This window comes from Ostrea edulis, chromosome 5, assembly GCF_947568905.1.
Source record: "Ostrea edulis chromosome 5, xbOstEdul1.1, whole genome shotgun sequence".
Lineage (NCBI taxonomy): Eukaryota > Metazoa > Mollusca > Bivalvia > Ostreida > Ostreidae > Ostrea > Ostrea edulis.
This window is the reverse complement of record NC_079168.1, coordinates 28,446,482-28,581,142: the sequence shown is the minus strand read 5'-3', so window position 1 is coordinate 28,581,142 and position 134,661 is coordinate 28,446,482. Positions and strand designations below refer to the sequence as shown.

General features: G+C 35.0%; 7 protein-coding genes and 1 long non-coding RNA gene across 12 annotated transcripts in view; 5 read left to right on the top strand and 3 right to left on the bottom strand.

Moving 5' to 3' along the window:
- Positions 1-8,043, top strand: part of LOC125651852 (uncharacterized) — an 11,958-nt gene extending 3,915 nt beyond the window's left edge. Inside the window, exon 2 of the mRNA XM_048880660.2 lies at positions 4,695-8,043. Coding sequence (XP_048736617.2) covers positions 4,695-5,565 — 871 coding nt within the window. The 3' untranslated portion in view covers positions 5,566-8,043. The remainder of the gene's footprint in view (positions 1-4,694) is intronic.
- Positions 8,044-13,354: 5,311 nt separating this feature from the next.
- Positions 13,355-24,652, bottom strand: LOC125651848 (dolichol kinase-like). 2 transcript variants are annotated; one of them, XM_056165668.1, is made up of 12 exons: positions 24,495-24,652; positions 23,128-23,236; positions 22,825-22,895; positions 19,747-19,887; positions 19,153-19,316; positions 18,926-18,982; positions 17,417-17,605; positions 16,171-16,383; positions 15,226-15,379; positions 14,835-14,945; positions 14,176-14,253; positions 13,355-13,606 (listed from the first exon to the last, which is right to left on the bottom strand). In XM_056165668.1, exons 1-12 carry the CDS (start codon positions 24,619-24,621, stop codon positions 13,461-13,463), a joined length of 1,560 nt encoding a protein of 519 aa, XP_056021643.1. In that variant the 5' UTR covers positions 24,622-24,652; the 3' UTR covers positions 13,355-13,460. The 2 variants fall into 2 exon arrangements, with proteins under 2 accessions (XP_056021643.1, XP_056021644.1); XM_056165669.1 differs by lacking the exon at positions 24,495-24,652 and adding an exon at positions 23,897-24,003.
- A 3,194-nt stretch (positions 24,653-27,846) lies between these two features.
- On the top strand, positions 27,847-36,382 carry LOC125651854 (type I iodothyronine deiodinase-like). 2 transcript variants are annotated; one of them, XM_048880662.2, is made up of 2 exons: positions 27,847-27,983; positions 33,741-36,382. In XM_048880662.2, the coding sequence occupies exon 2, from the start codon at positions 33,741-33,743 to the stop codon at positions 34,473-34,475; it is 735 nt and encodes a 244-aa protein (XP_048736619.1). In that variant the 5' UTR covers positions 27,847-27,983; the 3' UTR covers positions 34,476-36,382. The 2 variants fall into 2 exon arrangements, with proteins under 2 accessions (XP_048736619.1, XP_048736618.1); XM_048880661.2 differs by lacking the exon at positions 27,847-27,983 and adding an exon at positions 32,594-32,992.
- Positions 36,383-36,477: 95 nt separating this feature from the next.
- Positions 36,478-44,625, bottom strand: LOC125651844 (uncharacterized). Of its 2 annotated transcripts, none has more exons than XM_048880649.2 (3): positions 42,777-44,625; positions 40,387-40,501; positions 36,478-39,509 (listed from the first exon to the last, which is right to left on the bottom strand). In XM_048880649.2, exons 2-3 carry the CDS (start codon positions 40,493-40,495, stop codon positions 37,300-37,302), a joined length of 2,319 nt encoding a protein of 772 aa, XP_048736606.1. In that variant the 5' UTR covers positions 40,496-40,501; positions 42,777-44,625; the 3' UTR covers positions 36,478-37,299. The 2 variants fall into 2 exon arrangements, with proteins under 2 accessions (XP_048736606.1, XP_048736605.1); XM_048880648.2 differs by lacking the exon at positions 42,777-44,625 and adding an exon at positions 40,918-41,103.
- A 14,324-nt stretch (positions 44,626-58,949) lies between these two features.
- LOC125651850 (guanine nucleotide-binding protein subunit beta-5a-like) lies at positions 58,950-93,098 on the top strand. Its single transcript, XM_056165667.1, has 10 exons — positions 58,950-59,302; positions 69,420-69,556; positions 72,966-73,007; positions 73,125-73,201; positions 79,959-80,085; positions 81,674-81,817; positions 83,363-83,503; positions 86,824-86,920; positions 87,768-87,934; positions 88,589-93,098. The coding sequence occupies exons 1-10, from the start codon at positions 59,185-59,187 to the stop codon at positions 88,598-88,600; spliced, it is 1,062 nt and encodes a 353-aa protein (XP_056021642.1). The 5' UTR covers positions 58,950-59,184; the 3' UTR covers positions 88,601-93,098.
- A 10,846-nt stretch (positions 93,099-103,944) lies between these two features.
- LOC125651849 (probable ATP-dependent RNA helicase DDX49) lies at positions 103,945-114,363 on the top strand. The gene is made up of 12 exons (XM_048880656.2): positions 103,945-104,767; positions 106,490-106,613; positions 106,999-107,084; positions 108,962-109,083; positions 110,159-110,337; positions 110,670-110,810; positions 111,445-111,597; positions 111,825-111,922; positions 112,490-112,564; positions 112,655-112,743; positions 113,012-113,083; positions 113,743-114,363. Exons 1-12 carry the CDS (start codon positions 104,620-104,622, stop codon positions 113,839-113,841), a joined length of 1,386 nt encoding a protein of 461 aa, XP_048736613.2. The 5' UTR covers positions 103,945-104,619; the 3' UTR covers positions 113,842-114,363.
- A 2,516-nt stretch (positions 114,364-116,879) lies between these two features.
- The window catches only part of LOC125651847 (ATP-dependent Clp protease ATP-binding subunit ClpX-like), an 18,573-nt gene continuing 791 nt past the window's right edge, over positions 116,880-134,661 (top strand). Inside the window, exons 1-11 of one of the 2 annotated variants that reach the window (XM_048880653.2) lie at positions 116,902-117,311; positions 118,303-118,518; positions 120,326-120,453; positions 122,827-122,983; positions 125,948-126,109; positions 128,954-129,118; positions 129,899-130,170; positions 131,853-132,131; positions 132,310-132,402; positions 132,554-132,585; positions 134,051-134,661. The exon at positions 134,051-134,661 is cut by the window's right edge and continues 791 nt beyond it. In XM_048880653.2, the coding sequence (XP_048736610.2) occupies positions 117,224-117,311; positions 118,303-118,518; positions 120,326-120,453; positions 122,827-122,983; positions 125,948-126,109; positions 128,954-129,118; positions 129,899-130,170; positions 131,853-132,131; positions 132,310-132,402; positions 132,554-132,585; positions 134,051-134,066 (1,608 nt within the window). In that variant the 5' untranslated portion in view covers positions 116,902-117,223 and the 3' untranslated portion in view covers positions 134,067-134,661. Of the gene's footprint in view, positions 117,312-118,302; positions 118,519-120,325; positions 120,454-122,826; positions 122,984-125,947; positions 126,110-128,953; positions 129,119-129,898; positions 130,171-131,852; positions 132,132-132,309; positions 132,403-132,553; positions 132,586-134,050 lie in introns of both variants that reach the window. The other variant, XM_048880651.2, reaches the window with a different exon arrangement.
- On the bottom strand, positions 126,625-128,171 carry LOC130054796 (uncharacterized). Its single transcript, XR_008803139.1, has 2 exons — positions 127,742-128,171; positions 126,625-127,591 (listed from the first exon to the last, which is right to left on the bottom strand). It is a non-coding gene; the product is annotated as an uncharacterized LOC130054796 (long non-coding RNA).

Here is a 134,661-nt window from a genome sequence, read left to right as displayed (position 1 = left end):
CTCAAATTCAATGTATTACACACTCGCGCCAACTGACCTTCACCTTGTAACAACATATAGGCAGAACTTTGCTAGCAGTGTCTACCAACTGGTAGTTTTAAAAAAGAAATTTAAAGATAAAAGATAATTGAATTTTCAATTATAAATAATAAAATATAATATTTCCCAACTTTGAATTGAATTATAATGCTTTCATTTTTTTTAAGGAACGCGTACATGTTTACAACAACAGCACGCCACGCTCCCACTTCCTAAGTAACAACTTGTAGATAACAAAAAATAATGATTAATAGAATTGCTTGAATGAAATAATTTAAAAGTATTGTGATTTTCACAATAAGTTTGATCATTATTATTTTTATTTTTATTTTTCGAAATGCACCCGTGACAGTAAGCCTAGTTGTCAATGATACATGTACATAATCGTATCATAATTTAGGCCTATCTAACTTCTCCAAAAATGAATTTAATAATAATTGCACTGTTTATTTTAGAAAAACAACAACGCTAATTACAGTTGTTTACAGAAATGGCATTACCAAATTGTGTTTAGACAGTGATCCCATGTAAACATTATTTACTCGCAAATTTATGCAGATTCCATACTCGTTTTCCTTGCTACATTTGGGTCGCTATTTGTATGCACTGGTGGCTGAAAGATATAAGACTCAGGAAATTTGTAAACATCAAAATAAATGTTATCCATGGTAAATGAATTAGGCCCCTAAAACCTGAGTTTTTAAAAATATCTAACACTACTTTTACAACAAGTTGATCGACGAGGGTCGCATATGACGTCACTGTACCACATGAATACCTATCTAATTAACTAGGCTTTTTGAAATCGGGGCTTAGATTTAAGTCTGTATTGTGGCTAATTATCGCAATACTTCGGTGAACGAACTATTACAATTAATTTCTATAAGCATAAGGAAGACAAAATGCATATAATTCTGTATACTTTGAAAACAGGAGACATGTCCTTTAAGGTTGAGATGGGGAAAAAAGTCAGGTGAAATTTTGTACTTTGAAAACAGTAATTCCCATGTTGCTGGTATCTGATATTTAGCACAGGGGGCAACTGTTTAAGATACCGACATCCAATGACCTTTAAATGGAAACAGAAAATTACTGGCCAACTATATTATTCAGCATGTGCCTGCATGGCCAAAATCACTTATATCAAGGTTCATGCACCTCCCTATAATTTTGATTGGATAGTGCTTACACATCTAAAAATTCCTGTGTGAAATTAGTTTGAAAATTATACTGTTTATATCTATTGACATGCTCAAGTAACAGCTTGACATGGTTAAGATTATTGATCAGTATATGTGAAAGCAGTTGCAGTTTATTTTGAATTGATAAATTGTCAACTTAAATCTAGTTCTTGTATAACTCAAGGAAGGAAAGTGAGAGTTATACTACTCTTAATTAAAGTGTATATTGAACGATTGAATAGAACTTGATCAGTCAAAATTGTACCACTTTCTTTGTATTTTATTGTCTCCATATGGGTGAAGAATTCTCGAGAGGGACGTTAAACAATATACATTATACAATCAATCAGTCTTTGTATTTTAAAATAGGGTGTTTATGGAACAGCTGTATTGGTCAAATTTGAACAAGTTAAACTATCTTTCAAATCTGGGTTTCAACCATGAATCTAACCTGCTGTTTTGGGAGAGATGGGGTCATGAACTTTCAAAAATAGTTTGGTTACATTTCAAGATCATGAAAAGCATTGTTTGCTATTTCAATTTTAAGTAAAATAGCTTATTATTATTATCATATAGTAGGTTGTGGTGGTGGTGCTCTGTTCTGGATTCCTCCAAATCACTGTTGCTTTTCTTCACATGTGTGCAAACAAATAACTTCGTTTCTAGCTTGAAAATATGGATGTTTAATTGCTGCGATAAATTTTAGAAATTCATTTTAAAATTAAGGATTATCTCTCTCATGTGCAGTTGTGTTAAGTAGGGCCATAGAAATATGTCAGGAAAAAAGCGTTAATAAACAGATCAATTTGTGACAAATTCTGTAAACACAACCCTTTTATACAAAAACAATATGGATATTACTTTAGCGTGTATGCTATATAAAGAAGAAATTGAAACTTTTTCAATATCAAAGAGAATTAATATAACCCATTTGACAGAAACTTTTACGCAATTGCAGTTTACCGTTTGACAGTGGTGGTAAATAACGAAACAATATTTTGACATTTCCAACCACAAAAGGACTGTAGATATGTACGTCATGACCTTCATCATGACATATTTTTCATTGTGACATCGTGCAATATGCCAGTGCGGTAAAATATATTTATGTACAGCACTGGTATTAAAAATTTTATGGGGAAAGCCTTAACTCAACCACGTGCATGATTATCTCCCTCATGCATAGCTCTATCCTTGGATGAATTTGGCTCCAGTGTTTTGCACTCTGGTTTTTCTTTTAGCTCTTACAAGTTTATTGTTATTTCCAGTTTTCAAAATTTCGGCTTCAGCATCACTGAAGAGACATTATTTGTCGAAATGCACATCTGGTGCATCAAAATTGGTACCGTATAAGTTTTACATTCCACCATATTGAAAACCCTGGCAGACAGCATACTTATTTCATCTATCATCAAACATTCTGCTTGAATTTGCATCAAATCTGTCTAGTGACATGTTTCATACTGATTGTTAGGCTGTTCTTGGCACACTGATTTTGACTACAGATTACTCCATTTACCTGATCAAGATATAGGACTGAAGGCGGGTGTTACCGGTCAACAGGGGATGTTTACTTCTCCTAGGCACCTGATCCTATTTCTGGTATGTCCAGGAATCCATATTTACCCCAACTCATTTTTTTGTATTCCTTATAGGAGTTATAAGATTGATCACTGTTTGTTATCTGCACCTTTCATTTGAACATTTGTTGTCATTATCAAAACGTGTCCATGGCTGAACTGTCTGTCAAAAATGCCTTCCCAGTAATGCAAGTTAGTTGCATCCATGTCAAATTGTAAGCTGGTCATTCCAGTGGTTGCAGTAACAGCTGTGAATTTCTTCTGTGTCAGTGTCTCTGATGATACTTCTGTGTCAGTGTATCTGATAATACTTCTGTGTGAATGTCTCTGATGATATTTCTGTGTCAGTGTCTCTGATGATACTTCTGTGTCAGTGTCTCTGATGATACTTCTGTGTCAGTGTCTCTGATGATACTTCTGTGTGAATGTCTCTGATGATACTTCTGTGTCAGTGTCTCTGATGATACTTCTGTGTCAGTGTCTCTGATGATACTACTGTGTGAATGTCTCTGATGATTCTTCTGTGTCAGTGTCTCTGATGATTCTTCCGTGTCAGTGTATCTGATGATACTTCTGTGTGAATGTCTCTGATGATACTTCTGTGTTAGTGTCTCTGATGATGCTTCTGTGTCAGTGTCTCTGATGATACTTCTGTGTCAGTGTCTCTGATGATACTTCTGTGTCAGTGTCTCTGATGATGCTTCTGTGTCAGTGTCTCTGATGATACTTCTGTGTGAATGTCTCTGATGATATTTCTGTGTGAATGTCTCTGATGATACTTCTGTGTGAATGTCTCTGATGATACTTCTGTGTGAATGTCTCTGATGATACTTCTGTGTCAGTGTCTCTGATGATACTTCTGTGTCAGTGTCTCTGATGATACTTCTGTGTCAGTGTCTCTGATGAATGTCTCTGATGATACTTCTGTGTCAGTGTCTCTGATGATACTTCTGTGTCAGTGTCTCTGATGATACTTCTGTGTCAGTGTCTCTGATGATTCTTCTGTGTCAGTGTCTCTGATGATACTTCTGTGTCAGTGTCTCTGATGATACTTCTGTGTGAATGTCTCTGATGATATTTCTGTGTGAATGTCTCTGATGATACTTCTGTGTGAATGTCTCTGATGATACTTCTGTGTGAATGTCTCTGATGATTCTTCCGTGTCAGTGTCTCTGATGATACTTCTGTGTGAATATCTCTGATGATTCTTCTGTGTCAGTGTCTCTGATGATACTTCTGTGTCAGTGTCTCTGATGATTCTTCCGTGTCAGTGTCTCTGATGATTCTTCTGTGCCAGTGTCTCTGATGATACTTCTGTGTGAATGTTTCTGATGATACTTCTGTGTGAATGTCTCTGATGATACTTCTATGTCAGTGTCTCTGATGATTCTTCTGTGTCAGTGTCTCTGATGATACTTCTGTGTGAATGTCTCTGATGATACTTCTGTGTCAGTGTCTCTGATGATATTTCTGTGTGAATGTCTCTGATGATACTTCTGTGTCAGTGTCTCTGATGATACTTCTGTGTGAATGTCTCTGATGATACTTCTTTGTCAGTGTCTCTGATGATTCTACTCTGTCAGTTCTCTGATGATTCTTCTGTAATTGAGAAAAAATGTAAAATAAACATAAAGGCTTTGTAATTGCTACAACATTTCATCTATGCTCCATGTAACATATATTGTCAATAGTCAAACACTTTTTCATCTGCCCATCCATATTATAACTATCATTACTGAAATCATGATGAGTGACAATTGTTACAATGTTATAATTTAAGTATGAACCAAGCTAGGTCATGAAATTGATATGAAGATAAGAATATCTGGTATAGTAATTGATAAGAAATCATAATATATTTTCTCACTAACATTCTTATTTGTACATATTGTAGGTTGGCACTGAATATAGAAGTTAAAACTGATGACTTGTTCATCACTCTTGGAGATGTCCATGCTGCCTGCTTGCATTTCTTCCAAAGTATTCCTTTACCTGTACCAACTCCGGATGTCATAAGCAAACTTATCAAACGACTTTTTGATGTACAATCAACGACATTGCGGTCCAAGAAATTCCCTCAATGTCATATTGGGGGAACGGTAATTGTGTTCAAGAAAATTGGAAATCGTATCCCATCCTCTAGTACCAATGTCCAGCTACCACCATACTGCAAAGTTCTAGAGACAAAGCCAGTTTTCAAATTCAGTTGTCCTTTACTAGTTGTTATTGATGGTGTTCAGCAAACATGTACTGTTGGATTTGAACCCAGTGATCTCTGGATAGAAGTAAATGGAGTAAAGTTGTCTGCTGGTTTTCCAGTTCAAATTACGGATTCTAATATTGCAGCCATAATTCAATTAATATTATCTATGAAACTATGCAGTGGGGCTAGAAAAGATGAGGGATATGTACCCAAGACATTTAAGGAAGAAAGAATATCCACAACTTTTGAAACCAATGAAAGGATTGTTATGAGGTCCAAGCACTGCCATTTTATTTTGGAATGGCTAGCAACACATGATATATGTTCACCATGCAACCTTTCAAGAATTCGTAAACAAAATGAAAGGAAGAAAAGGCATATACAGGAAATTGACAAGAATGCTTGCCTTAACAAAGACATGGAGAAGTCTGAAGAAAAAAGCAAAAGACGTCTGAAGAAAAGTGCCAAGAAATCTGACAAAAAGTGCAAAAGAAGTCGGAAGAAAAATTCAAAAGAAGTCGGAAGAAAAGTGCGAAAGAAGTTGGAAGAAAAGTGCGAATGAAGTCTGCAGGAAAGTGCAAAGTTGCAAACAGATAAAAGTTTCTTCAAGTGCAGCTAAGGAAAACAAGAAGAATAATACTCCATCTTGTTCTTCTTCAGAACCAACAGACTTGAGAGATACCAGTGGTAAGATCCCATCAGAAACAGAGAAAATATCTACAAAGTCTAATAAGATCATCCTAAATTACATTTCATGAGAGTGGAAGATTGTCATTCAGTATGTCTAGGGATTTACCAGAAGAATTTCATTCTACTCAAATCACAGTTACAGAACTGTAGCAAGGACTTGGATATTTACCAATGGAGATGGGGTTCATAAATATCTAATACACCTCTGCCTTACATTAAATATTATATTTAATGGTCTCCTCAAGCCTACGAAGATTTGTAGAAGTCCAGCTTTTTTCAATTTCCACCCAAACGTCTCCTGCAGTGCTATAAGAACTCATTAAAGCAAATTTCATTATTTGACATGGATGGCTAAAGAAATGAAGAAGCAAAATGTTTCAGAGTTTGGCAGGCATGGGGGATTTGCAATAGATGAGATGACTATCCAGGATGATTTGATGATCAACAAATCAAGAGATACCTTGAATTTAGGTGGTTTTTGGCCAGGTTGCACAACGTGCAAATGGCTTATAGAATGGTGAATGACGGTCGGGTGTCCCTGTAATAGGGTACCTACTTTGTGTAATCAACTCCTCTCACACCTCTAACTTTATGTTCCTCAAACTTTGTACAGTTGTGATGGACACCTTGAAGATGTGCTTGTGTCTTTTTGAAAGTGATCAGACAGTTTTCAAAAAATTTACGTATAGTTGAGATTTGTCATTTTTTCAGCATGTCTTGAATAGACGATACCTGTTTTGTGTAATCAACTCCTCTTACACCTCTAACTTGACATTCCTCAAACTTTGCACAGTTTTAATGGATGCCTTGAAGATTTGCATGTGTCTTTTTGAAAGTGATCAGACAGTTTTCAAAAAATTTATGCATAGTTGAACTTGTCATTGTTTTTTCAGCATGTCTTGAATATTTGAAATGAATGGGTGATACTTGAGTTAAAAAGTTTAAAGATAAAAACATTTTGAAAGAGGTGACATTTTTTTATTACAACAATTCACTTTGCCATGGAAATAATGCATTACATGTAGATAAGTGAGATTTTTTGAAACGTTTTCCTTTTTATTTATGTGTGATATGACTTGTAAACAACTGAGATTTAACTGTTTTAAAGCTTTTAGAGTTAATAACAATAGAAGAGTGTTTCAAGGGTTTTCTTTATATTGTATACATTTGTGATATGACTTGAACACTACTCAGATTTACCTGTATAAAGGCTAGCACCACACCAGACTAAGTTCACTGAAGGTTTAAACCCTGATACTAACACAACCAAGTGTATTCCCTATTGTGAAAGCACTGCATTTCTATATGGAGAATGAAAAAGTGTGCAGAAACTTTCCTTCCCCATTGAAAAGCTTAAAAGTTTTTTACATGAAGGTATTTTCCCTTCAATCACTCTTATGGTCATCCTTAATCTGCATAATTTTTAGGTAAACTCAGGTGACCTATTGCAATTGGTTGGTGACATGCGTTGACAATTGAACATTTTTAACTTCTTCTTCATAACTACTATTTCAATTCTTTGCAAATTTGGTATGAAGCATCTTTTGGACAAGGGGGACATAAATTGTAAATTTCAGGATTCCTGCACCTTAGGGGCGGGGCAAAAACTGTTCAAAATTGACCAATTTTCGAAACTCTTCTCTAGAACCGCACACACGTTTAAGAAAAACTAAATGCACATTACTTTTCTACCAAAATTGAAAATTTCATGATTCCCAGGGTAGGGGTTCTGACCCCAGGGCAGGGCCAAACTTGCTATATATTGTTTATATGTAAAACGCTTAAATAACATCTTCTCTAGTATTAATGATACTAAATTGAAACTAAATGGATATTTAGAAAGAACAGGTAGTCCTTTACCAAAATTGTAAATTTGATGATCCCAGGGATAGGAGTTTTGGTATGAGGGTGTGACCAAAATGGTCAGTTATTAAATGACATTAAAATGTGTGAACAATAGAATTTGTTAACGTTTTGATGACTACCATTCCAATTCTTTTCAAATTTGGTATGAAGCATGTTTTGTAGAAGCCTGAGGGAACATAACTTGTAAATTTCAGGATTCATAAACAGGAAATATTTTTTCTAGATTTCATTGCCCTTGGGACTAGTGATACTTTTAACTAGTACTCAGGTGACCGATACGGCCTGTGGGCCTTTTGTTTAAGGTCATGTCCTAAAACCCATGGTTCTCGCTTCTAAATGCGGAGCGTTTGTCAAGGACAAACTAATACCTATGTTTACGTTTGACGAGTACCGTACATCAGAATTGATGCATATTGTGCAATAAGTAAAGTACACGTGTTCATCATGTATGTGGAGTAACGAGTAGAATAAAAGTAAATATATATCTGGTTTATCGTATTAGTGTGTACAGTGTTGGGGTGTTGTGTATACATGCGCACTATGTTGAAGTACATTTCCACTACCATTCACTACTGAGTAGTCGCGGTCCTTGTTTGAAGACTTGGAAGGGCAAAGGGAGAGAGTGGAAAGAAAAGTTTATTTCGAAAGATGTTCGAGGAGGTCTAGGTTGACACAAATATATTTTTCTCTAGAATTTAGATTTCCTAAGTAATCCAGCATGGATTTCTTGAGACATTCTATTTAAGTCAAAACTGGACTCAAGTCTTGAGTTTTACTAAAATTTTGACTGTTCAAATTCCTTAAGTATATCTGTCATATAGGAACGTTACGAGGTTAACATATTGGTATCTCTTCACATAACTATACATTCAGCAGATTGTGAGTAAGTACATTATCTAAATGTAGAAACAGCAATGACATTCATCCTTTTTAAGTATTTTCTCGTATTAGACATAATAAATGGTACACGACATATGCTTATCGAAGGTTTAAGAGCCTACTGAAACGTTTTATGACTCAATCAATATTCAAAGATGCCCAGTGAAACATATTAAATATTTCTCTATAATTATTAAGGTACATGTATATATGTGTGTCTCAATTTAGCACAAAGTTATAATCAATATAGAACTAAGAAGAGTGTGTGGGGGGGGGGGGGGGTCGGAAACATTTGTATGTATGGTAATTTTCTCGATATCATTTGTTAACAAGTCGTTGTCCTTATTTGAAGACTGATATTTCCATTCATTAATAACATTTGGAAGAAGAAAGGTCAAATGTTGTCATTATTAGGTGCAGAGAGAGAGAGATCTTTGCCGTTATATTTGTGTCTCAAAAATAACTGCATTATATAGACCCGGTATATAATTTAATCGGCACCATAATGTCCATTCAATCTTTAAAGTCCTTTTTGAATTTCCATTCAATAATATGTTGAATATTTATATCATATGTATATGTAGTAAACGGATTAGGATATTCTTTGTTATCAGTAACATATATATATATAGAGAGAGAGAGAGTATACATGTATCGGCCTCTGTATACTAATAACAACACTGTTGTTGTTATTAGTATACAGGTCATAAGTCATTTACAGAAACAAGTGCCTGTGGGTAAAACTCAGGAACTTCCGGGACTTAACCTTCGGGCCCCCACCAGGGCTTTGCTCTGGGGGCCTTAAGGCAGCTCCAGACCCCTTGTCATGCTATGCGTACACTTCATTTTCTTTCTGGTTACGCGCCTTATTTGTTTTATGTTGATACAAATATACTTGTCTAGAATTTACATTACCTAAATATCCTGGTCTTATCTGTAATACATTCTCCGTGCTATTTGAAAATATAAAGACTATCTAGAGAATTGAAGACACCCGACTCGATCCACACAACATACAATGTCATAATGGAGGACCGTTTTATTTAGTTACAAGTCAAGATTTTCACTTTTTTAGAGCAGAAGGGAGGAAAAGAGTATATATCGCCGTAAAGGCGACCGGTACACCGACGCATGCGTAATGGAACGTGACAGTCTGTCATGGTTTGGGGAAGAATTGTTAATGGAACTGACGGATCTCTAACAGTAGTACAAAACCGTGACACTATTTCGCAACCAAATGTTTTTCTGTTTGTACACCGAAACAACCTGATGATTCAGCAGGACAACCCTAGAACCCACATTGCTAGAGTACATGTATATTGAAATTCCCCTGCAACCAACAACATTCGGACATTAGAGTGCCCTCCGTATTGTCTCCAACTGAGTCTGAACCTCTCGAACAGAATCAAATTTTTATATTCTTTTCACAACATAGGAGGGGATATCTCAAACTACATTATGTATATGTGACATACATTTATCAATAAGATCATGATTCGATATCAAAAGGAAAGAATATCTCGAACGAAAAATTAAACACATGATCGTTATAGTCAACACGATCATGATTCGATACGATATCAACAAGATGGGGGATCTCGACGGTCATGGTTCGATATCAACACCAATGTGACTAGAAGTGACATGCACGATTTAGGTGATAGTCAACACAATGATTCGATATCGAAATATCGTCGAAATCCACGAGACGGACAACCTGAACATTCTAAATCAAATATTGATACGATATCGTCGATACCGACAAGACAGAAAACTCTAACAATCGTGATTCACTAACGATACGATATCAACTATACAAACAGCGTCAGTACTAAACCCAGTATAGTTAAAATAGTCAATATTGCACTGATATCGTTTCAATATTGCCGATGTCACATCTACATTGTGTCTTGGACATAACTCTAATTCATACAACTGAATAACATTAAAAGATGCCAGGAGATTGTAAGTTCTCTAAACAAGGATGTGATAGGGTTAAAACAAATGTTAATCATCAAAATTAATGCATACAAACAATTGAACTTCCGTATCTCAAATACCACTGCTATGTCCAAGTGATTTGGAAGTCCCAACTACATTTTCTGTATGTATTTTAACATCGATATCTCGAACAGTTAGATGTAAGGTAAAGATAACGAACAGTGATCAATCTCATAACTCCTATAAGCAATATAAAATAGATAGTTGGGCAAACACGGACCCCTGGACACACCAGAGGTGGGATCAGGTGCCTAGGAGGAGTAAGCATCCCCTGTTGACCGGTCACACCCGCCGTGAGCCCTATATCCTGATCAGGTAAACGGAGTTATCCGCAGTCAAAATCAGTGTGCCAAGAACAGCTTAACAATCGATATGAAACACGTCAGACAGCATTTGACCCAATGCGAGGTTGTACTGACGAAGTAGATCGTTATAACGACCATAGAATTTGCGAAATGCTGACTTCAATCGAGACTGTTGAAATCCCTGTACCATCAATTTGTTTGTCAGTAGCTTACCTCGATTTAAAAACTGACTATACGCAGAACAAGCTCTTGCATATCGAATCAGTTGAGATATATAAACACCATATGCAGGTGATAATGGAATATTGCTACATAAATATGGGAAGTTGACGATGGAGAAGCTGAAATCATCCCGTTTGTCATACAGTTGAGTTGTCAGTTTGCTGTTAATTTCTACTTTCAATAAAATATCTAAGTATGAAGCAGAAGTGGACTACTCTGTGGTGGCCTTTATTTCGAGCTCACAGGGATATATCAAATCGACATATGAATGAAAGCTATCATTGTTAATAGACAAAACGTCATCGATATATCTAAAAGTCGAATTGAAAGCCACAGCGAGAGATTTTTCTTCTCACGTAGAAGTTTTTGAATAAATTCTGCTTCATATGAATATAAAAACAGGTCAGCTAACAAAGGAGCACAATTCGTGCACATGGGAATTCCAACAGACTGTTGGAAGACCTGATCACCAAAGACCACGAAGATGTTGTCAATGAGGAACTCTAGCATATTTTTATTTCAACTTCAGAGTACTTGTGCGTGGAATCAGAGTGGTGTTTAACAAAGTAAGTTTTTGAATGACTGATCACTAGATATGAATATTTCCGTTTTTGTTGAAGAAGCAACTGTCTATGATGTCAAAAAGTCTAGTCTTTAATTTATCGTGAGGAATGGTCGAGTATAGTGTTGAAAAGTCATAGGTTTTAATGTTATTGATTTGGGAAATATTCTGCGATTTCAAGTTTACTAAAAGTTCTTTAGAATTTTTTAGAATCCACATTTGATTAACACCACTTCTGGCATATGAAGTCGCACAGTAAGTTTGAAGTTTCTCCTTCATAGCTGTTAACATTTTCGTGAGGAGCAAAGATAGGGGCTTGGTAGAGCACTTACTGGATCCAGCAATGTATCTTTGTTTGTAAGGGTTTTTATGTAGTTTAGGAATCCAGTATAGGTACGGTAACTCATATTCATTCGACCCATTGACTGAAATATTAAATGTGTCTAAAACTGAAGCATGGTTTTGAAGAATTTCATCTTCTGAAAGAGCAGTTGGAGTATATGTATGATTACCAAAAGTGGAATTAATGCCAAGTTCGTTTAAAATACAGTTGTAATAATGAGCCTTACAAACAAAGACAATGTTGTTACTAGCTTTGTCAGCTGGAACCAAAACATATTCCTCATGTAACCTATCTAATTCTTTTATCACTTCTGGTTTACTAAACACAGAAGGATAGATGGTACGTACTTTTGTTTTCATGTGTCTAATGCGGGATTTTAATATCCCTCTTATGCTTTTAACCCATTCTGACAATGTATCAAGTTCTTCTTTTTTATATTTAGCCCATCGTCTGGCATAATCTTCGACAGAACTCATAATAGAGATGAAGTTCTGTCGCCAATTAAAAGACCGAGGTTCTCTGTATTTAGGACCTTTAAGAATACGTGATTTGAGGTCCTCATTTTCAACTATATCAACATCACCAGTAATGACATGTCCAGCTGGACTATAGTTGAAAGAAGATGAAGAACAAGAACATGTTGGTGGATTACGTATAAGATGGTCTATATCTAAGCACTGCAAAGTTTGTTTATAATTAAAAAGTTTGGATGCAATAGTAGAAGTATAGCTGTAGGAAATACAGGGTGTAGACTTGAACTTGAAATAAGTTGGAATACACGACTGAACCCTTTTATGTCGAAGAATGTTGCTTATGTTGACGGCATCTATTCCTTTGTTTGTAAATTTGAGCTTAATGAACTGACGGCAGGATTTGGAAGGAATATCATCCATGGTCCGTGCTGGTTTATAGAGCCTGTGATAGGCAACACCTATAATCATAGAGTCCAGTCTATATTCAGGTGTTGAAAAATCCAAGTATAGACTAGCCATAGTTTCTTCAAATAACGTGTGTAAAACTCTCAATGGAATAGAGTAAAGTGACGTAAGGCAAAAGTGAATCAAACGCGACATCATTTATACTTGGTCTTTTATATGAGCGATGTCCATGACTACGTTTCCGTCTTTGGGTATTGGGAAAGAGTCCCATCACATTCACGTTATTTCCTTGTGGACTAGTCAAATTTCCCACATCATATACATATCTCTGTTCCATTGAGTTTCAGATAACGAGGTTCGACTGTAAATCATTTTTTCCACTTTTATACTACCCTTCACTTGTGTGTGAAATTAATTTCCTGCACTAAAAGATAAATAATTCATAAACATAGATGGAATAGAGGCATTAGAGAATGCTCGAGATAAATGTCTGTTAACTATACGCTTCAATAAACCAGGGCATCTTTACTCTTAGCACTCACATAATTCATTACCTATCTTGATCTCTCACATGAACTAAGGACCAGAAAAAATGACAGAAGAAGTATGGTTCTACTGTATATTCTCTCTCTGATATTTTCCCTCTCGTGGAAATCACAAAAAATATCAATATTGATTGTCTAGAATGTCTTAAAAGTTAATCAGTTTGTATCATGACTTCAGTGTGATCAACAGATTATACATAAATAGCGGCAGTACGTGGTTGTCTATCTGTGATGTGGACGCCTCGAGGAGGGAGGTCGCTGCTACGATCCCCGTCACAGGCACTAAACGATTGTGCAGAACATCAACAGGTGCTACAGAAAGAAAAGAAAATATTCTCATTCACAAAAATTATTTGTGAAGCCCCAGTATTACCAAGATAAAAGCTATCGCAAAGCAATCCTTCAAATATCGAACCAATTCGACCTTCAATTAAAAAGTTAAACTTCAGTAAAACCCACTTTTTAGCTAAGTGCTGGGGACAAACAGTTTTAATTTGTAATAAACATAAATTGTTATATCCAAGAAATTTATGATCTGTTTTAATGCTATAGCGAATGAAAATAACTTTGCTATAAGCGTGAGTTCATTATAAGCATGTTTGCTGTAACTGTGTTTTACTATACCTAGAAAGCAAATATTCTAATGGGATAGAGAAGGGGTCATTCAGAGTACCGATAAACTGCAAACTTTCACTCTAATACTCCCCTCCCCCCTTTACAACTTCCCTTACCCCCTTTCAACCAACTAAATGATATCTAACATACATTTGATTGACTTACAGAATATTTGTATACTGATAACTCACAAATATATTGGTAAATGCTTTTCAATAATTATATTAAAAAATACTACATAATAGATGTATAAGCAATATACTTACAAAAATATGGTTTGATGAAGATAAAAATGAGTTGAAATATAATGGATGCCACTGTCCCTTCAACTGTTTTATGACTTCCTGTCAAGAAAAATTAGAAATTGAAGAATCCACAATGAGAAGAACAAGAGGCCTCAAGGGTCACCAAAATATCACTCAATGTAAAACATCAACTAAAAGTGTTGAAGCGTAAGTATATTATCTTTAAAACACTAAAAGTTAAAAAGGAGGATTTAAACCACATACATATCTCTCAATTACTAATCTGTGGACCAGACTAATTTATATTTTCGAATGGGCCTCCATGATCGATCAATATTACTGTCACTTAGTTTGTTTTCTAAATGTTCAGGAGTAAAGAAGAAACTATGAACCCAGTTTTTATGTCAGATGCCCCGGAGTAAAGAAGAAAATTATGAAAAGATTGCACTGTTTCTAGAAGTTTCAGTCCTATCTCTAGGATTCAAGAAATTCATACTTGTTCATTTACCCTAAAATATTTTCCACAGCATTTTGGTCAATATTTGACAAAGAGTTTCTAAGAAGAATTAAGAAATGTTCAGAAGTTAATAACACACAACAAAGGATAGGCATAGATACCAGTAGGTCGATTGATTGACTCGGTTGATCTATAAAAAAAATGACAACAGTTGTCTGCATACCAAATATTTTGTGCTTCCCAATGGTACTGCCAACAACAGAGGCCATAGTATCTCCAACACCAACAGACAAAAGCCCGGCAAACAGTGGCAGGACATCAGAGAAATCACACCCTGCTCAAAATAGACAGAATAGAGATTTATGTCTGAATTTTCCTCAGTCCCAGGGGCAGATCCAAGAATTTTTTTTAAATGGTGTGTGTGTGTGTGTGTTTCTACCATTAATTTTGGTTTTCAAGGGGGAGGGTCAACCCTTTTTATAGCAAAATGTTTTGACGAAAGAGTGGGTTCCAAGGCCCCCCCCCCCCCCCCCCCTGGATCTGCAACTGAGAACTTCATGTAAATGTACTAGTACACAGTCAATCCCAACATTGTAGACAGAAAGCCCACTTACACTGGAATGTGTGGATCCACAGAGGGAGGGAGAAACCCACGAGGAGGTAGATGGGGGTCAGGATCAGCCTCCCTTCGTCCTGGGCACTTAGGAACACGGAGTAACACTTCTGGAGAAGTGGGCCAAAGACAGGAACTTGCAGCAGTCTTACGGTCTGAAAGGAAAGATCAGGCTCATCAGTGCATCATAAAATCTTACTTTTGTGCAGGCCATGTGTGCTACACTTTAAAATATCACTTGATAGGAACACTTAATGATCTTCATTAATTTTTATGATTTGAAATGAAAAAAACTTTTATTTTGCCTTAAAGGGTCTGATTCACAATTTTCCCAAAAATTTTGTTTTTCACTTTTAATGATCAAAATCTACTGTCTAATGTGTTTAAAAGGTTTCACAAAAAAATTAAGGTTATCTATGACAAAAGCTCATAATACATATTATAGTTTTGAAAACAAAGATTGATGTGCATTATTGTTTACAAATTTTCAAAATAAATGGATATTTATCCAAGTTTATTATATATATCACAATTCAAGTATTATTTTAGACAAAATGTGTCATTTAAAGTTAAATTTGTGACTGTGCAAAACTGAGATGTTTTAAATTACAAAATTAACATTTCACTGGTTTGTTTAAGAAGATAAAAAGACTTTCAGTCTTTGTTTACATAACACAGAGTTAAGGCTAAAATATTGCTCTTAATCATCCTTACATCGAGATGGTCCAAATTTTGGTTGTCAACATTAAATGAGATATATTTTTAATGTTTAACATCAGCAATGAAAAATATTTCTTTCAAAAACGTGAACCAGTCCTTTAAACAAATTTTATCAAATAGTTAAAAGGAGAAAATAAAACTCATTCGTCAATGATTTTTAATAGCCCTGCCACTCTGATTTTCTTAAAAGTGTATAAACAGTTTCGTCAATGCATCATACATGTACCTCTGCTATGATCAAGCATCCCAGAGCCACCCAAGAGGCTGTAAACAAGAGAACTGCATCATACAGTAGCCCTGGTACGTACACGCCAAGGATCAGGATGTGAAATATCTTCCGGACCCGAGTCCGACCTTTAGAAGGTTTGTTGTTCTGGTTCAGCATCGTAACACACAGACTGATCAGCACGAGAACGCTCCACCAAACAAGGAGATAAACCTGTAAATATCGTTATCCCGCTTCAGACAAATTTGTAGATAACTGATTGGATAAAAACTAAACACACGATGCTCTGAAATTCTTATTATCCCACTTCCCACAAATTTGTAGATAATTGAATGGATAAAAACTAATTGCATGATACATGTTCCCAGAAATTTTTAATATTATGTCTCTGTACGGAGGGTGTATTAGTTCGACAACTGTGATGTCATATAACTAATATCACATGATGCCCTGAAAATTTCAATACACTGTCTCTGTTCAGAGAGTTTGGCAACTGTGACGTAACTTATGAATCATATTATGCTCTGAAATTTCAATACAGCATCTCCTTGCAAGGGTATATTGGTCTGACAGCTACCGTAGCTTTCAATGTATGTCTGCATTCAGTTTTAACACCATGGTTTGCTTATTAAATGTTATTGTTCATATTTTTAATTGTGATGTTTTGATGTTGTGATTATATGATTTTCAATGTGACACATGTTTATGGTGTTCAGTTTCATAATTGAATGATATCTATCAAGCATATTACTGAAATCTGAACAAATTTTCTAAATTAGGTCTTCAGCAGGATAAATTTGTTACACAGTCAGTTTATCTGTATTTGGGACTCGGCGAATACAGATTTCCATTTCACACCCTGGATGACTCCGTACTGTATCCCAAACTGACTGTAACTAATAGTACTGTAAACTAACTTTCATTCATATAATCATGAGAATTTTCATGAGATTTGCAAGAACCTTGTTGTCACAAACCAAACCGCAAACAAAACCTTTAATGTCTCTAGCATTTGTTTCACGTTATCTCAGTCAAAGAAATTAGTTGCTGTGAACCTGTTCATCACTGGTAAATCATGTAATAAAATCAATACAGAAAAAATTTCATGGTTTACAGTAAAAAGTTATCAAATGTAAGCTTTATACTGAGTTAACAGCCATTTGTAAACACTGGATTGTGATCTGATGTTTCTTTATAACTTGGATGAGATCTTACACATTAACACAGATGAGACTTTCATATTTACCCGGACTTTAGACTCCATTAAAAAATGTAGAAGCACTCTGTATGGCAGTGGTGAACCAAACAGCTTCACCGACAGGAATAAAACAGCTACCAATGCCAGTCCATAGGACAACAGAAAGCGCACAGCGCTGTTTCTGGTGCGGATTGTGCAGATAAACAAACTCCCCATCATCACCCCTGCATAGGCTAACTGTAAAATGGACAATGATAGTTTTCTTTAAATTGTAGCGGTGGGTCTTTTCATATAGAAGCATTGTTGTAAACAAATAAATGACTTTATCTAATAAAGCGAGAAAATGTTGATGCACGTTTTTACATGTTAGATAATATACTGTAAACGTATTATATTTGGCGTGTATGATATTTGGCGGAAATCGTTTTTTCAACAAGTTAGCATAGATTTGATTTAGCGCATTCCTGAATTACTTTAAAAATCTAGATTTACGAATGGCATTTAGCGATGTACTTGATTTAGCGGAAGCTGCGTTCCGCCAAAGGCGCTAAATAGAATACACAGCCAAATGTAATACATTTACAGTACTTTATCTATAATTCCTTTATCTAAACAATCCAGTTTTATGCACAACACAAATGAAATATTCAAAATACAGTAGTAGTGAAGGTTATATGGAACGTGGATAGCTCAGTGGTTAGAGGACCTGACTAGAAATACAGGGGTTCCAGGTTTGATTCCAGCCATAGATTTTCTCCTCTCCTAACTACAATTGGTGCTGTTGACCACCCTTGCACTGCAGGTTGTCCTGCCATGGGCAAAAAGAATCTGGGTTGTGTGTCTTCGAGGATGAAGATAATTTAAAGAGGGAGGAATGTAGTAATTAGACCATGGATATGAGCTTGGATAACTCAGTTACTAAAACACCTGACTAGTAATGCAGGGATCCCAGATTTGATTCCCAGGCCAAACATATATTTTCTCCTCTCCTATACAACATTACAATGTAACAATGAGTCTGTTGGAACTTCTTACCTGTGAGATGGAGATACTTGTGGGTAAACTTAAATTCTTACCAGCCAAATGGAGAGACTTGTGGGTAAACTTAAGTTCTTACCAGCCAGATGGAGATACTTGTGGGTAAACTTAAGTTCTTACCAGTGAGATGGAGATACTTGTGGGTAAGCTTATTAAGTTCTTACCAGTGAGATGTAGAGACTTGTGGGTAAACTTAAGTTCTTACCAGCGAGATGGAGATACTTGTGGGTAAACTTAAGTTCTTACCAGCGAGATGGAGATACTTGTGGGTAAGCTTAAGTTGGAGATACTTGTGGGTAAACTTAAGTTCTTACCAGTGAGATGGAGAGACTTGTGGGTAAGCTTAAGTTTTTATCAGTGAGATGGAGAGACTTGTGAGTAAACTTAAGTTCTTACCAGTGAGATGGAGAGACTTGTGGGTAAACCTAAGTTCTTACCAGTGAGATGGAGAGACTTGTGGGTAAACTTAAGTTCTTACCAGTGAGATGGAGATACTTGTGGGTAAACTTAAGTTCTTACCAGTGAGATGGAGATACTTGTGGGTAAACTTATGTTGGTGACGCCTCTCTGTAACGCCTATAATAATAATCAGATATAAGGATCCAAGGAAACTCCCTTGCTGTGTTTCATTGTGCAAAACAAAATGGTGCATTAGTAGTTAATATAGAATGCATTCATTAAATAGCAACATATTTGATATTATACACTCATGAAAATAAATGGACTTCAATCAAAACACTACTTGCTTTGTATGAGATCACCAGAACTGGGTAGAGAGGGATGATTACAGATTGTAAACAGACAGCTAGCTCCCCATCAGTAAAGGACTGGGGAAATACACCTGGTATTTTACCCAGCAGGATATAAACAAGCACACACAGTCCAACAAACACAGCTTGCTCTGGTCGTTCTGCAAGAGAGATTCATAGATGGACTAAGATTAAATATACTTATTAGATGGCATTGTATATTTGTGAAACGCATTATATGTTATTGCATTCTTGGATTTATCTTGAGAGATATCATGGTCACTTCACACACCACAGCAAGCGTAATAAACCAAAAATATAACTTATGACCTTGACCTTTCTGTCTGAAACTTTGTTCAAAGTCACTGCAAACCCTACAATCAAATCAACTAGCTTGAGCATAATTTGTCACAAGTAGTTTCATATTGTCAACTCGGTGACAGCATATGGCTGAAGTTATGAGAGAAATGGAGGGAAACATTTAATCTGAGACAGACAAATTCATTGTTATAAAGCACCAAAGAACAGGCTTTGAGTCTAATGCTCTCTGTACGAAAATAGATAAAAAGAAATATTCATAATAGTATATACCTTTTGAAAGAAAATCTTCCCTCAACCAGTAGAGAAGTCCAGCACAAGTTAACTGAGTCACAGTGGATGGGTTAAAGTGAACTAAATGTAGTGCCACGAAAACAAGGGCCAACATCACCGGCATTTTGTCCACTTCTGGGTCTGGAAGTATGCACATGTGTGATCTATATTTATTACATTTTCAAAAATGAAAACCTATAATTTATTCATTCAATAAAAATAATATTTTCACAGAGGGAAAATTTTCACAACTGATTGTGACATCATGTTAACCGATTGTGATGTCATGTTAACTGATTGTGATGTTATGTTAACTGATTGTGATGCCATGTTAACTGATTGTTATGTTAACTGATTGTGATGTCATGTTAACTGATTGTAATGTTATGTTAACTGATTGTGATGTCATGTTAACTGATTGTGATGTTATGTTAACTGATTGTGATGTCATGTTAACTAATTGTGATGTTATATGTTAATTGATTGTGATGTTAACTGATTGTGATGTCATGTAAACTGATTGTGACATCATATTAACTGTCAGATTGTGACATCATGTTGTATATTACTATACATCCTGTAAGATTTGAAGTAAACATGTTCTAAAACCAAAGAAAATGTAATAAACAGAAAATTCAATGCTTTGTAGTTGGATATGGGATTTATTTCACTCATAACACAGGATTTTTTTTATTTGCTCTGCACTCGTGAAAATATAAAAAATCCTGTCTTACTTGTGAAATAAATTCCATATCCAACTACAAATCATTAAATAATCTATATTTATTGTACCTCAGAATGTTTTTGCTATAAAATTGTTAGGTGAATAAATTTGCTATTTCTTCTGGATAACGCTAGCCGTGGAACAGTTTCTGAACTATCTGCCCTAAGGAAATAGTCATGAAACTATTTACTGGATGCTATATTTGCCCGCGTTTTCTTTTCTGTGACGTCAAAGTCTGATAACTCTATTTAGTTTACTTCAGTTTGGTATGTCTGACACAAGTAAAGTCTACTTTGGTATAATAAAACACATATTTACTGACTATTCGGACAAAAGCAAGTTTATTGTCCCCCAAGACAGCAACTATTTCCCGAGGCGCATATATATATATATATATATATATATATATATATATATATATATATATATATTAGTATATATCTCATATACACTTGGCTCAAGAATAAGATACGAGCTGTACATGTATTTATTTCCAATTTCACGGAGTCATTTTTGGTTTGGTCTGCAGGTATGAAATTCCGCAGAGTTGCATATGGCTTACATGAAAATAGCCTCCATGCTCTAAGAATACTGGTATGAAATTCCGCGGAAATTATTTGACCACGAACCTAGCAGAAACAAGAACTGTGCGTAATGATGTATGTTTATAGTACAATCACGTTAAAAGAATCTGATGCAAGAAAGATCAATCCTCTAAACTTTATCTTTGTCGAGAAAAACAAAGGTCACAATCCGCAACTGAAGTAAGTCTGGTGGTCTACAGCCCTAGATGTACAAAGATAAAAGTTTGGTCTGGGTAGATTTCATATTTGCTAGTGAACGCAGCTGAGTTCTAAAATTTTAACCTGCTCTAAAAATTTTAGCCTTGTCAATTAGTGGAAAACATAGGTCAGACTACAATCATCAAGGTAAGCAATAAAATGTCTCACTAACACAGACTATTTATCATATAGCCTAATAATGTAAACAAAAAATGAAGAATTGGCACAACAGAGATTTAGCACATTTTCATACAATTTTGGTATTTTTACCTGTAAATAATACATAATGATGCTGTATATTTCAAATAGGGCTTATCAGGGGAGAACATTATTGAAAAAATTTCTTATCTACAGTATGTATTGTACAACCATGCTTCACTGGTCACTAAAGCTTACATAAACACAAGTTTGTGGTGAGAGCCAGTGTGTATATTTACAACCATGCTTCACTGGTCACTAAAGCTTACATAAACACGAGTTTGTGGTGAGAGCCAGTGTGTATGTGTATAGGACTCCAAAGTGCGATGGTCTGCGCCAAACCCCGATGGTGTGAGACGCCAATGTGTGATGGTCCACGCATGACACACTCATGCGCCAAAGTGCGATGGTGTGAAACGAATGCGCCATAATGCGATGGTGTCGACATGACAAATTTTGATGGTGCATACCGGCACTAATGCGCCATGGAGTGACACGCCGAAGTCCGTTGGTTAGTAAACGACAGTGTTTTGGTACAGGCCATAGCAACCATGTGTAGTTTCACCAAAATATCAGTGCAAAATCCATGCACAAAACATAAGGATAAGAACTTATTTTGTTGTCGTATTATTAAACACAAAATTTTCCAACGCAAAATCGTATAGAATGTTTTGCATTATAGCATACCCCCAGGAATTTATTACGTGTACGTCAAAGTAATAAATGATCATGAATTAAAGAATGTTTGGGCGAAGTAGATAGTTCGACAACAAATGCACTTTGCCGTTCTCATCATCCTCAACAGTGTAAACCTTGCCATTGCTATCATCCATGTCAATCTTAAAACCCGTTCCTTCCTAAAATACATCCCGAAGAAGTTGGTGTCAGCACTGCAGCAGAAACAACCTTCGTTGGGGCAAACTGATGTTGCACTTCTTCGGTTTTATTTTAAAAGACGTTAAGAATGACGTCACAATGATGTGACGTCACAAACGTTACTGAATCCCGCACCATCACACTTTGGCGTTCATAATGTTAACCGACCATCGCACTTTTGCGTAAACCATCGCACTTTGGCGTGACCATCGCACTTTGGAGAAACCATCACACTTTAGAGTCTTACATATATACAACCATGCTTCACTGCTCACTAAAGCTTACATAAACACAAGTTTGTGGTGAGAGCCAGTGTGTATTTGTACAACCATGCTTCACTGCTCACTAAAGCTTACATAAACACAAGTTTGTGGTGAGAGCCAGTGTGTATTTGTACAACCATGCTTCACTGCTCACTAAAGCTTACATAAACACAAGTTTGTGGTGAGAGCCAGTGTGTATTTGTACAACCATGCTTCACTGCTCACTAAAGCTTACATAAACACAAGTTTGTGGTGAGAGCCAGTGGTATCAACAGGCTGCACCATAACCCAGGATCACTCTTGTTCCTGTAAAAAAAAAAACCAGTGATTTCCAACACATCAAACATCAAATGTGTAAAATGTTAAACAGCACAATGATTTTGTTGTAAGCACTGCTAACCTTTATAATACATGTTTTGTTGATCATTTGATCTTGTGGTCTCGTATAACCGCAAAACAATAAAACTGATCCATATTCAATGTATTATGATAAAACTTGGTAAAAGTTATCAATAAATTATTAATTATCATAAATTACCTGTACACCTGAGGTTGGTCCGCTGTTTCCTGATCTTTGGAAGCTTTTCTATGAATGACTGGTACAACTTGATGAAGGGACATAAGAAGCATTGCACACACGGAACAACCTAATCAAAATAATACATAGAGCCTTCAGTTTATATGTACTGCCTATAGTTTACATGTTTACATTACACACACGGAAAAACCTAATCAAAATAAAACAAATCTGTAAAAGTTTTTAAAAAGGAATCGAGAGAGATAATATTGTTTGATCTGACAGTTTTTGGGTCTCTTAAATATCCAGTATAATGATCTACCACTCGGGGTTGTCACTAACGCAAGAATCTGCGTCCTAGCAGCAGAAAATTCACTTGAGACGCAAGATTGTCTGATATGGTAAGTCCCGCGAACGCATCACAGACTCAAAGTAAAAATCACAATTTTACTTAGAAGCCCTGATATTGTGTATTATTTAAAACTTGTAGTAGAATTTTTTTTTAGGTAAAACGTTACGCTCTAGTGAACCGAAACAATACCACTGAGTTCAGTGTCCCAATTCGACTTGTTTGTTTAGCATCAGTCAATTCAGAATTGTTGCGAAGCCAAGTCGCGAATGATTAAAAATAAATCTTAAGATTTATATGTTTGGTACTGCTTCCATTTTAATTGTCTTATATAAAAAAGACTTATTAAATATTCACGGGACTCATCAAATTTTCACGGGACTCAAGCTGCTTATAAACCATGAGTCTGTGACTCGTCTTCAATAATTTTTAGTGACAAACCTGCGGCACTGGGTCTGGGGATCACTGTATAATAGCATATGGCTCTGCCCTCCCTAACCAGCTCCTAACCGTTGTGTCGTACACTAAACAGGTTGGGAACACTTCCCCTATAGCGAGATATTCTTGTTAAAACACGATTATCCCTCTCTAGCGAGAGTAAATATATCCCATACAACCGAGAAAAACACCCGTGGAGTACACTTCGTGTTTCATGTGAAAAGAAGAAAAAGTGCTAAAATGTCTGATATTTTTGCAAATATATTAATCAAACAAAAACACTCACGATGTGTATTGGATTTCAGACTGCTTCCCTCTTACGCAGCAACTTTGATATGAGATTTCTTGACTATGTTGTCAATTTCATAGAATCAATTCGCATCATGTTGAGTGTGTGTCGCACTTATTCAGCGTTGCACGGGATTTGCCAATATTTTCAATAAAGATGCCAAAACACTTGTTTATTTCTCGCTAAAGAGGGATAATCGCGTTTTAGCGAGAATATCTCGCTATATGGGTAGTGTTCCCAACCTGCTAAACGCCGAGATGCTCGATCAGAAAGTATGATACTAAGTCAGTTGAGGCAAAGTTAGAATCTTACCTAAAATATTAAAGTGCTTTGTATCCTTTACGAAGTTTTGGTTCCAAAAATAGCACATATAACAATAAAAACCAACAATTACGGCAGACTCCATGAGCTGAAGCCGCATCTCGCTACGGAAAATCATCTAATCAAACTGGAAGAAAACATGTTCACGCTAAAATATAAAGCGTTCAACGGCATTTAAATATCCGTAATACGAGAAAAGCAACATCCTCATGAATATTTCTTTTGTTAATGATTCCCATTTCCTTAGAATTATGCAGTGGCATGGCCTGGTTAGTGTCGGAGGGCGGGGTTTGAAATATTGAAAAATAAATTATCCCTACATATCTGATATTTACGCTGTTGTGAGTGGGGGGTTTTGGGGGGGGGGGGGTGTTTGTTTGTTTTTGTTTGTTTTTTTGGTAGCAGGAGTTTCGTGAAATGAAAATAGATTGCTTAAAGAGGTTCGCGCTTGTTCTAGACATGACCTTTGTGCTCTAAAATTTGACTCAAGATTTATATTCATTTAAAGTTAATTTGTCTTTTGGTGTCAACGCAACACAAGCAACAATCATTACATAAAGTAGATACATTATCATATCTTCTAACAATACAGATGAAATAAAGACTACTTAATGGAAATGAATAACGATTACACGCTTGTAGATCAGACGAAGCAGATAGGGAACAGAGAGGAAGAGTTTTCACTGAGTAAGTAAATGAAAGTAATAAATAACCTGATTTTACATTCAGAGTTTGAATCGAATGCAATTTTATGCCATAATCCCACGACCACCACCACCCTCCCCCAGAATAAACAAACTGACAATGTTGCTTACAATTAGAACAAATATATTTTTATAAGTCATCTAAAGAGGGAACTTCTCATCATAATTTCTGTAAGAGAAAGAAGGGGAATATCTCCAAAAGTAATCTGCTGTCTGTTCCTGGCTGGCATCAGTTCTCTGATCTTGCGCACTGCAACGTGGAGGTCAAGGATGTTCATCTAAAAATATGAAAAGTTTGCATGACAAAGATTAAAGATTGAAATATAGGTATTCCCTTATAGATAACGCGAACTATCTGCTGTCAAAATCTTAAATTTTAATACTTTAATAACAATTTAAACTGTAATTCAGTACCTGGATTACTAAACTTCACATTTAACAAACAAAATCTATACATTGCTGAATCCATTCAATATTCTATAAACCCCCTATCTTTGCTCCTCACGTACAAAATTGTAGTCTGACGGTAATCATAAAAAGGATGCTGCAGTTCCTTATTGACAATATCTTCGTAGTCTTTGGTGATCAGGTCCCAGAACAGTTTGTTAGAATTCCTATGAACATGAGTTGTGCACCTTTATTAGCTGACCTGTTTTTATATTCTTACGAGGCAGAATTTATTCAAAAGCTTTTATATATGAGAAGAAAAAAATCTCTTGCTGTCGTCTTCATTAGTACATTTAGATATATATATATATATATATATATATATATATATATATATATATATATCGACTACGTTTTTACACGACCATTCCTCACGATAGATTAAAGACTAGACTTTTTGACGTCATAGACATGCAGTTGCTTCTTCAACAAAAATGGAAAATTAACGGAAATATACATATCCAGTGATCGGTCATCCAAAAAAATACTTTGTTAAACACCACTCTGATTCCACGCACAAGTACTCTGAAGTTGAAATTTAAAAAAATATATGCTGGAGTACCTTATCGACAATATCTTCGTGGTCTTTGGTGGTCAGGTCTTTCAACAGTCAGTTGGAATTCCCATGCGCACGAATTGTACTCCTTTGTTGGCTGACCTGTTTTTATATTCTTATGAAGTAGAATTTGTTCAAAAACTTCTACATAAGAAGAAAAAACTCTTGTTGTGGCCTTCAATTTGACATTTAGATATATCGACGACGTTTTGTCTATTAACAATAATAATTTTCATTCATATGTCGATTCGATATATCCCAAAGAACTCGAAATAAAAGACAACACAGAGTCGTCCACTTCTGCTTCATACTTGGATATTTTATTGAAAGTAGACATTAACGGCAAACTAACAACTCAACTGTATGACAAACGGGATGATTTCAACTTCTCCATCGTCAACTTCCCATATTTATAGAGCAATATTCCATTATCACCTGCATATGGTGTTTATATCTCTTAACTGATTCGATAAGCAAGAGCTAGTTCTGCGTATGGTCAGTATTTAAATCGCGGCAGGCTACTGACAAACAAAGTTGATGTTACAGGAGTTTCAACAGTCTCGTTTAAAGTCAGCATTTTGCAAAAATTTTGATCGTTATAATGATATAGTTTGCCAATACAAACTACCCTTGGGTCAAATCCTGTCTGGCGGTATTATACCAATTGCTAAACTGTTTTCTACACTCTGATTTTGACTACGGATTACTCCGTTTATCTGAACAAGATATAGGACTAATGGCGGCTGTGACCGGTCGACAAGGGATACTTACTCCTCCTAGGCACCAGATCCCACATTTGGTATACATGTCCATGGGGGTAAGATGAGACCACAATAGGGGGTCAAAATTATTCAAGGCAATGTATGTGACATTAATTTCATACATATATCATACACTGGTTAAATGTTAGGAAAGTGTAAGTTTTGTTTGTATCAGTCGTTGGTATACATTAAAAATTATCAAGAATAATTTGTTTGAATCAGGCAATTAATATGAATATGAAATTATTATTTATTTCCTCTTCAATACGAGTGACATTTTTATCAACGAAAGATGGTGCTTAATTGTCTATTTTTGTTTGAACTATTTTATTATCAAATACTCATAAACTTACTGAATTTGTATGTGCCTGTAGTACGGGTGGTTGCATGACGTCTGGTAATCATCCTTTGGGCAAGATATGAACACAGCATGTAAGCATTTGTACACACCGCGTTATTACAAAAAACATATTTTGCGTCTCGATCGCAAAATTTCTGTTTACAAACTTACCTGTAAGGGGCGAGATCAGATTAAAATCTAAATAAATAGCAAGGGGGAGGGGGTATAAAATCCATCTCGTAAGTTTCTGTCATCCGACATCGATTGCACTTTAAAGAAAAAAGACAAGCGACTGTTAAAAGCTACATATTGTACATAATAATATTACATTTTAATGAACATTTAATATATTATACTGTAGTTGTAATGTGCATTTTCATTTGTGAATAAACAGTAGAAAATGTATACTAGGTGTTACTTATACTCCAATGTGTTTACTTGTTGATCGATTTTTAGTTTCAACATTCATCATATTTAGTTTTAAAGGGGATGGAGTGAAACTGTGAATTTAGTTTTTTGTCAGACATTGAACTTTTGATCTCGCCCCTAATGTTTATTAAATCTTTTATGACCAGTGATACAATATCTTGTGTAGACAAGGTAAATTTGTAAAATTAGGTCACAGACAGAGCGAGTCAACATAAGGACGGTGAACGGCGTCTGATCGCACAGGTAAGATAAGTGACCCTTTATTTATTTATTTTTTTTAAATTAGATGATATCACATAATAATGGAATGAAAACGATACATGCCAGGATTATTCAATTGGTATACATTAATAATCTTAATTTTCAATTACACCGTATAGCTCACCACGTCATTACGGGCCACCGGAAGTTGGCCGCAATAAGGAATGTAAGGATGCCCAATACATTAGTCGGATTTTGGGGGGCACAAATAAATAAATGATACAACCAAACTAAATATAAGGTAACAGTGCTGGTATAGGGGGATCATGGGTAATTTCAGATTTTCCAAAGTGCGGAAAATAAAAGTTCAGTAAAGCAGGGATCGATCGATCCTTCCTGAAGATATCCAATCATGAAAAGGCGAAGATAACGAACAGTGATCAATCTCATAACTCAAAGAAGGGATACCAAATTAAAGGTTTGGCAAATTCGGACCCCTGGACATACAAGAGGTGGGATCAGGCGCCTGGAAGGATTAAGCACTTCCTGTCGACCGGTCATGCGATTTGAATCCACTTTGTCTTCATTGTTTGTATTTCCTCTTGATTGTCACTGTGAACACAGGATAAAACGGCTCGCATGGTTTTTATGAAGATATCATCAATTATTTGAAGATATCATCAATTCAATTATTGCTCTCTTTAATTGAATTAATGCGAGCATTAAATCAATTATTGCACTCATCAAATGAATTAATGCGCGCTTCAATTCAATTATTGCTCTCTTCAATTCAATTGATGTGCGCATCAATTGAATTAACGAGAGCAATAATAGATTTGATGCGTGCATTAATTCAATTATTGCTCTCTTCAATTCAATTGATGAGAGCATCAATTTCGTATAAATATTGCTCGCAATAATTACTTTAGAGCTCGGTATCAATAATTTGATGATCTCTTTAATTCATTTGAAGATATTAATTATTTACAATGCTTTTGTATAAGGGATTAATTCTTTTAAAGAGAGCAATCAATTGTAGATATGTTGAATTAAAGATATCTTTAATTATACAGTAGCTCTCTCTAAAAGAATTATTCAATTATTGCTCTCATCAATTGATTCAATGCGCGCATTATATCAAGTATTGCTCTCTTCAATTGAATTGTAGCGCGCATCAATTCAATTGTTAATATCATTAATTCATTTGAAGAGATCATTAATCCAATTAAAGCGCGCTTCAATTCAGCTGAAGAATTAATGCTATCCAATTCAATTAATGCGCGCAATAACTCAGAATTGAAGATATCATTAGTTATTTGAAGAGATCTTTAATTAAATTGTTGCGCGCATCAAATGAATTGATGATATCTTCAAATAATTGAAGATATCTTCAATTATTTGAGTTTATGTTAATTTGGCGCTCCATACAAATGCCCCCGATAATGGCCAATTCCAAAGATGGCCAAGGACAAATATCTTGGTACCGGTAGAAAGATCTTGTCACAAGAAATGCTCATATGTAATAGGAAAACTCTATTACTTATCATTTAGAGGTTATGATCAGTGTTAATTTATATAAAAGTAGGTCAAACTCCAAGGTCAACGTCACAAGGTCAACAATTTTGGTACCCATGGAAAGGTCTTGTCACAAGGAATACTCATGTGAAAAATCAAAGCTCTAGCGCGTACTGTTCAAAAGTTATTGGCAAGGTTAAAGTTTTCAAAAAGTAGGTCAAACTCCAAGGTCGAGTTCACAGGGTAAAAAAGATGTTGGTACCCGCGGAAATGTCTTGTCACAAGGAATACTCATGTGAAATATCAAAGCTCAAAATTACAGAATGACAGACAGGACAAAAACAATACCCCCCCCCCCGATCTCGGGGGCATAAAAAATAACGCAAATATCGTGCGGTAATCATACGAAATCGTACACATTTATTCGCATGATATTCATGTGAAAATCATGCAATTTCCAATTGCAAAATATTTTCGAATAAACTTAATAATTTACCATGTATGATATTTTCAGCAATTTTCATGTGATAATCGCGCATTATTCGCATGAAAATGTTTCAATGAGGTTATGATGGCGCATAGGCGACGTTCAAATGGTCCAAATGGTTCTTTGCAAAATATTCAGCCACCCTTCCAACAAAGTAATTCCCAGTTCTTGTGGATTCTGTCGGCTGTATCCACGTCTACTATATTCGTCCCAAACATGTTCAGTCGGATTAAGTTTTGGGACATGGCGGGCCAGTCGAGGACATTGGTGCCATTTCAATTCACTGTCACTTCACTGTCAATCTCGGAGTGTGTGGGTGCAAATTGTCCTGCTGAAGAGCTCATCTATTGACTTGTCTGTGTCAATGTAACACAGGCTGCAGAACGTCATTCATATACCCGCCGAACAGTTAAGTTTCCGTGCAAAATGATCAACTGGGAGCGAAAATTTGCGTTAATTGTGCCCCAATCCATGACGCTACCTCCGCCAGATCTGTTTCGTTCAAGCACGCGGTTATCTAGATATCTAATGTCCCTGATCTAACCGCTGTCGGGCCCACTGCACTCTGTAACCACGAGTAAACCTTTGTAATGATTTCAATGATGTTCCAATATTCACGAAATTGCTCTACGGCGACTTGGCCTATTATATATGGCATCCAATCGTTTGCCTCGTCGTCGTCTCGACAGTCGTAAACGACGTTGCCGTATGAACGCTTGTTGACGATGCGTTGACACCAATGGTCGAACATGTCTTGATTGAGTGTTTATGGATACGAGGATTACGTTATATCACGCAAGGGTGGATGTTTAAACCTCTAGCTACTTCCCGCTGACCGACGCCTGCTTGCAACATACCGAGTGTTTCATGTCGCAAATCATTGTGTAAACGCGGCATTGTTAAACTTTCTAATTGTTTCAGTCATACGTGTATAACTGCATTTCCCATCGACAACAGAGATATTTCACGATGACATAACTGGTTTTTACCTTTTCATTGCTTTTGATAAGCGTCTGGAAAATTTTGTGCAATGCTACTCATGCCGTGTGAACACTTAGCATGAGTAATGCAGGTTGTGGGTTTTAAACATCAGGCCGGTATATGGTGGGGAAGATTTGCTATAGATTTGACAAAAATTCATGGTTTTTCCCCTTACATTTAGAAAAAAAAATAGGTGTTGCTCACGTCTTTAAGCCCGTCAGTGACTATCCTGATCCTGCTAATAGTTAGACTATATACATGTATCTTGGATTATCATCTTCAGCCTTGGAAATGATGTGATTGATGATTGTATTTCAAGACTGATCATGACCAGATGATTTAATTCCTACAAAATGTTTTGTATGTTCAAAGATCAAGTGAAAATTTCATGCGAATATCATCCTGTTACTTTTCATCTTCCTATTCGATATATTGCTTATGAGAATCATGTGAGCCACCTTTACTCTGAAAGTCAATTAGTAAAAAAATTAGTGGAAAAATTCTTGTAATTATCTTGTTATAAAAAAGAAAAGATCTCGAAATTATGAGTTAATTTCCTTATAATTACAAGAGAGAGAAAAATCACGAAATTACAAGATAATCATCTCGAAATATCGAGTAACATAAAAAAAATAATAATTACGAAAAAAGATCTCAATATTTCGAGATAATTGATACAATTTTCACAATCCAAATAACAATCAACGTATGCTCAATAAATTGTCATCATTTCATATTGTGGACAACAATGCTTAATTGATATTAATTGATTTATTCATTGAACTGTCCTGTACAACGTGTATCATGTTTGTGTATCATTTATTCATCCCAGCAATCGTCTAACCAAGAACCCATTACTAATGATATTTCCGAACTAGATTAAAAAGACAAGGGATCAGGGGTTTCAGGACAATTTTGTGTAATCTAAAATGTGGAAAATCCCAATGATGAAGATGACATTCTATATGTATATTTGATTAAATACTTCTCACGTTATTTAAACTTTTTTTCAATTGTATAATAGATACAGGTTTTCCCCAGCACTTGATCATTATCTATCATGAAAAGGTAAAATTATTCTCTTTTTTTGAAAAGGTGAACAATTATAGAGGAATAAGTCTTCTAGGTAACCCGTGCAAAATATGTGCTCCAATATTGTAAACAATAGCTTATCAGAATGGTCAGAATGAAAAGGTGCAGATAACGAATAATGATCGATCTCAAAACTCTCAAAAGGAATACAAAATAAAAGTTGGGCAAACATGGACCCCAGGACATATCAGAGGTGGGATTAGGTGCCTAGGAGGAGTAAGCATCCCCTGTCGACCAGTCACGTCTACCGTGGGCACTATATCCCAATTACGTAAACGGAGTAATCTGTAATCAGAATCAGTGTGTCAAGAACGATCTAACAATTGGTATGAAACACGTCAGGCAGCATTTGACCCAATGATAGGTTGTATTGATAAATTAGATCGTTGTAACGACCAAAGAATGTGCGAAATGTTGACTTGAAACCCCTATAACATCAACTTATTTGTCAGTGGCTTGCCATGATTTAAAACTGATTGTACGTAGAACATGCTCTCGATTATCGAATTATTTGAGAGACTAAATCAAACTAGTTGTGTGTTATCTACATGGACCAGTAATTCATTATTTGAAAATTTCGTTTAAATGTCAGAAAATTCAGTTTCCAGTAAATGGTTCTCAGAAAAGTCTAAAACGACTTCACGGGGTTTTCACACTTGTATCAACAGGGGTACGTTTCGCAGTGAAGTTCGTAGAAATGTTAGTCATCATACTAACAGCTGTTCTGGCTTTTCCTAGTCTCGTTTCAATGTCTACTTATGGTTGCACAATGTGGTTTACATTGCTTCCAAGATATGTGAATGAGTTGACTTCTTCCACGGTTTGGGACATAACACGTAACTTTCAGACATGCTTGTGATTCCGTCTTCACTTTGGACACATTAATCTTTTTGTGCTGATGCAGAGTCTGATGCTCTATCGTATACCTCAACTAGTTTTCTCCTGAATCTGTTGATGGTTTTGAATGTCAGAACAGGTAATATCAAGATCATTGAGTAATGAATTCAAGATCCACTGGGTTCCATTTCATATTTTGTTAGTGGCTTGTCTGTTTATCCAAACGATCGACGGAGGAAATGACAAAGGCAAGAGTGAACTTGCACCCTTGTCTTACCACTAAAAAGATGTTTAAGCAATCTGTCAAATCCCCTCCGTGTACTATGCTACTCTGCATTTCTCTGTAGACTATTCTTATTATCTTCACTAGGAATGTCATAGTGCCGCATGAGTTATTAAGATTAGTGGTTGTCCTTTAGGAATCGGTTGTCCTTAATCACCCCCTCGTTTTGCGAAGAGAAATGGTTGCTTAAACGTTTGTTGATACATTCGTCAAGTGTATAAGATTAAAGCTCCATCCTTCTAAGTGACTAGTATCAAACTTGCATGAATAATTACGTTTTAGAATGCCCTTGGCTCCATTTTGTTTGACTTCAGTTAATCTATACTTATAATCTAAGGTCAAAAGCAGACGATACAAATACTTTTATAAATTATCGTAATCAAAACAAACTTAATTCTTGCTTATATGCACCGATAGATGATAGGATTAAAACCTAAAATGTAAACTAACCACCTGTAGCGTGTTTTATACAGCTGTATATAAAAAAAAGTCACAAAACCTTTTAATTTCAATGTCATGAAAGTTCTACGATCCTTTTTAGAATTCAACGCGGAAATCAATGTTTTGGTGTCTTGATATCATTAGCTTGTTTTCTGTCTTTTAGATGTGGTTCAACCTGAAGGTCATCGCGCGCTTCTTGCGTCTGTGTATGTTTACCGTACAAGGAACTTTCATAATAATGTTTGGAAAATACATACCTTCCATAGACCAAACCATTTTCGATGAAACCAGATCAATCATGGCAGAATCGTATCTTAAAGAGGATGACTGGAAAGACACCATCTATACGTATGTTCACCTTAAGGCCATGATAAAATCCCGTTTCTTTGAAGTTTTTCGTGAGGCAGAATTGGGCGGGAAAATCCCTGATGGTGACGTCATTACTTCCAACCTCTTGAAGAAACGTTTGCTAGATTTTTCCATAAAAGATAGGCCACTTGTCCTTAACTTTGGGAGCTGCACCTGACCCCCATTCATGAAAAAGCTAGAGCATTTCAAGAAATTGATTGCTCGCTTTTCTCATGTGGCAGATTTTTTAATTGTATACATCACTGAAGCACATCCAAGTGACGGATGGAAGTTCAAAAATAATTTTGACATAAATAACCATAAGGGGATCCACGATCGAATGAGAGCGGTAGACATGTTGAACAAATCTCAACCAAATTGCCCAGTAGTGGCAGATGATTTATCTAACAGTTTGAATTACAAATATGGCGCCATGTATGAACGCCTGTACATCAGTCTGAACGATGTAGTGGTGTATCAAGGGGAGAGGGGACCACAAGGATACCACATGGAAGAGGTTGAGGATTGGCTGACTAAATATACATCATAATTGTGAGCGTGGGTAACCTCGGTCATATGCGGATTGGACTTAGTGATTGAAACGCGATTGGACCCAGTAGGAAAACTTAAAAAAGCCTTTTGAACTTTAAAAACCTTGTATCTACTTCGTACCCTTTACCATATCTAAACACGAATTTCTATCTTAAAAGCTGGACATAGTTCACATTATCATTAGAGCATGCGTGAAATTTCAATTGCGTTGAAGTACATGTACATATGACAATTAAACTGCGAGGATATAACATCACAGTACCAATCCAACCAAGTACATTGTATATGTTCAAGAAAGCAGTAATGGCGATTAATTCCGTGGTTATTACTTTTCCATCACTAATCACAAATAACTGTGTTTGTCTTGAAATCTGTTACATGAAAGGTGGTGAAGAGAACGAACAGTGATCAATCTCACAATTCTTATAAGCAATATAAAAAAAGGAGTTGGGCAAACACAGACCCCTGGACACACAAGAGGTGGGATCAGGTGCCCAGGAGGAGTAAGCATACCCTGTCGACCGGTCGCATCCGCCGTGAATGACATAACTGGTACACTGACGAATTCGTTCGTGCGTATTTCAATTTCTGCGCATTAGCTGCTCTTAATACACATTCTAACACCACATCAATTTCCAATAAACTCCTTGACGTAAAAAAAAAAGTTTGATGTTCCAAGAAGTTTCTAGGTTTTGTCCATTGGTCGCCATCTTGCGATGAATATCAACGTCGCCATGTTGCGATGAATATCAACCTTTGTAGGATCCGGTCTGTATTCTTAAAAATCTTCTTTTTTGAATCGATAAACTTCAATTGTCGCGTTGTCCCGATATTGGCCAACACATAAATTAGCAGAGAAGCATCAAAATACTACAGAAAGGTGCAAGATATAGAACTTGGTGTATCGCATGCAGAATGGCGACTGAGGGACATAGCTTTGGTTGACTGTTGATAAATTTTTTGGAGATGTTACAGTAAATATTGATGTGATGTGCAATCGCTGTATATTTCCCAAGTCTAGAGACATACTGTAGTCCCAAAAACTCTTATCCTCGAGGGATTTTTGCGAGCAAATTTTTCTACGCGATCATCATTTCTTAATCAAATCTCAAAAATAAACTTTTAAGGATTAAATGATACGTACATTGTTATATACCATCTTCAAAAATGCAGCAACTACAACTAAATTGCGTGTTCCGATGTTATTATTTTTAAAAGATTCATCTTCTATGATGTTAATTCTAACTAGTTTTCGTATTACATGTACGTGTAAATTGGTTCTTGTGTTGGTACTGTGTGTGATATTGGGCGTTTTTGTACTGTTGGAGTTTCCCCTCTTTTTTTTAGTTTAGATACATGCTTTTAGTGATTTATCATTCTAAGTCATACTACAGGATTAAACATTCATTTTAAGGAATTTAACGATGTGTAAACTCTGGAGATTTTTTCTCAAAAACTGAATAAAAGTGCAAAATACTTTTATGGTAAGCTTGTAAGTAAAATTTCCGGAGTTTACACATCCATGTTTTTTTCAAAGAATGTTTGATTCTTATAATTCTAATTTGTTCCCTGTATTGAAAAATTCAAATAATTTCCTCTGCGAAGATTAAGCTATTTGTTTTTTTTAGGCGCGTACGAATACATCGCATTTTCGAATTTATTAATGTGTAAATTCTCGTTCATCTTTATTTTTGTCTAATCAAAACAAATGTAATAAATAACATTGAAATTATATAGCATTACATGTGATAAATACTTTATATGCACTGAATTCATTCTTGTAGTAGCGCTTATGATGTTGCCTTTATAAATTATCTAATTGAGGGCAAATTGAATTTTATTTGCTATATATACAGGATTGAGTAATGTGCTTTTCATTTATAGAAATAAAGATGCGAGAAAGAATGGTGGGTTTACGTTTATAATTGACAGACGACAAAAGCTAATGAATCTCTGTCCATGTCAGTTACAAGTATAAACAATAACAAAAATACACACAATAAACCTTGGCTAATTTATTTCAAACTCTACATGACATTAAACATATGTTAAATACAAATAAGTATGAATGAAAGATATTTTTCTAAGAAATGAAACCATGAAACAATTAATCTAAAAAAAAAAAACAAATAGCGCTAACAGAGGTAGAAATGATACATGTACAATGTGAGGGTGGATCGCTAATGAAGCTTATACGAACAAACATACTGTCACTCTGACCATCGACTTACATCGAACGAGTCTGCTACTGATAATTGCTTGTTAAGTAATGTTTGGACTTCGTAATCAGTAGAAGGAATTACTGCACTGTAAAACGTCACTTTATTCTACCAGTCACTGTAAAAATGTGGTCCGCAAGTCCGGAACGTTTGAGGAAGAATCTCCCATAATAATTTTTTTTCTGGACCAATGAGTTAGGATCTGCAACTGATGATATAAGTAGACAAATTAAGTAGAAACAAAAACACTAGTACCTCACTGGTTTTAAATAGATTATACAAAATGAGTAGCAATGAATGAAGATCAAGAAGCGCAAAGCATGTAACATGGGCATTATCTAAATTTTCTCTATGTAGTACCCTGCATATATCACAAACTAACGAATAAAGAAATGAAACTGAAGACTATGGTCCCATATTTACAGATTGTACAAATGATGTAAATGTCATGAGTATTTTTTATAAGTAGCACTTAGCTCCAAAGTTCGCTGTAAGTGGACAATCCCATTATTGTATACTACAGACACGTACAGAGAAACACTTCGTTTCAGTGTGTCTACCTTTCATTGACTCATTACAGTCATTATTACAATGTCATTAAGTTCACACGGCAGTATCAACTGTCCCAAAGCTTTCAGGTCTCCTTTGACCGTCGTACCCATTGGTAGTTATCTGCTGGGAGTCTATAGGCTCCGGGGAGAACTGATATGATTTGTTGGACATGTTATAGTCCTGTGGGGGAACGGGTGGTGCCTCTTCTCCTGATGATTCATCGTATTCGTCCCCATCAGACACCGGGGCTGTAGGGGGACTTGGAAGGGGGTCAGACGCAGGTGAAATAGGAGGAGAGGGTAGTGTTTCATCAAAGACATGATCCTGTGGTGAATTTTCCGTTTCAGAGGGATTATACTTGTATTCGCCTTCCAGCCCAGGCTCTCTGACAATGTACGTCCCTTCATATTCTTCGTCTTCCAACAAAGGAGGAGGGGTCTGGGTCAACTCAGGCTCGTTGTCTATTGGCTCATTTTCAACTTCAAAGTCCTCCATTGGATCATCGATTTGAGCTGTTGTTGAATTGAGGGATTCATTATCAAGTGGTCTACATTCAATTTCATTCGGAATTTGGACAATAGCATTAATGTCATTTGATATTTCACCCGGCTGATTCGTTTCACTTTCTACTTCCTCTGACGCAAGTGCAGTTTCTGGAACTGGCTCTGCATGTTCTGTATGATATGATGCAGTTTCCTCTTCCGGCTTGGTCTCTTCAATTTCTTGTTCCAAAGGAAAAGGTGAAGCAGTCTCGTTCAATACAGGTTCATTATCTGTTGGCTTGTTTTCAACTGGATTACTATCAATTTCTTTTTCATTCGGAATTTGATCAATTACATTAATGTCATTTGTTTTTTCATCTGGCGGATTCATTTCACTTTCAACTTCCTCCGACTCCAGTGCGGCTTCTGGTACTGGCTCTTCAAGACACGCTACAATTTCCTCTTCCTGCCTGGTCTCTTGAATATATTGTTCACTCTCTGCTTCTGTCGATTTATTAACCCTTTCTTCCTCTACTTCTTCAGCTGGCTGTAACACTTCCTGTTCCCCGGTTTCTGATACAGACTTTTCTTGTGATTCTGTTTCTCGTGATTCTTCTGTAGTTTTTGCACTGTTGTTTTCAATTAACTGTTCATCCATTATAACTTCCTCTTTCGGTGGAGCCAAATTTCCTTGAATGGATTCCATAGCGTTAGATTCGATCGCATCATTATGAACGATAACGGTTTTAGCAGTTTCTGTCGTCTGCTCTTCGATTTCTATTCTATTGTATTGAACTTCACTTGCAGGTACAACAGGACATTGTTTCGGGGGGCTATTAGACTTTGCAATATCTTCTGATCCAGATTTCTTATTTTCGCTCGGAGTTTTGGTTTGCTCATTCTCTACAGCAAATGTAACGCATGCTTTATTTTTCAATTCAGTTTTCTCTTCTTCAACTTTTCCACTTTTTTCTTCAATATTTTTGTTGGCATTTTGTTTCGTATCAGTTATGTTGTGTCTATAAATAAGAAAGACAAGCTTGACCGTGAAACAAAGGAGTGCCAAAACGCTGCAGCAAAACAAAGTTATGGTGTCTCTTCCCCAGTCCTGGAAAAGATGTTGTAATTTCCAGTTCAGTCCACCGCATGTTGCAAGCCATGGGATGTACGTGAGAAGGATATACCTAGTGTAACGGTCAAACACGAAGACGTCAAGCCAAAACCAAACCAGTTCCAGCAACGCAATACCGCCCAGTACGGCTAGAAAGATGATTTCTTCAGAAATACCAACTTCATATCTCAGAACTACTCCGAGATTCAGGAACATAACAATTGTCTGCCATGCTGAAATAAATCCAAGCGCATTTTGAACCAGAAATCTTACAACCCATATTTCACTTTGAGTTTCTTCCTGAATAAGCACCGCGAAATTGTTGAACAGCTGCTTCAGGGAGGTATAGAAACATATGTACATGGTGACGGGTAGGGAGAACACGACGATGAATGCAGCCACCGTATACTCCCAGCTCCAAAGGTACAACCAAAGTATCACTCCCAGGTTATTGGCGACCAGAAGACCGTAGATTCGCGGGGGAGTGAGGGAGAGAAGGTAAATACTCCTCCCGCCACGCGTTTTACGGCAGATTGTTGTTATACCGTATAGTATCAGAACTAGTTCCAAGGCAAATACTAAGTACCATATGAAGTAAATCGGCCAGGGTGGTGTTATCACTAACGGGTACTTCCGGGAAATGTCACCAGTTGACTGATTGAATATTCCTGAGAAAAGAAAACAAATTTATATAAAACATGTTATAACTGAATCAGCACGCTTCAGAAAAATTTACTACATGTTGCTGCTTTAGATGGTTCGTGCTGCTCGCAATAATTGCGTGATGGATGGAGAGTTCAATTACTATTAGCAGCAGATGAGTGTATGCGCGTTATTAAAATTGTTACGCAATTTTCAACACAAAACCTCAATTAACATTCCGGGATGTGTCCGCGACTATTTGAAATCCTACCAGAGGCTAATAACAGCCTCTCTCTGAGAAAACTAATACGTTCATTTTGTCAATCACAGACACATTCTGGATTGCAATTTGGCAGCTCTTCTATCATTAAAGACTAAGATTTACATTGACATAAAAATCCCTTACAACAAATAAAAGTCAAAACAGATGTTTGTCTGATTTTGTTCAAACAAAACTGGCTTATGTTTCCTGATAAAAAGAAACCTTCTTCTGTACATCTATCATTAATTCATAATGTTAGGAAACATGAAATTTAGTATAGAATACGTTTTCTTTGATACTGACGAATGAATTTAAATGGGCAAGAATTAAATGGTCTCTTTAATGAGGAATTTCGCGAGATTTCCTTGCAGATGTGTAAATCCTCCGGTCTGTTTTGACTGCTGAAACTGTTCATCGTCTGCTACCGATTGATAGACAAGTACATGGCTATTCATTTCAAACGAGATGGATATTATCGAACAAGATGCCAGAGTGGCCGTAAGCAGATTACAGTTAATCTCGTTGGCACAATCCAAAAATGTAATAAAAGCCTTAAATTGGATATTCTGTCCCAATTACGTGTTTTTCCGTTATATTAGTTTAGCCTTTGCTAATTGAAGTTTTTGTAGTAGCGGTTTTACCTAAATCCTTCCCAAAATATTTGTTCAGTACGGATAGCGCTGTCATTCCCGCAAACAGGAAAAAAGTTGTGAAGATGAGCACGATCCTCCCAGCCTTATTGGTTGCCATGGTGATCTACAAAAAATAATAAAAAAATATTAAATTTAACGTTTTCTTCAAGTGCACAGCACCTGAGCAGATTTCAAGATTCACCGTGGTTCACCTGTAACTCTGTTATGGCGTTCGTTCCATTTCCCATCAATGTAATTCGATTAATGAAGGTCAATTAAGTGTAAATAAAGATTCCTAAGGATTTTTGGTGTGTTTCCTAATTTAATATTCGTACAAGTGGTTGTGTATTTACATGCCAGAATTTTCAACTGATTTAATGTCTTAGTCCAATTTGGATCCAAATTAGATTTGCTTATATTCTTCAAGTAATCAATGCCAATATCAAAAACACTTCTTGTCTATGAAGTTGATTACGAGTTGTGATAGCAATAACAAATCCGGATGGCAGTAAATAAAAGTAAAATAATTAAACAATATACCATGATGAAGATGAAAATTGCAGACGATATAGATACTCTGCGTCCACTGCCCCGCTGTGACCTTTCCACTACAGTCGCGCCACCCGCGGTGACCTGACAAGCCAATCTGCGGGAGGTCAGCGGACAGCTTATTTTTCTCCGTTATCGTGTTTATAATTGAACCGCTCATCATAAGTTAATCACGTATAAATAGCCAACAACGTTACATGCATTGCACTTGTAACCGCTTCAGTTGTAAGGCTTGAAGCAGGTTTGAGTGTGCACTTTGTGACTGGCCCCTCCTGTTGTCTTTGTGGATGCATGAATTTGAAAGGACATAATGAAGTGCCAATTGAACAAAGCCAGGAAACCATTACACCTTCTCCATTTTGAACTATATTACACACACAAATCTGATTAAAAATCAAGGTCTAAGAGGGCAGATGAAGGAGTTTCTTCCTCTGAATCAATTCTGATTTCAGGACAGTCATGTTTTGTATGTATGTTCTCAAAGTTCTCCTTTTTTTATATAACAATATCTTACCCAAACAAATGAGATCAAGCGCAACAGGCTCAGTCTATATGTAAGCCCTCTCCTTTTTAATACATCTCAATGTATTGTTACAGCCACAGAAATATTTATAACCTACATACATATACTGAGATAAAATAACCAAAAATGTATGCACGGGGAATAAGTTAACGAGCACTAGGTTACTGCTGACAGGAAATACTCTGTGTATATTTTCATATCTTATATTTGATGCATGTTTAGTTAGTTCGATCTAAACTCTGAATGGCAGAAAAAAATCCAATCTTACCCAGCACGAAATGGCTGGGCGAGGAGAGATGAAACATTGGAAGATTGATGAACGGTAGATACGACAGGGGTTTTTAGCTGGGTTTCTCATCTAGGGTTTTATCACTTAGCGAATAGATATCAAATCCCTCTTGCAGAATATGACTATCATTCCATCTTTATGATAATCCAGTTTAAGTTAGTGACGTACAACTGGTTATAAAACTATTTGGTATTTGAAATACATATGACGTCATCTAAATAGAATTACTAGCTTAAAATACGTAATAGAAAGAGAAAGATTCAAATGCTAATGTCATTTTTTTTTTTTAAATATTAAACCTTAATTATTGGCCCATATATTAGAGGGGGTGCATATAAACGCATAGTTTTGTTTGACACATCCTCCCAACTCCATCTCTATTAGGCTGGTTTCGAACCACAGCTGTATGTAGGTGATACTAAAATGCAAGAATAATTTACAACCATAAAGTGTAATATGTGCATGTAACTCACGACTCATATATCTAAAAGTGTGAAAACACCCCCTGCCATGCCATCAAGACTATAATCCAATAGCAATGAACCAGAAGAGTGGCAATGAATTAAGTGCATTAGGCGAATTACTGCCATGTAATGAAGCCCAGAGTGTAGCGTGCACCAGGACATTTATCTGACATCTGTGCCAATATTTTGTTTGTAACAGATATCTCCACGTGTTGAAGAAACGCAGTACTTTCCCAGATTTACTTAGTAGATACAGTGAGTCATAATAAAACTTACATGATTTTTTTTCCAAATCAAAAACTTATTTTAAGAAATAATCAGCGTAGAATTGGTGCCGAAAGTGAACTGGCACAGAAAAACAAAACTGTATTATTCATAGGCACCCAGTAGCGATTTGAACTCGGAAAAATATCTCGAAACTGACTTTTGGAATCACACATGTCTTTGTGTATGTAAATATTTACCACGAGGGCGAGTTGGTCAATAGCGCGAAAGTTTATTATAATATGAGACACACTTAAACAATCGACACACTTGTGGTAAATATTGAGAAAATAACGTAAGCAAAACTAACCTGAATTTCTGTCAGCTAACTTCAAGAAACTTTACAAACAAAGCACCTCCGCCGTTTCCTTATCTCTGGTTAAAAATAACCTCTGTGAGGTCGAAGCGCATTGGTGGAGCATCTTGAAGCCACTCAATAACTAAAGCGTGATTATAAATTCAGATTGGGCATAAGTTTTTATCGCGAGGCCGAGGAGTAGAGCGCTGCATTCTACAGAGCTACACTGCAGCTGTTCTGGAGACCGCTGTAAGTGTGAGGGAACCTCGGTCTAACTAAGGCTTTCATTTGTAAAAGTCTACGTGCTATGGTTAGAGTGGCCCGGATTTTGAATCGATTATTCTTTAGTCCAAGGACGACAAAGTTCGCTACTTCATTTGAATGTCAACTCGTCGCTGTGATGTGTTACAGGAAAGTAAATTTTCGCCTCGTATTAACAGCTACAGATTGAAACTTATACAATGGTTTCCTTCACAACACAGCATACCGTTAGACTGCGCTTCTGCAAGCGCTATTGAAATCGGAAATTCACAGATTTTTGGAATTTTCATACCAGTGACGCTGGCTTGTATATTCAAACTGTTAAGAATTGGTGGAACCAAGACAGCATACATCAAATGTAACTATAGTCAAATACAAACTGCACTGTATTGTCAAACAGAAGCCACCCTTCCAGTGACCTCGACCCTTTATATCCTGCTAGGCCATGTAGGCTTCGGTCCTGAAAGTTTGATAAAAATGTATCTTATCTAAATCTTATACACAAAGAGTATGTTTCATTTTGCAAGTTTGACAAAAATTCCGTAAGGTATGTTATGTTGTTTGTATTTAACTAAACATACAGTTTTATCAGTCCCCTACCGACGGAGCCGACGGAGACCTTAGGTTTGCACTCAGTCTGTCCATCCGTCCGACAAATCAATTTTCCACACTTTTTTCGTCATGTTTGCAGATATTCATTTGCCATTTGGTACATTGCTTTACGATGACAAATTACAGATCAAGTTCAAAAGTTTATTCCGGTCCATTGAGGTTTTTGCTGAGTTAAGACCATTGGATTTAGTAAAAAAAAAAAAAAAAAAAAAAAAAAAAACCAAGCACATATTCAGTTTTTACTAACTCTGACAAAATGGGATAAGGAATTCAAATCTGATCAAACATGGCTTTTATATTATGGAGCCTGGTTATTCTTGTGCATAAACTGTTGACGTATGACTGTTCACGCAGAATTTACACAGACAACTTGATTTGGGACCGGTGGGGGGCGAAGAGATTGGGTACGGACATGTATTGCTTTGCAATACTTACAGAATTAAATTACATTACCTAGGTTTAACAACTCCAGAGTGAGCTAGTATCCTTGGTTACACAAACAGCTGATAAATATCGAGCACCCTATCTCATACTAATGTGATACAACTTTAGTTTACCAAAAAACAGTTAAATTTTGCACGATTGACAGATAGTGTGTGTTTGGATGTCACATCATTTGGTCAAGATTGTTGGATTATTTAAGTTTTTTAAAGATGAAATGTCTTATGTAAAATGATTCTTTGATGTTCGACGGTATTTCAAACAATATCAAATTAATATCAGCATCATATCCCCTTAAAAATTGAAAGGTCAATTTCACAAAGTACACTAGCATGTCTAGCTTTTAATCTCCTCGTTCATTGTAAGTGAATACTAAACTCCCATTTAGGGACATTTTAGTAAGTCTAGCCCTTTTATAACATTAACGGTGGATACTTAAACAGCTGTAAACATTTATTCCCTAAAGAACAAATTAGTTTAAAAATTGAATATGAAGCAAGATAATGCGCATAAATAATAGGAAATAAAAAATGATCAAATGAAGAAAAAAAAAATCAAATATGATTGGCGAGTCCTTTGACTTTTGTTCGACATAACTTATATGACATATACAGACTATATGATTGATTGACTGTAGCTTGCTTAACGACCCTCTTGAGAATATTTCATTCATATGACCAATACTGGTGAAGGGCTTCAAATTTAGACCTTTGTTCGGCGCTTACGGCTATTGAGCAGTGAGGGTTCTTTGGCGCACTTCACATACTGCGACACGGGACATCCGTTATTAAGGTCATCTCAGAGGACCTGTGACATTCACACCTGATGCCGAGCGTTTGGCGATGGAACTGTTACTACCTGTTTTAACGACTTATGTCTGTCGCGGCCGAGATTCGAACACCGGCCTTCCGCATGCGGGGCGAACGCTTTAACCTCTAGACCACCGCGACGGTCAGGGTATAAGAAGTATGTTACGTAAAACACTACAAATAAATGAAAAAAACATACAATAGCAATTCTCTAAATCTCGTATACATACATGTACGTGTTTGTTCCAACAATATTTGAACTTGAACGCGTGGTTTTTTTGTTTGTTTTTTTTTTTGGTTTTTTTTTAGTAATTAAATATTTCTATAAGTTTTCGTTAAAAAATAACAAATATCTATAGCTGGCCACGGATATGATCTGAATTGAAATAACAGAATTGTACAAGACAAAGGGCAACCATGATGTCATATGCAGAAACATTATACTATTTTCATCCCGGCCGCAACGATAAGGTGCCCAATGTCCGTAGCAGAATAACAATGCCGTCTGATTTTTTTTTTTTTAAGTATTTTGAATTGTTAAATGCGGAGCCTAGGGGCAGATCCATGGACCCCTATCCCGAGGGGAGCAACAGTCTACGAAACTCTTATTTCAGGGTAGTAAACCGAAATTTTTAAAATCTAAATATCAATGTTTCATTGGCGATATTTCGATGTATTCACATTTGCAATGTTTTTGCCTTTGGTATACTGGTACATTATAATGATAGTCGTTTCCTCATGAATGCACTGCAGTTGTGAACAACAAGTGTTAGGAATCTTGATAATTACAGTACATTTATTTAGCGGCTGGACATTTCGACAGAAATGAAAGTCGAATGTAAATATAAAAAAATATTTTTTGGAAATATATGAGGGTATGAACTGCAAAGCTCTACTCCGGACTACTTTTCATAAAGTGTGTGTAACAAGGACTCCGCAGAGCGGAATATCTCATCTCAATATTGCATTACGAAATTAACATCAGAAATATTCAGAGACACAGTGAATTTGGAATGCATTGATTGATTGTATATTGTTTAACGTCCCGGTTATGCGAAATCAAATACAAACATAACGGGAACTTACTATACCTCAAATACTTGTCCTTCAAGGTCATACAGTGACCTTGACCCTTTATATTTCGTCCTGTAAACCAATAAAGTAAAATGTGTCATTCCTGTAAACCAATAGAATGTGTCATTCCTGTAAACCAATAGAATGTATACATGCCATTCTTGCAAACCAACAGAATACGTCATTCTTGTAAAGGTGACAAATTGTGACTGAAATATGTCTTTCAGTGACCTTGACGTCTCATATTTCACCTTGGAAACCAGTAGGGACTAAGGTCAGTATTGAAATTTGAAAATAATTATTTATCAAAGCTTGATAAAAGTTGGTGAGAAATGTAGCTTGAAAATGTAGACATGTAGGCAACGCCCACCGGGTTCAAGGTCAAGTATAAGATACAGTAGTTTAACATTCCCTCAGAAATGTCAGAATGTTAAAAATCAGGGAGGCTACATCATTATAACTGAAACTGGCATCATTTCTAGACTATTTTTTTTTTATATCTCAGATTATTTATTCGTTAGAAACAATAACCGCATTCAAGGAACTACCACTACCCCTTACGATGCTCAGAGAGATTTCGTTAGAAAAAAATTTTTAAACAAATTCTTGAGAATACTCTTCAACGCTCTCGACAATGAGGAAATCATTTCTATCCTACTGTGCGATGCGGCGATGCTTCTTTATTCTCCAATAAACCCTTTGACGCAACATATGCTTATAAACGACAAGGAGTTTATCGGACCGGAGGAACATCAATATAATAATTATGATTGTCTTATCACAAAGAATGTAAATGCACCGATCAAATAATCAAAACCCGATGAAGATGCATATTAGAGAGGACAATGCTAAAGTTTCTATACGGCTTACTAAACATGAATTTTTTTTTATAAGAAGCAACGATTGAGTTTATTTGAAGTGAAAATGTAAATCAATAGAAGATATTTTATATTTTCATTTGTTTCAATAAGCATATATGTGCTCCTTCATACAAGAAATCTAACCCTTGCATGGAGAGTAGTGATATATGTCTAGAGAAAAATTTCATAAAAATTGCTTGTCTCTTGATTATAAATCGTTTGATTCCTGGAAACCAAGTATTATTATGATTTTTTCTTGATTAAAAGAAACATAAGAGTAGAGTCGATTCGCAAACATTTTTATATAAAGCATATGATGCTGACATGTAGCAGGTCGGAAATTGGCCGATGCCATACATGTATCTATAGAAGAAATCTGCGCAGAAGAAGGGACTAGTCGTGATAACAGTCACCTGATGCCCGAAATTTTATACATATTTTAATTTCTCTGAAACTCGCTTATTTCCATGTTGTAACGCTGTAAAACGAAAATGAATAAACTCATTTCCTATTTTTGAACATGACGTCACAGTTTGTGACGTCATACGTTTTCCAAGCTGCAGAACTGTAGCTATCTTGGGATTTCTTTTTTATAGACCAAGAGAGCTACATGTACAGAGCAACTTTTTCTGCATATACTTTAGGTCTTATATTTTTGTAACTTTAAATAACCGCTTCACATACTTTCAAACATTTATTAAAGCTCCATTACGACTAAAAGTCGCAACTTTATTTTATTTAAGTTTGCCTGTTTACTAAACCATGTTAAGATTACCAGGCAATTCGAATTACAAGAATTTCACTATCAATTCATATAATATTTAATACAATATATTTTTATGATTACCCCCATTTAGTCGCCTCTTATGACAAGCAAGGGGTACTGATGACCTATTCTGACCCGGAACTGAGGTCCCGTGTCACAGCAGGTATGGCACGATAAAGTTCCCATCCTAATTCAAAAGCCGTAGGCGCCGAGTATAGACCCAACTTTTGCAGGCCTTCACTGGCAAATGACGTCTCCATGTAAGTGAACAATTCTCGAGCGAGACGTTCAACAATATACAACCAACCAACCCAGTCTTCTTTTTCTCCCTTGCTCCCAACATAAAAACAAAAGACATCACCAGAGTCTAGGGTCTACACTAAAGTTAACTGGTCCAAATTTGCTCATACACTAGTACAATCCAGACAGTCCAAATTGCGTACAACATAGATCAATACTTGGTTAACTTCAGCCAAGTAATTCATGAGGCGGCAAAACAATCCACTCCCATGACATCTGGCAAAACAGTCACTAGGCCAGTCAACCATGCGTGGGCACACAACTGCATTCTAGCCTGGAACGCTAGCAGGAAAGCCTTTAAGGAAACCCAGCAGACCCTAATACCCAAAGAATACAACAAAGTATGTAAACACACCTAACACGTTACCCTGCAGAAACAAGAAACACAATGGCAAAACTCAATTTGAACATTCACGACATTCACATATAAACATAACCACAATCTGGAAAAGGGTCAAGACACTTTTAGGCAAACAAACACCAGGTCAAATATTCCCACAATGCAAAACGCATACAGCTCAAAAGACAAAATTTGCTAAAAACATTCCAACAAGCTAGTTCAAACACAATCCTTGATCCAGCAAATACACTAGTCAGAGATCGCTTCCAGCATAAACTGCAAGCTAAAGACACAGGTAAACACTAGTGCAGTCAATATACCATAAGTTTACCTGATCAAGATATAGGGCTCACGGCGGGTGTGACGGATCAATAGGGGATGCTTACGCCTCCTAGGCCCATGGTCCTAATTCTGGTATGTCCAGGAATCCGTGTTTGCCAAACTTTTTATTTTGTATTCCTTATAGGAGTTATGAGATTAATCACTGTTCGTTATCTTCACTTTATCATATATTGCATGAACTTCAACAAGCTCTCCTCCCCGGAACTTCAGTGCCAGGTAGATCGCTCGATTAGTAACCGATATGACGCGAGTTTGAATCCCACTCGTGCCATAGCCGCGCCAAACCTAAGACGTATGCAAAGGTAGTAATTGCTCCTTTGCCAAACGCTCAGCATTTGGAAATGAGAATCAAGGAACTTTCGGATACGACCTTAGAAGTCCCATGTCGCGGCAGGCGTTGTCACACTAAGGAACCCTTACTACTGCGGTCTTGAGCGCTATGCGTCTAGATCTAAACTTGTGGTACTTCACCTACAGTTGGTAACGTCTCAATATGAATGAAAATGAAAAACTTGACGGGACGTAAAACAAAACAAATAACCCAAAGACCAATCTCGCTCACATCACACTTCTGCAAAACGTTTGAAAAGAATGCTCAACACAGGTTGAAATGGATTATGCGCAAAGTCGATTCCGCCCATTCAGGAATGACAAATAATCATTACACAGGAGCAGTCTTCATTCAAAGCCTTTGTTTGATCTTGTTTGACATTATGAACTTCTATACAAGCTTCGTCACCAGTTCCACGTCACTGGCAATACACTGTGACTCTGCTTCATCGGGTCTTTCCTTACGGGCAGAAAATTCAGGTAAGTTAAATCAGTCACTTTCAAGTTTGCACATCTCAAGGCTCTGTTATCAGCCCAACACTCTTCAATCTCATGAGAGGTGAAGATCAATGGTTTAAGTATCATCCACAATTCATCACAAGAAGCAACCAAGTAGCTGATCTCTTCCAGTCAGGTTTGCAGATGACATACAAATCAATCACAAGTCACTCTATCAAAATCGTAAACATTAGGTTGCAAAACACTCTGTGCTCATTTTCTAATTGGTCTATCCAATGGGTTAGGGCTAATCACGTGTCTCCAAAATACAAATCCCAACTAAAAGTCTACCTTAGAAATCAACATATCGACAGGGGATGCTTACTCCTTCTAGGCACCTGATCCCACCTCTGGTCAAACGGATCACGCGCTCGTCTTTTTCCGTCACCGGTAAGAAGACTCGGACGTGGATCGGCGCAAGAATTGCATCAAATTGATGCATTTCTTCGCCGGAAGCGCGCCCGTGGATGAGGTTAAAAGGCCAAACCCCTGTATAATGTGTTATTTACATTTTCACCACAAATTCAGTTATGGTATCATTAACGTCTTATTCACTCTCATACATAAACATGTAAGTAGAAATTGGTAGCGGTAGAGTACCTTAGATATGTACGATATCTTAGAGGCATTTGAAAGCTCGCGTTTCATATTGTAACGTATGACTGTGATGTCATAGTTGTATTTATGTACACATCACAACAGACTGATGGCGTCGATCCACATACGAGGTTCGTTTGCGGTTATGGAAATAGCCGAGTAGTTACGATTGACCTCTGGTGTGTCCAGGGATCCGTCTTGCCAACTATCTATTTTGTGAACGGTGAAGATAACGAACAGTGATCAATCTCATAACTCCTATAAGCAATACAAAATAGATAGTTGGGCAAACACGGACCCCTGGACACACCAGATGTGGGATCAGGTGCCTAGGAGGAATAAGCATTGCTTATAGGAGTTATGAGATTGATCACTGTTCGTTATCTTCACCTTTCATCAAGGTAAAATCACAGGCCACCTTTCTGGTAGTCATTTTCTATGAACACAAGACATTCACAGCTCATATCGAAAAGCTCAAAACTAAATGTTGCAAAATACTTAATCCTATGCATTATGTTGCAGGCACAAAGTTTGGCGCGGACAAACAAACTCTTTGCTTTACAAATCTCTTATTAGATCAAATCTTGATTATGGTTAACAAGCTTACAATTCTGGTTTCAAGACCTGTCTACAAAGTCTCAACAGCATCCAAACAACTGCTCTTCACATTGCAAATAGAATCCATAGCAACACAGACAACACCACGCTTCTCTTGGAATCAGAGAAATTATCACTTAACTTACGCGACTTTAACAAAGGTATTAGATGAGGGTCTCCGTTGGAAAAATAAACCCTACAAACACACTATCACAGTCACCTCTTACTTTCACATTTATAAACAACAAAACAAACAGAAGATGGGAGGGGGAAAGGATCGAGAATTGGCCCCTTGACTAACAGACATGGAAATATGAAAACACTGATGGGCTACTTTAGCCACTTGCCAAACAGTTATTGTTGATTGCGCCGTGGACCTTGTCTCCCCAATCTGCACGAACATGTCCAGTGCAATCATCAAAATCCGCAGCAACCCATTGCATCGCTATCAAGGCAATTTTGCTCTGCAACAGTTACTCATAGACTTACATTATCAAGGGTTCACCAAAATCTACAATGGTGGGAGCAAAGAACCCACCACTGACAAAACAATTGCAGCCATCTATGACCCCAGTGGCTCCACAAAGAAGGGTATAAATGTAAGGACGATATTTCTGTCTATTGGACAGAGATTTGGCACTCAAACACATTCACAATGAAGGATATCGAAGAACGCTTATTGTCAGTTATTGTCTTAGTACCAGTGTTTGACATTTACTTCTTTGGGCACTAGACCAGTCGGGCTACTTCAAATGAATTTTACTAGACCTGACCTTACATCCACTAGCCCTGACCAACTGTACAGAAAAAAGTGATAGTTTCTCCATATTTAATTACTTACTTCTAATGACAAACGTTAAGTTTGAGCTAATCCTTATTTGATTGTCTCAAAAACATCAGTCTCGTCAATCAATTTGATATCCTTTAATTTTCAAACACATTTTCGGTTTCGTTAAATTCTACTCGGCACGGGAATTCTTTAGTCCATTTAGAATAAAATGATCTCAACCGGTTTTTTTAAAATTTCTATTTCATAAGCCCTGCTTTGTTTCTTCCCAACCTTTTCCTTTTCTTTCTTGGGACATCTTTCCTTGAGGACGAGACGTCGTATTTTGATATAGAGACATTCCCGCACATGTGTCAACACCGAAAAATGGCTCTTTACGACGCAATTTATTAATTTGATAAACACTTTCTTATATTTAATTCAAATAAACCGGGTTTTTTTTAAATGAATTCAATTTATATCTATTTATCCGAAACATAACTTTATACCCATCATCGAGCAGATGTCGTAAAACATCACTTCCGATCGCGACTTATGTATTAGAAATAGAAATAAAGATTATGTCATCACGCGGTTCAAAATTGCTCACAAACTCTTTACAATCTTATTGTTTTAAAGTTTCTTGTTTATTTTTTCAACACGACCAGTCGGACTAGTAAATTGACATTTTACCTGACCGGACCTATCATTCAGTAAACTCGGTCGGTCGGACGTGCCTTAGTGTCAAACCCTGTAGTACATTGCAAACACTTCAAACATTCCAAATCATAGTATGTCAGATCTACTCAACACTATCCTCAGTCACCACCTCCTTCAACAAATCCTCACAATCCAATCAAAACGTCCATTTCCAATGGATACCTTCACGGGTCGCATCCAAGGCAACAAAATTGTCTACAGCACTGCCAAACAATCACTGAGGCATAAAATATCACAAATGACATTTCCTTGGGGGTCAGAGAAATTTACAATTCTATCCATCACTCTAGAAGCAACCTTTACAAGGTTATAGTATGTTGATAAGTAGAAGTATGTTATAGTTGTTGATTAAGTAGAAGTATGTTATAATATGTTGATAAGTAGAAGTATGTTATAGTATGTTGATAAGTAGAAGTATGTTATAATATGTTGATAAGTAGAAGTATGTCATAGTATGTTGACAAGCAGAAGTATGTTGATAAGTAGAAGTATGTTATAGTATGTTGATAAGTAGAAGTATGTTATAGTATGTTGATAAGTAGAAGTATGTTATAGTATGTTGATAAGTAGAAGTATGTTATAGTATGTTGATAAGTAGAAGTATGTTATAGTATGTTGATAAGTAGAAGTATGTTGATAATTAGAAGTATGTTATAGTATGTTGATAAGTAGAAGTATGTTATAGTATGTTGATAAGTAGAAGTATGTTACAGTATGCTGATAAGTAGAAGTATGTTATAATATGTTGATAAGTAGAAGTATGTTACAGTATGCTGATAAGTAGAAGTATGTTATAGTATATTTAGAAGTTATACCCTTGATATTCTGAAAGAGGGTGAATTCATAAATAATGGTAATTAATGAAAAAATTAACTCGTATTTGTTGAGATTCCTTATACTGTGGGCAAACTCATGAAATATGACTCGATATTTTTATACAATCTGAGAGTCCCGTGGGGATCCAGGTTAGAATTTCCTCAATATCCCTTGCTTGTCGCAAGAGGCGACTAAATGGGGTAGTCCTTCGGATAATACCGCAAAAAATATGGTCTCGTGTCACAGCATGTGTGGCAAGATAAAGATCGCCCCTGCTGAATGGCCGTAAGCGTAGAGTATAGGCCTAATTTTTTGCCCTTCAACGGCAGTGGTGACGTCTCCATATGAGTGCCGCCGTAAAATGGCTGAAATATTGCCAAAACGGCGTAAAACCACAATCAATTAATCAACCATGTGAGTGAAAAATTCTCAAATGGGACATTAGAACAATATACAACAAACCATCCAACATTCTGAAGGTCTGTAATAGGTCGCTTGTGTACATGTATATGTTAAAGATGGTATGCAATTCAAATTTTTAAAAGTAAATTTAATACACAAGCCTGAGACGATGGATCATACTTAGCGAGATAAAGTCATAAAAACGAGATAAAAAGTTGTAATTACAACATCAGAAAGTAATAATGAGATAAAAAGTCCTAATTACGACCAAGAATACCATAATAACGAGATAATAAGTGGTAATAATGAGATAAAAAGTAGTAATTACGACTTATGAAAGTGTTTCAAGACAAGAAAGTCGTAATAACGAGATAAATTTAAACTAACCACTACTTAAAATTACCACTCAAGAAAGACGTAATTATGCATGTATCTTTGAATAAATTTATGGTTTGGCAGAATCCAACGCATTATAATTTTCAAATTCGATCAACTTCTAATTCTACAACACACAATCGTGTAATGTATATTTTTGGTCGTAGACGAAGTATTAACGTCCATTGCGTCACAAAGTTAAAGTAGTCCCCGGGTAGTAAAAAGGTACTCTAGTCTATAGAGTCAATAGGAAAAAATATATCAAAATATAAGAGCTGAGGTTTGTAAGTCAATTGTTTCTTCTATTAAAATACGGCTAGCTTAACAGTTCCTCCATTCTCATCAACTGATTATTCATTTGTCAGCTTATTCTTTCATTTCATAGGCAGAAACTTGTATTAAAGACTATCTCGTTTGCTCCTCAGCTTTTTCTGCTATAACTGTCTAAAGGTATTGGTTCAATACTTACTTCATGTATCCAAACACGTGCATTTATTACGCTCATCTATCCAGCTGAAAAATTGTATGTCGATTCAAGTTTTTAAAAGGGTTTGGAAAGGACTATATTTTGTGGCGGAAGGATTGCTTAAAGATCAAAAAGCTCTAAATCTGCACGAATTTACTGTTTCTGTTTTACCAATATATCGTCAATATTTATACCGCACCATAGATTACAAAATTGATTCAAGTCTCAAGACAGAGAAAACTGTGAATAGATTGAAATAATATTCATAAAGAAATAAAAATTTCAGTGTATGTTTGATTTGTTTTATACATCAACAATTTGGGTGTGTGTGTGTGTGTTTGTTGTTGTTGTTCTAATTCACTTTTGACATCGCAATATTCAGAATTAAGATATTTCATTATACTGGGGCCTGAGCCCAGTTGCACAAAGATAAGTCAATTTTAGCTGACATTTAACTTCAAGTTAACGCTATATAAATGTTTAATGGCAAGTTAACTGTCAATTAAAGTTAACTATCCTTCATGCAAGATCTGGGAACCAGGTCCCAGGATCATGTAGCAAAATCAGACTTAAGTCAAAATTCCAATCACTGTAAGATGTTCATTGCTTTTGGACTGAGACTTTTATATTTACAGACACTAGAAATTTGATAAAGCAATACAGAATATCAATTTTATTTGGGATGGTTGTCTTCTCAATCATTTCATTGCAATATTCAGATTTTGACTTCAGCTTAAGATGTTTCGTGATCCAGGGGCCAGGGGTATAAATATTGACAATATATTGGATAAAATCGTGCAGATTTAGGACTTCTTTATTAAACAAAACAATCATTCTTCCCCTAATTTTTTTCCAAACCCTTTCAAAATTTGAATCTACATGATATTTTTTAACTGCATGGGTTTAAGTATTATAATAAATGCATATGTTTGGCCAACCAATGAAATAATTCAGTATTGGAGCAGTCAGTTATTTGGCATCCGGCGCGACTGTGCTCAACAGCCAACTAGAGCTAAATTCATTGGGATTGCTGCGAAATAATGATGAAAGTCAAATAAAATCAAATTCACATGACTGCTAAATGATTAAAAGCCGATTTCATTGCACTTGAAATTTTTTGAAAGAGTTATCCGCCCTTGATAGAAATAAGAGGGGAGAAAATAAGATGAATTAAACTATTTTTTTCTGTATATATCAGCGGTAGATTCTTAATTTTATCTCACATTTTCATAAAAAGAGAAAGTTGAGATGTAGCTTTTTACCAAGAAAGTATGAAAATACATTTTCTTTTTAGATATTTTTTCTTTTTTCAAATTCAAATGCTTTATTGACGATTACCAAACATGAGACGTACATCATAAATTAACATATAGTAAGTATATATGTATATATCATAATACACATTGACAGATTAACCACAATTGTCCTGATTTCTCAATTCAGTGTACCTTAGATTAAAACACTCATTCAAATATTGACAAAAATGCTTTGTGAATGTGCATTGAAGTTTGTCAATACTGAATATTTTGTTAAATAATTCATTATTTATTCATTACCGTAGGTATGAAATATGATTTCACACACATTGAATAGACCTACCTTTTAAAAGTAATGATTAAAAAAATATTTGACTTAGAAATTTTATTTCTTTCAGGCATATTCGCTACATGAAGGTGAAGATAACGAACAGGGCCCGGTTTTTCGAAAGCTGGTTAACTTTAACACAGTGGTTAAGTTTAACGCAGTGTTAACTCCTAACCAAGTGATTAGCAAACACAATGGTTAAATTCTGTTTTTCGAAAGCAATTTAACACATTGATTAGTTAACACTGTGTTAACCGAGTTAACCACTTGCTAATCATTTGATTACCCATAATGCACATGTACTTCCTATGTAAACAATAAGAATGCAGGAGTAAATAAAAGTCTTGTTTGTGGGAGATAGCTGATGAAATGTTCATGTATTGTCAGTGACTGTGAGCCATGCACTTATACTTGTATAAATGCATTCATTAGTCTATTCAATAATTTGAATAATCATAGAGGTATTAGATATAATGATATATACTAGACCTTTAGAAGCCTAGTTGAGAAAAACGGTGCTTATGTTGTAGAAAGCAGGCTCATTGCATAGTTGATCAAAGTGGGGGTTTATAGGGAGTCGAACAAGTTGACTTCACAATTGTCTGAAAATACTTGACAAGCCAAAACAAAATAATCCCCCCCCCCCTCTAAAATGAGTTGTTCTGTACCAGCCGAACCTAAAGTCCTAAGTTGCGTGATGGGGGAGGGGGTCGGTTTCATCCTTTATCAGTAAAATATACGGGTTCAGTTCAAGCTTACATTTCAACTACCAATCACTGGTGCTATGATATGAAAAAGGGGGGTGTCAGACTTTGCATGTAAAAATAACAGTAAACGTATGTTGTCAGAAATAAGGGGGTGAGGTGCTACATTGGACTAGGAAATAAAACATATGGTTTTCTATATTGTTTGATTCATAATTGGACAACATTTATGGGAGGGGTTTAACGACGATGCTAGCCTATAAAAAATGCTAAATTTCTAAGAATATCTTAACTTTCTTTTTTTTTTAATACTCTTTAAAAGTCTTATTTTCCCCAAAACAGTTAAAAATATTCATGAAGAAAATGATAAATAAATTTACCTTATGATAGTCTGTTCACATACATATCTATAGCATTGTATATCTATGTTCTTTTTATGCATTTATTTATTTTAATATTCTTTTTATTTTAAACATAACACTTGATCCACCACTCCATTTCTACTAAGGGAGATTAATCTGGAATATCAACAATGAAAAACTCTTCTTCCTAAGTTTGTGTTAACAACTATTCTGTATTAGCCTAAATTGAATACTGTTTATATTAGATAGCCTTCAAAAAGAAAATACATGTAGATCTATGTACGTTTCATGCATGCAAATCTTCATTTGAATCAGTTGTAAATGATACAAGGGATTTTCAAAAGGTCAAGGTCAGTGCAGACGATAGTGTTTTTAAAGTTGGCGTTTCAATGGAGATTATCATCATGAACTAAGGGCCTGCATACACTTTGACATTTGGAAGCCAAAATTAGGTAAAATTACATCTTAAGCATGGGTCCTGTTGCAGGATTTCATATAAGTGAATATAATACGAGTTTTATTGACACCCCCCCCCCTCCTTATTGAAAGTTTCTGCCAAAAGTATCTATAGATGCGTGCAAGATATTGCCACTGACAGAAAAGTGTAACACCATCATCCAACTGTACTAGTTTTTTCCATTAGCTGTTCCTCTTAGGTAAATTTCATGAGATTTGACGAATATATCAATTTATGACAACATAAACAACACACCGTCATAGTTCAGCATCAATACACACCTCAGAATGTCTAAGCCTTTGAAATTTTCATGATTTTTGGTCTGAGGCGGACAGAAAATGAAGTAGGCGGCCATTTTTAACCACTGTGTTTAGACTTAACACAGGTACTGGAGGTGGATTAAAGTTAACACAGTGTTAACGCAAACTCGCATTTTGAAAAACAGTTAATCACATGGTTAACTTTAACACAGAAGTTAACACCGAGTTAACACTGTGTTAAAGTTAATCAGCTTTCGAAAAACCGGGCCCAGTGATCAATCTCATGTCTCCTATAAGCAATACAAAATAGTTGGGCAAACACGGACCCCTGGACACACCAGAGGTGGGATCAGCATCCCCTGTCGACCAGTCATAACATAACAGTTTAGTAATGACATTCTTATCAATAGTATTTTAATTAATACTAGTATTAGGCCTATCAACCTTTCGGAAGAGAATATGCCAGTAAAGAACATAGTCTCGTGCAACCAGACGCTCTGCTTTCTCCGTAAATATCCGTCGGAGCTGAGATTTGAGGAGACAGCCGAGTGTCTAGTTGAACGAGACTAGTAAAGAAAATTATCTCTCACCGTGCGCGTGCGTTACCAACTGGCCGCTGTACACTATAAAGAGAGATATATATATGTCCCAGAGAGCCATCGTTAGACACTCATTGATCCTCTGAAATGCGATTCAATATTTTTAAACAGTTCCATGCAATATTATACGAAACATTCAATGGCTGAGAAACAAAATTTCTCCACACCCAAGGCCTAATGCTTACATTCATCTACATCGCGCCAGACGTTAACTGTCAGTTGGGCCCTACAAGTTAATAATCTTTAGTGCAAATGGGTCTTGAAATAATTTGTAAATCATTTATATCTATTATGAATTTTCGTACATTATATATAATATTCAAATTTCGATATATAATTGTGTATACTCCGGTCAAAGTTGACATTGCCTTACCTGAATTTGCGGTAACTTACACAGTGCAGTCTAAATATAGAACTATGTCGCAATAATCTATAATGACGTAATTTCACTGTACCAATTTTCCCGGATTTTCATGTTCATTTCGTGGAGAAGTCTAGGCCTATCTTGTTCAAACCTTATTTAAACTGCGTTTGCATAATTCAGGCTAGATGTAAGATGATTTCGCGTCAATGTTCATCTTCAAAGTTTCTAAAAATATATATTATATACCATAATCATTTTTTATTTTTAAAAAATAGACCTGTAGCCCCTTAATATTTTCTTCCTATGCCAGCATGGCATATAGGCTATAGGTTTCGCACAAAATTCAAGCTACACGCTTTACTAATGTTAAAATGTCACATTCCGCAAGGAAATGCCATTGTATGTGGTCGTCTGTTCATTCAATATGAGAATTTCAAATAGGTTAATGCTATAATATCCCGGAAATATCTTTTCCTTTCGTTCCAAGTTCGAACTTTACTTTTCCCTAGCAGATTTGACATTGATTTGTTTACATGATCAGCGTACTAGGTCTTCATCTTGTAGATCGAATTTTATTCAAAGGAGCAACATTTCTAGATAAATAATGTTAATGCCCACTAGTTTTTCTTGATTATGTTTTTTATCTTTTCGGAATTTTAAGGCCCATCAACAAAACCCGAAAAAAAAAATAACACTTCCGGGTAATCTTGGTGTGAAAATGGCAACAGAAGCGTTGAGAATTGATAATCAGGACACAGTGGACGCCCTGAGTGCCGAAGCTGCAAATCTAAAGAAGAAATTAGAGGAAGAGAAAGCCAAACTGGCGGATATGGACAGTAAGTGATTGGAATTATATGCTACTGGGTTGCTGTGCAGCTGTATCAGCGTCTGTGCTTCTGTGTCACTCAATGTCAGAGAAAAGGGAAGTAATATGTGTGTGTGTGTGTGTGTATATATATATACATATATATATATATATATATATATCACGATACTGTAAATGTGGAAGTAGCTCAGACTGGGACATGGAACCATAATATGGAACATTAACATCCACCAAAGGACAATAAATGATAGAATGATTTGTAAATAGGAATTTTAGAGAGGATTAAAGTTTTGAGTTATTCCTTTATTTAGGGATTGTTTTCTAATGCCCGCCGGGTACACTTCTAGTATACCGGCCCCCAAGACATGGTGCTAAAGCAAGTGCCACAGAAAGTGGTTTAGTTTATGATATATGCTTGATCATGTGAGCGATCTGTAAAATCGTTAAAATGGAATTAAAAGTTGAGCCGAAATTCTAATTCCTTTTTAAATTGAAGTTTAAAAAACCAGTGTGCGAAATTAACAGTGGACCAATAGACAATGTCAAAAGAAAATCTTGCCGGTCCAGGGCTCGAAATTAACATATGCCCGTCAGTCTGTGACTGGTTAAAAGTTAGCTGCAGAACTGTAGCTCTCTGAAAAAATATTTTGACGTAACAGAGAGCTACAGTTCCACCCCTATTAAAAACCTTCGATTTACGGCGCACAAAAAGCTGCGCACGGTTGAGGCCTGATATCGTTGTATTCTTGAGTTGCTGTCTCATAAATTTAATATCAAAAAATTCTTAACATATTTTCCTACTATACTTGTGTCTAAACATACCTTCAAATATTCATTAAAGCCCCATACGACCTGAAAACTCCCAGCTTCAAATGATTTCGTTTGTTGACGTAGCCATGTTAGGTAGCCGGTCAATTCGAACCTGGTTAATTCCCATACTTGCACAATAACGTCTAAATGTGAACTAATATCCCCACAAATATTTCAGCTAAATATTTTAAATAATATATCATCCCAGTGCCTTTAAATAATAATTATTCAAATAGCTAAACTCACGGCAATGCGTCTTTCATTAGTCTGGTCCGGTCTCCATCCTTGCCACACGAGTGTTAAGGACTTTAGTAGCATTTTCATGAATCAAGAGCTTATTTTACCTTTAGAAAAACTTTATTTTTTTTTATTTCTATAAATCATTCGTATTGATAATAAATGGAGAGCGAATACATAACATATAACGAATTTTATGAATAGATACCAACAACAACAGGGTACGAATTGACCGGCTACCTAATATGGCTACGTCAACAAACGAAATCATTTGAAGCTGGGAGTTTTCAGGTCGCATGGGGCTTTAATGAATATTTGAAGGTATGTTTAGACACAAGTATAGTAGGAAAATATGTTAAGAATTTTTTGATATTAAATTTATGAGACAGCAACTCAAGAATACAACGATATCAGGCCTCAACCGTGCGCAGCTTTTTGTGCGCCGTAAATCGAAGGTTTTTAATAGGGGTGGAACTGTAGCTCTCTGTTACGTCAAAATATTTTTTCAGAGAGCTACAGTTCTGCAGCTAGTTAAAAGTCTGGCGGACTGACTGACATTTGTTTTAGTCAGTCTAATGGGACTAGTTAATTTTCTAAAGCATCGTTTTGGAAATTACACTTATGAAATTTTATACACACATTTGGCATGCTTCAATATGTAGATATCGGACAAATCTGATTTGTAAATATAAATCCCACATTTAAGTGTTACAATCTTGTCTGAGGCATAATTGTCTGAGGCATATTGAGTTAAATTTCATTTTGATAACATTAACGAAATATGTTTAATTATTTCTGGAAAACTCTGTTGGACTGGTAAATTTTTCTGCGGACTGGTTGAAATTATACCCCATCAGTCCGGCTGGACTTATGACACAAAAAGTTAGCTTCAAGCCCTGCGGTCTATATCGATCAAAACGGCGATAGACCGACTTGTCTGTAGGAAATCTGACCAAGTCATATGAAGTATATGTTACATTGATTTATTGCTGCCCACCCCTTTTTATAATAAAATGGCTCACAATCTAATTCATCTTCATGTGCTCTTGATCACATTCGCCGATTCAAACCTTGTTGTTGTGTTCAGTATCGAGTTAAAGACTTCAAGTGATATGTAGATGTCACTATTTTAGGTCAAAGGGTGCAAAATTAGGGCTATGCTAGCATCAGTGCTTATGGCCTTTGAGCAGGGAGGGATCTATATCATGCCACACCTGCTGTGACACGGGGCCTCAGATTTTGCAGTCTCATCCAAAGGACCGTCCCATTTAGTTGCCTCTTACAACAAGCAAGGGTAATGGGACGTTTCGCACCGAAAGACGTACTGAGACGATTCGCACTAGGACGGTTCACCCCTATTTGCGGTGCGAAACGTCTCTGCATTTTCCAATTACTTTGGTTATTATCTATATAACTACATATCTAAGAAGTTTTGTCTGATTACATTTGATGTTAACATATATAGACAGACATGATACTAGTCCATGTACGCCGAATTTCCTCAATCAAATTAGATCTTGATTTTAATTAGTACTTGAGTGTGATTGAAGTTTCCTTTTGATATAAAGCATTCATATTTAATGATATGAAAGTCTGGTTGGACAGGGCAGCTTAAACATTTTATTTATGATTTATAGTCACATGTTCAAGTAATACAGAAACGGGATGGGATCCATTGTCAAAGCGTAGAGAAAATCATTGACTTATTCAACTCCACAAGAAATACCATAACATGACTCCCAATTACCTAAACAATATAATTCAAATTACCTAAACAATATAATTCAGTCTCTGAGAAATCAAGGTCACAACTACAACACAAGAGCAACTAATTCACTGCAAGAAATCAACTCTAGAACCAAGCTATACTTTAATTCATTTTTTCCATCTACAATAAGGAAATGGAATGCACTTCCTCGAAATGTCCAATTAAATCCCTCTCTATCTAGCTTTAAGAAATATCTTAATATAAGTGTCATTGATATTCCAAATTATTTTTACTTAGGAACCAGAATCGGACAAACTCTTCATGCAAAACTGAGATTAGAATGCAGTGCTCTTAATCTTCATATTATTTCAACTTTTTCTATAGTTTATATTCATTTGATCTGTATCAACACTTATCATACATATAAACGTGTGTTATTTTTTTCCCAATACTCATTTCCAGCTTTTCTCTCTTATTCCTATTTCTTTTTGCATGTATTGTAATAATTAGTATACGACTTATTTTACTTAGAATTTTCATTCCCCTCTTACTTGTAAGATATTTAGAGCGAGATTAATATAAGCCTTTTGGCTTGTTTCTCAATCTATTTCATGTAGAAGACATTGTTTGTAAAAATTATCAAATTATTTACAAATAAATATTGTTTAAACTAAGTAATACAGAACATTCAATTTTTCATATTTCTTAATCGAAATTATTCATGTATATCCGGTAGCGGATTTAGGAGGGTATATCTAAGGAAATCATGGTGTCTTATTTAGAAAAGCAATCTTTCTTTTCTTTTTTTCACTCTCAGAGAAATAGATTTACAACTTGGAACAAATTCAAATGTTAATCTGGTACGGCAAAATCTATTTTTCAAACAGAACATCATGCAATTCCTTTAACACAACACCAATTTTTAAAATCATCTATATTAACGTATCTGGTATTGTATATGAAATTTTCATATTTTTGCCAATTGAATGCAAAAATTTGATCCATAAACCCCACATCATTGTATCTCTGCTATGTACGGATTGAAGAGATTATTTTAATATTATTTTTATAGTATATAAACGGAATCTCATAATTGAAAGGAGTCTCTTCATTATATTCTCCGTGGAAATGACATCTGGAGCATCTCCGCAAAATATAGATGCAATTAACTTAATATTTGAAGTGGTACCGCCATCGCGGTAGTTGTCTTTAATTTCGCTTAGATCACTTACCTAGTTTGTTGAGAGTGTAACTGTTAATCCCTATAATTATAATTCCACATGTTTGATTATTTCTATAACATAGACTATTAACTTATTTTTTAATCAGTATGGATATTTATAAACATTAATCTACAAATTCAAGAAAATAAAGACAGTCACCAATGTAAGTTTAATATCAAAGTGCGAATCGTCATAGGGCGAAAAGTCTCAGGGTGAATCGTCTTTTGGGGCAAATCGTCTCAGCACGAAATGTCCTCGGGCGAAACGTCCCGTAGTCCAAGCAAGGGGGAACTGAGGACCTATTCTAACCAAAATCCCCACCTCTTCTGTAAGGAGATGGGAACCCATCAAGCACAAACTTTCTAAAGCTTTAACTGTTATTTTAAAATGCTAAAAATAGCTGAACAATCAATTAGGGCTGCAACGGGTACCCGAAATAACCGAAAACCACGGGTCATGTTGTTCGAGTCGGGTTTGGTTCCATTTTTCCGTATTTTGGTTCGAGTCTGGTTTTTAAAATAGAATCATTATTAGAAATCTATTTAAACGAAATGTCAAAATCCTCAAAGGTGGCTGTATTTTGATCAATTGTTAAATGATGGCATTGTGGACAAAACTGTAAATAATGACAGTATGTAAGATATGTCAGACGCATTGAAAATACGCCACAGGATTAACATCGTCAATGACAAAACATTGAAAGCATGGATGGAAATGAGTAGAAGTGACAACGCTGTTTCTGGTACCATGGATATCAAGTCTAAACCTCAATCCACGTCCCCGAGTAATTATTGTGATAAAATACAATAAATGTTTTTGATTTTAACTGTATATTAGATTTTTGAAATAGTTATATAGACCCGAACCGAAATACCCGAAGTAAAAAAAAATTAGAACCGACCTGACATGAAAATTTTTGGAACTGTGACAGCCCTACAATCGATGTTCATAATATTTACAAGATTCATGCATCTTCAGCAATTAGTTTTCATGTGCTAATTATAGTGTTTTTCTTCCAGTCGATAGGAATTTTTTGTGGTCTATAGGAAATAAAACATGAACATATACAATGACATGTAGATTTTAAAAAAATGAAACAAGGATGTTGGGGGCAGCCCCCATTTCGGGAAGTGTCTGTGGCTAAATATTTTTTTTTTAAAATAGGAAGAATCAATATTCTTTCTCAATCACAGATGAGTTTCAGTGTGTTTACATCAGCATCAGTGACATGAATATTCAGGAGAATTACGTACTGTAACGCACACTTGACAATTTCCTAAACAACAAATTCCATCTATTTTGGAACATACACTGCTGCACGTCTTTTTGCATTCTGTTTTTATTTTAAATTTTGAACTTCATTTTACACAAAATTTAGTGATTTTTTGCCATTTTAACAATTTTACCGATAGGTATTTTAAAATTGTTTGTGTTCTCATCTTTAAGCAGAAAGCATGTTGAGTTTTTTACTTCTTATTTGAATTTACATCACATAAAGTCTCAAAGTCACTAATATTATTACTAAATATAATTAAATATATATATAATTTGTTTTTGTTAAAAACAAATGTCTGCCCAACTCCCCAAATTGAAAGTGCTCCAAATTACAACCCCTTCCCCTTAAAGGTCATAGGAGACGATTTTCAAAAAAAAATTGTTTTGCACGAAAATGTGTTCTTCTTTAATTATTTAACATATGTAAATAAGTTATTCAGAAAAAATCGCAAGGTAACAGATGCTACAGACCGTCAAATGTTGCTGTGGTTTAAAGTATCAAAATAGTAAGCTGAATTATCTCCCTTGCTTGATGACGTCAAAAGAGACCAGCCTGACGCAAAATGTGTATTTGTTTATACTAACAACTGCGGGTTTTAGCTGTCAAAATGTTCAATGTGCTTACATTCAACTATAATGTAGCAAGTCGGGTATTTCTATATACTTTTGTCTAAATGATCAAACGTTCGGAAAGACTTGGCTGTGAAATTTACACCGAGAACACAGAACTCGAAGTTGTTTGACAATCATTTTATGTCATTACGGGGGTTGATGAGGATCAGTTTCGTTATCGTATACACTCTGCTTAGGCAAAAACTAATGCCCGGATTGGGTTTATGAAATTCAATCTTCGACCAGATGCAGTTTTAACTATTTTTGACTACAGACCAACTGCATGGACGGCGAAGACGAGGAAATCCTGCAAAACGTTGACTGTATAATGACGGTACTTACATTTAGTATAAACATGATCTGATTTGTTTAGAAATGAAATTTGACTATGAAATAGTCAGGTGAAGCTCTTCTCATCAGAATGTTTTTCTCTGAACATATAAGTAAATAAATTTAAGATGAATAGGTCTCCAACTTTATATGTTGAAAGTTGCATTATCAGACATTGCCCCTTTTCTTTTTGAAAAAAAATGTTCAAAGCAAATGGTGGAGCGATATTGAAATTACAAGTTTTTTATCTGGTGAAATAAACCAATTTTTACGGTCATGCAAGAGTTGGGAGATGATTTTTTTTTTCAAATGAAACACTTGGTTTCCTTAAATTGGCGACAAAATTTAAAACAAACGTTAAATGTTAAGTAACGTCATAGACACATATTATATGTCTATGGTAAAGTGATAGTAAATTATTCTTCATATAGGCCCTAATGTTGCAAATTTTGATGTAAAAGAATGTTAAGTAGCCATTTATGTTTATCATTATATTCACCTGTTCAACTAAAATAGTTGCACACGATACTTGTAAAAATCCTATGAAAATAAATTCAAAATACGGCGCTCACGATGTGTGCAAAGGAAGTTCTGATCTGGCTATAAAATATATCCGAGTCAGAGTGGGACTTGGGCACATGAAACCAAAGGGGGATGATGGGTGCCCACCTTCTTTGTCAGTCAACCTTCAACTTGAAACCCCCCCCCCCCTCCTTTGGAAAAAAACCGATCCTGCGTGCCTGCATGGAGTTGGAAATAGCGCAAGTAATAACTGTCTATATTTCTCTTATTGTCATCAGATAATGTACTCTGAAATTATCATACATTTAGCCCATCGATTAACCAGTCAGTATTATTTCAACCGATTCGGACCTTGATCGATCTTCTTGTTCGTCGATGTGGCTGGAATTTACATTAATTATGACTTCAAAGTAATATCCTTGTATAACAAACTATGGTTCCCCATTCAAAAACTCCTCCAGTTGCGAATAAATCGTCTATGGGCGTGCTTTTGTTTTGATTTGCAAATCGGAGTGTGGTCTCTTATGACGTCACAAATTCAGGAAATCAGGAACGATAATTGGGTAACGATTTTCTATTCCGACTACCTTTGCACTTCAATTTCTTCGAGTTAATATCATTATTAATCTTTAAAAAGCATTTTTATGAGGAGTCTATGAAACAAAGTTGACAATTATGGAGAGAAAAGGTATTGTTAAAAACCGTCTCCTATGACCTTTAATGTATTACATGGTATGGAGGAGAAAGCATGAGCATGATAAAAGACATTATGAACTGCACTTTGTGCATCGAGAAAAAAGATAAAAAGATTCAACATCAACAAGACCGACGTATTTGTTGTATATGATACAAAAATACTCCTCTTTGATCCACTGTAAATTGGAGCAAAATATTAGATCCCTGGGTCAGAACATCAATAAATGATAATAAAGCATTGTACAAAGTTTAAAGTCTATCAGATAAGCCATACAGAAAGAGAAGTGTTCACAATCTGTTTTACACCCTCCACCCCTCTTAGATCCACTATAACTTTTGGGACAACAATTGGATCCTCCTGTCCTGACAATATGAACAACTGCAAACGGCAATGAAGTATTGTAAAACATTTCAAGTCTATCGGATAAGCCATATAGGAGAAGAGAACTGTTTACAAGCTATTTTACATCCTCCACCTTTTAGATCCTCTATAACTTTTAGGAAAATAACTAGGGCAATGAAGTACTAAACAAAGTTTCAAGTCTATTGGATCAGTCATATAGGAGAAGAAGTGTCCAAAAGCTATTTTACATTCTCCACCCCTTTTAGATCACTATAACTTTATGGAAAATGATTGGATCCTCATGTCCCAACAATATGCACATCTACAAATGGCATTGAAGCATTACAGAAATTTGTCGGGTTGTTAAAGTCCATAGAATAGGTCCTCAGTGCCCCTTGCTTGTCGTAAGAGGCAACTAAATGGGGCAGTCCTCCGGATGAAACCGCAAAAACCGAGGTCCCGTGTCACAGCAGGTGTGGCACAATAAAGATCCTTCCTTGCTCAAAGGCCATAAGCGCCAAGCATAGGCCTAAATTTTGCAGCCCTTCACTGTTAATAGGGACATATCCATATTAGTGAAAAATCTTGAGCGGGACGTTAAACAATATACAACCAAGCCGAGTCTTCTATGGACTTACAACCTGACAAATTTTCTGTAGGGGTATTTTCTTTTGTCGAGAACCGATGTTTTATATGTAAATATGTATAAGAAAGAAATACAATTAAAATGACGTTTTGGATGCCAAGTTGCCGTCTAAATTTTGCTACTTGCTGTCTAAAGAAATTTAGACAGCAATCACATGATGCATGCCATTTTATGCAATGACAGAGCATCAGTCTAGTCTCAGGCAAAACAAATTTCCATAGAAATGTAAAAATGATATAATTAAAAACACATATGATTGTGAAATCAGAGAGCAAACTGATATGAAAAGACAAGAAATTATGTTTGTAAAACTTATTAACACCCCCCCCCTTTGGCGCAAAATTTAAAAGGGTTATACACATTTATTATACACCCATCAATGTTTTATTTTTTGATACTGTTGATTTCACAGAGTGTGATCTGATTTTTCAGATCACCACACTGTGGTTTTCTGATTCCATATCAGTATCCTCTGAAACTGATGACATCACAATGCATCAACACAACGTTGTTTTTTTTTAAAATATTGACCACGTTACAAACAAAACTGCGGACACAAAATATAATTTCACTGTACATGTATGTGTGTGATTTTGATAATTTGGAATACATTTATTATCTTATAAATGTGGATTTAAAAATACATAAGGGGGTATATAATAAATTTGTCAGTAACTTGATCCAAAGACTTGGATCATGTCCCATTGACGGGTGCAGATCATTACATCAAATGAGATGTGAAGTAACAATATATGTGTATCATTTAATTGATAGTAGTGCCTAAACAATTTAAGATATGGAATGGATAATTTCTCACATTATCACCAGTGTGAGATCGACTTTACCCATGTGAGACAGCCATGTGAGATTTTTCTGTCTCACACTGCTGCGACGTCATTTGATAGTGACGTCATATATTTTCTATGATTTTCGTTGCACGGTGAAGATTTACGTTACACGGTGAAGCAAAAATATTTTGCATTGTTATCTTTAAATTTTAATGTATATAGCTTTCTGTTGGACAACCTTGGGTTTTTTAGTTTACACTTACAGTGTAAACCATTTTCGGATACGCTCTTTCTGCCTATCTAATTAGTTTTTGCATCGAAGTTCAAATGAGGATTTTGATAATTTAGAATGTTCTCAAAGCTCCTAAATTTATGCACTAAACTGTAGGTAAAATGTGAGAAAAATAATCCTTCATTATTTACTCGTGTGGGATAGGGAAATTCCACCTCTGGAACAAGATTCGCTGTCTAGGACTCGGCAAAGCCTCGTCCTAGACTGCGAATCTTGTCCCCTCGGTGGAATTTCCCTATCCCACACTCGTACTAATGAAGGATTCTATTAATCTTCCTATGTCCAGAGTGGATTGATCCTTGACCTCTTTGATCATGTGACCTTAAAATCAATAGAAGTTATCTACTCCTTAGGATGTACCAGTTTGGTGTCAATCAAGCAAATGATTCTTAAAATATGACTATGTTCAGTTTGACCTTTTAACCTGAAAAAAATAGGGGTCCTCTTCTACTCATTACCAACTCACATATGAAACATCATTACAATAAAGTGAATAGTTCTCAAGATATTGAGCTGACAACATGTGGTCTACTGACCCACGGGTGCAAAACAATATGCTCCTCTTCTTTGAAGGGCATAATAACATATTTTACTCTATTATATATCCAGAATTGTGTCAGCTTATTCATGTTATTTTTGTTACAGTGTCTGAAGTCACTAAAAAGATAGAAAACATCACACAATTCAATATGAAAGCCAGAAAGGTGTTGAAGGGTCATCATGGAAAAGTGCTCTGCATGGACTGGTCAAGAGACAAAAGGCGTATCGTTAGCTCCTCTCAGGTACTGTCTGTGGTTCACACATACACAATGAGAGCAGGGATGATATGTTTAATATATAAAGTTACCATTGTTTTGTTAGTAATAAACTTATCCTGTTTCAACATATTTTTATATCTCTAAATATAACACTGACCATTCAGCTGGGCATAAAAACCCACATCACACATATTAACACTGACCATTCAGCTGGGCATAAAAACCTACATCACATGTATAGACACTGACCATTCAGCTGGGCATAAAACCCACATCACATGTATAGACACTGACCATTCAGCTGGGCATAAAAACCTACATCACATGTATTAAACACTGACCATTCAGCTGGGCATAAAAACCTACATCACATGTATTAAATACTGACCATTCAGCTGGGCATAAAAACCCACATCACATGTATTAAACACTGACCATTCAGCTGGGCATAAAAACCTACATCACATGTATAGACACTGACCATTCAGCTGGGCATAAAAACCTACATCACATGTATAGACACTGACCATTCAGCTGGGCATAAAAACCCACATCACATGTATAGACACTGACCATTCAGCTGGGCATAAAAACCTACATCACATGTATTAAACACTGACCATTCAGCTGGGCATAAAAACCCACATCACATGTATTAAACACTGACCATTCAGCTGGGCATAAAAACCTACATCACATGTATTAAATACTGACCATTCAGCTGGGCATAAAAACCCACATCACATGTATTAAACACTGACCATTCAGCTGGGCATAAAAACCTACATCACTTGTATTAAATACTGACCATTCAGCTGGGCATAAAAACCCACATCACATGTATTAAACACTGACCATTCAGCTGGGCATAAAAACCCACATCACATGTATTAAATACTGACCATTCAGCTGGGCATAAAAACCTACATCACATGTATAGACACTGACCATTCAGCTGGGCATAAAAACCCACATCACATGTATTTTAAACACTGACCATTCAGCTGGGCATAAAAACCTACATCACATGTATTAAACACTGACCATTCAGCTAGGCATAAAAACCTACATCACATGTATTAAACACTGACCATTCAGCTGGGCATAAAAACCTACATCACATGTATATATTACAAAATTTTGCTTTAAGGAATATGTGTTTAGGTTGTTGTTATAGGGATATATTGACAATGAAAGCATGGGTAATTTCTGCATTACAGATTATACAAATTATCTCACATTTCTGTTATTTATATAATACAACAACTTAAAGACATTTAATTCATTTGAAGTACTTAATACCAGTAGCTCTAATTCTGAAAATCTTATTTTGTAACAATGTGCTATTTTGATGGTCTTATATATAACTTTCATCATTATTATTAATGAAATTAAAACTAAGTTTAAAGTTTTATCAAAATAAAGATTTAAAATTCTATAGCATTGTATAACATGAATTTTTGTAGGGGAAGACAATAATGTATATATATTAATTTTTCTTCCTTCAAAACCTCTCCATAGATTTTCTGATACAATTGATAACATAAGTTTATAAACCTAAAATATTTCTGTTATTGAAATAGTTCATCACAATTTTACAACAAAAATTTTCAACACCAAATATAATGATTTCACAATATTAAAGTAATACTAGCTGGCATAGCTAGTATTACTTTAATATTGTGAAATCATTATATTCCATGTGAATTAGGTTATGAAAAACAAATCCATCATTTTCTTGTTTTCTGTAATTTCAATGTGAATATTTGCAATCAAATTAAAATTAGATCCTTTGATCCGCTCACGTATATCGCTACACAAGGATCTAACGAAACCGCATACGGAGTTCAAATCTAGTGACCTTCTAGTCTAACCAATCAGCGCATTGGCTATTAAATCGACGGTGTAAACGCACGTCATTCGAATCACTGAAATCTTACTAATAGCTACCAAAGTATTCCGGTAATAGCAACGTGCCAGACACACCGAGGACACCTCAAAGAGTGTATAGTTTGACAAATATGTGTTGTTTGTGTTGATTTTCATTTGTTGTAAGAGAGACCGACAATGAATGGAACTTCAAAATCAAGATGTTATATAAATTAAAATTAAAACTAACAAAGGAAAAGGTATCGATGAATATGCATGATTAAAAGGTCACTAGATTTGACCTCGGTATGCGATTTCGTTAGATCCTTGTGTAGCGTGAGCGGATCAAAGGATCTAATTTTAATTAGATTGGAATATTTGTTTCTTTGTATGCCTCGTTCACACGAAAAATTTGATTCGCATTAAACGTAAGTTAATGCGAATTAAATCTGAACTGCGTTCACACGGAGATTTTAATGCGCATTAGTTTACTTCAAATTAAAATTTACGTCGTGATTTCATGCAAATTAGATTTACTTCATATTAGCTCCATGTGAATGCAAAGCGAAGCTAATTCACATTAAATATACACGCATGCGTAATGGCAAATTTGGATCACATGCATCATTCCTGTGGTCAGCTATATATGTTAATGTTAGATTTGTGCGAAAAACTAATCAAAATGATAATAATCACTAAAAAAAAAAAAGCATGTACAAACAGCCTGTCATTAGATAATGTCAGACGTAAATGTATGCTCTTCATAGGCATACTGAGTAATACATATGGAAGGAATTGCTTTTAAATACGATAAAAACGTTTTAAAATAGTGATGATATGATTTTCTTTTATACATTTTAAAAAATATGCCACTCATAGTTAAATTCTTTTATACTATATGACGTCATAGTAGACTTGTAATATGTATTAGTAATTAAAAATTACGTCACAACAATAGACAGCGGAATGATGAAAAAGACGGTCTGAGGTCAAACTCCCCGCCGAGGCCTCATTACGTCACCTACGTACAACGAACTCTGGCGGAAGTTTAGTTCCGAGGTTTTTTAAACTGCATGGGCTCATGAAGAAGCAATAATATATTGTCTAGAATGAATGCTGATCGTCAGAGGAAATAACAAGTAAATTCTTGGGAACCTATAAAATCAAACATGACAAAACTCCTTCTGTGTAGATCAGTTACACAGGCCTAGTGTTTTGAACAATGAATTCTGTATCTACCCAATATTCATTACAATATCTATAAAAATAATTTTCAATAATATAGTCTATCCTTTAATTCATTTCCCGATCCCTTTAATTTATAGATGCATACGAATTTAATGCGCATTAGTTTACTTCGCATTAAATATTACCGCCGTGTGAATGCTATTTAATTCGAATTAATTTAATGCACATTATTTTACTTCGCATCAAATTTAATGCGAAGTAAAATTTAATGCGCATCCGTGTGAACGAGGCACTAAAATGTTACCAAAAATAGGGGGAGGGGGATGGGATGTGTTCCTGTGATCACAAATGTGTAATCATGCACTGATCATTTCAGGATGGGAAAATGTTGGTTTGGGATGCATTCGCAACGAATAAGGTACAGTAACTAACCATCATAATGTGTTTGTGTAGAGAATAAAACATGGCAACTCGATCTTCATCTTTATTCAATGTGTATATGTATTGGTACTCAAATTCTTTTACTCTTACACAGGAACATGCTGTTACAATGCCAACAACTTGGGTGATGGCATGTTCATACGGACCAACTGGAGAAGTTGTTGCTTGTGGGTTAGTATTTTATAGGGTTATTGAACTTACATTATTGTATATTGGTGAATATTGGCACGAGTTGGCTGTTAAAATGCACGAGCTTGCGAGTGCGTTTTGACAGCCAACAAGTGCCAATATTCACCTATATAAGTTCGATAACCCTTAACCCTTTTATTATATAGCTAAAGTATTTAGTTGTTAAATTATATCCCTTTTCACTCAAACTACTCCAAAATAGACGAGAATTCATCAATATTGGCATCTAAGGTGAAGGTGTGCAATAACATCATGCATTTGTTAACTGTTCAATATTTAACCCGTCATTAATGCATGAAGCAAACTGACTTTGTAAATGGGGACATCATAATTCATGTACAGTAAAACATTTTGCTTAAGTAAATATCAAATACCGGTTCTGTCAGATTCGGAGGACCGTCGCCTGCCATTTTTGCTTGTTTACATCGTTACGGTAATGTCAATATTGAACGCTCATACTCGGAATGTTTCGGGCGCATACAATTTACGCAATGCAAAGTTAGCGTTCAATAAATTCTCAGGATATTGAACGCTAACATTCTCTAGATTTTACGCAGATTTTATAACAGACTATTTATTAGGCTCTATAAAAAAACAGAATATGAAGCTTCTAAACTTTTGAATATCTCTTAAATGGTTAGTGAATATGGTTCGTGAATATGACATATACAGTACAACCTATTCAATAATTCTACAGCAATGAAATATTGTGTACCATTTCTAGCCCTGGCCTGGATTTCTTGAATTAAACTTGAGTCAATACGTATACTTTGATTTTACTCAAATTTTAACCTGTTCAAATAAAACTCAAACTAAACTTCCACATTTTTTTGTTGAGAAATCAAGCTATTTTGTGATGTTACAAATCAAAATGTGGGTCTTCTGTTTCTAAAATTTACCCTGGAATCAAGAGAATGAATTTTTATACACTTGTCACAGACAGGTCATATCATCATATGGCACAATCTGTCTGTCTGTCAACACCTTGTAGACAAGATAAAAACTGTACTTATAATATGGCAAGGATCATCAAACTTGGTACAACTGTTCCAAATGATTAGAGAAAAAGTCTAGTGTGTTTCAAGGTCAAAGGTCAAGGTTAAAACTTGCAAAGGCAATTTTGTGAGCACAAAACAAGATAGAAATAGTACCAATAAGGCAAGGATAATTAAGTTTGATACACATAATATTAATAAACCATGTATTTTTATACACCTGTCATAGACGGGTTGTATTTAAGGAATGAATTTAATTTTGGGGTATATTGTGCGATTATAACCTGGTTTGGGCCAGTTTACGCTTTATAATCCGCAAAGTGCATTATATAAAAAGTGTAGACTGACCTCAACCAGGTTATATTACATGATATGCCCCAAAATTAAATTCAATCCTTATAATTTAATGCAAAACGACAAAAGTGTTATCTTCATTTATCAAAATATACTAAATACTGAAAAATACAAATCACTTGCACCACACAATACCATGACGAAGTGTCAAGCTGTGAAGGCAGCCAACCTAGTTCTACAGAGCCTTATTTAACAAAATTGTAAACATAGCTATTGAAGGTGAAGTTTGTTACATAACAGGAAGTATGTAATTTAAATTTCGTTGCCCTTTAAGATAGACTTTGAAGTCGCTCTGACAAAGATTGAGGAAGTATGGGAAATTGTTTAGTTTTTGACACCACACAAAACGAGTCTCCAAATATTAGAAAAAGCAATAATTTACGGCTTTTGGTTTTATGAAAGCATTTTTTTTTCTACGTCAAAACTTACCCTTGTGTACAACATTGTTGCCAATATTAAATCCTACACAGGAAAATATATAAGCAAGTGACTAATCGTGATCCACGAGTCAACATGAGGTAACATATCATCTGATAAAATTTGACACTTGGTTTCTTGGTTTTGGTCTTGAGAAGCAGATTAAGCAATTCCTCCTCCCCCAGTGAGAAATGTATTTTAAAATGAATAGGACAAGATTTACAAATACTTGAATTTTGATTGAATATCTTTGATTTAATCTATAATTCAGAGGATGTACAGTTAAACTTAACCGACCCCTCTAAAAACTCGTCTTCCCTGAATATCGGCCGATTTTCAAAGGCTCGGCAGAAATCTTAACATTTCCTTACAAAGAAATTCTTACAAATCCGGCCACCCCTGAAAACTAGACACCGGCCACTTTTTATAGAACATTCGTTAACAAGCATGTGTAATTTGAGTCAGTTTATGCTTTATAATCTGAAATAATTGAATTGATATTCAATTAATGCGTACAATAAATTCAGAATTGAAGATGTCATTAATTATTTGAAAAGATCTTTAATGGAATTGTTGCACACATCAAATGAATTGCTGAATTTTATAATTAAGGAATGAAAGTAATTTTTATTTGTTTTATATGGTCTAAAGTAATTTTGGGCAGTTTACGCATTATAAACCGCGAATTGGTTTATAAAATTGCGTAAACTGCCCAAAGTTACTTTATATCACATAAAGCAAATAAAAATTACTTTCATTCCTTATAATTTGATTTAGTAAATCGCATTTGATATTATTTGATGGATATTTCTAAAGAAAATATAAAAATTTTATGTCGCGGACCAATATTGCCATAGCAACAAAATGGAAACTGAATGACCAAAGCAATCGGATCACTCGCTCGTCTTTTTCCGTAACCGGTAAGAAGACTCAGATGTGGATCAGCGCAAGAATTGCATCAAATCCATGCATTTCTTCGCCGGAAGCGCGCCTGTGGATTAGGTTAAAAGGCCAGAACCGAACCCCTGTATAATGTGCTATTTATATTTTCGCCACAGATTCAGTTTTGGTATCATTAAAATCTTATATTTTAGATGCATTTGAAAGATCGCGTTTCATATTGTAACATATGACTGTGACGTAATAGTTGCATTTGTGTACACATGGCAACAGACTCTGATGGCGTCGATCCACATATGAGGTTCATTTGCGGTTACAGAAATAGCCGAGTAGTTACAATTGTGACCAAAGGTATTGTGACGCCATTCCTATAACATATAGCAGGACTAAAGGGCAACTTTGTTTATAGGATTAAAAGCATGTTGATAAAATGAAATGAACCAATCCAATTGCATGTAACAAGTAAAATTTAATTATTTACATGTAGTTTAAATGATAACATTAGAGAAAGTGCATGAATTTTTTTTAAAGGAAAACAAAAATTTAAATTAAATGTATAATAATTCTAAGTGCAGTAAGGTCTCAATTCATACAAAATTAGGTTTGTTCATTTAGATTGGTTGTTTGTTTCACGTCCTGTCTAGAATTTATCACTCATATTGAGACGTCACCAGCTGTAGGTGTTAAATTAGATTATTTTACTGTACATTTGATATGGCAATTTTGTCATATTCAGTAACAAAGGTCAACTTCAAAAAGTCAAATCATAATTTTTAAGTGCAGAAGTGTAAAATCTTGTAGACCCCCATTTTTTTCTCAAATTTGCTATTTGTCATAAATGACAAATTTATGTAAGTGATGAATATTTACAGAGCCATGCAAAACCTATTCAGTCAAATTTGTTTTTCCTATTTATTTTATAAAAAGTGTACTGTATACTTTCAATGTAATTTGATTTTGATTTTATATCTTGAACTATTTGTCGATGAGTAGCCTAGATCTATCTAAAAAAACAAAAACTTCTACGCATTCGTAATCATGCTAATATCCTAGCTATTATGTATTTTTATCATCTTTATGTTCATTTTATGCAATTTCAAACTCATAACATATTTTTACTGAATTACATAGTAAGCATTTGCGTTCATTCAAAACTCTACCATTTAGGACCTAGAAAAGAGTATAAACCATCATCCTGTGGTGGAATCATTGATACATTAATTACAACAAGAATTAACGAAACTGCAGATGCTTAAAAAGACATTGTTTTATACAAAATATTTAGGGAAAAAACAACAGATTTGAAAAAAATACTTTTGCATGTCAAAGTTTTTAATTGGCAAGTTTTATCGCTGTCATAATGGGTGGAATGAGTTTAGGCAATATTCTATCTCAGCAATGAAATTAACCTAATAAGAGATTATGAGCATAGTTACCATTATCTGTGGATCGATATCTGTGCTCATGGTGGCTGCAACAAATTTCCAACTTCAACTCCAACTGACGATTTTACTTGTTGTCCGGTGCGAATCATTTCACGCGCGAGTTGTACGACAATGCACGGTACCAATGACGCCAGTTTTGACGTTCTCAGTTTTGAATGCATCACGCCCTTCATCTGTTCATCATCATCACGATCACCGCGCCGCTCCAGTTGTGACTGGAGAAAGGTGCGAGGTTAAACTGTAGAAATTTTTCAGAAAAGCACAAAGGATATGGAAGTGATGCTGAGAACGAATAGGTAAGAATTTATTTAACGCTCTTCGTTTAATTTCGTATGGTGACTTGGGATGCCGGTTGCATACGACGAGGAAATTCGGGTTTACGTAGTGTAATGTAAAAATTATCAAAATTCACGAGTGACAGATAATAGTAGTCGTATAACATATACCAATGCATATGATATTGCGATGATATGTTCAATGATTGACATGAAAGAGATTATTATGATTACCATAATGACATTGGTTCTTAAATTCAAAACTCTATATTCTTATCTGATGCTATATCCATAAAGTTTATAACATTGCAGTGGAAATGAATATGAAATTGATTTTTATTTGTAGGTGGTGTCGAATTTGATGCCATTGGGAAAGCTTGGTGACTAAAATATCCAGAAAGTGGCCCTATGCCTTGGATGAAAGATGCGTTTAATTTTAAAGTGACCACAACATTTTCATTAGTTTCCATGGTGAAAATTGGAATATGAAAAATATTGTGATTATAAAATATAGAATTTTATCAAGTTTATTGTTTTGTTAATTAATTTTAGTATGCTACAGACATGTAGTAATCGTTAATTGTAATTTACTTAATTGATTTAATTATCATTACTTTTTTCCAAGTAGAAAATAAATGTAATTAGTATATAATCATGAAAAATCTTATTATTTGTAATTTGATGTGCAATGTGATCAATTACAGCTAGGAATTTGACTGTAATCAATGATATTTTTTTTTTTTTAAATTATGATTATCAAATATTCTGAGCATTGTCAATCTTTCTTAAGTTTTTTAAGACAAGTTCATTGGTCAATCTTTATATAAATAAAATCTGAACCAATATCCCTCCTTCACTGAAAAAAAAATGTTCAAGGTACTGAAATAGTATATTACTACCCCCAGGTTATGCATTTTCTTAAATTCTCAATGTATTACATGTATGTTCCTATTAATAAACAGTTGTGCACTTCATCAAAACATTTCTTGATAAAGTAATCAAATGTGATCATGATTACTTAGGAAAAAGTAATTGTAACCATGACATTTCAAAGTAATTGTAATTTAATCACTTACTTTTCAAAGTAAGTGACCACATGTCTGGTATGATACTAGAAAACAAACAGGATTTTAAAAAAACGCATCTGAGACCAATTGGTAATGTTTCTGTCATGGTTTATCAAATGTTATGAAATAAAATTGTGTCTCCTATTTCTGAAATTTACTTTGGAATTAAGAGGAGAAATAAAATAGACTTTGTTAACTACTAATCGACTGTTTAGGCATCAGAATTTATGATATCAAATTCTACCTTGCAGCAATGAAAGAATTTGAACATAATTAGCCTTCTATGTGAATCAATATATACTTTGGTGAATATGAACTGCAACAATATTTACAACTCACTCCAACTAAACTTCTGATTTGAACGTACACTTTATGTAGGTTTGGTTGTGAGGTGCATATCATCTTGCGCACTAGTCATACAGTATTTCAGAGTTTGGCAACTTCACATCAGTGGTTTTTTGTATGTTTTGAGTTACAGTGACGATTGTATTGGTTGAGGTAAATTCATGTCTGTAATGTAATGTTCAGACAACAAAATGTCTATAGTCGCAGGTGAACTTGGTGAAAGATAATAGTTGTGCAATACAAGGGATATTTTTTACTTTAACACATGTGGTTGTGTTAGATACATGGTTTTCCTACTAGCTCCGGCTAGTGGTTAACCCTTTAACTTAATTAGGAGAGCACTGGGCTGTTGTATCAGAGGTCCCGGGTCCAATTCTCCAGAGGCATAAACCAGTGTCTGTTACATTTGGTGCCCATGTTGGGACCCGGGTAATCTCTGGCGGGTAAGAGTGATTGTTCCCAGAGCCCCACAGGTGTTGTCACTCTGGGAGAGTCGGGACTCCTCTCTCTCTCTCTGGAGGGTTACATTGTGGTAGTGTTAGACACACGGTCTTCCTACTATAACTCTGGCTAGTACGTTAACTCTTTAGCTCGATCTGTAGAGCACTTTACTGTTGTGTCGGAGGTTTCGGGTTTGATTCTCGGCAGAGGCATAAAAGGGTCTCTGTTACACACATACTGGAATTTTACATGAAAGAAAAATTGATTGTCATTGGTACAGATTCCTTTGGTAATCGTGACATAGGCCTAGTATAAATCATTAATGTGGTCCATTTGTAACAATTGCTACATTTTGCTTTCATAGTTCTGGATATTGCATTTTTTTCAAATTTGAGCTTGTTGAATTATAATCGTGTTTTGTGCAATAAGATATTAGGTAGTATAAGGTACATGATTACACTAGATGATGCTGATAGCAGTTTATAAATCTTTCATTACAGAGGTTTAGATAACAAATGTACCATTTATCCACTGAGTATGGATGATGACCCAGCCTCCAAAAAGCGGGCAGTGGCTACCCACACCAGTTACCTGTCCTGTTGTACATTCACCACCTCAGACAAACAGGTAAACATACAAACTAGTAATCAGACAAACAGGTCAACATACAAACTAGTAATCACACAAACAGGTCAACATACAAACTAGTAATCACACAAACAGACAAACTAGTAATCAGACAAACAGGTAAACATACAAACTAGTAATCAGACAAACAGGTCAACATACAAACTAGTAATCACACAAACAGGTCAACATACAAACTAGTAATCACACAAACAGGTCAACATACAAACTAGTAATCACACAAACAGGTCAACATACAAACTAGTAATCGGACAAACAGGTCAACATACAAACTAGTAATCACACAAACAGGTCAACATACAAACTAGTAATCGGACAAACTAGTAATCACACAATCAGACAAACTAGTAATCACACAATCAGACAAACTAGTAATCAGACAAACTAGTAATCACACCATCAGACAAACTAGTAATCACACAATCAGACAAACTAGTAATCAGACAAATAAGTATGCAGACAAATAGGAAATCGTACAAACTAGTAATCACACAATCAGACAAACTAGTAATCACACAATAAGACAAACTAGTAATCACACTATCAGACAAACTAGTAATCACACCATCAGACAAACTTGTAATCACACAATCAGACAAACTAGTAATCACACTATCAGACAAACTAGTAATCACACTATCAGACAAACTAGTAATCACACTATCAGACAAACTTCTAATCACACAATCAGACAAACTAGTAATCACACAATCAGACAAACTAGTAATCACACAATCAGACAAACTAGTAATCACACAATCAGACAAACTAGTAATCACACAATCAGACAAACTAGTAATCACACAATCACACAAACTAGTAATCACACAATCAGACAAACTAGTAATCACACAAACTAGTAATCACACAAACTAGTAATCACACAATCACACAAACTAGTAATCACACAAACTAGTAATCACACAATCAGACAAACTAGTAATCACACAATCAGACAAACTAGTAATCACACAAACTAGTAATCACACAATCAGACAAACTAGTAATCACACAAACAGGTCAACATACAAACTAGTAATCGGACAATCAGGTAAACATACAAACTAGAAATCAGACAATCAGACAAACTAGTAATCACACAATCAGACAAACTAGTAATCACACAAACTAGTAATCACACAAACTAGTAATCAGACAATCACACAAACTAGTAATCACACAATCAGACAAACTAGTAATCACACAAACTAGTAATCAGACAAACTAGTAATCACACAATCAGACAAACTAGTAATCAGACAAATAAGTATGCAGACAAATAGGAAATCGGACAAACGGGTAATTGGGAAAATAGGCATAATTAGTCAAACAGGTTATCGAGTATTTCAAACCTGTTTTTGGTACTGTGGTCATAGAAAGATACATTTTCGCATAAAGTAACTTATACATTTACTAAGTAGTACACATTTACAAGAATATTTTTCTGGGAATTATTTCCTGTAGATCAGTATACTCATTTTATAACCAAGCAACAAAAACAGATATTTTAGATTTGTGTACGAAAACATGTACAATGTATATAACCAATTTTTTTCATTCATGACAGATTTTAACTGGGAGTGGTGACAGCACATGTGCATTATGGGACGTGGAGAGTGGTCAGTTGATACAGAGTTTCCATGGACACGCTGGTGATGTCATGAGCATTGACCTCTCCCCATCAGAGACAGGAAACATGTTTGTGTCCGGGGTATGCTTTGTTCTTCTCTCTCTTCAGTGACAGCTTAAAGGGACAATAGCTGTCATTTTGTCACCACAAATTCAATTCAATGAAAATTGCTCTGTATTATACATTTCAGTAATAACACCAGTATTTAAATATTGCAAACACTTTTTAACCTGAAAGCAGACACATGACTATGTTATTTTGGTGATTAAATCATTATTGTCTTGCAAGACAATAATTCTTCCATATATATTTCTTTACACTTAAAGCAGTTATCTAACGTAGTTTTATTTGATTTCTCTTGTTTTTATGCAAAATGGATGTTTTCATTAGTCATTGATATGTAATCCTTTGCCATTTAGAGATATTTTTTTTTAAATGGTTGTCACCACTTTCACAGCTCATGCCCCTTTAAGGAATCATTTCGTCTGTTTTGTATAATGATTGTTATTGATGAGGTGTATTTTGTGAACAATGTGTATGTTTTGTATAACGATGGTTGTTGATGATGTGTATTTTTGTTAACAGGGTTGTGATTAGGATGGTTGTTGATGATGTGTATTTTTGTTAACAGGGTTGTGATTAGGGTGGTTGTTGATGATGTGTATTTTTGTTAACAGGGTTGTGATTAGGATGGTTGTTGATGATGTGTATTTTTGTTAACAGGGTTGTGATTAGGATGGTTGTTGATGATGTGTATTTTTGTTAACAGGGTTGTGATTAGGATGGTTGTTGATGATGTGTATTTTTGTTAACAGGGTTGTGATTAGGATGGTTGTTGATGATGTGTTTTTTGTTAACAGGGTTGTGATTAGGATGGTTGTTGATGTGTATTTTTGTTAACAGGGTTGTGATTAGGATGGTTGTTGATGATGTGTTTTTTGTTAACAGGGTTGTGATTAGGATGGTTGTTGATGTGTATTTTTGTTAACAGGGTTGTGATTAGGATGATTGTTGATGATGTGTTTTTTGTTAACAGGGTTGTGATTAGGATGGTTGTTGATGATGTGTATTTTTGTTAACAGGGTTGTGATTAGGATGGATGTGTTTTTTGTTAACAGGGTTGTGATTAGGATGGATGTGTTTTTTGTTAACAGGGTTGTGATTAGGATGGTTGTTGATGATGTGTATTTTTGTTAACAGGGTTGTGATTAGGATGGATGTGTTTTTTGTTAACAGGGTTGTGATTAGGATGGATGTGTTTTTTGTTAACAGGGTTGTGATTAGGATGGTTGTTGATGATGTGTATTTTTGTTAACAGGGTTGTGATTAGGATGGATGTGTTTTTTGTTAACAGGGTTGTGATTAGGGTGGTTGTTGATGATGTGTATTTTTGTTAACAGGGTTGTGATTAGGATGGTTGTTGATGATGTGTATTTTTGTTAACAGGGTTGTGATTAGGATGATTGTTGATGATGTGTTTTTTGTTAACAGGGTTGTGATTAGGATGATTGTTGATGATGTGTTTTTTGTTAACAGGGTTGTGATTAGGATGATTGTTGATGATGTGTTTTTTGTTAACAGGGTTGTGATTAGGATGATTGTTGATGATGTGTTTTTTGTTAACAGGGTTGTGATAAGGTTGCCAACGTGTGGGATATGAGGACTGGAGAGTGTGTGCAGATGTTTGAAGGTCACGACTCGGACATCAACAGCGTCAGGTTCTATCCCAGTGGGGATGCCTTAGCTACTGGATCTGATGACGCTACTGTATGTTTGAACGTTGTGCTAATTACAATAATTAGCTTTTAAAGAAATATCTTTTAGTATTCGATGGGATTATTTACGTATAAACTGTATGTGCAGTTACACACATTTTTGATTGGGTAGTTTATGAGAAGTACATGTTCTATATGTGCACTTCGTTGTACATGTATTTAGAATATTACACAATTTCGGGTCATGGTGGATTTAGTGCGCTATCATGATTTACAATGTAGCACCGCGTCTGTGTCATGTGATATTAGCAACTATAAATATACACTGATCGTAATGCTATGTTGACTTCATGATATGATAAAATATACTAATGCTGTGGAAAATATGAATACTGACTTACTATGAGTAGAATATATTGTATTATTAACATGATTGCATTGTCTTTGGCATTCAAGTGACACAAAACAAAAAATTTTAAACTTAAGTTTGGTACAATCAGGACTTCACTTTACTAAAGATATCAGTTGACTTATTTCAATTTATGGGGTCAGTCACACCAAGTGAAGAGTGGGAACTGACGTCAAGCAGATAAATTACCTCACATAACACTATGTAGTGGTTAAACCTCTCACGATCGTTATTCATTTATAACACTATGTAGTGGATAATTGTTTCTGTTTAAGTCTCTCACGATCGTTATTCATTTATAACACTATGTAGTGGATAATTGTTTCTGTTTAAACCTCTCACGATCGTTATTCGTTTATAACACTATGTAGTGGATAATTGTTTCTGTTTAAGTCTCTCACGATCGTTATTCGTTTATAACACTATGTAGAGATTAATTGTTTCTGTTTAAGTCTCTCACGATCGTTATTCATTTATAACACTATGTAGTGGATAATTGTTTCTGTTTAAACCTCTCACGATCGTTATTCGTTTATAACACTGTGTAGTGGATAATTGTTTCTGTTTAAGTCTCTCACAATCGTTATTCATTTATAACACTATGTAGTGGTTAATTGTTTCTGTTTAAACCTCTCACGATCGTTATTCATTTATAACACTATGTAGTGGATAATTGTTTCTGTTTAAGTCTCTCACGATCGTTATTCGTTTATAACACTATGTAGAGATTAATTGTTTCTGTTTAAGTCTCTCACGATCATTATTCGTTTATAATACTATGTAGTGGATAATTGTTTCTGTTTAAGTCTCTCACGATCGTTATTCATTTATAACACTATGTAGTGGATAATTGTTTCTGTTTAAGTCTCTCACGATCGTTATTCATTTATAACACTATGTAGTGGATAATTGTTTCTGTTTAAGTCTCTCACGATCGTTATTCATTTATAACACTATGTAGTGGATAATTGTTTCTGTTTAAGTCTCTCACGATCGTTATTCATTTATAACACTATGTAGTGGATAATTGTTTCTGTTTAAGTCTCTCACGATCGTTATTCGTTTATAACACTATGTAGAGATTAATTGTTTCTGTTTAAGTCTCTCACGATCGTTATTCATTTATAACACTATGTAGTGGATAATTGTTTCTGTTTAAACCTCTCACGATCGTTATTCGTTTATAACACTATGTAGTGGATAATTGTTTCTGTTTAAGTCTCTCACAATCGTTATTCATTTATAACACTATGTAGTGGTTAATTGTTTCTGTTTAAACCTCTCACGATCGTTATTCATTTATAACACTATGTAGTGGATAATTGTTTCTGTTTAAGTCTCTCACGATTGTTATTCATTTATAACACTATGTAGTGGATAATTGTTTCTGTTTAAGTCTCTCACGATCGTTATTCATTTATAACACTATGTAGTGGATAATTGTTTCTGTTTAAGTCTCTCACGATCGTTATTCATTTATAACACTATGTAGTGGATAATTGTTTCTGTTTAAGTCTCTCACGATCGTTATTCGTTTATAACACTATGTAGAGATTAATTGTTTCTGTTTAAGTCTCTCACGATCGTTATTCGTTTATAACACTATTTAGAGATTAATTGTTTCTGTTTAAATCTCTCACGATCATTATTCGTTTATAACACTATGTAGTGGATAATTGTTTCGGTTTAAACCTCTCACAATCGTTATTCATTTATAACACTATGTAGTGGTTAATTGTTTCTGTTTAAACCTCTCACGATCGTTATTCGTTTATAACACTATGTAGTGGATAATTGTTTCTGTTTAAACCTCTCACGATCGTTATTCGTTTATAACACTATGTAGAGATTAATTGTTTCTGTTTAAGTCTCTCATGATCGTTATTCATTTATAACACTATGTAGTGGATAATTGTTTCGGTTTAAACCTCTCACGATCATTATTCGTTTATAACACTATGTAGTGGATAATTGTTTCTGTTTAAGTCTCTCACGATCGTTACTTGGTTATAAAAGTCTTTCCCACTGTGGCTCAAGCCTCTCATGGTCAGTGTATGAAGAGCTTAAAACATTATTACTAGACATGACCTGAACAAGCAGTGGTCAAATAATAATTCTTCACATATTGATTATGAGGTCAAACAAAAGTGCAGTAAATGAGAAACTTATTATCAGACCTTTGTTTACAGTATCAGACCTTTGTTTGCATTGTTTGACCTTTGTTTACAGTGGCAGACCTTTGTTTACAGTATCAGACCTTTGTTTACAGTGGCAGACCTTTGTTTACAGTGTCAGACCTTTGTTTACAGTGTCAGACCTTTCTTTGCATTTTTTGACGTTTGTTCACAGTATCAGACCTTTGTTTACTGTGGCAGACCTTTGTTTACACTGTCAGATCTTTGTTTACAGTTTCAGACCTGTATTTACAGTATCAGACCTTTGCTTACAGTGTCAGGCCTTTGTTTACACTGTCAGATCTTTGTTTACAGTGTCAGACCTGTATTTACAGTATCAGACCTTTGCTTACAGTGTCAGGCCTTTGTTTGCAGTGTCAGACCTTTGTTTGCAGTGTCAGACCTTTGTTTGCATTGTTTGACCTTTGTTTACAGTGTCAGGCCTTTGTTTACAGTATCAGACCTTTGTTTACAGTGTCAGACCTTTGTTGACAGTGTCAGACTTGTGTTTACAGTGTCAGACCTTTGTTTGTATTGTTTCATCTTTGTTTACAGTGTCAGGCCTTTGTTTACAGTATCAGACCTTTGTTTACAGTGTCAGACCTTTGTTTGCAGTGTCAGACCTTTGTTTGCAGTGTCAGACCTTTGCTTGCATTGTTTGACCTTTGTTTGCAGTGTCAGACCTTTGTTTACAGTATCAGATCTTTGTTTACAGTGTCAGACCTTTGTTTTCATTTCTTTGTTTACAGTGTCAGTTTTCTGTTTACAGTGTCATTTCTTTGTTTACAGTGCAGGTTGTTTGACCTACGAGCTGACAGAGAGGTTAATTGCTACAAGAAAGATAGCCTGATCTTTGGCTGCAATTCTGTGGACTTTTCTATCAGTGGTATGTACAAGTCAAGGATAAGTCTGGACTTTTCTATTTGTTGTATATACAAGTCAAGGGTAAGTCTGGACTTCTCCATCAGTGGCATGTAGCCTACAAGTCAGGGGTAAGTCTGGACTTCTCTATCAGTGGTATTTACAAGTCAAGGATAAGTCTGGACTTTTCTATCTGGGGTATGTACAAGTTCCTCAATGTCAACACGGTGATGTTTCCTTTATTAATATTGGTACATGTATATACAATAATTCTGGGGGGTTTTTGGGTTGTTTTTTTTTTTTTCAAATTTATTGAGATCTATGTTATAGATATAGGGACTTATATCATTGGTAGGTGTAAACTCTGTGATATATTTACACAAGTCCATGATAAATCCTTAGACTGTGTTTGGTACAGCTTTTATGTACAAGTTATTTAGTGATAACTCTATATGTAGAAATATGTTTTATCAGAATACCAGTAAATGTCTAGGTTATAATAACAGGGATATAAAAACTGTGAAAATTTGGGATAATTTCTGCATTCTAGTAAGCAGCTTCGTAAAGTTCAATATTTCCACTAAAAGATCAGATCTTTATGTACCATATATTAACGGGTATTTTCTGCAGTTGTCCATTTATTGAGGAATTTAGCGGATGAGTAAAATCCGCAAAAATTAGATTCGCAAAAAATATATATTGATTCATATAGGTATAGATATGTATAATGCAGCCGCAGAAATTAAAAACACAGAATATATTTTGATATCTTTTAGGGGTCAGATTGCAAAACTCAACCCGCAGAAAATACCTGTTATAAGGTGCATGAATTATTTGTTGTGATAATCACGGGTACACATATCTGTTTGCAGGTCGCCTTCTGTTTGGTGGATACAATGACTATACTGTTAACATCTGGGATGTTCTGAAAGGTCACCGAGTGTCTATATTGTACGCCCATGAGAATCGCGTCAGTTGCCTGGGTGTTTCACCGGACGGGACGGCCCTTTGTACTGGTAGCTGGGACTACACGCTAAAGGTCAGATATAGACACAGATCATAGAAAAGCTCCTTATACCTATAATTATTGCTGTGGGACTGTGTCCCTATATTGATTTTGTGATCGAAAAATTATTTTAGATTTATATGCAGTGAAAAAGAAATGAAATTAGAGGGGTTGATTGAATATAAATGTTGAAATATGAATGAATCCATTTTGGAATTTGTCTGTGAATTCATCATGCATTGGGAATTCACTTTGCATTGAATAACTTTGAGAGATTTAACATCAACACAAGAACATCCAGAAGCTTTGCACACATATCATTGACTTGTAAAAGAATATGATAAACATTTGGTGAATGGTTTAATAACAAAAGGCAGATAACTTTTCACCGTGCTAATTTTTTAAAGAACAAACATATTGTGAAACAAGTTAAGTTACTGTCCTTTTAAAAAAGGACTGCAATACTTGAACCATAGGCTTGTGTTTCTAACAGAAACTTCATATTCTAGGTTGAAATAAAGACAGATTTTTTGTTATCTTGAAACATGCTAATATTTCATTAAAAGCCATTTTGCTAGAGTGTAAATTTAAAAAAAAAAAGAAAGAAAGAAGAATTAATATATGTTTGTCAAATTGTGCCAAGGTACATGTGCATAATGAACTGACTTCTTCTATTTTTCATTTCAGATCTGGGCATAGTGAACATCTGAAGTAAATGTGAAATCCTGGACAGTAGAAATCCCTTCCTGTGTCTCTGTCTCATCTTGATAGGAGCATCTCTTTTCCATCATGTTTGATAGGGCATAATGTTTTACCACCTTAGTCATGGTTTGCCAATTTGTTAACAGTGTATAGATGTTCAAGAACATGTGTACTGTGAATATGGTTTTGTGTGTCTGAAAAATTGTTTGAAATTTCATGTAAGATCAAATCAGCAGTATCATCTAGTCGAGTGCTCGAGAAAGGTCATTGTCACCTTGAATGTGCATGACTGAATATAAATGTATACTAAAGGGTTCAGTTAGAGAGATACATATTTTAACTTGCACCATGCAACTTTACTTGCTGATATTTCAGATTTTGACATGTCTGGGCTTGGATTTTTAATTTTTCAAAGATCGAACCTTTGGATTATTTGATATCATTTCATTATTTTACTTCGCATCATCAATGCGTCACTTTTTCTTATAAAATTACTGGTACGTGTAGGTCCTCTACAATTTGTACCTGTTGTTCTCTCAAATCTTTTTTTTTTTACCCCCACCCCCTTTAAGTATTTTTGAAAATCAACTATACTGTAAAGGAGAGGAAAATTTCCAGAGAATAAGCATCACAAAGACTTCAGCTGTCAGTCTGTTTTGTTGTGTATGTTGTTAGTTTTGTATTTGGTAATACCCGCAATGCTTTTTTATCTACAGGGTGTTTTATGTTAATCAATAGATGTTGCTGAACAATCAGTTCTACTGAATTCGTTTTGTGTGGTATGATAGTTTATTATTATGGTGTAATGTTAGTGCAGCAATTCTAGGAATTTATTAATACTGTAATTCAGAGAGAGAAGACCTCTTTGCAATTGTTATTAAATATGGCTTACTTTCTGTGGTTTTCTAAAGATCGTAAATTAAAACTTTTTACAATGTTCCAAGCTGTGCTGGAACTCAAGTTGTTGCTGTGAACAAAAATCCTATTGTTTTTGTTATTCTGTGTTCCCATTTGTTTTTAATATGTTGTTACGATTTGTTGCAATGAATGATATTTTTCACCGGTAGATTACCTCTAGCATCACCTGTTATATAGAGCCCAATGTTTTTAGCACATTTACTGATGTAGATGTTAGTCATTTTAGATCTTTTAATTTTCAATGGTGCTATATTATCAATATATTTGTTCTAACAGTCTAGTCTTATTAAAAAAAACAAATTATTCAGTTACTAATGTGCAATATCCAATGTAAGGTTACACTTTATTTTAATATGAGTGTTTGTATAATACAGAAATCTCACAAAAGCAATTATATTCGATATATTTACCAGACATATACAGTGTTTATTCTTTTGTATGTGCAACATTTCAGTTAAAATGGGTTACTGTATGCAAAATCCTGTAGCCATTCTATATATATATTCAGGCATACTAGAGTCTTGGACTACATTTACCCTCTGCTGACCCTTCAGATCGACTTATCTACTTTATTTACCCCAAAATCTGACATTTTAAGGCATATAGTGTTTGGTATGTGTATCTGTCTTGTCTGTTTGTCTGCAGAAACTTCAACCTTGGCCAGAGCTCTTGAATGGATAAACTAGTGATAGGGATTTTATATCTCATATGTGTATTCCATGTAACAAGACCTTTCTTTTTGGTACCAAAATTTTTGACTGTGTGACCTTTACCTTTGGGCTTGACCTACTTTTTAAAAACTTTTACCTTGGCCATAACTTTTGAATGAATGGTAATAGGGCTTTCATATTTCACATACTAATTTCTTTTGACTAGATAGTCTAGATCATCCAGAAGTTTGTTTATACTCCCCTCAAATGTTTAGATTCCCTCTTCCATATTTTTTTCTTAACTCAGAGCAATGCTTGTCAAAATTTTTATAAAGAATCTGATTGGATTGTTCAAAATCAAACTCTTGAGAGTTGAAGCATAAATTATCCACTGTAAGAAACACAGAATCAGTTTTTGAATAATTTTCTTCAGGAAAAGATCTGTTTGCACTCTTCCATGCCTGACTATTATGCAAATTGAATGTGACACCTGGGTTGACCTGGTTTGAACATACAATATTTTTTCACAAAATAAACAAAATCAGAAAAATCCACTAAAATCAAGAGCCATGTTGTTAATGTTTGTAACCCTTAGGTAATGGGGAAGGTTGTGAGAGGGGGAGTAGTCCAAAACTCTGGTGTGTGTTAATGTATTGCCTCTTTCACAATGTGTATTGAAGTTTACCTTTAAATTAATCATGTGGGAATGAAACTACTGCAAATTAAATCAATACTGTGTTCTTGCGGCAACTAATGCACACTAAATGAAATTCTTCCATCATTGGAAAATAATGTGATTTTGCCCCAAAATGGCATTGTCCAATTATTTTTCTCTTTGATTTCACGTCAGTTTAAGTAATACCAGAAAACCATGCACCTTTTAATAGTAATTTTATTTTTTCGTTATTTTTCTGACTTCGCATTCATCAATATTAAATTCAAATTAGGTACATGGTTATTTGATTAATGCACATTTATTTTATTTAATGCATTGAATTCAATTCAGATTACAGGTTTTCTGAGTGAATGTGATTAGAAATTAATACAAATGAAGAAAGGATTTGTTTTGGTATTGAACCCTTTATATGAATGAGGCACATGTGGTGTGTTTTAGTAAAGTCATAGAAAATTGTTGTGCACAAAACCACATTTGCATACCTATACAAGCAAAGTGTGGAAAATGCTTATAACAAATTAGAATTGCCAAATTTTTTATTTTACTGCTACATTTTTGTTTAAATGTAGAAAATGGAAGACTCTTGTTCCAATGTGTATTAATACAGTGTAAAATCGTGAATTGTAAGGCATTCAGTATGTATCTGACTTATTAGAAATGTGTTAGATTCACAAAGAAGTCGCTGTGTATTTTACTTTTTCCGCATAATATTCATTTTCATATTTTGAAAACTTTTATGTAACCAAATGTCCATTTTATGCATTCTTAAACTTGAGAGGGTATTTTTTCCGCAGTACAAGTTTTATCCATAGTATGAAGAATTTTTAACAAATAGTTACAATGTAATTTATGAACAGAAAGAGTTAAGTGCAGTATATAATTATGCAGTGTATACAGATTTTATGAATGTTGTGTATTACAGAACATTTAACCGATACAGTGTGTGTCATTGGTCTGTTTTGTAACCTATTGCAACATGTAGGTCTATCAAGGTCGACAAACCTGATTCCTTCACTCAGACTCCGATATACGATAGCAAGCATAAAGACTGAAGTTGGATTATTTTTTTAAAAACTAGACTTTAACATATGCTAGGACAGACTAATTTTCATGTTTATTAAGATTGATGTAATAGAAACTGCACATAGTTGTTATAACTCAAATATTTAGATATTCTTCAATAGGGATTTTAATTTCATTTCAGAATAATTGTAACCAATCATTGCTCATTAAAATCCAACTTGAAAGAAAACAATACCATAACTTCAGCAAAGTGTTTGTGGGACCATTTCACAATGTAATGTTTAAAATACAGATATATGTAACATATGCAATTGGTTTCAAGTTGAAAATACATTATTTACTAATTACACAGAATTGATGATGAAATTTAGTATTTTTAAAAATGAGATTTAAATATGATAAAAACAATTCAGTTGACACAACAATCACATTTGGAGTTCATTAATGCACAGGTTCTGTGTGGAACTCAAAAATGTCCTCCCAATATAAAATAGAATTCCTTCTGTCCACCTCCTGTTTGTACTACAATCTGATTAAAAGGAGATCCCCTGATCGGCTTGCGTAGATCACTATACTGGTATATAAGCAATCTACGTAAGCGGATCATAGGATCTGATTTTAATCCGATTGGTTTGTACTATAAGCCGTGTGTAGTATGTCGTTGGACAGTTTAAGCTTATAGAATATGCAGGTTAACACCACTGAAGTTTTTTGTTCCTTTCCTTGTAGAAGAGATAAAACCTCAACAAATACAGTCAAACTTGGATATAACGAAGTCCTAGAGATATAACGAATTGTCAGGATATAGCAAACTGTGAGGGACAGCTTCGTTATATCCAGTTTACTACATGTCTGGTTTTCTTCATTTGAATGACCAAAATGAATTCAGATAACTTCTATATAAGCAGTGATTTGTTATAGCTGGGTCCGTTGTATCCATGTTTTTCTGTAGTGGTTGTGCAGGAGTAGAATGATGTGTATTGGAGTGATCTAGAACAGTCTGGCAGTAGCTGCAATGTTTTGATACACTTTGATGATTTTGACTGTTATTACATGTAGAATGGACCATGTGCAATGTTAGAATTCAGTCTCGCTGTATGAATTCAGAAATCTCATTAATTTGTCCATATTGCATGTAGTGGTTATTGTACTTATTGTTAGAGAGTAAATCAGTATTGAATGATGTAATGGATACTAATTACATTGATCAATAAAATTGTATAATGAATTTTTTTCCCCAGTTAATCATGAAGTTCAACATATTTTCATGTTCTCGTCAAAAAACTGTTGTCTTTCTCTTAACTTTTAAAATATATAAAGGACTTTGGTGGATGAGCCTTCCACGTGATATGCTTAATGACCTTTTGTCCTTTGACCTCGTTGAAAACTTTCAGCATTATTCTTTCAATTGATTGATTGTATCTTGCTTAACGTCTCTCTCGAGAATTTTGCACTCATATGGAGACGTCACCAAAACCGGTGAAGGGCTTCAAATTTAGGCCTTTGCTCGGCGCTTACGGTCTTTTAGTAGTGAGGGTTCTTTAGCGTGCCACTCCTACTGGGATAGGGGACAACCATTTTTAAGGTCATCCGTGACATTCACACCTGATGCCGAGCGTTTGGCGATGGAACTGTCGCTATCTGTTTTAACGACTTGGGTTTGTCTCGGCTGGGCTTCCACATGCAGGGCGAACGCCACCGCGGCGGTCACTATTCTTTCAAACTTTCTGAGAAGGCTTTGATATTTTGTGACTGCTATAACTTCCCCCTTGTGGTTAGTCCTATCTTGTAGTGCTACGTTTTATAATGATCCTGTGACTTCGACTCCTGCAATAAAAACTTGACCAGTCGCGGTAGCTCTGTGATACGAGTGTTCGCTTCATAACCGGGAGGTCGTGAGTTCAAGTCCCGCTTAGTACATGTAGGTGCCAGGGCCGCGTCAAACCTAAGACAATAAAAACATATGTAGTGATTGTTTCTTTCCCAAACGCTCGGCATTTAGATGTGGGAATGATGGGTCTATCGGATATGACATGAAAAACAAGTAGAGGTCACGGCAGGCTTTGGTACGAGAAAGAACCCCCCAATGTTACGGCCCTGAGCGCTATGCATAGGTCAGAATTTGTGATACTACACCTAAAGCTGGTGACGTCTCAATAGGAGTGAAAATTTCTCGAAGAGACGTCAAACAAACAAGCAAGCAATAAAAATCTTGATCTTATTTTTAATAAAAGTTTCAGAGGGGGTGATACTGAGGGAGAATTTAATCGTTCTTGTTAAATTTTGATTTTCGTTGTATTTTAAGGGAGAACATAATCACAGAAACTAGTTTTGATAAATCCACGAAAATCTGTGAGACGACAGTACATCAAACCCAACAGGACGTGCCACACAATGTTTAACAGATATCGGACTCGGTGCTGATGCTTCTTTTCACTTCGATTTTACATATACATTGTATCACTACGTGTGGCTGATAAATTTCTAGTACTTTATGATCTGTAAATATAATTAGACAATTGGTTAATTGTCATAAAACATCAAATATGAGTTTCCTGTTGAAATCCTGATCAGGATGAATTGGTGGGTGGGTAACAAAACATAAATGGAGAAGGCTGTGCTGATAGATTTTATCAGTGATGCCAAATCCAAACACAGATCTTTCTCCTTGGGGGTGGGGGGGGGGGGTATACTAGAGCACCATTCTTTCGTTAGGTTACTTGGGCGACTTACTAATACTGGTGGTTGACTGCCTTTGTGTTAATATTTAAATATATAATTAATGTTCCTGATAATGCATGGTTTTTCGAGGGCATCTAGCAGACAAACTGTATAGTCATGATGACCATTTAAGGCATGTGAAATCCATAGCCCTGGAGCCACTATATTAGGACAAGACTTTGTGGTGACTTTATAGCGAAAATGTGTTATTTTTTTTAAATTCTTCTACTCGACTCCCAGACATCAAAACTACCAAAACTGAATACATAGTTACAACAATGAAGATAGAAGTTTTGACTAAAATTGTGTCATTCATGGTTCAGCTGCAGGATTAGCTAGGTTATATGAACTTGTGGTTCAGCGGTTTAGACTACAGGGTTAGGTTATATAAACTTGTGGTTCAGCGGTTTAGACTGCAGGGTTGGGTTATATAAACTTGTGGTTCAGGCTGCAGGGTTAGGTTATATAAACTTGTGGTTCAGCGGTTTAGACTGCAGGGTTAGGTTATATAAACTTGTGGTTCAGGCTGCAGGGTTAGGTTATATAAACTTGTGGTTCAGCGGTTTAGACTGCAGGGTTAGGTTATATAAACTTGTGGTTCAGGCTGAAGGGTTAGGTTATATAAACTTGTGGTTTAGACTGCAGGGTTAGGTTATATAAACTTGTGGTTCAGCGGTTTAGACTGCAGGGTTAGGTTATATAAACTTATGGTTCAGACTGCATGGTTAGGTTATATAAACTTGTGGTTCAGCGGTTTAGACTGCAGGGTTAGGTTATATAAACTTGTGGTTCAGGCTGCAGGGTTAGGTTATATAAACTTGTGGTTCAGCGGTTTAGACTGCAGGGTTAGGTTATATAAACTTGTGGTTCAGGCTGCAGGATTAGCTAGGTTATATAAACTTGTGGTTCAGCGGTTTAGACTGCAGGGTTAGGTTATATAAACTTGTGGTTCAGGCTGCAGGGTTAGGTTATATAAACTTGTGGTTCAGGCTGCAGGGTTAGGTTATATAAACTTGTGGTTTAGACTGCAGGGTTAGGTTATATAAACTTGTGGTTCAGCGGTTTAGACTGCAGGGTTAGGTTATATAAACTTGTGGTTCAGGCTGCAGGGTTAGGTTATATAAACTTGTGGTTTAGACTGCAGGGTTAGGTTATATAAACTTGTGGTTCAGCGGTTTAGACTGCAGGGTTGGGTTATATAAACCTGTGGTTTAGACTGCAAGGTTAGGTTATATTAACTTGTGGTTTAGACTGCAGGGTTAGGTTATATAAACTTGTGGATCAGGCTGCAGGGTTAGGTTATATAAACTTATGGTTCAGGCTGCAGGGTTAGGTTATATAAACGTGTGGTTCAGTGGTTTAGACTGCAGGGTTAGGTTATATAAACTTGTGGTTCAGCGGTTTAGACTGCAGGGTTGGATTATATAAACTTGTGGTTTAGACTGCAATGTTAGGTTATATTAACTTGTGGTTTAGACTGCAGGGTTAGGTTATATAAACTTGTGGTTTAGACTGCAAGGTTAGGTTATATTAACTTGACTGGTTTAGACTGCAGGGTTAGGTTATATAAACTTGTGGTTCAGGCTGCAGGGTTAGGTTATATAAACTTATGGTTCAGGCTGCAGGGTTAGGTTACATAAACTTGTGGTTCAGCGGTTTAGACTGCAGGGTTAGGTTATATAAACTTGTGGTTCAGGCTGCAGGGTTAGGTTATATAAACTTGTGGTTCAGGCTGCAGGGTTAGGTTATATAAACTTGTGGTTCAGGCTGCAGGGTTAGGTTATATAAACTTGTGGTTCAGGCTGCAGGGTTAGGTTATATAAACTTGTGGTTCAGCGGTTTAGACTGCAGGGTTAGGTTATATAAACTTGTGGTTCAGGCTGCAGGGTTAGGTTATATAAACTTGTGGTTCAGGCTGCAGGGTTAGGTTATATAAACTTGGATCAAACAGCAAAATTACATCATCTTCATTAGTTGTCATTCCTGAACATCTAGGACACAAACTACGGTGTAGGTGTGGCGCGCCAAATCAACATAAACTCAAATGATTAAAGATATCTTTAATTATTTGAAAATATCATCAATATTCTATCATTGCTCTCATCAGTTAAATTAATGTGCGCTTATTGCTCTCATTAATATATAATGCATGCATTTTAAATATTTTAATCATCAATTATTTGAAGAGATCATTATATTGCATTGCGGCGAGTATCAAATGAATTGATGATATCTTCAAATAATTGAAGATATATTCAATTATCTAAATTTATGTTAATTTCCAAAATTGTTAAATTTATGGGTCATAGGCTGTAAGGTGGGACTCCGTGGCATGATTGGATGCATAAATGACAATTCTGTCATTACATATATTTGTAAATGGTATCACAGATTAAAATAATGTTGTTTGATTTTTTTCTGTTTAACTGTTATCAAAATTTTCAGAAGATTCGAACCAATGTGAATACCGGGTAAAATATATCTATGCTGTGCATGTCTTTCTTTTATTATTATTATTGAATCAGTTGCCTGTTTGAATGTGAAGTGATCGTAACGTTTATAAATCAAGCATATGAATAACATTGATTTATTGAAAAACGCAATTTGCACGGTGCCTGGAATCTGTGCAATACCCCCCAAAAAGTGCTATACCCAGAAAAAAGTACACTATACCCAATACTGCGATAATATACACAGGATATCCTCTTAGATGGGTTGAGAAATGGTTATCTGGAAAAAATGGTACACTGAATTGGTACCGTTACCGTTATACAGCCAATTCATAGAAAAATCCAATACATCCGGCGCCATTTGCCGGCGCCATTGCTTGTGACGTATTATAAGGTATACCACGCCCGATCAAATTAAAGACGATGATGTAGTTTAAATGTTGGTGAGTTTTTCTAAGTTTATAAATTCAAGTATATGTATATTTTTTTATTTTTTAATGTAAGATGATACCCCATCACCTGTCATTTTGTCACGAAAATGAATTCAATGGATTTTTAATTTTTTTTAATATTAAATATCATGAATTTAACACCAGTATTTAATTATTTCAAACACTTAACACTTTTTAATCTCAAAAGCAGGCATGAGTATGTAATTTAAGTTATTAAATAATTTTTTTGCAAGACAAAATTTCTTCCTTACAAATTGTTTACACTATAAGCTATGTATATTGCTTATTTACGGGGGGGGGGATGCACCACAGGTTAAACAAGCAATTAATTATAACAATGAAAATAAATAACAATCATTCGGAGGTACTGATACTGGCAAAGTTAACACTTCTGCACTGCACACATCTATAATTACATTTATACATGAAATACTAATTGTAGACAGGATCTAAATTAACAACCTGATATATTAGATAAGTTAACCCAACTGTTTCAGAAACAGCTGAAAATGATATTGTTGCTTGAATACATATAAAACTGCAATCAAATCAGTATAATTATAGTTTAGTAAGTACAGTATGCAAGTATAAAAAAATATGCACATGCAGGCTCCTTTAACGTAGTATTTGTTTTCTCTTTTTTAATTGTTTTATTAGTACATACCTATTCCATTTAGAAATTCAATGAGAATTTTTAAAAGAAATGGTTGCCATAACTGGAAATTAACATATATTTGTCCATTGATATGTAAACATAGTATACAGTACTAGGTCATAAGTAAGTTCCCAAAGAAAATGTTCACTATATATTTAATACAAAACCATATACTTTTAAACAATTTTTCTGACCGCATTTCTTCATCAATTTTGATGAAATAAAAAGCACTGATCTCAGAAGTATTCACAGTAGCATATAATAATTTAAGAATAAATATATGATAATATATTGTAAAGATATGACGATTTTAAAACGAATCTTAATTTGAGAGTATATACTATTTATACAAGTATGTGTAATTTGGGGGGGGGGGGGTGTAAGAGAAGATTTTGAAAAAAAAAGATAGATTTGCATTAAATATATAGAGAAAATTCTCTTTGTGAACTTACTTATGGCCAACTACTGTAGTAAGGAATACCGTTATGTACAGAAATGAAACGTACGTTACAAGCCAGAGCAGGTATTTTATATTTCATTATCAGTGATATATAAAAGGTACGCATAACAACAGATTTTTTGATGAAGTTCAATAGCATGAATGAGTTGAAAAATGATAAGTTCTATTGTGTGTTTTTCAAATTGGTAAATCGCAGAGCTCAGATAAGGTGCGTATCAGCGTAAATACTCATTAAATTTTACCAAATACGCATTTAAGTTGAAAATCATGCGTATAATTACTCATTAGCGAATGTAAATACGCTTTACACTCCCAAAGTAATGCTTATTAGTCCGCGTATTTGTGATACATGTAGTATGATATAAATATGAATTATCTATTCATATGAAGTGAGGTTAGCACAAGGATTGATCATACATGATATTTAGCGCTATGAAATACATTTGGATGACAATCACAATTTTGAAAAATTGGAAGAGTTAACTCAAAACACTATTATATATTCCTAATTGTTATACTTTCTTTCTTAAAGAGTTATTGTGCGGTCGAAAGCACAGGGGAAAAAAACCTTGTATTATCGATCGTGGACGAATGATATGCAAAATTAGATCATAATCATGTGACTTGAATGTCTGACATATTCAAATTTAATGCATCAATGATAAATATCAAATTTCAAATGACAATGAATAGTTTTAAATTAAAGAACTACAAAGGATTTTCTCCGTAAATAGCTGGAGCGGCCTTTTAGTATAAACTTTAAGTTCAAGTTTAACGGAAGAAGTATCGTTTATCTGGTGACATCTTCTGTGCTGTGCAAAAGAACAACGATAATCAGTAAATTAAAAAAAATACACTTTTGAATTCTTCTGAAAAGCAAAATACTCATTGATTAGAAAATCAGGGGGTAAATACTCTTTGTGATAAAAAATTAACTGGAGCTCTGTAAATGTGTATCTTATAAAGTCATGTCGCCGATCCATAGGTTTCATTTTTTAAAAGAGAATATAGCCTTTGATTTATCCAAATTTTAATATTGTGTTCTCTTAGCGTATGGATAAGAATGAAACGTACAGTATTTCATGTTTTGAAAAAACGAGTTTTTTCAATGCAATAATATGCCTGGTGAAAATAGTATAATACATGAAACATGAAATACTGTACGTTTCATTCATCTTGCGTATTTGTAATCGAATATAAAAAATTATGAAATGTCCTTAACCTTTGTTTAAGCAACAATGCATTGTTCGAAACCTGCGTTACTGACTAGCATACGTTACCAAATCATACGACATTGTGTTAAAAAATTGTCTAACTTTGCACAAAGTATATGACCGCGTGGTTTTGAAGTAATTTATGTTTAAGATTCTAATGAAATCAGAAACAATGCAGAAATTAGTAATTGGATACAAGTTTGACGAGATCACTGATTTTGAAATCTGGTGATGTAAACAAATTTAACATGGATATGCCAATTTTTAGACGATATTGTTCCCATTTCTGAAATTGTAGATGATGATTCTGACTACATATAATTACGACATTATGGGGGGATGCACCTTATATATTGTAACGTACATTTCTTATATCATAAACTACTCAATTGTATTGAAGATCGAACTTTACATTCCGTCAATCATGATACATTATTTCCACTGTCAGAGAATGATAGTGTCAAATATTCCAAACATTAATATATATTGTTTGTAACATACACGTACGTCTGTTAGCAATGCTAGATTGAAGGAACGTGAAATGTTGTATGAAATATCAGTTGTAAATGATGGTTTTCCTATTAGATATGATGTTTCAATGTGGTCCTATCAAATCCTTTACAAATACGATTTATAGCTTGAGAATTGTGAATAAAGACGATAGAGCATTTATATAAAAAATTATCCACCATTTTTTCTGCTTGTCAAGATGTTTTGAGAAGCCAATAAACTTTCAATTTGTGATTCCGACCCCCTTTCCTTTGAAAAACGATGATACCCCCTGGTCAACGGATATTTATTGTTAAGGCAATACTAGTTATACTTGATGATTATGATAGCCCCATATAGACAATTTCATCTCTATTCATATTTGCAGAAAATGTCATTCAACAGAGCGGAAAGTCGACACATACACACACACACATATATACCAAAATTAAGTATGGAAAATGAGTTTTGCAAACGTGAAATGTACGTTATGTGTGCGTTATCTGTTTTGGAACCCCATGAGTGCAGACACTTAAGGTTTCTAGAATGTGTATGATTTCCTTTATGTCTGAGTTTATAATGTTTGACAACAATATCTTAACACGGTTTCCATTGATGTTTTCAATATTCTGGCAGCATAATTTCGTATCAGACATTATACGTATTGATAGAGACACTAATGCAATATCACCTTTCAAAAATGAATACATGATCTCAGCGAAGCGTACATTGTGTTAATTTACTTGGTATTGAGGGTGCTTATGTTTGACATTGTGTAAAAAATGAAACGCATTATAATTACATGCATATAATTATATTTGTCTTGTCTTTTCTGCAAACATTTAGCAATATGAATAAGTATAGAAGGACAGTTTTGGAATTCTTTAATTGTTTTTTTTCAGAATAAAGATTTGTGTACATTAACTGAGAATTTATCTATCTATCTATCTATCTATCTATCTATCTATCTATCTATCTATATATATATATATATATATATGCATAAAAAGAATTCTGAGTTTTAGCTAAACACTATGTATTATATATATATATAATTCTGCTTTATCCAACGATGAGAATTTCATGTCATTTCATGAAGGCCATAATGCTGATCCCTTTATTTGTGTATGGATCAGTCATTAAAACCTTTTTTTCTTTAAGCATGAGATGGTTGAACTGTAAGATGCGAATTGTAAGTGACTGCTCAAAGAAAAAATATATGCATCAAAGTATAAAATTCCGCTAAAAATCTGTATAATGTTATTTAGATTACGGACAGAAAGTCACAAAATCCGTAGGACAAAAAGTCACAGGACAAAAAGTCACAATGATGATTTTTTATTAGATAGGACAGATAGGATAAAAAGTCACAATGGTGACTTTTGATTAGATAGGACAGATAGGATAAAAAGTCACAATGATGACTTTTGATTAGATAGGATAAAAAGTCACGGGACAAAACCTCACTGGACTAAAAGTCACAAAAATGCTCACTAAAGCTGTTGTTCAGACACCAGACAACAAGAAACAAGCCAGCTTTGTGATATCACAGTTGTTTTCAATGAATTATATAGTTAAATTTAATGCTGAGAAGTGATTGATTTCATTTATCATATTTTTAATCCCAATAAAGGTAATTAATTATTGAAAGTAAATGATACAACTTGACTCTTTGAGGACACCCTATTGTGTATACACAGCTACCAACACATGACCCCCATATCCTGTTACTGTAGCCTGTTTAACACCCCTTTGTGTATACACAACTACTGACAGAAGACCCTGTTTATTGAAACCTTATATAAACCTCCAATGACACCTCAGGCATTTGGTATTTTGCTATTTGTATACATGAAATATGTATGATTTGATGAGAAATATAAATTTCTTTGTGCTATATGGAATATAGTCAAATGTATATTAATGAGGGGGAAAAAAGAAATAATGATACATAAATAAGTCAGTGATTTCAATGCATTGCTCTATAATAATATGGTTTTTTAATAAGCAAACAATTTACCACTTTGTAACCACCATCATATTTATACAAATCAGGACATTAGCCATAAGAAAAATATGAATTTTTGAATCATTCATAGTTTCCATATGTTTCCAGCTCTAGCCACGTGAAGGCCTCCTTTCTGTAGAGCCATAATTTCTGTTTTTGAAATGAAAAATTTATAGCCAAAGGACCAAAACCATGAAGAGTAGAACATACAAAAAAATTATATCAAAAATAAATAAATTTTGTGATACTAACATTAACCAATTTCAGTTGTTGATAATTTGTTTTTCTACTGTGTGAAATAAAATTAGTGAAGCGTAATAACCAAAACCATAAAGAATGTAGTGGACAACAATGTAAATTACACAAAAAATCTATGGTATTTCATTAACATAATACAATTTTTCTGTTTGTAAAAAAGAAAGTATAAAAGTCAAAGGACCAAAGCCATAAAAATGCACTAGATAAAAAAATGTAAATACTATATTTGTACAATAACATTATCATAGAATTACAAACATTTAATGAAACAACTGAATTTCTTCCTAACCTACACAAGATCAAGCTGTATTCACTGCACACACCCGTCTGTCGGGGGAGGAATAAGCCTGAAAGTAACCCTACTCTAAGTTCTAACCTACATAATATCAAGCTGTATTCACTGGACACACCCGTCTGGCGGGGGAGGAATAAGCCTGAAAGTAACCCTACTCTAAGTTCTAACCTACATATTCATATAATTATAATGTAGTAAATTTTGAGAACTTAGAGCAGGGTTACTTTCAGGTTTATTCCTACCCCGCCAGACGGGTGTGTCCACTGAATACAGCTTGATCTTGTGTAGGTTAGAACTTTGAGTAGGGTTACTTTCAGGCTTATTACTCACCCATTCCATTTGCATTTTGTTAATTTCAATGTTCATATGTTCTGGCCTTTAGCTGCATAACTTTTTTTATGTTAATATAATGTTACAAATGTGTTTTTTTTTTCAATTATGAATCTCATATGGTCTTTTAAAATTCTCTAAATATTTAATTTTTTGTTTTGTTGTAATGGTTTTTGTTGGCATCCTCTTTTTCCCAAACAAGGATATCGTAATGAAATATATAATCTTAATGATTTTTATATGAAACGGATTGTTTTATTTAAAAAAAAATTATAATTATGTAATATTGAAATATTTTTTATAGTATTAAGTGTTTATATTCCTATCTCTTTTCATCTATTGATCTGTTCTTTTTATGGTCAAGGTCCTAAAATATTTCATTGCTTCATTTAAAAAACAAACTAAAGATGTTTCGTGTGTTTTTAATTTTTGTCTCTCGTATTTATAGTTTTGGTCCTTTGGTTTTGATATTTTTATCTAACATGAGCAGAAAATGACATGACAATGAAATTCTTGTTTGTAAATGTAAAACTAAAGATGTTTTAAATTTTTGTCTCTTATGTTTTTGATAGTTTGGTTTCCTTTGGTTTCAATATTTTTTATTTAACATAAGCAAAAAATAAATTATAAATGTAAATTTACAGATGTTTTATGTGTTTTAAGTTTTTGTATGTTGTGTTCTTCATGATTTTGGTCCTTTTTTCTTTAAATTTTTCATTTAAAAAAAAAGAAATTATGGCTCTACAGAAAGGAGGCCTCCACGTGGCTAGGGCTGGGAACATATGGAAACTATGAATGTTTAAATAAATTTCAAATTCATGTTTTCCTTATGGCTAACTTCCTTATTTATATTAGTGTGTATGTGTGTGTATTTGTGTGCATTTGTCTTGCAAGAAAATTATTTAATCACTTAAATTACATACTCATGCCTGCCTTTGAGATTAAAAAGTGTTTGAAATAATTAAATACTGGTGTTAAATTCATGATATTTAATTTAAAAAAAAATCAAAAATCCATTGAATTCATTTTGGTGACAAAATGACAGGTGATGGGGCATCAACTTATATTAAAAAATAAAAAAAATATACATATATTTGAATTTATAAACTTAGAAAAACCCACCATCATTTAAACTACATCATCGTCTTTAATTTGATCGGGCGTGGTATACCTTATAATACGTCACAAGCAATGGCGCCGGCAAATGGCGCCGGATGTATTGGATTTTTCTATGAATTGGCTGTATAACGGTAACGGTACCAATTCAGTGTACCATTTTTTCCAGATGACCATTTCTCAACCCATCTAAGAGGATATCCTGTGTATATTATCGCAGTATTGGGTATAGTGTACTTTTTTCTGGGTATAGCACTTTTTGGGGGGTATTGCACAGATTCCAGTAACCCCAATTTGCAGCATGGCGAGCTCAAGTAAACAAAATAAAAAATCTGGAGAACATTTTGAAAAGTTAGGACTTAATGAATGGTTATGGACGCAGTGTCATACGATGGGATTGCAACAACCTACTCCCATTCAAGTAAATTGTATTCCACCAATTTTAGAAGGTAAGTTTTACGAAATCGTTAAAGGTTTTGGCATTCGTTGGCCAATTGATAATGTCTTTTTCCTTGTCAGGGGCTGTAAGTAAAATGAAAATATGTACATATGCTATATCTTATGTATAGCGCTCTGTATCATGTGCTGCGTGCACAGGGACTTGTGTAGAAAAATCCACAAGTCTCTGAATTTCTATCAATATGCCGTTGGGAACACTTCCCCTATAGCGAGATATTCTCGCTAAAACGCGATTATCCCTCTCAAGCGAGAATAAATATATCCCGTACAACCGAGAAAAACACCCGTGGAGTACATCTCTTCGTGATTCACGTCAAAAGAAAAAAAAAATGCTAAAATGTCTGATACTTCTGCAAATATATTAATCAGAACAAAAACACTCACGATGTGTAATTATTGGATTTCAGAATGCTTCCCACTTACTCAGCAACTTTGATATGCAATTTCATGACTATGTTGTCAATTTCTTAGAAACAATTCGCATCATGTTGAGTGCGTGTCGCACTTATTCAGCGTTGCATGGGATTTGCCATTATTTTCAATAAAGACACCAAAACACCTGTTTATGGTAATGTTTATTTCTCGCTAAAGAGAGATAATCGCATTTTAGCGAGAATATCTCACTATAGGTGAAGTGTTCCCAACCTGTTAGATGTGTAGTAAGACTAAGAGTGATATGTATATCCTATATATGAATACACGTGTATCTATAATAAAGGCATGTATTTATATATAGAGGGGATATACATATCACCCTTACTACATATCTTGTGGTGTATTGATAGAAATTCAGAGGCCTGAGAAAAATCAAAATGCCCCCTATGAAAAGTAAATACAGGAATTAGATGCCATTTTGCATACCAGCTCACTTCAACTGCTATTATCTCACTTCAACTGCTATTATCTCATTTAAAAAGTTTAATTTGAACACTCACACCAGCTCACTTCAACTGCTATTGTCTCACTTCAAAAGTTTAATTTGAACACTCACACCAGTTAATAAATGATTTTCCTACTAGGTCTCACTTTCAGTTTTGATTCTTTATCGCTTGCATTTATTAGAATGATTAATTTCTAACATGAGTTTCCCAAATGAACAACTAAGTTACTTCTGTACAAAGTGAAAGTATAACAAAGTGATTCTCACGATTTTACATATCATTAGTAGTAGCTTGTTTTATAAACCAACAATGTGACGTTTTCATAACTATGTTTTGCCATTTTTCTTATCAAGATGCGCTTCCACTATCGCACTTCATATTTTGGTGCTTCTCTTATATTAAAAATAGAGAATTATCGGATTTTGTCTTTGCCCTATGAAAAACCCAGAGAGCACACAAGCGACATTTAGTAATTTTTTATTGTTTATAGCAGCATCAGCCACAATTTTTACTTGAGTAAATTAATTTGATGTATGGTTGTCCTGATGATGACCGCCCCGTGGCCGAAACCAGACAAACAAATAAATTTAACACTGCATTCTTATAACATGTTTGTGATCTGTTTTATTTCTTCAAGTGTATACTTTATTGAATACCCCATATGGTTTTCACTCGTGAGAATCTTCCGTAATTTAAACCTCAAGGTGTTGGTCTCCAGTTTTTTTTACTTTGTTTTTAATTTGATACTTAATAAAATCTTTCTGTTTTAATAGTTTCAGTTTTTCAATACTTCTGAAATATCAAAATGTATATATTGTTTGTCCGTTTTAGGGAAAGACTGCATTGGTTGTGCAAAAACAGGAAGTGGTAAAACAGCAGCATTTGCTTTGCCGATTCTACAGAAACTCTCAGAGGACCCTTTTGGCATTTTTGCATTGGTTTTAACCCCGACAAGGTATGTACTTTTGTATATATTCATGTCAGCTTCCTAATTACTACAACAGACAGAATGTAAGAAAGATATTCAAAAGAAAGGATACTTTCTCCCCTGTAATACTCGTCTTGACACATTGATGAACAAATTCGGAAATTTAATTTTACTCAGTTTTAAATTATTTATCCTCTTTGGATGAGGACAAAATGGAAGGAAATAAAACAGAAGCAGAAATTTCCTTTTGTACAGTGTAACTTAAAAGTTATCATACAGACACAAAGAAGTTCAGGTATAGCTAAGAATTTTGGACTGCTCCTGTAGTGATGCATGTGTATGATAAATCATTGAATTGAAGCACTGCTGATGAGCAGTAAAATGTATTGATATTATGTATGATTTTTTTAAGAGAGTTGGCCTTCCAGATAGCAGAGCAGTTTAATGTCCTTGGTAAACCTATCAATATCAGGGTCACAGTCATCACCGGAGGAATGGGTAAGAGCTTTTGGTCAGCACTGTATGTTTGATTGTATCAGGGTCACAGTCAGCACCGGAGGGATGGGTATGAGCTTTTGGCCAGCACTGTATGTTAGATTGATTGTATCAGGGTCACAGCCATCACCGGAGGGATGGGTAAGAGCTTTTGGCCAGCACTGTATTTTAGAATTTTAGATTGCTTGTATCAGGGTCACAGTCATCACCGGGGGGGGGGAAGAGCTTTTGGCCAGCACTGCATTTTAGATTGATTGTATAAAGGTCACAGTCATCACCGGAGGGATGGGTAAGAGCTTTTGACCAGCACTGTATTTTAGATTGATTGTATCAGAGTCACAGTACACCAGAGGGATGGGTAAGAGCTTTTGGTCAGCACTGTACGTTAGATTGATTGATTGTATATTGTGTAACGTCCCTCTCAAGAAATTTTCACTCATATGGAGACATCCCACTATGTTAGAAGGAAATGTAGACCTCATGCTCAAGTCAATTACGAAAGGCTATAGTAGCTTTTTCAATAATTTCAATTCACGATATTGATGTACGTGTACATGATTTACAGTAAAACATGCTTATAATGAAGTGCTGGGGACATGTGGATTTACTTTGTTACTATTAAACATACTTTGTTATATTGTATATAACGAATTATCGGCAGTCCAGTTAAAAAAGTTCACTATATCTGAAAATGTTTTTATTACCTGATAACTCTCAATATTCATGGTATTTTTAAAGACATACATTGTGGGTATTGCTTTTTAAAAGAAACCTTGAATATGATGACTGCTTCAGTGCTGAGTTTTGTTGAAATGCAGTCCATGTTTGGTGAACACCCATCTTCGCTAGCCAAGGGTGACGCTCTAAGGTGATTTTCTTTGAAAGAGAAACACTGTGGAGAGTCACCCTTGGCTACCGAAGAGAGTGAACACCTTACATTTAGATTTTAGATCATTGTCTGATTTTTCAATACATGTTAGACTGCAATTTCTGCAAGCAGTCTTGTGCTTGGAGTGCACAAACTTCAATTGAACCAATTTCAATTAAGGTGGCTCACTACACCCTGAAATAGTTTCTCAAATCAGTACGAATTGATTTAATCATGAAAGATATGATGATATATAATATGTATACATGCCAAAAAAGGCAGAAAATATGCAAATTTGGATAAAAATGTGATTTTCAAAAAAATTAAAGGTTAAGACTCAGGCGGATTTGAACTCGAGATCTGTGGTTCACCAGCCCAATGCTTTAACCACTGAGCTACAATGATAGACAAACAAATCAATCGATACAAATAATTTCACAAAACATTTAAATCACCATCTTGTGACATAGTGTCATAAAGAGTATAAGCTTGAGTGTAGTGAGCTACCTTAATTGAAATTAGCAATAATCATTTTGTGGGCAACAGTAGTGATCATCTGTAGTACATGTGTGTACTGTTGGGTGGAAATACGTGAACTTCAGCATGTTCAGTTTGCCATAGATAAAATAAAATCCCAGTTATTTAACCACGTGGGGATTGAAACTTCACGTTATTCCACCTCAATGTACTATTATATACTAGTAGTATTTTAGAAAAATGTAGAATTTCGAATAGGGAATAATTGCTTCACTTTAAGCAACCATTTGTTAGAAAACATGATCTCTGTGAGTGTGTTTTTACCGTAAATTGTTTGAAATAATGATTGATTTGAAAGGAAAAAGCCTGTTTATAGAAGACTAAGTCCTTCAGGGCTTAGTAGTGATAGTTATAGTTTAAATTTGGTGTCAAGTGAATGTTTGAAATGAAGCATTCGAATGAGAAATTATCGACAGCGAACTTTAAGTGTGGACTTTTATGAACCATATCTTGTTACAAATTGTTGTCATTGCAGACATGATGCAGCAGGGTATAGACCTTCAGGTTAAACCCCACATCGTGATTTCCACCCCAGGCAGATTGGCTGACCACTTACAAAGCTGTGATACATTCAGTCTGCGCAAAATTAAGTTCCTTGTAAGTAAAAAATACAAAATTGATGTTTGTATTACGTATGAAATAAAAAAAATTTATATAACTATTAATCACTATTTTTTTCAGATTCCTCATGAATCACAGATTCTCATAAGACATGTAGCAATCCAAAATCTAAGTTTTTTTTTGTAATACCCATCAGAAAATTAAGATTCATTAGCACTTGCAAAATCTACCCTTCACATGGTAAAAATCATGAATCCAAGTTTCTCTTGATAACAATCACAAATTTCAAGTTTCTCATGATAACAATCACAAATTCCAAGTTTCTCATGATAACAATCACAAATTCCAAGTTTCTCATGATAACAATCACAAATTTCAAGTTTCTCATGATAACAATCACAAATTTCAAGTTTCTCATACTATGATAACAATCACAAATTTTAGATTTCTCTTTTAAAATAACAGCAATAAAATCCAAGATGTTGATAACTACCTAAATCTAATAATAGCTATGCATCAAAGCTTTGAGAACCCTTTAGTATAAATCTCTGTGTCTGTTTTTCTCAGCATCTGAAACAACATAGAGCTTTAACTGTTTTAACATGTATACTCTTACCTGGGGAATTATTGTAACTGACTGCACTTCATGAAAATAATAATATACATGTCAAAGATACAGCGCAGAAAATTACAACAAAGGGAAATTAGATTGTTTTCATTGCCAAATGGTGGACAAGGGAGGTAACTTGGGGTGAAGTGTGGATAGGTCTATAACTAGTACATGCAATTGTAAAAATGTGACCAATGTATCTAGGTTGCACAACAGCTAGTTTTATACAGGTATAAGATGAAGCAGATCGCTTGATTGTTTATACAGGTATTAGATGAAGCAGATTGCTTGATTGTTTATACAGGTATTAGATGAAGCAGATCACTTGATTGTTTATACAGGTATTAGATGAAGCAGATCACTTGATTGTTTATACAGGTATTAGATGAAGCAGATCGCTTGATTGTTTATACAGGTATTAGATGAAGCAGATCGCTTGATTGTTTTTACAGGTATTAGATGAAGCAGATCGCTTGATTGAGGATAATTTTGTTTATACAGGTATTAGATGAAGCAGATCGCTTGATTGAGGATGATTTTGGAGAGCAGCTAGAGACAATATTTAAAGTTCTCCCTAAAAAGAGACAGACACTTCTGTTCAGTGCTACAATGACTAAGCACCTGAAGGATTTACAAGATGTGACTATGAATAAACCTTTCTTCTGGCAACAGCAATCACAGTAAGACTCGTTTTCTGCATTCTCATGAATAATTTTCAAAGGATTTTGGGTAACTGCTTGTACTTCATTAAGGAACAGATATATACTAAATTATTTTCAGTGGAAGGAAAATTGATGTACAGTCAACTCTCGATAAACTGCCACCTTTTGTTCTTGCATAATAGGAAAAATGTTCTTTAAAAAATGCGGCATTATAACAAAAATGGCTATGAATTGAGTGGCAATAATTTGAATGTTAATTGTACACTGTACATGTTTTTAAAACTATTGAAACAGAAGATTTGTAGTTTTCTTTTGTTCCCTCGCTATTCACTGCATTGTGTTTCTGTCAGGGTAGCCACTGTTGAAGGGTTGAAGCAGTACTACATCTTAATGCCAGCAGACATAAAGGACGCCTACCTCGTCCACGTTCTGGACAAGTACATAGAGGCCAACAAAAAGAGCTCTATCATGATCTTCACCAATACATGCAAGTAAGACCCTACAGAATGTGATAACTGCTGAGATTATGAGACAATCATGACATGGAATTATGTACAAAAATTGTGAATTATGAGGCATACATACATACACACATATATACATGTGTGTTAGTGTGTATACATGTATGTTTGCGTGCATGATACATTATACTAGTATGTGGTACCCACTTCTGTCACAACCTAAGATTGAACCAAATCTTGCAGCGTGCAACACTTACTCTACAAGATAAATGCTTATCTGTTGTTTTACTTTCTATTTCAATGAGCAGGAAAGTGGGGAGGGGGGGGGGGGGGGGGGGGGGGATGTGGATAGAAATTCAGTCTTACTTTGTGTTTTCACTTTCCCTGTCAAAGTTAATATTCTCCTGAGCCGTTAGAATATTAACTTTGACAGGGAATGTGAGTCCATATACCTTGCCGAGAATCAGTATAACAAATATGTTTTGCTGCAGAGCAATCAAATAATGTTTATTTTATGAAGTGGTTAAGTATACAGAGCCATCGGAGCCATTTTGTATTCTATCTATTCTTGACAGGGTACATGGCCTTATATTCCTGGCTTGTTGCCTAGATTTTTCTCTGCGGTAGGACATAATGATATGCCTTCTCCTGTCATCCATTGTAGGTACACCCAGATACTAGGCATGATCTGCACACAGGTAGGCCTGCCCTGCGAGGTTCTACACTCCATGATAAGACAGAAGGAAAGGTTAGCAGCCCTGGCGAAATTCAAATCCAACCAGATCAACATCCTCATTGCCACGGATGTAGCCAGCAGGTATTGAGCACAGAAGCTGTTATTTCATAGGGTGTATGATACAGGTCTTCTATCAGATTGTAATTTATTGTGCTACTCCTCCATCATGTTAAATTTGCAAATCATGAAAGAGATGCACATAGTTTAGGTTCTTGTGAAGACTAAGCACCGATATCTTGGGAGTAGTGTCCCCTGTTAATGTGATTATGTTCAACATGTAATAATCAGATATCTATCATTTTAAATAGAGGCTTAGATATCCCCACAGTGGACCTGATCATCAATCACAATGTACCCAACAAACCCAAGGACTATGTACATCGAGTGGGGCGGACAGCGAGAGCAGGTAATCCACAAGAAGCAGTCAAACAGAGAGAAATAAGCTACTCTTCTAGTGTTTACATTATATTCACTGTAATCTCATTTTTGCTATTTTCGCTGTAATTTTGTTTTCGCTATTTTCACTGTAATTTCATTTTTGCTATTTTTACCATAATTTCATTTTCACTATTTTCACTGTAATTTCATTTTTGCTATTTTTACTGAAATTTTGTTGTTGCTATTTTCACTATAATTTCATTTTTGCTATTTTCACTGTAATTTTGTTTTCACTATTTTTACCTTCATTTTGTTTTCACTATTTTCACTGTGGGCCAAATCCCTTAAAACTGTAGAATCTATAACCTAGTCATTACATTTAATATACACTTTACAATGGACATAGAAATGGTGAATGTGAAAGTGTGAAAAACTGATTTATTCACGAAAACCTGAAAATGATTAGGATAGAGATATGTGGGGTATTGTGTTGGGTTGGAGTCTGATTACTGTACGTTCATTTCACTTCAGCAAAAATTACAGGTATTAGATTTTAACATTATTTAGATACCGATATATTCACATATAATTTCAGGTCGCCATGGAACTGCCATTACCCTGGTGACACAGTTTGATGTTCGACTTGTGCATGCCATTGAGGAGTTTGTCAGTATGTGTGTTTATACCCACTGTCACATTTTGTTATATTTTTTATTTTGATATTGAAGGCAATAATATATAATGGCGTAATTTTGTGCAGATTCAAAAATGGATGAGTATGAGACTAAGGAAAAAGAAGTTATGAAAATTTTGGTTGAAGTTGCCACTGCAAAACGAGAGGCAGAAATTGTAAGTAAAAGTAGAAATCTGGTGTTGTGGGTCTTTGAGTATCTCGGTAAAGGACTAGGCAACTATTATCTTCTCTTTGTTATGTAATGTTTTAAGTGCACTGATTGGATGATTCTCACGATCGCCCGAGATGCATTCTAAGAGCAATATCAAGTTCCTACTGGCTGCACTGATGGTAGTTGTCTCCCCTGCATTTGTGAATGATTATACTATGTGCACTGTGTAAATAGATGAACTTGTAAATTTGGTCTCTCGCTTGTTACCACAGAGATTGGATGAAAGAGACTTCGGAGTTCAGAAAGAGATAAACAAGAGAAAAAGACTGTTGCTGGAAGGAAAGGTATGTGTATTGTATCTACACGGTTCATTTCATGTGATGATGAATTTTGTGTAGAGCTTTCATTTGTGTCTATGTACTCGGTATTATTGTGAAATTTGCTATAGAATATGTTTCTGTTGAAAATTTATTTTTAAAAAAAAACAACCTTGAAATTACTTGACACATGAATAATGAACCCATAGGCTTAAGTGTGTGATGTCACCAACATGATGATTGTGAGGTTCGCACCGTTGGGATAATATCTGTGTTTGAATTTTTGTAATTTTGATCATCAAAATGAGGTGATGTTGTATGAAGCAACATATTGCTGCCAACCTAATATACATGTATATCATGATAATTATACTTATAATAATTATTAATCATAACATAATATTATACACAGTGCAAACAAGCCAGCATTGTACTTTGTAAATATGCTTATGATTATACAATAATACGTGATAATAAAGACTCATGTCAAATAGTATCGACCTTTAGAGAGATAATATCGACTTTGCAAGCTTGATCAATACGAACTCTGTGTCACTGGCAGATATTACTTGACATGGGTATTTATTATATACTTAACCTGCACTGAGGTCCGTGATTTTATGCTTGATACAAGTATTTAGTAATTAGTGGCACCATTGAAAGAAATATTTGTGTACGATTTATAGGATCCTGATGAGGAGGCCAGAAAGAAACAGAAATATATCAAAGAGAAAAATCTGGAAAGGAGAAAGAAACGGGAAGAGAAAATCAAACCAAAAACTTAATTTCCGTGAAGTGCGTCCTGGAAAAGAAAATCAGTGCAATATCAGAAGTTGTGAATGCATGTATCGAAGGACAGAAGTTGTGAATGCATGTATCGAAGGACAGAAGTTGTTAAAGCATGTATCGAAGGACAGAAGTTGTGAATGCATGTATCGAAGGACAGAAGTTGTGAATGCATGTATCTAAGGACAGATGCGTAATTTAAGATGAATCTGAAGACTTTTGAGATGTGTACTTTAAGATGAATCGGAAGACTTTTGCCACAAATGTGTATTAAATTTGTTTGAAATTCACTTTAGGTAGAGATTTTAAAACATCTGTTTGTTTGAATATGCATTGTTGTTATGGTTTATGTGTTTGTATGTATTGAAATATTGTATGAAGATTGCAAGGGATGTGACTTCATATGTAGACATTTTCCTACCATCACATGCAAGGAAAATGAACTCGGTATCACATCAAACTGTTGATTTGTGAGAGATATTCATAACTTATAAAACTATGAATAAACAATACAAATATTACTGTGTTCATCAACACATTACAAACAGGATATTTTGTCTCTTGTCTGAGACATAAAGGCTTAAATGAGTTTTCCTTAATAAAGGTGTATGAACTTGTCTCAATAAGATGATTTGGTTTGGTCCATTGTGTCCCATACAGCTACCATTGATGACAGAAATTTCACCAGTGTTCAGTTTTATGCTGATGACAGAAATTTCACCAGTGTTCAGTTTTATGCTGATGACAGAAATTTCACCAGTGTTCAGTTTTATGCTACTCTGATGAGAGAGTAGACACGTGGTTTAGTCTGTCTATGTTTTAAGTGTACAAGTTAGAAAATTGAAAGGTGAAGGCTGTGTAATTGATAACGTTATTTTGCACTTTGCCATGATCATGAGCTAGTGTTTCATAAACACATCTTGTTTCACTGGTCACTGTTCTGTTGCTAGTCATTATGTTGAGAATTTTTCACTCATGTAGAGATGTCACCAATCCTTAGGAGTCTAAGTGTCACTTTTGACCTTTGCCTGGCACTTACAAGTTCTGTATATGGCAGTTGAGTTTCTTGTTATGCCAACCATGACGTGGGACCACGGTTTTTAATGATATGGGAGACCTCTGTTTTTAATGACATGGGAGACCTGTTTTTAATGATATGAGGGACCTCTGTTTTTAATGACATGTGGAACCTGTTTCTAATGATATGGGGGACCTCTGTTTTTAATGACATGGGGGATCTCTGTTTTTAATGACATGGGAGACCTCTGTTTTTAATGATATGGGGGACCTCTGTTTTTAATGATATGGGGGACCCCTGTTTTTAATGACATGTGGGACTTCTGTTTTTAATGACATGGGGGATCTCTGTTTTTAATGACATGGGAAACCTCTGTTTTAATGATATGTGGGACTTCTGTTTCTAATGACATGGGGGACCTCTGTTTTTAATAACATGTGGGACCTCTGTTTTTAATGATATGTGGGACCTGTTTGTTATGACGTGGGATCTCTGTTTTTAATGACATGGGGGACCTCAATCGTAACTACTCGGCTATTTCTGTAACCGCAAATGAACCTCGTATGTGGTTCGACGCCATTAGAGTCTATTGCCATGTGCACATAAATGTAACTGTGACGTCACAGTCATACGTTACAATATGGAACACGAGCTTTCAAATGTATCTAGTAAGATATCATGCATATCTAAGGTATTCTACCACTATCATTTTCCACTTTTTATGTATTATAGTGAATAAGACGTTAATGATACCAAAACTGAATCTGTAGTGAAAATCTATAATTAACACATTATACAGGGATTTGGTTCTGACCTTCTAACCTCATTGACAGGTGTGCTTCTGGCGAAGAAATGCATTGATTTGATGCAATTCTTGCACCGATTCACGTCCTAGTCTTCTTACCGGTTACGAAAAAGGACGAGCGTTTGATTTGTCAGATTGAGGGGACCTCTGTTTTTAATGACTTGGGAGACCTGTTTTTAATATGGGAGACCTCTGTTTTTAATGACATGGGGGACTTCTGTTTCTAATGACATGGGATACCTGTTTTTAATGACATGGGGGACCTCTGTTTCTAATGACATGGGATACCTCTGTTTTCAAGGTCATTTCTAAAAGACCCATGTTCTTCTCTTCTAATGGGGTGTACTTAGTGAGGAAACAGTCAATACCTATGTAAAGCGGCTTATGTTTCATTTGACACTGGGTTGAGAATTTAATCTGGGCCTTCTGGTTATGAATGAGCTATCTCGAGAATCTAACCCAGGCCTGGTTATGAGGTGATCCATCTCGAGAATCTGTTACCCAGGCTTCCTGGTTATGAATCAAGCTATCTCGAGTAACTAACCCGGGCCTCCTGGTTATGAATCAAGCCATCTTGATAATCTAACCCAGGCTTCCTGGATGTGAACCAAGCCATCTCGAGAATCTGTTACCCAGGCTTCCTGGTTGTGAACCAAGCCATCTCGAGAATCTAACCCAGGCCTCCTGGTTATGAACTGAGCCATCTTGAGAATCTAACCCAGGCTGCCTGGATGTGAACCGAGCTATCTCCAGTATCTAACCCAGGCCTCCTGGTTTTGAAGCAGTCCCCCTAATTACTGCTAATTATTGTGCTATTTCAGGGCTGGGGAAAGTACAGAGACCTTAATGTTTCCAACAGTTTATTTGGTATTAATTTTTGGTTTATACCCATATATATATATATATATATATATATATATATATATTTGATTAAAAGTGTTGATTATTGTTATCAACAGTATTCTAGCAAAAATATCCTTAATGAATTACCAATGAAGTGTACATCTTTAATTTTGAAGTCATGTTGCTACCTATATCAAAATTAAATATGCAAAATATCTAAAAGTAATATTAATTAGGTAGAAAATAAATTGGAAATTACATCAAACAAAATGGGAAAATTCCAGCGACGTTTCGCACCTCAAATGGGCGTGAACCGTCTGGGGTTGAACAATCTTGGGGCGAAACGTACCGTTACCTTTTAACCGTTGTTCGTTGTCAAGCATTTGAGTGATCATGATCGCGTAACAGAAAGTAGGTCGGGTTACTCTCTAAAGAAGGCCTTGACATTTATTGTTTATATTTGATATTTTACACAATAGATGCAAGGTTTCTTGTCGTGATTTTTTGCAGTTTAAATTTCGACGTTACATTTTACAAACATTCGTGGCCATTAGGACCTGGAGTTTTAAAGTTTTGAAGCGAAAGTTTCTAGTGACACGTCTGCCGTTCATGATTGCTCTATATAGTTCAGGACATTTACGTTGTATAACATTGGAGACAGCAGGGACCAGTTAATGATAGAACTGGATATACAACCATTGTTCTGTATTGAATTATGTCGCTGGCGTTAAGATGTGGGGTAAGAAATAGTGTCCGAGCTTTGTCCAGGAAATCCAGCAGATCCCTGACCTCAGGCTCTACAAGTATGTATATAGAATACTCCGTTATTGTGGGACTGCTGTACCTACATACAGATCATGCTGTTAGATAATGTCATTAAAATATTCAAAACGTGTATTTTTACGGGAAGGAACGTTATCAAGCCTCAATACATAAAATTTATGATAAATAAAATTGCAATTAGGTTGGCACAGGATATAAATATTGTAAACATTTGCATAACATTTATTATTATATATACCATAAACAGTTTATGTACGGGGACTTTGTGTTGTTTAACTTGTTAACAAATATGTAAATTACTAGATTTAGCTGACATTGACTTCAGATTTTTTTCATTTTACTTTATGGAGATTATATATAAATTAAACTCTCATAACTCAGAACAACTCTGGAATCGAAAGATGGGTTACACTTATAACTAGTTTAGTTTTAAAGGGGATGGGATGTTGGTGAAAACTATGTGAATATCAGACATTGAACTTTTGATCTCACCCTTTAGTGAAGACACATATTTACAGAACTAACTATAATTTAATTTTCCTTGTTCCCAATCTCTGAAAATACCAAATAAGGAGTACTTAGTTTTTTCTCTCCCTTTGGGATAATAAAAAAAAAAAGAGACCCAGTTTTCACATCCAAATAGCATATAATATTGGTGTCACTGTATGGGGGGGGGGTTACTTAATTGTTCAATTTTGGAATGAAGTAATACAACTTGAAACTTGCTTTATGCTAGGGCAAAGTTAAACATCTATGTTTGAAACAGTTTTTGTCTCACTTCCAACTTCACAGCCTACACATCATTTAGGATGATGTTTGAGATAATCTTTCAGATCAGTATTACCATAAGCAAATTTATGTATGACAATTTAAATGTCTTAAGCACACGACAGTTATGATAAATATATATTACAGTAGCATAGTCACAATTTTCAATGCTATAGTGTACCATGATGTACATATTCATTAATTGTCAATAAATATCAAGATCAATTTACCGATACTTTGTAGGTGGAGTATCTCAGCAGTTTGAAAGGAAAGTTTTAAGTCAACTTCAGCGATGCCAGGAACAAAGCAGGATATTTCATGTGGCTTCATCTCTCCAGTCTAAGACAGGGGGTGAGAATGGAGGGGAGACAGGGGGATCAGACCAGGGCACCGGGGGAGAGGAGGGAAGAGTCAGACCCTGTTCAAACTGTGGAGGTGCTCTCCACATTGACTCCAGTGGTAATATTTAATCTCTTTTATTTCGCTTGTTGCAAATTCTTGAACAAAGTGTGTTTCTGTATTAAGTATTAACTTGAAAACAGGAGTTTTTTTAGGATCTGTAGGGGACTGAAATAAGGCCCCATTCCCAATGCTAAAATGCAGGTATTTTTCTCAACTTCTGCTTTAAGATTCCAAAGCAATGAAAGCAAATTAAAGTAGAGTAGCCTTATTGTTTATAAATTTCTTTCACAGGCCCACAAATTTCTATTTTTGCTTCAAAATTATTAGGTAACTGGTTTTTTTTTGGGGGGGGGGGGGGGGGCTCTGCTTATTTAAATGAGATAAGCTTTCAGAAGGAGTCCAATTGTACCTTAATGCACTGGTTTTGTTTTTTCCCTACTTCTTTGTATGGAATGTTTTTCCCAATTTCACGCAAATATCACTATTTTTTCCCAACTGGAAAAGGCCCAAGCCCTTAAAAATCCCTTTGGAAAACCCCATCAAATACCTACTATTTACTTGTTTTATAATATTACCGAGCAAAGCTTGGACGGGCCTTCGGCCCGTCCGCGAAGCAAGGCTCTAAAGGTAACACGTATGTAAAAGAAAAAAGTCAAATTCAGCAAAAGAAAAAGAGATAATCTCTATATACGTTCACTGAAATTTTCGTGATCCATATGGGCGCCGCCATTTATTTTTTCATTACCTGCTTCAACAGTTATTCGTGTTTTATTTTGAATGCCAATAATAGAAGACTCTGACGTGCAATTCGTAATTTAAACACTCAGTTTGTTCAAAGTGAATAGTATAATTATCATTATAACAGGTTTTAGCAGATAATTACATATAAAACCGTAATACGACTAAATAGATGAACGAGTTCATGAGTTTCTTTGAATAAGAATATACGATAAAATTACGGTTACTTTTTACCATTTTGAATTTATTGGTTAATTTTGTTTAGTTTTATAACGGCCTTTTTATTACATACGGTATGTATTATTGTTGTAAAAATTTGCTTTGAAAAAGAGGAAAAAAGTCGAGGCTAAATGTGACGTCACAATGCACAGTTTACGTCGCCTTGCATTTTATTTCCCGCGTTCAATGAATAGGCGGATCCTGTAAAACTGTTCTCCACATATAAATCCCTTTAATATTGAGATCTTACTGGGTTTTTAGCGCAAGGAAAATTTCATTAAAAATATTTATTTTTAAATGAATCATAATCTACCGTACTTTACGGAATTATGATTACCACTTGGGACACACCAATGACCATTACATGCTTCGCTCGGTCCAACGGTCACACCGTATACATATTAATTAGTTTTGCTGTTTTGGTATATTGTTATTTAAAAACTTTCATTGTATAGCTATTTGATAGTCTGTCACCATCATAAAGTTCATCAGAAGCAGGACCAAGGAACGACAGGAGTGTAGACTATAATCGTATCATTTGGGAACATTTTCCATTCCAAAAATTTCAGTCCAGAAAATACTGAAATATTCTATATAATTATATTTAAAAACTTTAAGAAGTCAGCCATGAGAAATTTTGAATCGACAAAAGCTAACCCCAATAGCAATGTATCTTTCTAAAAACTGGTAAAAATAGAAGATTTCTAAGTGTAAAATATATGTACATGCACTTGATATTCATTATTTCGTCTCTCTACGTGGATAATAGTATCATCTCATCACTGAAAAAAGGATATACAATATACATTATTATACATAGACATTTGGTAATTATTTGAAGACGGTGTGCTTTTGATATGTTTAGAGTTGTGTGTTTTAATTTTTGTTGGATTTTTCCCCATTGCAGTGATGATCAATGGATTTGTAAAGTGTGACAGCTGTAAACAAATGATTATGGTGTCTGAGGAGGAAGTAGATCAAGAGTTTCTCAGTACAGAGGAAGAGGACAAGGGCTATATCCCCACTCCAAAGGAGGTAGGACAAGACTGAAATTAACACCCACCTGATGTAGGTCAGGTAGAGTCATACTAACCCAATTAATGTAACTCCTGTAAAAGTGGGACAGTGTCATAAATAGGAAGAGCTGTACTCAGTCTATACGAAAGTTTTTTGGACCACACAGGACATTCAGTCCTGTGTAATCAATGAACACACCGGACCGAACCAAATTTTGTCAGACCGAAAAACCTAATGTAAAAAAGAGAAACACGTGAAAATGCAAAACCAAGGAAATCTTATTTATTATACTAGTAATACTATACCAGGGATCCCTCCCGCATAATACTTTAGACGGTCCATGCAGTTTAATTACATTCATTTACGTATTTGGATTTGTGTGATATTTTTTACTTATAACAAACATTTAATTGACTCCGCGTCAAAATAATAAAGCTTAAAACCGAATACTGAGACATCAGACATTCCGGTCCGGTGTAAAAAATGACACATCGGACCTGAGGCACTGCACATCGGTCAGGTCCGACGGTCCGATGTCTTTCGCATAGACTGCTGTACTACATGTATTCCAAACTGATTCAGAAGGAAATTAGGTCAGAACTGTACATTTATCACAGAGTGTAAGGAATGTAGGTTAGAGTTTTACATCTAACCCCAGGGATTTTTCAAGGTCCAATTTACTGTCGAAATTTGATAGTATTCCCCATCCAAAATTAGTGAAATTTTCCCCTTTAGGAGAATAATTTTCCCATTTTGTAAACAAAAAATTCCCTTTGCTTCACCTGAAATTTAAGCATGTATTGAGGTATCTAGATTAAATCAGGATCGACATTCTCCTATATTCTTATCATTCAGACGTTTGTCAGATATATTATTTGTTCACATCCATGTAAAACATCTTAATGATCAAGAATGTCATAATTCGGGTCTTCATTCCATGTCATTATGTCGCACAATGCGATGGATTTTGCAAATTCAAAGCTGTAATGTGAATGCATTTTTGGTCTTTAAAAAGCAGTCTCAGGTATGCTCAGATTGCATGATTTTGCATCATTTCAACAACAACAAAAATTCGAGGGTGCATTCTCCTGGAACCCCTTAGCTGCTTCATGCCTTCAGTGTTGAATTTGAGCCAGTAGCTCTTAATTTTCCCTTTTTATGGGAAAAGGGTAGTACAGGGTTTGACATTAACTTTTTTGAGCACTAGACCAATCGGGCTACTTCAAATGATTTTTGCTAGACCTGACCTTACATCCACTAGCCCTGACCAACTCTCCAGAAAAAAATCTGATGATTCTCCATATCTAAATACTTAATTTAAATTACAATTGTCTCAAAAAACGATTTAGTCTCGTCATTCAATTTGATGTTTTTATATACTTTCAATCATATTTTCAGTTTCTTTAAATTCTTACCGGCACGAAAATTCTTTAATCCATTTAGAATAAAATGACCTCAATATATTTTTTTTATTTCTATTTCATAAGCACTTCTTCTCAACGTTTTCCTTTTTTCTCTTTCTTGGGACATCGTTTGCTTTCCTTGAGGACGAGAAATTGTATTTGAATATAGACATTCCCGCACATATGTAAACACCAAAAAATTGTTGTTTACGACGTAATTCATTAATTTGATCAACACTTTCTTATATTCAATTCAAATGAACTGTTTTATTTTTTTAATGAAAATGAATTCAATAATTCTATCTAACCAAAACATAACATTACACACATTAACATTGTGTAGATGTCGTAGAGCATCACTTCCGACTGCGACTTATTAGAACTAAAAATATAGATTATGTCATGTGGATCAAAATTGCTCATAAACTTTTTTTTTTTCAAAGAATAGAATATCTTATGATTTAAAACAAACTTTCTTAAATTTGTTTATTTTTAAACACGACCAGTCGGACTAGTAAGTCGACATTTTACCCGACCGGACCTATCATTTAGTAGACTCGGTCAGTCGGACGTGCCTTAGTGTCAAACCCTGTAGTAATAATTTTTGGTAGAAAAATTCCTGATTGCCCAAACTGTAAGTAATGCAGGACAGTTATCCCAAACAGTGTGGAATTTAGGTCAAAGTTGCACATACACTGTACATGTATATCCAATCTGTAAGATTGTTGGTCAGAGCTGTTGATATCCTTACTGTTGTACATTATCAGACTATCTCCTAGTGACTGGGATTACTGCACAGGAAATAGTACATGGGCCACCTGATTAGTGATTACCAAACTTTTTTTTGTATAATGTATAAAGCATCGAGAGAGTGCATATTAACTTCATTGTACCTTGTTAATGTACACATTGGACTCAATGTTGGATCCAGCATTAATGATTTCTGTTGCAGATATTATCTTTCAGTAAGTGTTTGTTGTGTTTTTAGATTCACAGATTTCTAGATGAGCATGTGATAGGTCAGGAAATGGCCAAGAAGAGCCTGGCCGTGGCTTCGTACAACCACTATAAGAGGGTTAAATGGGCAAAGAGCAGCAGTCAAACCACCCAGCCAAAGGCCAAACTTGGCGAAAATCTGTTTGCAGGTAAAATGAGGAACAAGTGGACATTTATTTATGAAAAATTACCTCTGAGAATACCTTGTGTCAGGTCAGTTTGGTGTGCTGAAAATGTTGGCTTTTCTGGTGGATGAGGAAAATTCATCATAATTTCTAGTGCCAAAAAACAATTTTGCTCCAAAATATAAAACAATGAACTTTCAATCAACTTTTTTTTTAAAGGTTCACACAACATTTATTCACATAATGACAGTCAGGGTTTTAACATCATGCCCTTACAAACCCACCTGACTAGGGGCTACAGGGTATTTCAATCAACTTTTAAACATGCACATATCAATTTTACAATCCCGAAAAAAATTTCAGGGGAGTGTCACGTCTGTCCATTCAAGCTCATTTGTCCTAAACCTTTTGTCAGAAATTGATCATAATTGATCACAAATATTCTTAGGGACATGGACATTTGGACCAAGGTCATTTTGTAAAGGTCAAAGTCACTCAGAACATATAGCTTATACAAGAAAAAAGTTCCTTATTTCAACAGTTTTTGAACAGGTTTTGATCATATATACAAATAAGTAACAGGCAAATGCCTTTCAGACAAATGTCTTTCAAGGTCATTTTGGAAAGGGAAAGGTAACTTGGAACATATACCTTATATAAGGAAAAGTTCCTTAAATCAACATTTTATGCCCCCAAGATCGAAGATCGGGGGCATATTGTTTTTGTCCTGTCTGTCATTCTGTAATTCTGTCATCCTGTCTGAAACTTTAACCTTGCTCAGGGTTTGACACTAAGGCACGTCCGACCGACCGAGTCTACTAAATGATAGGTCCGATCGGGTAAAATGTCGATTTACTAGTCCGACTAGTCGTGTCAAAAAAATAAACAAGAAACTTTACTTTAAACCATAAGATATTTTATTCTTAACTAAAAGAAAATAACTGTAAAGAGTTTGCAAGCAATCTTGAACCGTGTGATGGAATAATCTCTATTTTTAGTTCTAATAAATATGTCGCGGTCGGTGTTTCACGACATCTACTCGATGTTAATTTTAAACAGTTTATTTGAATTGACTATAATAAAGTGTTTATCAAGTTAATAAATTACGTCGTAAACAGCTATTTATCGGTGTTGACATATGTGCGGGAATGTCTCTATATTTAAATACGACTTCTCGTCCTCAAGGAAAGACGTACCAGGAGAAAAAAGAAAAGGCTAGGAAGAAACAAAGCAGGGCTTATGAAATATAAATTAAATAAAAAGCCGGTTGAGGTCATTTTATACTAAATAGACTAAAGAATATCCGTGACGGGTAGAATTTGAAGAAACAGAAAACGTGTTTGAAAATCACATTGAATGACGAGACTTAGATATTTTTGAGACAATTAAATACGTTTTGGTTCAAACTTAACGTTTGTCATTTAAATGAAGTATTTAAATATGGAGAAACTATCAGTTTTTGTCTGGAAAGTTGGTCAGGGCTAGTGGATATAAAGTCAGGTCTAGTAAAAATCATTTGAAGTAGCCCGACTGGTCTAGTGCTCAAAAAAGTAAATGTCAAACCCTGTTGCTATTAACTTTTGAACAGTAAGTGCTAGAGCTTTGATATTTCACATGAATATTCCTTGTGACAAGACCTTTCCGTGGGTATCAACATTTTTAACCCTGTGACCTTGACCTTGGAGTTTGACCTACTTTTTGAAAACTATAACCTTGCTAATAACTTTTGAACAGTAAGTGCGAGATATTTCACATAAGTATTCCTTGTGACAAAACCTTGCCGTGGGTACCAACATGTTTTACCCTGTGACCTTGACCTTGGAGTTTGACCTACATTTTGAAAATTTTAACCTTGCTAATAACTTTTGAATAGTAAGTGCTAGAGCTTTGATATTTCACTGAGTGTTCCTTGTGACAAGACCTTTCCGTGGGTACTAAACCTTTTGACCTACTTTTTAAAAATTTGACTTTGGTCATAACTTCTGAATGGTGAATATTAGAGCTTTCATATTGCACATGCGCAGTTCTTGTGACGAGATCTTTCTACTGGTACCAAAATATTTGTCCTTTTGACCTTGCCCATCTTTGGAATGGACCATTATAGAGAAAATTTGTGTTTCACAAACACATCTTGTTTGAACAGGTATTGATCATACTGTATATCACACAGATAAGTAATAGGAAAATGGTTTTTAGACAAAAGGGGGGGGGGGGGTCACTCAAGGTCATTTTATAAAGGTCAACATGTATAAAATTAATATTTTCAACAATATTTCAAGAATTATTGATCATTGTGCGAATTATTTGTCGTATGAAGTAGTTCAATGGTTAGATGCAGTTCTGGAAGCATCCATCAGATTGACTGATATTCTTGTTAAATGTGGTGGGGGGGGGGGGGGGGGGGGTAGCAGAATGAAAAATTAGTATATTGACAAGCAAAGCAAAATATCAGGTGTTGTCCCATTTTCTAAATTCAGTTGGTAGGGGGGGGGGGGGGGGGGGGGGGGGGGGGTCAGAGTCTTCTACTATGACTGCCTCAAAAAACTTTTTTCCCAAATCTTGGGTTGCTGTTGTTGCAGTCTTTTAGTGCCAATGATCATACTTGGCTAGATAGTTTCTATTCATAACTTTCAAGCTTTCATTCTCCTTATTCATTATTACTGTTGGAAATAATGGGGTGGGGGCAGTCATCCAATATATCATTTATTTGCATTACAAAATAACAAATAATAGAATGATAGTTATTGTCATGAAAAAGTAAGGGCAGAACACATCCCCCTCCCCTTCTTCCCACCGATTCTACATGCCTGTTTGAAAAAAAAATCAATTTAATATTCCTGACACTAAAATTACCTGATAATATGATACATTGCACTGACATCATTGACATTATGTCACAAGTAGTATAAATTTAATGTATTGCAGGTTGGTATTGTAAGATGTCAGCTGTGTAATGTTTTGACTATTTGTGTATTTTGATTTTCACAGAGTCCCTGGAGGCTGCTATCAGAGGGCATGCATCCAGTGCCTTGGGGTTTAATTCTCATCAGAAGGAGGAAAGTGACCCCCCATTGATGTCTCCCGAGGACGACTCCAAACAGATCACGTTACAGAAGAGTAATGTGTTAATGCTGGGGCCCACTGGATCAGGTAATCATTATTATTATCATACACATTCAGGTAATCATTGTTATTATCGTACACATTCAGGTAATCATTATTATTATCATACACATTCAGGTAATCATTATTATTATCATACACATTCGGGTAATCATTATTATTATCACACACATTCAGGTAATCATTATTATTATTATACACATTCAGGTAATCATTATTATTATGGTACACATTCAGGTAATCATTATTATTATCATACACATTCAGGTAATCATTATTATTATCATACACATTCAGGTAATCATTATTATTATCATACACATTCAGGTAATCATTATTACTATCATACACATTCAGGTAATCATTATTATTATCATACACATTCCGGTAATTATTGTTATTATCATACACATTCAGGTAATCATTATTATCACACACATTCAGGTAATCATTATTATTATTATCATACACATTCAGGTAATTATTGTTATTATCATACACATTCGGGTAATCATTATTATTATCATACACATTCAGGTAATCATTATTATTATCATACACATTCAGGTAATCATTATTATTATCATACACATTCAGGTAATTATTATTATTATCGTACACATTCAGGTAATCATTATTATTATCATACACATTCAGGTAATCATTATTATCACACACATTCAGGTAATTATATTATTATTATTATCGTACACATTCAGGTAATCATTATTACTATCATACAAATTCAGGTAATCATGATTATTATCATACACATTCGGGTAATCATTATCATTATCATACACATTCAGGTAATCATTATTATTATCATACACATTCAGGTAATCATTATTATTATCATACACATTCAGGTAATCATTATTATTATCATACACATTCAGGTAATCATTATTATCGTACACATTCAGGTAATCATTATTATTATCATACACATTCAGGTAATCTACAGGGGCTAAGCCTGTTTTGGGCCTGAATTCTGTGATACCATAAATATAGAAAGGGGTCTAACTCTGACCCAGATAAAAAAAACTACCCACTCGCTTCAAATGCCTTAAAAATCAGAAACTAGGTGTGGTATGCGTAATTTGCCAGTCTCCTTGCATAGATTAATGTCTTACCTACTTGCATGCCAAATTTCAAGCCACAGGTTCTAAAAATAACAGAAATACTAGTCTGAATTTCGCTGCTGTCGTAGGCAAGAAATCACCCACTGACCTGGTCTGGTAAATGTCCTAGTAAAAATAAAACAATAACGTATTTCTCTGTTATTTTTAGAACCTGTGGGCTTTCAGATAATCTACAGTATATAAAGAATAAAAAAAAAATTAACGTTGCTCATAACTTTTGAATGCTGAGTGCTAGGGCTTTCATATTTCATATGTGTATTCTTTTCTTAGGTACCAACATTGTTGACCTCATGACCTTCTCTTTGGAGTTTGACCTACTTTTGAAAAAATTAGTACATTGTATGAATATTCCTTGTGACAAGACCTTTCTTTTGGTACCAACATTGTTGACTTTATGACCTTCACCTTGGAGTTTGACCTACTTTTGAAAAAATAGATTTAACCTTAGCCTTAACTTTTGAATGCTTAGTACTAGGACTTTCATATTTTACACGTGTTTTCCTTGTGACAAGACCTTTCTTTGGGTACCAATATTGTTGACCTCATGACCTTCACCTTGGGGTTTGACTTATTTTTGAAAAACTTTAACCTTGGTCATAACTTTTAAATGCTTAGTGTTTGGGCTTTCATAGTATGAATATTCCTTGTGACAAGACCTTTCATTTGGTACCACCATTGTTGACCTCATTACCTTCACCATGGCATTTGACCTACTTTAAAAATAAAATTAACCTCTTAGCATTAACCTTTGAAAGCTTAGTACTAGGGCTTTCATATTTCACATTTGTATTCCTTGTGACAAGACCTTTCTTTTACTACAGTTTAGTATCAGAATTACAGTGTTGCTATATATAGGAGGGGGGGGGGGGTAAATCAGTGTTTCCCAAACACATCTGGTTTCTTACAGACTTTATATACTGTAGATTATCTGAAAGCCCACATTGTAAAATCTCAGGGACTACTTTGAATCCATTTTGACGTCACATTTGTTGACAAATAATGTATGCCACTGAAAATGTAAAAAAAAGAATGTGTGCTTGTAAAATTAGGAGTACACAGAATTTGAAAAATATGTAATTAAAAGATTATTGACTGAATATTGGTGTTTATGTCTGCAATCAGTATTACATTATGTAAAAAAGGACCTTTTGAGCTCTGTTAATCGTGCAATGATCTCGGATATTCAGTGAACATCATATAATCATTTATGAGGAATGTTGTGGGTGTAAAGAGATAAAGTTAGGACGTGTACAATGACAATGTGTTATTGAACTTGTATTGGTGAATATTGGCCGAGTCGGGTATGAAAAATTTGCCCTTCTACACTGGACAGTTTTGCCCCATTTTTAAATTCGTCTGTTAAAGAGAGATACTCAGAGAGACAACAATTTTAATCTGTCTTAAATTCACCCACTGACAATGAGGGCAAGTATTTTCCTGTATACAGTAGTTTAGCTTTCTCCCCACTGCGTAAATAACCACTTTCACAGTATTGTAATGTGCTATTTTCCAACCTGTGAATCGTGTAAGTGGATAATGATCAGAGATATGCCTGTAGATTTTTAAATTGCCAAACCTGATATTATATGATCCCAATGCAGAACCTCAATGACAAACATTTCTCTATTCAGAAAGTACAGATACATTGACAGGCAACATTTGATAGATGTCCTGTGGAAATTATTCATTTAACAATTAAAAATGGAACCTCAACAATCAATTTCAGGTAAAACTCTGTTGGTGAAGAAGTTAGCCGAGTGCCTGGATGTTCCTTTCGCGATGTGCGACTGTACGTCTATCACTGCCGCTGGTTACGTCGGAGAAGACGTAGAATCCGTGATCTACAGACTGCTGGATAACTCCGACTTCGATGTGGACAAATGTCAACAAGGTTCTAATTAATGTGCATAGTGTATTTACTCAGGCTGCAACAGGTACCCAAAATAATCGAAAACTGCGGGTCATGCTGTTCGGGTCTGGTTCGATACCATTTTACTGGAAATTAGATTCGGGTCTGGTTTTTTGATAGAATCATTATAAGGAATCTGTTTATATGACAATATGTAAGATAAGTTGGACCCATTCAAAATATGCCACTGGATCAATAATTATCATCACTTATATCGAAAGCATGGAATAGAAAGGAGTAGAAGTAGCAATGCTTTTTCTAGTATGGAGGTCGAGTCTAAACCAGAATCCACATCCACATGTAATTATTGTAACAATAGACAAATAAACGTTTTTTAAAAATTATTTTAACATAGCTACCGGTATATAGACACGAAACTGAATAAAAACATCCTAAACCAACCCAAAGATTTTTTGGAACTGTGACAGCCCTAGTATTTACAGTTTTAAAAAATGCTCTATAAAACACATTTGATCAGTCATATTTCCCAAAAAATTATTCTCGAGGGGAGAATTTAGAAAATGAAAGAGATTTTGGTAGTTTTGATATTTTATCCTCTGATGTTTAGTGACATACACCTAACATGTATAAGGAAGACTTCAAGAGAAATCAATTTTGTTGAATTTTACGGTATATTTAGGTAGTAATTGATTTAAATCTTGTATGATATCTCAAGTTTCTAATGATATATGTGACACTAGTAGTTTGAAGAACAGAAACTGTTTTCATCACAAGTAAATATAAGGTATTCCTGTATTGCAGGCATTGTTTACCTTGATGAGGTTGACAAGATCCGAAGTATTGTACCGGGTAATTCTAGGAACGTTAACTCCTCCCGGGACGTGGGAGGAGAGGGCGTACAACAGGCTTTCCTGAAGCTCCTTGAGTCCAACGTCGTTAACGTGACAGAAAAAATGGGGAAGCGAAATGCACACGAAACCACCTACCAAGTGGACACCACTAACATTCTATTTATAGCCTCAGGGGCATTTACTGGTATCACAGATATTATTCGTAACAGAACTAATCAAAAGGTACAGTATTTGTTTAAATAACTCTGTATGCTTCTTTTCTTTTGTTTGTCTTTCTTTCTACCATCCCTTCATTTTTTCTTCCTTTTCCATTTCTCTGTTTTGTTAGTTTATTATGGACATGAAGTATACATACCCTATATGATTACTATCACTTTGTGTGATATATTGTCTTTACACTTTTTACTTATTGTTATTATCAATTATCATAATAATATCTCAGTTTATCAGTATGTGGACATTACATACACGTACCTTTAAGTTTATCAGTATGTGGACATTAACACATACACGTACCTTTAAGTTTATCAGTATGTGGACATTAACACATACACGTACCTTTAAGTTTATCAGTATGTGGACATTTATACATACACGTACCTTTAAGTTTATCAGAATGTGGACATTACATACACGTACCTTTAAGTTTATCAGTATGTGGAGATTACATACACGTACCTTTAAGTTTATCAGTATGTGGACATTACATACACGTACCTTTAAGTTTATCAGTATGTGGACATTAACACATACACGTACCTTTAAGTTTATCAGTATGTGGACATTAACACATACATGTACCTTTAAGTTTATCAGTATGTGGACATTACATACACATACCTTTAAGTTTATCAGTATGTGGACATTTATACATACACGTACCTTTAAGTTTATCAGAATGTGGACATTACATACACGTACCTTTAAGTTTATCAGTATGTGGAGATTACATACACGTACCTTTAAGTTTATCAGTATGTGGACATTACATACACGTACCTTTAAGTTTATCAGTATGTGGACATTAACACATACACGTACCTTTAAGTTTATCAGTATGTGGACATTAACACATACATGTACCTTTAAGTTTATCAGTATGTGGACATTACATACACATACCTTTAAGTTTATCAGTATGTGGACATTACATACACGTACCTTTAAGTTTATCAGTATGTGGACATTAACACATACACGTACCTTTAAGTTTATCAGTATGTGGACATTAACACATACACGTACCTTTAAGTTTATCAGTATGTGGAGATTACATACACGTACCTTTAAGTTTATCAGTATGTGGACATTACATACACGTACCTTTAAGTTTATCAGTATGTGGACATTATTACATACACGTACCTTTCAGGAAAAAGCTTTCATAGGCTCTGTGTGCTGTCTAATCCTATTATGTTATACTTATGTTCTAATTCACCTTTTCAAATGAACATAAATTATTTATATAAAACTCAAACACAAATATAGGAAACAGTTCGCCTGCACAAGTGCAACAGACTTTAGTACTCTATTTAAATGTACATGTATAATTATTTATCCTCACTTCATTCATCATTCTACAATAGAAAAATGTAATATCAGTAACAATGTTAGATACACAAAATGCTAAAAGAAAGGTGGGTGGGACCTGCACTCGGGTAAACTTCGATGCGCACAAATGACTTTTTACAACCAATCAAGAATTGGCTGTAAATATAAACACTGACTTCATGTGTTGCCTGTAACATTTATAAATATACAGAATTAAATACTGTTTAAATAAATATAGGTATGGAACACAAATTAGTGAAAGGTAGTAGACAAACTTCATTTTGTTTCTTATAAAATTATCTAAAAGGTAAATCTTCCTCATATTGTACTCCACTTTCCTTGTTATGTTTCAGAGTTTAGGCTTTGGTACTCCGGAGGATGAATCCATTCTGATGGAAAATGAGGACAAAAAACTGTCTGACATAGAACAGTTAAATGTGAAATATGACCAGCTTCTGGGCGAGGTGGAGACCACCGATGTAGTGAAGTTTGGACTGATTCCAGAATTTGTAGGGCGGTTCCACATTGTGGTGCCGTTGCACAGCTTAAGTGAGGACCACCTAATGAAAATCCTGACAGAAACCAAGAACTCTCTTATTGCACAGAAGGAATTTCTTTTAGCCTATGATGAGGTATAATTCAAAATTACAGACTTGTTTTGAAGTATCACGCTAGGAAGATTATAAGTACACAAAAAGCATTGTGTACGTGAAATACTAAGACGTTTATAGGGTGTTGAAAAAGGTTTTCTGTTTCAGTTATTTCTTCTGTGTCAAATGTCAAAGTAATGAAAGCTATTATATTTTGCAGTGTCAGCTGATATTTACAGACAGTGGTCTGAGGGCCATAGCACAGAAAGCCTTAAAGAAGAAGACTGGTGCCCGAGGAATACATCATATACTAGTAGGTGTCATTCCTTCTCAGGAAAAAAAAACACCCACAAGGGAGTTAACTGTAACATAGGGACATTATACCGCTCTCTTACGTTTAGGAGGAAGGGTGGAGATTATATGAAAAAATCAATGGGTTTCTATATTACTATTTCCTTTTTTAGACCCATAACAATGAAGTCGAAGGGGACTTTAGGTTTGCACTTTGTTTGTCTGTCTGTCAGTCTGGTAAATCAGTTTTCTGCACTTTTTTTTCTCTGTTCTTGCAGATATTTATTTCATATTTGGTACACTGCTTTGCCATATGTAACAAGTTACAGATCAAGTTTGAATTTTGTTTTTGTTGATTGATTTTTCACTAAGTTATGGCCCTTGGACTTAGAAAAATAGCGTGAATTATCAGTTTTCCAGACTTTTTTTTGTGCTAGCAAATATTCATTTGATATTTGGTACATTGTTTTGCCATAATAAGTTGCAAAGTAAGTTTTAATTTTGTTTTGGTCTGTTATTTTTCACTAAGTTATGGCCTTTGAACTTAGAAAAATAGCGTGAATTATCAGATACCGGACTTGTTTTTGTTGTGCTTCCAGATATTCATTTGGTATTTGATACATTGCTTTGCCATAGCATATTACAGATCAAGTTTGAATTTTGTGATTTTGTGCTGAGTTAAGGCCCTTGGACTTCAAGAAATAGTGTTTGAAAAATAGCATGAATTGTCAAATACCGGACTTGTTTTTGTTGTGCTTCCAGATATTCATTTGGTATTTGGTACATTGCTTTGCCATAGCATGTTACAGATCAAGGTTGAATTTTATGATTTTTTGCTGAGTTACGGCCTTTGGACTTCCAAAAATAGTGTGAAATATCAGTTTTTTGGACTTTTTCTTTCTTTGTGCTTGCAGTTATTCAATTCATGATTAATACATTTTTAGTTCACCTCCATAAACTTGATAAGATCTAGTGGAGTCACATCCACCCCAATTTTAAATTTATATCCAAATTTCTTATTTCTGTAGATGAGAGTACTACACTCATTAAAACTTCTAGCATAGTAATACAGCAATGTAGCTAAATTATTCATGATCACCTACATTTCATAGTTCATTGATTTGGTTAAAGACTTAATCCTAATTATAAAGTTGTCTTTTTTTTTCTTGGTCTAGTCTTTGTACCTGAATAGTAATTGATCTCCAACCATTCCTATCCTGGTTCCCCAATTTTCCCTTTTACCGTAACCTACAGAATGAACTTTGAATATTGTTGCGATCTGATAATTTTTGCGACTGGTAGGGGACTCTCAGAATGCTTGTTTTCTGTGAAGTGTCATTCATGTATATGAATTTAAATAGCAAAGTTATTAAAGAATTAAAAACATTTTTGCGTAGTTCATTTAGCATTCCAGAGTGTATATAAAGCTCTGTTGATGAATATTCATTAACAAATATATTTACCTATCAATATTTTATAAATTTAGTAAAGAATGCATAAAGCATTGTCAAACCCATGCTTTTTCAGACCATGTGTCACCATGATTTTATTGTTTACTTTGATTTGCAAATCAAAACTACATTGGGGGTTTTAATGATATTAATTTGTTGGCATCAATATTTTAAAAAGAAACATGTACATTGTACTCCAGCTCAACCTTTCTTTTGTAGGAGGAAGTGTTGCTGACGCCTATGTATGAAATACCCAGCATGCCTGATGTGGAGAAAGTGATAATTACTGCAGACACAGTCAACAAGAAGGAACCCCCTACCTATATACGACGACCAAACATAGAGGAACCAGTCCAGAGGCCTATCCAGGCCAGCGGCTTAGCATGATGTGATGTTCAGCGTAATACTGGGTCCGTTTTTTGTCGGATCTATTGTTAAGAAAGTTGCTACAATGTTGTGGCTGGTGGTTCTAGTGAGAATGTAGACTAGTGATTCATTTGAGATGAATTTATGGAAGAGTGTGTACCCTGAAACTCTGGAGAGTGAGGAAGAAGCTGGGAGTGTGTGGACTGTATTGTTCTGTGTAATTAATCATTATACACAATGTCCACAACGATGTGATTCATCTTTCCTCTGATTTAAATGTTATCAATTGTATTGCCGGTTATAAACAATTCCAGTGTTGGAAAGCAGTTTGAAGTAAAACCCATTATTTAAAATCGGTGCACCTTCTGTTGAACTCAGTCAACTAGCCACGTGGACACAGGAGCCCCTTCTTGGATGGACTTCTTAGTAATACGTCTTATTGTTTTAAAATGGCATTTCGTTTT

Excerpts from the sequence above, each read along its gene's own strand:
- LOC125651848 (XM_056165668.1), bottom strand. The coding sequence starts at position 24,621 with ATGATTTTCCGTAGCGAGATGCGGCTTCAGCTCATGGAGTCTGCCGTA. Across the intron at positions 19,888-22,824 it reads CACCACAAACTTGTGTTTAT|ACCCAGAAGTGGACAAAATG; the intron begins GTAAGCTTTAGT and ends GCATACTTCCAG. Across the intron at positions 19,317-19,746 it reads GGAAGATTTTCTTTCAAAAG|AACGACCAGAGCAAGCTGTG; the intron begins GTATATACTATT and ends TCTCTCTTGCAG.
- LOC125651844 (XM_048880648.2), bottom strand. Across the intron at positions 39,510-40,386 it reads ATATTTTGGGAAGGATTTAG|GAATATTCAATCAGTCAACT; the intron begins GTAAAACCGCTA and ends TTCTTTTCTCAG.
- LOC125651849 (XM_048880656.2), top strand. The coding sequence starts at position 104,620 with ATGGCGAGCTCAAGTAAACAAAATAAAAAATCTGGAGAACATTTTGAA. Across the intron at positions 110,338-110,669 it reads TTCTGGCAACAGCAATCACA|GGTAGCCACTGTTGAAGGGT; the intron begins GTAAGACTCGTT and ends TGTTTCTGTCAG. Across the intron at positions 111,923-112,489 it reads GGGGCGGACAGCGAGAGCAG|GTCGCCATGGAACTGCCATT; the intron begins GTAATCCACAAG and ends ATATAATTTCAG.
- LOC125651850 (XM_056165667.1), top strand. The coding sequence starts at position 59,185 with ATGGCAACAGAAGCGTTGAGAATTGATAATCAGGACACAGTGGACGCC. Across the intron at positions 69,557-72,965 it reads GTATCGTTAGCTCCTCTCAG|GATGGGAAAATGTTGGTTTG; the intron begins GTACTGTCTGTG and ends TGATCATTTCAG. Across the intron at positions 81,818-83,362 it reads GAAACATGTTTGTGTCCGGG|GGTTGTGATAAGGTTGCCAA; the intron begins GTATGCTTTGTT and ends TTTTGTTAACAG.